Source organism: Nuphar pumila, chromosome 3, assembly GCF_984573655.1.
Source record: "Nuphar pumila chromosome 3, dmNupPumi1.hap1.1, whole genome shotgun sequence".
Taxonomy (NCBI): domain Eukaryota; kingdom Viridiplantae; phylum Streptophyta; class Magnoliopsida; order Nymphaeales; family Nymphaeaceae; genus Nuphar; species Nuphar pumila.
Genome location: NC_143251.1, coordinates 132,325,592 through 132,469,322, shown reverse-complemented (window position 1 = coordinate 132,469,322; position 143,731 = coordinate 132,325,592). Strand labels below are relative to the sequence as shown.

At 38.2% G+C, this 143,731-nt stretch overlaps 5 protein-coding genes and 1 pseudogene across 14 annotated transcripts; 2 read left to right on the top strand and 4 right to left on the bottom strand.

Annotated features, from left to right (window-relative positions):
• The first annotated feature begins 11,307 nt into the window (after positions 1-11,307).
• Positions 11,308-17,173, top strand: LOC149843883 (nascent polypeptide-associated complex subunit alpha-like protein 1). The gene is made up of 4 exons (XM_090000133.1): positions 11,308-11,422; positions 15,373-15,469; positions 16,209-16,342; positions 16,588-17,173. The coding sequence occupies exons 1-4, from the start codon at positions 11,363-11,365 to the stop codon at positions 16,918-16,920; spliced, it is 624 nt and encodes a 207-aa protein (XP_089856259.1). The 5' UTR covers positions 11,308-11,362; the 3' UTR covers positions 16,921-17,173.
• A 3,051-nt stretch (positions 17,174-20,224) lies between these two features.
• LOC149843882 (putative E3 ubiquitin-protein ligase RHC1A pseudogene) lies at positions 20,225-23,238 on the bottom strand (annotated as a pseudogene). Of its 4 annotated transcripts, none has more exons than XR_016430926.1 (3): positions 23,118-23,197; positions 22,349-22,506; positions 20,225-21,468 (listed from the first exon to the last, which is right to left on the bottom strand). The product of XR_016430926.1 is annotated as a putative E3 ubiquitin-protein ligase RHC1A pseudogene, transcript variant X2 (transcript). The 4 variants fall into 4 exon arrangements; XR_016430928.1 differs by having other exon boundaries at positions 20,225-21,371; XR_016430927.1 differs by lacking the exon at positions 22,349-22,506 and having other exon boundaries at positions 20,225-21,371; positions 23,118-23,238.
• Positions 23,239-34,632: 11,394 nt separating this feature from the next.
• Positions 34,633-40,097, top strand: SAC3C (SAC3/GANP/Nin1/mts3/eIF-3 p25 family). The gene is made up of 8 exons (XM_090001972.1): positions 34,633-34,925; positions 35,130-35,230; positions 36,588-36,809; positions 37,824-38,045; positions 38,134-38,219; positions 38,678-38,774; positions 39,707-39,799; positions 39,891-40,097. Exons 1-8 carry the CDS (start codon positions 34,673-34,675, stop codon positions 40,032-40,034), a joined length of 1,218 nt encoding a protein of 405 aa, XP_089858098.1. The 5' UTR covers positions 34,633-34,672; the 3' UTR covers positions 40,035-40,097.
• A 2,463-nt stretch (positions 40,098-42,560) lies between these two features.
• LOC149843880 (elongation factor 1-beta 2-like) lies at positions 42,561-49,805 on the bottom strand. Its single transcript, XM_090000131.1, has 6 exons — positions 49,638-49,805; positions 49,350-49,466; positions 43,757-43,832; positions 43,497-43,614; positions 43,088-43,201; positions 42,561-42,977 (listed from the first exon to the last, which is right to left on the bottom strand). Exons 1-6 carry the CDS (start codon positions 49,721-49,723, stop codon positions 42,814-42,816), a joined length of 675 nt encoding a protein of 224 aa, XP_089856257.1. The 5' UTR covers positions 49,724-49,805; the 3' UTR covers positions 42,561-42,813.
• LOC149843879 (pheophytinase, chloroplastic-like) lies at positions 49,346-59,343 on the bottom strand. 3 transcript variants are annotated; one of them, XM_090000129.1, is made up of 6 exons: positions 58,561-59,343; positions 55,873-56,099; positions 55,552-55,743; positions 55,263-55,419; positions 52,656-52,908; positions 49,346-49,466 (listed from the first exon to the last, which is right to left on the bottom strand). In XM_090000129.1, exons 1-5 carry the CDS (start codon positions 59,200-59,202, stop codon positions 52,666-52,668), a joined length of 1,461 nt encoding a protein of 486 aa, XP_089856255.1. In that variant the 5' UTR covers positions 59,203-59,343; the 3' UTR covers positions 49,346-49,466; positions 52,656-52,665. The 3 variants fall into 3 exon arrangements, with proteins under 3 accessions (XP_089856255.1, XP_089856256.1, XP_089856254.1); XM_090000130.1 differs by lacking the exon at positions 49,346-49,466 and adding an exon at positions 52,305-52,436; XM_090000128.1 differs by lacking the exon at positions 49,346-49,466 and having other exon boundaries at positions 52,523-52,908; positions 58,561-59,340.
• A 4,834-nt stretch (positions 59,344-64,177) lies between these two features.
• Positions 64,178-132,000, bottom strand: LOC149843878 (zinc ion binding protein). 4 transcript variants are annotated; one of them, XM_090000124.1, is made up of 8 exons: positions 131,826-132,000; positions 122,281-122,384; positions 114,377-114,476; positions 104,278-104,443; positions 89,232-89,553; positions 64,846-64,921; positions 64,707-64,753; positions 64,178-64,623 (listed from the first exon to the last, which is right to left on the bottom strand). In XM_090000124.1, the coding sequence occupies exons 2-8, from the start codon at positions 122,361-122,363 to the stop codon at positions 64,449-64,451; spliced, it is 969 nt and encodes a 322-aa protein (XP_089856250.1). In that variant the 5' UTR covers positions 122,364-122,384; positions 131,826-132,000; the 3' UTR covers positions 64,178-64,448. The 4 variants fall into 4 exon arrangements, with proteins under 4 accessions (XP_089856250.1, XP_089856253.1, XP_089856252.1 ...); XM_090000127.1 differs by having other exon boundaries at positions 122,281-122,372; XM_090000126.1 differs by lacking the exon at positions 131,826-132,000 and adding an exon at positions 128,227-128,459.
• Positions 132,001-143,731: the final 11,731 nt, after the last annotated feature.

The window sequence follows — 143,731 nt, the reverse complement described above, 5'->3', positions numbered from 1 at the left end:
CATGTTCAAAAGTGATCATGCACCTACACACACACACTATATATAATAATAATAATAATAATAATAATAATAATAATAATAAAGTGAATATAATCTAAATACATATGCAATATAAAGTAATAAATTATAAATATAATTATAAATTGAATACAAGTTGTATGTATAAAAGATAAAATGGCGTATCCTGGTCACATTATATACAACTGATTCTTATCTTATATTTAATAGATGGGATCAGGTTAGAGGCACCTCTCCAACATTATCATCAGAGCATCAAGGCTTCTTTTTTGAGCTTGAGCTGGAAGACGAGTCAAAGAAGTCAGAGTACATATTAAACTTATAAGCAAACAAGCAAGGCATTCTTCCTTTACAAATATAGTTCTTCATGTTCTAGATGGACGGCATGTAAAGCACAAAAAAAATGAATGACTGAAAAACAAGCAAAATTATTACAACAAATAAACGATTTACTGGTGAAAGATTCGCACCAGCAAAGGGTTTTAAAGCTTGCACCAGTGTAGCGCGTGCCGCTAATGGCGTAACTTGCGTTATCATCGAGCGCCAATGATGCCCGGGTGTTACTGGCGCAGATTTTGCACCAGAGGTAATCTTCTGTAGTGCAAATTATACGTCGATGACGATTCACATTTAGTTTTTCCCTGTTCTTTACTGACACAAAGACTGCCAGTAATAGCCCTTCACAGGCATATTTCGGGCCAGAGGTAAGTTTCTGTGGCACAAACTATACGTCGATGAAGCTTCAGGTTGAGTTTTTTCCTGTGCTTTACTGACATATAGGGTGAGCCAGTGTACACTTTTATTGGCAAAAATTCTACGCCAATAATAATCCTTCACCAGTATGTTGTATAAATCACAATGAAACACATGTCAATCTGCTAGTGAACATATATAAATGACAATGTTGCTAGGGAGCATATATAAATCACAATGAACACATATTTAAGCAACCTGATACAATTTTATTCAAATGAAATATTGAAATGACTGATTGCCACTTATCGTGTGGAGTTGAGACATCTTCAGTTGTTTTTCCATTCAAACACCGAACAACAGGAGAAGATATCCTGAAACCTGGAGTTCTGTTTTTCCCTCTCTAAAAAATTGTCTCGTCTAATTTCGGTTGAGATGCCCCAGTAGGAATTTTGCTTGATCCTGCTGCTTGTTATTCCTTTGAGGAAAAGATTTTGGATGTATTCCTTTGAGGAAAGTTTGGCTCTGTCTATGGTTGACTGAATTTTTGGTTTGTTTGTATTTTTCATGATAGTGGAGTGAATAAATGTTTTATACTTGTTTTTATGGGTTTCATGACAGCACATTGTTGGCATTTGGTCCCAGTGTAGAGAGAGAGAGAGAGAGAGAGGTCGCTCAAGGTGGAGACGTTCCCATCGCTGCAGTAGTGGACGTGGGAATCGTCGTCATAGAGGTGATGGTTACACGAGGGGGCGCTTTAACAGCGGGACGCCCACCAGCTGGTCGTATTGTGCATTTATTGGAGGTCAGTTTATGGGGGATCCAGTGGCATCAAGCCCGTGATTTCAACGAAGCTTATCTTCTCAATCTACTTCATTGACTCCTGAAATGCATCTCAGAACGCGACTTCCATATTTTTTATTAGGATTTCTTCCTGAAACTGTCCCGAACACTTAAGGATTGCCTTGATGTTGGCTCCCTAAAATGGTCGTGTGTTCATTCATTTTTTAACAGGGTTCCTATGCAGGTCCTACAGAACTGAGATATCAAGATCTCGCTTATGTTCCTTCTTCTATATGCAATGTCCCAAGCTAAAAAACCTTGATCGATGTCCTCTCCGGTCCAGGTTAGTGGGTATTACTTTCTTGAGGAAAAAGTGCAAAGTGAGCATAGAGATAACATGACATGATTTTTTTTTTTCAAATTAAATTATTCTCCTAACATAACCATGTTCATATCAGCTACATCATCCAACTGAAAAACACATATTTACAAAAGGTTTAATAAATAAAGACAGTAAAGTAAAAGTCTCTGCATAGTTTTTTGGCCATCTGCAAAGACCTGTGGATGAAAGTAGCTACGGCGACCTACCTCAAATAAATCTTCTCGAACCTATAATTGTAATTATTAAAAGGGTGAGCCTAAAACCCAACAATAAATAATTATAAATAATTTAAAACTTTAACTTACAACTATAGTGGACTCTAAGCCTCTAGTCTTAGTGTCATTTTTAACATAGAACATACAAATTTGTCTCTTTTAAATTTTCTCATTATCTTTCTCAAACTCCCAAGTTAGTATTCACTCAATGCTAATTACTATACTAGATTGACTATAACGGTAATAGCTTAAATTCTATGGTGTTGACAAAATTATGAACCATTCTGAGCTATCCCGACTGGAATCACTAGGCAATGCAGTGAAAGATGACCCAATGTAGCTAGCTAGAGAGTCGGACTGAGGATTTATATACCTACCCCTAAGGTTCGTGGTTCATGCTACTTCGTGATCACCCTAGAGACTCACTCATTGTGTGAAAATAACTCCTATGATATTTTATGCAACTCTCATTTTCCCATGTGAACTACATCAAGTTTATTTAATCTCTATCATAAGCAAATTTATCAGAATATTCCTAGGATTCCTATATTCATAAATATCTAAGCATGTGAAAGATGCAGTGTCTCTACATCAATAAATCACAGGTGGTCCACACTTATGGCAACTCTCACTCTTATGGCTATCATGTAGCACTTTTCATTCATCGCCTCTTTCAAGATTTATGGGGTAAGTCTAGTATGCTATGATAACTCAAATCTCGCAATAAGCATAACTGAAAGAAGTGACTCAAGTACTCAGTTTTATTTTTATGCATGTAATTCTATGTTCTCATGTTCAATATATGTATTTTTGTCTAAAATATAATATTTCTCTAATCATGCATATCATATTGAAACTCAGGAGTACATGAAATCATTTTATGCATGGTAGCTAACTCATATACTTTCATTCTATCTCTCAACGATGCATATTTCTAGAAATACAGCTACATAACATGCAAGGTAAAGACTACATTCTCAAGTATATATAATTTCATGTAATTATCTCATATATGCAAACAAACACGTTGTTTATTGTTAAATAGACATGCTTATAATATCCCTTACCTCGAATGCGAATATTGCACTCTAGTCCGTAGTCGAGTATCTCGCGACTCTAGTAATAGAATTTGATCATCACACAAGCATATTTATATGCACAAATAGACATTATTTATACTTTATCAAAATTACTAAAATACTCATCTTGAGGTAGTATGTCAGACCTTGATTTTCGTGCCTCTAGATTAGTAAAAAATACAGAATGCGTAGATTTCTTTTTGCGACACAAATTCATTGCACTAAATCTCACTAAATTCTAAGTTTGGGGTGCGGAGTTATGCTCAATTTGACTTGACCCAACCTAGGTCAAATAGGTTTGGTCTGAGTTCAGAACACTAGGTTTACTAAACCTAGTCTGAACCCAACTAGGTTCGGGTTCAGACCCATCTGAACTCTCTAAAACTCATCTCGAATCTGCTGATTAAATAGTGTAGATCCATATCCAGTTTGGTGTAATTGGATTAGACCCAAACTAGACTAGTTCAATTCTATCCCAATCAAGAGCTAGAGTTGATCCTTTCCATAATAGACTAGACTGAATCTAGTCATAAATCATAATTGATCCATCTCGCTATAGACTGGATCTAAATCTAATTTTGATCTGGATCCAAGACTAATCCATCCAGATTGGATCTAGACATAGTTCTATCTGGATCTGATTCAACTTAGATTGGTCCATGTTAACTGGATCAAATTGGACTCAGATCCAGACCCAAACAAGGAACAAAGACCATGTTAGACCCAACCCAGTCGACTTGGTCCGTTTCAGTCAACCGAGTCAAGTTCAAGAACTCGTTGACTAGACTCGTTCTAGACTGACCCAGACTGGGTCAGTCTTAGTCAAATCTGACCCGGTCTGGATTCACACTTAGATTGGTTCGGTCAGACAGACTCGGTCCAATTCAACCCGGACCAGCTTGGTCGGCCGAGACACATATTTTTTTCTCTAAGTTGGTTTGATCTAGGTCTCACCCAGACTGACCTAGCTGAGTCTTGACAGACTCGACTCACCCAGCTGAGGGGTCGAGGTTGCTGGCAGCCTCCAATAGTCACCTCTCTCTCTCTATTACGATGTTGGCAACCATGGTTGTTGACCATCTCTCCATAAACTAGCTGGCAGCCATGGTTGTCGGCTTCTTAAGGAATAACAAAAAATAAAGAAAACAAGTGGGGAGGGGTGTGTTGTTACCTACGGTGGCCATCGATGGTGCTCCGACGGTTGCCTCCCTCTCATTTTCCCAACTCTCTCCACTCTTTTTCTCTCATTTCAGTGGGGCAAAGAGACTCACCATGAGGGCACTTTATAGAGCCCTCACGGTGGGTGAGGATAAGCCCCACCCTCCCGATAATGGGGGGGGGGGGGGGGAGAATCGAGAGAAGAAAGCGATTCCTCAATTTGAGAAACTATTTTTTTCACTCTCACCTCATTCTATTTTTGTAATTAATCTTTTCCACTCGATGCAGTCGGGTAGGTATTATAATTCTACCTCTTTAAAAGAATATTCATCCTGAATCTTACCTGGAACAATTACAGAAGTTGTGCACGAATATCTGACTCACCCTCCCAAGTAGCCTCACTCCTGTTGTGATGCCTTTATCTAACCAGAGCTAGTTGTATGACTTTGTTTCTTAACTTCTGTTTCTTTCAAATTACATCCTCCTACTCTTGAACTACCTCTACATCTGCTTCTATGAGGTTGTCTCTTTCCTTAGTCTTCATGTAGGCTAGAATTTCAACACATCATTCTCGAATGTATGATGTAATTGTTGGTTTTGCTAACTTTCTAATACCCTAAAATGTGAAAGTTGAAATCTGGGGGTTTGAAAACTAATACACTTCCTTCTACAGTCAATAGTGGCATGATGGTTGGATAACCAGTCAATGCCTAGAACCACATTTATATCCTTGAATTCTAATTGCAGAAGGTTTACAGAGAACTCATGGGTTTGTCTATACATACAACATGGTTCTTATTCTCAATGTTTACCATGTCAGAATCTCATATAAGTGTTTTTATCGGATAAGGAATGTTTAATTGTGATGGTGCAACCGATAACAGTTTTACAAAAGATAAGGTGGTGAAACTATGTGTGGTTCTAGAATCGTACAACACATGTGCAAAAACTCCAGAGATAAGGAGAGTACCTTTCACCATATCAGGACTATCAAGGGCTTCTTGGAGGGTGACAACATACACTCAGCTAGGAACTGTTAGCTTCTACTTTTGAGTTGTGTTGTCCCTTTGGTCAGGTTAAGAACATTTGTTGGCATAGTGACCCCTTTAATTGCAATTATAGCATCCGACATTCTTTATTTCACATGGCCCTTCATGTTTTCATAGGTCACAAGTTCTGCACTTGTCACTAGGATGAGTCTGGTCTTACGTCCTCTGCCTCTTTGCCTGATGTTCGCCCGAAGTATTATTCTTTTGTTTGTTGTCATGCCCACTATTCTGACTTTCATAAAGTTTTTTGTGCCTCTTATGGTAGTGTCCACCATATTGAAACTTTCTCTGAGAAGTCTCGAGCATGTCATAATTGTTGGTTTTGAAATATTCCTTCGCCTTAGGCTTCTCCTTTATTCTATGGTCTCAAAACTCATATCTTGATGCAAAATCAACAAGCCGACTGTACTTTCTATCTTACAGCAACCCTACCAACCTTAGAATTTTGGGCATCAAGCCTTTTTTAAAGTGTCTGCACTTCTCTTTCTCCACCTTCACCAAAGACTGCGAAGTGGGAGAAGGAGTTAAATTGGGTTGTGTATTGCACCAACGTCATGCTTCATTGGAGCAACTTTTTGAATTCCTCTTCTTTATCTATTTTCTTGCTCCTCAAGAAGAATTGTCTGTTGAACCTCTTCACGAAAGTGAACCAGGATAAGTAAGTGTCTGGTTCTAGGATGTTTCAGATGACTCTCCACCAGTGTTCAGTGTCACTCGTAAGGTTGGACACAACCCCCCAGACTCGTTGCTCCTCTGGGCAATGAATGACATCCAATGCTTTCTCCACTTGCATCAACCATTTTTTCACTATAACACCATCTAGGGTGCCATCGAACAATGGAGGCTGCATATTCTTGAACCTTTTAGCACAAGAAGTAACACCTGCAATAACAATATGAGGCTAAACATGTTGTTCACGTGTGGTCTGCTGTAGCTCATACAGGATCCACTCAGTAGTGTACTCAGGAGGTACTCTTGTGTTCACTTTAGCATGACTTCTCTTTAAATGGGTTGGTGGAGAATCCATACTCTACACTCCATTACTGCGAGGAACACAACTACCGGATATGTGGGATGAAGAAGGGCTCTTTTGGAAGATGCACCTTTGTGTTCATTATTCTTTGGCACTGCATTTGATTGTACTCGCTCATGTATGGTTGTATGTGTCTCCCTCAATAAATACGAAGTCCCTCTATGAGTGACCATTATGTACTACATTGCAATTCGTTATAAGTTTACCTTATTAAACTTATTTAATTATGTTAACACGAGACATGATCATGCACACACATCACAAGGATTTTCTTAACAAACATTTTATTAAAATTCAAATGCAGTACATTAGTAAAAACATCAAAAGCACTAAACTAATGATTACTGACATCACTTACATCTATTTACATCTAAAATAAAAATTAAAACTAAAATTAAAATTTTCTTTGTATCTGTCGAGTTCGTAGCATTAGAAATCTAGTTCAACCTATAGGTAGGTGATGTCGGAGTATAGGTGGGCGCTTCTTCTTCTTGTTCATCCGATGAGTTTCCTTGATTCACTATCACTCGATGTTATGATACCACCTTCTCTAGCATGCACCTTAGCCCAGGTTGTAGTTAGTGGTGCCTGATAAGGAAATGGTAGCCTAATTCCACAAGGTTGCATAATAATAGGTGCACAAGGCACAATTGCTCGTGCTGCACCCATTCTCACACATCACAAGGATTTTCTTAACAAACGTTTTATTAAAATTCAAATGCAGTACACTAGTAAAAGCATAAAAAACACTAAACTAATGATTAGTGACATTCACTTACGTTTATTTACATCTAAAATAAAAACTAAAACTAAAATTTTCTCTGTATCTATCGAGCCCGTAACATTGGAGATCTAGTTCGGCCTATAGGTAGGTGATGCCGAAGTATAGGTGGGCTCTTCTTCTTCTTGTTCATCTGATGAGTTCCCTTGATTCACTATTACTCGAGGTTATGATACCACCTTCTCTAGTATGCGCCTTAGCCTACGTTGCAGTTAGTGGTGCTTGATAAGGGAATGATAGCCTAATTCCATAAGGTTACATAAAAATAGGTGGAGAAGGCATAGTTGCTCGTGCTGCAACCATTCTCCTCTCCTCAGCCTGCACCTCCATGGTCGTGGTTGTTACCTTTCTGTTGGTAGCTTCCAACCCAGCTCGGCTAGGTCTGCCCATAGCGACTTTATAACTTGCACGAGACATGTGATATCCTCGTGCACTCATTATTGACCCTCTACCACCCAGAGGAATGACAGAAAGGGCTCGTGTTCTGGTACCATCTTTTCTCACAACTGACATTCAATCTCTAATTGCTCCCCCTCGAACCGCTTGAACACCCTGACAGTAGAACCAGTGAGTTTCATAATCATTGGGTTGTGGTTGCTATCTTCTAGTAAGATGTGGTGCTGGGAGACCTCTCAATCGGTCATCAGTCATCCCTTGAGTGAGGTGCCCTATGTCAAAAATAGCAAGAGCTATCAAGGACACCACCGCAGCGATGTGGTCACACAGAGTAGAGACACTATTTTTGTTGATATTTGGGTTCTCTATTCCTAATCAAGAATTAACCCTAGTCAATAGGTTTATAATTAATAAAGACTTGATCTTTAGTTTATTGAATCACTCACGAATGATGTAGCTTTTATGCCAAACCTGACTCTAATACCACTTTATAACACCCCGATCTGGGACCTCTCGAGTCTGGGTTTATGGGTATTACTTCTAGAATGAACAAGGGCAAAGTGAGCACAGAGAAAACATGACATAATTTTTTTTTTCAAATTAAAGTATTCTCTTAACATAATCATGTTTATATCAGCTACATCATCCAACTCAAAAACATCTATTTACAAAAGGTTTAATAAATAAAAATAGTAAAGTAAAAGCCTCTGCATGGTTCTCTAGCCAACTGCAAACACTTGTGGACGGAAGTAGCTATGTCGACCTACGCCAGATAGATCTTCTAAAGCCTACAATTGTAATTCTTAAGTGGGTGAGTCTAAAACTCAGTAAGAAATAATTATAAACAATTTAAAACTTTGACTTACAACTATAGTGGGTTCTAAGGCCCCAATCTTAGTTTAGTTTTTATCACAAAAAATATAAGTTTGTCTCTTTTAAATTCTTCCATTGTCTTTTTCAAACTCACAAGTTAACATTCACTCAATGCTAACTGATATACTAGATTTGCTATATCGGTAATAGGCTACTATGGGCGTAGCAACCCGTGTAGAATACCCAAATTATATAGTGTTAGCCAAACTATGAACCATTCTGAGCGATCTTGGCCGGAATCACTAAGCATTGCAGTGAAAGAGGACCCACTGATAGATAGTCGGAGAGTCAGATTGATAAGCTATACCTGCTCCTAAGGTTTGTGGTTCATGTTACATCCTTATCACCCTAGAGTCTCATTCATTGTGTGAAAATAACTCCTAGGATATTTTAATTATACAACTCTCATTTCCCCATGTAAACTACATCAAGTTCATTTAATCTCTATCACAAGAAAATTTTCAGAATATTCCTAGGGTTCTTATATTCATAAATATCTAAGCATGCAAAAGATGTAGTATCTCTACATCAATAAATCATCGATGACCCACACTTATGGCAGCTTTCACTCTGATGGTTATCAGATAGCACTTTTCATCCATCGCCTCTTTTGATATTTATGGGGTAAGTCTAGCATGCTATGATAACTCAAATCGAATGAACTCAAGAAAATACTCAAATACTCAGTTCTATTCTTATGCATGTAATTCTATATTCTCATGCTCAGTATATGTATTTTTGTCTAAAATATAATATTTCTCTAATCATGCATATCATATTGAAACTTAGGAGTACATGAAATCATTTTCTGTATGATAGCTAACTCATATGCTTTCATTCTATCTCTCAACGATTCACACTTCTAGAAATACAACTACATAACATGCAAGGTAAATACTACATTATCAAGTGTATATAATTTTATGCAACAATCACATACATGCAAACAAACACATTGTTTATTGCTAAATTGACATGCTTATAATATCCTTTACCTTGAATGTGAGCGCTACACTCTAGTTTGCAGTCGAGTCTTTCTCGACTCTAGTAATAGAATCTGATCATCACAGAAGCATATTTATATCAACAAACAAATATTCTTTATACTTTGTCAAAATTACTAAAATACCCCTTTTAAGGTGATCTATCAAGCCTTAATTTTTGTGCCCCTAATTTGTTTAGAACCATAGAACCATTAATTTTTTTTGTGACACAAATCCAATGCATCAAACCTCACTAAATTCTTAATTCGGAGTGCAAAGTTATGCTCATTTTACTTAATTAGATATCCGGTTACATACAAGGATAATTTGGTCATTTCAACTCTGTGCGATTTGACCTGACCTAGCATAGGTCAAACCGGTTCAGTCTGAGTTTAGAACACTAGGTTTACTAAACATAGTATGAACCCAATTAGGTTCAAGTTCAGACCCATATGGACTCTCTAAAACTTGTCTCAGATCTGCCTATTAAATGATGTATATCCATATCCAATTTGGTGTAACTGGACTGAACCCATATCGGACTGGTTCAGTTCTATCTCAATTAGAAGCTAGAGCTGATCCAATCTAAGACAGACTAGACTAGATCCATCTAGCTATAGACTGAATCGAGATCCAGTTCTAATCTAGATTCAGGATTGAACCATCTAGATTTAGACTAGATCCAGACCCAGTTCTGATATGGATTCAGGACTAATCCATCTAGATTTAGACTAGATCCAAACCTAATTTTGTCTGAATCTGATCCAACTTAGATTGGTCCGGATCAACTGGACTGAACTGGATTGAGACTCAGTATGATCTAATTCAATTCTGACTCAAACAAGAAACCGAGACCTTGTCAGACCCGACTCGTTCGACAGTCTAGTTCGATCAAAATCGGTTGGGTCAACCGTGTCAAGTTCAAGAACTCGTTGACTAGACTCGGTCTGGACTGACTCAAACCTGGTCGATCTTTGTCAGACCTGACCTGGTATGGGTTCACACCCAGACTAGTTCGGTCAGACGAACTCAGTTTGGTTTAGCCTCGACCAGCATGGTCGATCGAGACACATATTTTTCTCTAAGCTGATTTGCCCAACTGAGTCTTGACATACCCGACTCACTCAACTGAGGGGTTGAGGCTTACTCCCCTACCCTCTCTCTATTACGATGGCGACAACCATGGTTGCCGGCCATTTATCCTTAAATTCATCAACAACCATGGTTGCTGGCCTCTTAAGAAAGAATAGAAAAATAAAGAAAAGAGGGAGGGAGGGTGGAGGGGCAGGTTGTTACTTGCAGTGGCCGTTGACGATGCTTCGAAAGCTGCCTTCCTCTCGTTTTCCCATCTCTCTTCACTCTCACTCTCCTTTTTTGATGCGAGAAAGGCTCATAGTGAGAATAGCCCTCATGGTGGGTGAGGATAAGCCTTAAGCTCCCAATAATAAGGGTGCAAGTTTTATCCTAGTACCCCACAATTGAGAGAAAAAGTGAATTCTTCAATTTGGAGAACCGTTTTTCTCACTAGCCTCATTCCTTTTTTTTTAATTAATCTGCCCAAGGAGCAGGGGTCTTAGCATCGGACTTTTATGCTGCCAGCACGACGACTGTAGGTATGGCAAGCTGAGCCAGCGCCACCAGGTCTGCCGGCTGCAGTTTCTGGTCATAAAAAAAATAAAAAAGACATCCATTGTTTTCAAATTAAGAGGAAGACAACTAACAGGGAAAAGCAACGCACTTCTATCCAAACACGGGCTAAATCTTCGAGGCACAATCGTCATTTGCGTATCAAACAAGGGTACCCTAAGGAATAGAAAGAAAATCTAGGGTATGTATTGTCAGCAAACACCAAATTGGGTCTCTCTCTCTCTCTCTCTCTCAGGGTTTTTGGTTCTCTCTTCCAGAAGCGGAACACCACCATGACTCAGAAGACTCAAGAAGAGCTTCTCGCCACTCATCTCGAACAGCAAAGGCTTGATGTGAGATTTTCTTTTCCTCTCCCTCTTTCTTCTTGCTTTTTTCAATTTGGTGTCTATAAATTTGTCAAAAAATTTTGGGGTTTTTGGGTGTTCTAGGGTTTCTACTGGATTCTTCCTTTTTTTTACTGAAAGATTTTTTTGTGGGAACAATCTTGTGTCTCTCGATACGTTTTCTTTTGCGGGATCGTTGGGGTTTTTGGGTGGTTCTGGGGGTTTTGGTTGTTTCTTGTGGATGGTGCGTTTCTTTGCTATCTTGTGTAAACTTGTTGTAAAAATTCGACATTATTTGCACGATTGGTTTTGATTGGAATGGTGTTGAAGTTTCTGCGGTTCATAGTCTTGAATTATCTTCTCATATCTCCTTTGTTTTTTTTTTTTGCATTTCAATTGGTTCAATTGCTCTCTCTCTCTCTCTATATGTGTGTGTGTGTGTGTGTGTGTGTGTGTGTGTGTGTGTGTGTGTGTGTGTGTGTGTGTTGCAAAGTGCAAAGTGCAAAGTTTTATCTTTTTTCTGATTTTGTATGTTGTATGGGATTATTATTATTATATTTTTTCTGACTCTGTATGTTATATGAGATTATCAAAGCTTTCGTTTTTAATTTGAAGAATGCATTTTATGGGATCTGTGTGCTTGTTTGATTTATCATTTGTTTTAGTTAGTTTTATGGTTTGGAGCGGTTCTAGATCTCGACTGAGTTCATCCTTTTTCTTTTGCACTTTTGGTTGCATTCATCGATTGCTTTTTCTTTTTTCTATTTCATATTGCATTTTAGACTCTGTTTGGGAGATATGCATTGAGATGGAAACACCATCGCCATATGTTACCAAAATATGGTTTTGCCAAAATCTTGTGTTGACGATGGAGTTGCCAAAAACATCCTCTTGTGAATGGTGTTGAAATGTGGTGTTGGGGCTTTCAACTCCATTCTTAATGTAGTGTTTTGGCAACAACACTACTCCCAAACAGCCAAGAGCATGATAGAACTGGTGGATCCCACGTCAGTCCTCCGATTTAAGGCTCCCAAACAGGGCCTTATTTTATGTGGAATGGGAACAGGTTCATGATATCGTTTGGAATGATTGATTGGAATGGTCATATCTTGTTGTCTTATTTTTCGGGAGCAGTCTAGGTTTTAGAACTTAGATGGTTCTCCAGGTCCAGGCATTTCTGGGTTTTGGTGGTAGTTCTTGCTCTTGGATGGTTCAGTCCTGTCTCTAAGCAAGGGTTTTTGTTAGCAACTGACATCTTCTGTTATTTATTTTATTCTTTTATAGTGTCCATGTATTTGAGGATTTTGATAATTCTGGGTTTCAAGGCATTTCCCGGTCTCTGGTTGTAGTTATTAGTCTTTGACAGAAATTTCTGGTTTTAAGGGAGTGTTTTGTTGGTGCTTTACATCTTTTATTATTTATATTTTCTTTTCTTATATGTTGTAGACTTCTAGTTGCCATTTTGTGCAAAATGATGGCATGTACTGTCTTTTTAGATGTAGATAAACCACTTTCTAATAGCTGATTGGCTTTTCATGGAATCCCTGAGAGGTTTGAGTATTACACATGTAGCTCTTGGTATTGAGAGATCCGATGGTGATTCAGGATTATTGGCTAGTAGCTATAGAATTCTCTTTAATGTATAAGATTTTGGACTAGTAATCATTTGATATTCCTTGTGTTTGCAGTTAGTGAATTTAGGGTTTCAATGTCTTTGGGATTTTTCGTTGTTTTATGTTTCTTATTATGTTAGGTGCTCTGCTATTGCTTAGTTGTTACATTGCATTTGGTTTCTTTTTAAAGTGTCATTTTATAATTTATGTGTGATATTTTGGCTTTGCTGTATTTTAGGGCACTTACTATATTATGATTGTTTCCTGCATTCAATATTTCCTCACAATTTCTGATTTTTTTCCCTTTGCTTCTCCAAATGTTTCAATTGTTCTTGACAACATTGTGCATGTGGATAGAAGTCACAAGGTTAGTCAAGTTTGTTTTGGGCTTTTAGACTTGTAGTATCGCCCTAAGCATTAGTTCTTATTCTTGGTTCTTCTAGAATCTCACTAGCCAAATATGACTGTGGGTTCTTTTGCTACATCCTTTAGATTAGACCATCTATGACCAACTTCTGGCATGTTAACTGCACTCAGATTATTTAGTTTGTATTGTTCACAACTATGTAAAAAGGCATCGTGCTATCCTGCATACTAGGTCGGACCTTGTTGATTTTGTGCCACCTGCCACTACTGTAAGTCTGTCATTTTCTTTTTCTAGCATTTTTCTGAACAGGGTGAAAAACAAAAAATGATAAAAGCTACAAAAATTGATGCAATGCTTGTATCACTCATTGAGTTGTTGATATCCATTTGGATTGTCTGAAAAGGACAATTTTTACCTGGTGTTGGTAGTTTAAATCATTGTCATCATTATCGCTGATATTTTGAAAATATCATGATATTATCGGCAAATCCAGGTCAGCCGATAATATTGGCAAAATATAATATTTTCAAAATATCGCCAGGAACAAAACTATCATGATAATATGGTGATATTAAAAGTGATATTTTTGAAAAAAAAATCTTATTTTATATGTTTTAATCCCATCTTTTGCTTTCTTTTTGTATTTTAAAAGCTTTTCAAAGTTATTTCCATGGTTGCCAGTTGAGGAAGCGGGAGCGGGAAGCGATACGGGAAGCGGGAGCGGGAAGCGAGGCACTTTCAAAATTTTAGGAAGCGGGGAAGCGTGGGACCACTTAGGAGCGATTCGGGAAGTGTCTCGGAAGCGACCTAGGAAGCGTCTCGGAAGCGAGGGGGAAGCGAAAAAAATAAAAATAAAAAAAAAAATACAAAAAAATTGAAAAAAAAACAGGGGAAGCGAGGGGAAGCATGGGGGAAGCGTGATGGGAAGCGCGCTTCCCATTAAAGGGAAGCGCGTCCCCCATTAAAGGGAAACGCGTCCCCTATTAAAGGGAAACGCGCTTCCCAAAAAAGCGGGACGCTTCCCCCCACGCTTCGGAAGCGCGACGTTTCGCGCTTCCGAAGCGCGCTTCGGGGAAGCGCGCTTCCCCTTTTAGCTAGGCGCTTCCGGTAACTCTGGTTATTTCCTTATACTTTTCCAAGAATACGTATTATTTTCTTATATTTTTATTATTTTCATAAATTTTTTATTTTTAAAACTCGCGAGATTTTGTCGTGATTTTCCAACTTTTGAAAATCTCTCTGAGAAATACCCTCCTCGAGAAAATACCTTGAACAATATAGGTGACTATGGTTTAAATCAGTTGGACTCTCTTCATGATATCATAGATGGTCAACCATCAATAGATGCTCTTGATGGATTGTGATCTAAGTGAGATTGAAAACAAATGTCATGTGCTGAATTTTGACAATTGAGGGAGCAATTAAGGATGGATGGTTTCTCTGCGCCAAGTTGTCCTCTGTCATTGTGATTTTTGTGAATATTCTACTTCTACTCTTCTAGTTGACTATATGCATTCTATCATCCCATCCGAATGAAAGGTCCTTATTACAAGTGATGAGCAGGTTCACAGTTAGTCTGTTCCATGGTAAACTGTTTTCATGAGAAACAATTTTCCACCTTGTTTATTGGTGTTTTAGTCTGTTCAGTGACTCTGTGCTGATTGCATGATTTTCTGATTTGGTGCCATCCGTATTGTGTTTGAACTTTGAAATCTTTACCCAAGAGTGATACATATGGTTTTCTAGCTGGGTGATGCTCTACATTGACTTGTACCAAGCTACAAGTTGATGAAAACTGATATGATGTGCCTTAACCTCAGCTGCCTGATGCTCTGGCTCAGCTGGTCGATTGTCTCTTCCTGTTATGGTGCATGTGTCTGTGAGTATGTGTGCACCTGGTCATGCTGAGGTTTGACTGTCAGGAAGCAATTTATAGTTAGCATTAAGTGTAACTAGTTTTGGGAAACTATTGTATACAGCCAGATGAGCCAGTTCTTGAAGATGAGGATGATGACGACAACGACGATGAAGATGAAGATGAAGATGAAGATGATGAAAACGATGAACATGTTGAAGGTATTACTTTCATTTCATTCATTTGAATGATCCTTGTATGCTTTTTTGAATTCGTTGACACATCTCTTGATGCATGTCTGACAATTCCGAACCCATGGACATAAGGAAGACATAATTAAGAAGACATGTTGATCTATGCTAGGGGTGTGCTTGCATGCACGCATTGTGCTCAGCAACCATATTGGTTCTACCATGTACATAAACAAAGATGGTCGTTATATTTAGTTGGAATATATCCTTCGGTGCTATATCCGTTGGCTGCTATGTTACCGCGACACGGCACTTAGGGTGCCGTACCCGTGTCGACATGGGTACTGGTACCTGGATACGACATTTGCCGTGTCCTATATTATATTATATATTATATTTTCAATATATAATATATATTTTTCAGTATATATTTAGCTGTGTCCCTGTACCCACATTTTTTGGAATTGCCGTGTCGTACCCTCCGTACCCATACCCATACCCGTGCCTGTACCCCCACCCATACCCAGGTGACATAGGTTGGCTGGTATCTTAAATGTATGTCAGTCCAAATGTCAGTATTGGCTCATAAATTGGCAGAAATAATTTGCCAACTTCCTTTCTGTTTCATACTCTCCTGTTTATCTCCATGTGCATATGGAACATTTTATCCGAGCCATCAAATTTCTACTTTTCTTGCTTGGGTTTGTTTCTGCACCTCTGCAACTCTAATGTGCATGCTTGAGGGTTAACTTCTTTTTTGTGTAAACAGGGCAACATGAAGGGGATGCAAACAGCAGATCTAAACAAAGCAGAAGTGAAAAAAAGAGCCGCAAAGCTATGCTGAAGCTTGGCATGAGACCCATTCCTGGAGTTAGTCGTGTCACAATCAAGAAGAGCAAGAATGTTGGTTAACTCAATCCTCTAATCCTTTATTTCCAGTTTTCTTCAATACTTGGATAAAATTTAGGCCTTTCCAAGTTCACTTTATTTAGTATGTTGAGTCTAGAATTAGGTCTGCTTGCACATACTTTGACAATCTGAGTTTTCTTTCTATGAAGTTGGTCAGACCTATTAAACTTTTCACTTATTTCTGTTTTTCTTTTTTTCCCAATATCCTAATTGCTTTCTTCCTTGTGTGAGCATTACAGATATTATTTGTTATTTCAAAACCAGATGTCTTCAAGAGTCCGGCTTCAGATACCTACGTTATATTTGGAGAGGCCAAAATAGAGGATTTGAGCTCCCAACTGCAAACACAAGCTGCAGAGCAATTCAAGGCTCCTGATCTCAGCCATGTCATCTCCAAGCCGGAAACTTCCGCGACAGCACAGGATGATGAAGATGTTGATGAAACTGGTGTCGAGCCCAAGGACATTGAGCTTGTAATGACGCAGGCAGGGGTCTCAAGGGCCAAGGCTGTCAAAGCTCTCAAGGCAGCTGATGGCGACATTGTTACTGCCATTATGGAGTTGACAAACTAAGGAATGTTGGGGCAGTTTCTCAGTTTTTTCATACTAAGAACTGGTTTTGTTTCTTCTCGTAAGGTTTTCTTTTTCAGTTATAGATGGGCATTGGTCCATTGTTTTTAGTATATTTTTGCAAGCTAAAGTTGATACCTTGTATGAGTTTTTTTCTTTTTCTTTTTTTGTGTCATCTTGTTGGTGACACTTTCTGGTTCTGTTGGTCACGGTCATGAAGCTTTTAATGGAAGGCATAATGTTGCTCTTCTTTTCACTTTTTCTTTTTCCCCAAGGGTTAGATTATGTATGGTAGTCTTTTATCTATCCTATTTTCTGGTTTACGACTCTTATTGTCATGGTCCCTTGGAAGACCTGATTCTTTTTGGGCTAAAGTGGTTATGTCCTGCTTCACTAGGCTCCCCAATGAACTGGGGTAAATTCCCTTGGAAGACCTGATTCTTTTGGGGCTAAAGTGGTTATGTCCTGATTCACTAGGCTCCCCAATGAACTTGGGTAAAATTTTCATTTTTTTTTGTTGTCCATGATTTGCTGCTCCTGTTTTGTTAGAGCTAGGTTTAGTTGGTTCATGTGTTCTGATATATGGTTCCACTCTCCCATTTGCAAGTTTGGCTCCCTTTTGTTACTAGGATTAAGCCTTTATAGGAATTCGAATGATTGAAATGAGAAGTTACCCAGTATCTTAGCTAGAGTTATTAGCTTTTAAGACTGTTCTTAGTCTGCCTTTACTATTCTTTTTCTTGAGAAGTGTTCCAGTCCAACAGGTATTGCATTTCTGCCTTCTCTGACTGGCTCTCATTATGAATCGTTCTATCTTTGATTTGTATAGTAATAAGACCGTTTCCCAAACACCGTTTTCTGCAATGCAAAGCAATGCGTTTATTTTTTAGTTGTCGTTGTGAGAGGCTGTGTAAGGAGTTCATTTTTTGGGATTCGTGGAGAATTCTGAAGACCAAATAAGTGGGTGCTTAAAAGGGGGAGCTTCTCATTCTTGGTTCTCCTGTAGCTCTATACCCTGGAACCACAAGAATCTTTAGAATGAGTTTCCAACTCAGCACCTTTTGTTTTGACAAGAGTTTTTTTTTGTGTTTATGAGTGCACCAAGATAAAAGTTGTAAGCTGGGTTTGTTGGTTGGTGTAATGGGGTGGGGATTTTCATTAAATCAAGAATTTTGGTTTTGTTCTACTGAAAATGAGAAAAGTGCATTCTCAACTAGGACACATTTGATCACCTTCGTTCTTAGATCCTCTGATTTCAGAGTCTCAGACATGATTAAAATTCTGTGTTTGATGTGTGTGTGTGTGTGTGTGTGTGTGTGAGAGAGAGAGAGAGAGAGAGAGAGAGAGAGAGAGAGAGAGAGAGAGAGAGAGAGAGAGAGAGAGAGGTGAATCTGACATTCTTGTATCTCTGTCCTGATCTTTCTCCGTTTGATCAGGGGTTCATGAATCTGAAGTTCATTTTCAACTTCAAATCTGAGAACTCTATGTTTACAAAAAAACCAAATGCGAGATTCGAAACAACGGATCTGAGATCTGTAACATTCAATGGTGTACTAATTTCTCTACGGTAGCAAGACAATAGACTCTTGGATTTTGTCTTGCATAATGGAATAACCTCATAAATCCTTCGTGTATGAGACTCGGACCTCACAGGACCAGTTTGATTATCCGAGAAAGGATCCCTATGTTGGCCCCTGGCGGAGATCTGAGCAATTTGAAATGAGAATATCAAATCCTCATTTTTTTCAGAGATTTGAGATAGATCCATTTTCTATGAGAAAACAATGGAAAGGTGGGTGAACCTTTAAATCCTCGTCATCTATTATCCAAGGCAATTAAACATGTCCCAAGTATCACAACTTTTCAATGGTGGAAAGACCACTGTTCAAAACCCACGGGGAGCGTCTCTTGCTCCAAGGTCGAAGCTAGATGTACTCCCTAGTGGGCAGGTTTTACCAACTGAAGGTCTGCCAATGTGCGATCCATGACCTAGCCCAAAAAAAGTCTGGTTCGGAAAATTTTCATGTGGGGAATTCTTTAGCAGACTAAGCTTTAAGCAAACTATTTGCGTAGGCTGAAAAGAAAGTGCTCACGGAGAAATTTGTTATTAAATGGAAGGTGATTTACCAATAACTACATATTAAGGCAATTTGTTTTTTGGCATTTCATTGCCTGTTGAATTTTACTATGCTCAGTCAAATTTAAGAATGGTTAATACTAAAACTGGCAGCGCAAACGGATTACATGGAGGCTCTATCATACCAGATCCAAGCCTGAATTAAAAATGTATGCAGTGAATCCGAAGCCAAGTGCAGATCTGAATGATATTTGATGTGGTAGGATGGAATCCAGATCCAAAATATAAGTGGGAGCACTTGGTCCAGCAAAAAAAAAGACTGAAAACAAGTTTTTTTCATGAACAAAAATATCAGAATTGGAATTCAAGAATAGATTCAATATAAACCTGATCGGAAATCCATAAATAATCTATTTAATCAGATCAGAATCTGATCTGATTATATACCAGCCAGGAATGGTGAACAATTTGATTGGGATTTTTCCCATTCTTTGATGGATGTTGAAATGATTGCTTGTGAGGTAGCTTGTTTTGTTGGACTAGTGTTTATGGAATCAAACGGCGACGGTATTTGTGAATCAAATTGTTTTTGCACTGTAAGTGTGCGTGCACACGCACATCCCGCGTTTGTGTGGGAGCGCAGAAGTGCATGGGACCCACACTTGGTGCATACGGCGGACAGGCACAGACATAGATTCAAAAAGAACTTGCAGGATTCAGGAAGCATTTCAGTCTGAAAAATATCAGGAAAATCTTAATATATATAAATTAGAAAATAAAATTTACATTATGATGAATTTGAAATAATAGTATTTTTAATTTATCATGATTTTATCAGCCCTTTTGTTATTTCAATCTGGTGTCCCTCCAATATCCACCATACATATAGGTCTGTATAGTAAATAAATAATTAAAAAAAAAACACAATTATTGTGACATGAAAAATGCATCTCCAATATCAAAGACACTCGATTTCATATTTTGCAAAGACAAGGCTTCTCATAAAGTTTCGGAATCTTGAAAGAATTGTGGTTACACACTTCCAAAGCACTTGTAACTATGTGCTAACTGCTAAATCATACAAAAAATTGCTTCTACCGAAGCACCAAACTTCCATCTCTAACACAGATTACACGCAACCAAACCAAATCATACACCAGTCAGCAGAAGGATGAATTCAACACACTCTAGCTATGCAATTATCTATGGACCATAGTAAGTTAATTTTCAGAGAGAAAGAGAAGGAGATTCATCCATAAAAGAGTGTTGAACACCATCGCATTATCTACAGACAGGTAACAGGGAAAGATCTTACACGAAAGGTCACAGAATGTTGCTCTAAGATGACCATTTGATATTTTAATCAGAAAAAGGCCACCCACTGTAACTCCTTCCGAGTGTTATCTTCATAGGCAGCCGAGCTAGGTGGAGTTCGAGTTTCCCCAGCGAAAGGGCCATAGAAAAGAAAATGGATTGCGCCTCCCTTGGTTATCAGAGTTCACATCGCTTCCCGTCCGGCTTGTGTCTCTGGCAGATGAGTTCCCGAGGTTGCCACTCCTCTGACCTGTTGATGGAGGATTTAGATCACCTGATGGCCCTGTTCTCGAACTGGAAGTGGAACTACTGGTGCCCTGTGCGGGCAACTGAAAGCGACAGACTGGGCAAGAATTGTGCTCAGCCAACCAGGGCACGATGCATTCAGAGTGGTATATGTGATTGCAAGGCATTTCCCGAGCTTCTGTACCAATCTCAAATTTTTCTTTGCAGACAGGGCAGTGAGAATCCACACGCAGGTGTCTCTGGCCGATCTTGATGGTGGGCATAGCTTCAATGGAAGACCGGGATGCTGGAGGAGGCCCCCTCCTATCATTCATGGTTAACTGTTCGATCAATTCTTCAAGACCCTGGTTCATTAAAAGATCACCACCACTGCCAGGGAGGCGCCTCAGCCCGATCCCTGAACCCCCGTTAAAAATTATTTCCATTCCACCGCTATTCATCATCCCATCAGGCATCTGGCCTCTGAAGATTACGAAAGGACCCAAACCAATCCCCAGAGGCAGTTCACCTTGATACCTGCCTCTCGCATCTATGTCACGGTTTCTCCTCCCGGGCCGTGAACCAAGGAAAGCAGACAAAGCTTCCATCAAGCGAATGCTAGGCTGGTTCTCATAATCGAAGCCAAGGAAATCAACAAGGCCATTGCCATCCATGCCTTCGAGCTCTTGAATGAAACCGCCACCGCATCTGGAACAAACTGCATCCCTTACAGATAAATTAACCAGACAGTTGCACTGGTGACACCAATGTGTACTTCCGTTTCTAGACATTGTTTAAAGTCCACAAATTATGGCCTCCAACAATTTCCCGAAATCTCCTGAATGAAGATTGCAAAAGTAAACAACAAATTTGCAACCAAATCAAAACTTTACACCAAGCCCTCCCCCTTATTGATCCTGTCCCTTGCTGAAAAGCTATTTAAAGAGACACAAATAAAAGCATGAATTAGCTGCAAAGTTGTTTACTTCTCCATCATAATGTGCCGTTTCAACATTTCAACTAGCAGATTTAGAAAAAAATGCCCCAATAAGACCAAAGGTACCAAAAAAACATAATTCACATCCATTTAACGGTCATGCAGACAAATTCTGGCAAATGATGAAACACCCATTATCAAGTTGGAAAAAAAAAGCTCCGTTGAATGAACAAAACATTTCTCGCTGCAAGAAAATGTGAAATTAGAAATTTCTTAAAGGCAATTTAACCAAGAAACATCCTAACGTTTCTTATTCCTGTTCCAGAGGTGCCAAAAGAAACACTGATTGGAACAAACCCATAACTTGAAACACAGTTTAAGAATTAAGGACTGGAAGGTATCTGAAAGAAAATCACAATACCACTGAAGAAGTTAAGGTAAAACTAAAAGGAAGGACCCTAGCTTCTCTGATCGCACAAGGATACAAAAGAACACCTTGACAAAGAAATCAAGAGAAAATCGGACAAAAATAAATCCAATAGCTTGATCAGATGACTAAAATATCGAAAGAAACACCAATCTACACACAAGCGACCATCAAACAATTGAATTCAAGTAAAATGGCAAACATATGCAACACTAAAGGGCCATAAGAAAATGGCCAAAAGCAAGAAATAAGTTTCTAGGATTATAGAAACCAATAAGCGATCTGTGCCAACTTTGTGATCAAGTTGAACAGAATAAGCCTGCGGATTCTTCGTACAATCAAAGGTACCCAATGAACCCTAATTTAGGTTAAGTAGGCAAAAAACATGGATAGATTGACAGAGGCGCTCAGTAAGAATCATACTACGAGGAGTAAACAAACTCTATCTTACAGATTTCAGCATACTGTCATCATCATCATCATCGCCAAGCCTTATACTTCAACACAAGATCGGGGCCTAGATTTCAGACTTCTAAGATAAAATTGGCACGAAATTGGGCATGAATCACCAAATCATACGATTAAAGTCCCATAATCTTCACCTAAACACTACAGCAAGACCATGTCAATCATCATGCAATAAAAGATTGACCAAATTCAAGAGAAAATGCTCAATCAAAGTCAGAAGAAAAGCACAAGAAGTCATAAAACACCAAGAAAATGAAAAAATGCACCGAGAAACCTAGAATTTCACCGTCCTATGACAAAACGCATAATTATAACGACATCCCTGGGAAAATCAAACAAGAGAAAATGGTCAACCACTTAAAATAAGAAAACATGCACAAGCAGCCTACTTCTCCGACGATCGCCACTCGGGAACAAGAGTTCTAAAGAAAAACATCATGAAAATGCACAAAAACCCCATTTTTCAGACGATCGCCGGTCGGGAACAAGAATTCTAAAGAAAACCATCAAGAAAAGCACAAAAAACCCATTTTTTCAGACGATCGCTAATCAAGAACACAAATTCTGAAGAAAACCATCAAGAAAATGCACAAAACCCCCCGTTTTCCAGACGATCGCGAATCGAGAACAAGAGTTCCGAAGAAAACCATCGCGAAAACGGGAAAATCAACCACAAAACAAAAATTTGTTGGAACAAGCACGAAATAGACGATCATGAACAAAAATTAATCGGTAGAAAATGGAGCCCGTACCTTAAGAAGGATCGCTATATGGGTCTAAAGGAGAGAGCTCTCATGGCGGAGACCGAAGAGTGCAAGAGGAAGGAAAGAAAAAAAAAGAAAATATCTGAGAAGAAAAATTAAAAAAGAAAACGACCCCCTCATCCGAAACCCTAAATGCTAAGTGCTTATGCCGAGAAATTACAAAAATAAGAAAGCAAAAAAAAAAAATGAAGTTAAAAGATAAATGAAAAAAGATTCTTCCTTGGGTGCGAACTATTCCTTTTCCAAAATTGTGCTAATTTTATCAAAATTTTACAAAAAGCCTTAGAACTTTTTTATTATTGCACCTAACAGAATTTTACCTTTCATCGAAATTCGGGAGGCCTGATTGGTCTAAAAAATGTTATAAATCTTGTTGTTGAGGCTTTTTTCTTTGAGAAAATTTTAAAATAAATTTAAAATTGTCTTCAAGAAAAATGTTGGAAAATCATGCATACACAATTTTTTAATAAAATATAAAATGTACAAAAAGATTGACAGCATGACCACTAACTTGGTTATATACATTATGACTGTAACTGCTCTCTTGCACTTTGAGTAAGGAACAAAAGGCAATTTTGTATCAATGGGGCCTTTGCTTGTTTGGTAGGAGCTGTTAGTGCATGTCACCTTGTCTTGGGACGTTGCAAATTCAAAACTTAATGAGACATTGTATAACTGGTGGAGGTCTGGCTAATCCCTGCTTGCCTATCAAAAAAGTATTTTGTTTAGCAAACCCGCAAAAGCTCTGCATTTTTTGGCATAGTTCAACCATGGTTTGTCACTTGTCATGGATGACCATGGATCAAAACCTATGAGAGTTGTCCCTTGTCATAAGGCTGAAGCTGGGTATACTTCTCCGTGAACAGAGAGGGTCTTAAAGATTTTATCATTTGAAGGCCTACAAGTATAAAGTTTGTGATGTTTTGTAATTAATTGGGTCTGCCTAACTCCCCCAGCTTGCAAATCCAATGACACACGCACACTTATCTAGGGATGGCAGAGGGAAGGGGAAAGCGGGCCCCGCCTCGCCCCGTTTGGACCGGGGATGATGGGTATGAAACGGGGATGGAGGCGGGGATGAAGATTAAAATCCATCTCCGTTCGGGGATGGAGGCGGGGATGGACGTACACTTTTCCCCACCCGTCATTTTTCCCCACAATAGCCCCACCCCGCCCTGCCTCATCCCCGTTTGAACTGAAGGACATGAAACGGGGATGGAGGTTAAAATCCATCCGAGTGCGGGGATGGAGGTTCTAATCTTGAGGCGGGGCGGGGGTGGAGACCTTGTCCCCCCGCCCTGCCCCCGCCCCACTACCATCCCTACACTTATAGAGTGAAAAAGTTGAGTCACACTGATGATTCCTAACTGGATAGTATGTTGCAATCAACGACTTGTGAATGTCACCAAGTTGACGGGACGTCACCAGTTCGAAACTCTCGGGTGGCATCCCTTGCCACAAGGTCAAAGCTGGGTGTACTTCCCGATGGCTAGGGTAACCTTAAGGGTTTAAAGAACTGGAGGTCAGCCAAGGTGCGGTTGGTGATTGGGGTTCCTTGGATTATCAAAAAATAAAAATGTAGAAAATATGAGTGTGTACCCTGGTATGGTACAGGATATATGAAATGCAATAAAGAAACTAAAATGTCGAGAGGCTTTTCGAAAATAGTCTCTCTTTGGGTCCTTTTTTGTAATTTAGTAAATAAAGTGTAACTTACCGAAAAGCAAAATCAAAATATGAAATAACTTTTTTGCTGTTAATTCTTTTTGTGATTAACGTTTCTAATCCCTACCGCTCCCACCGACATTTGGGTGCCAGGCTGGTCGGGTCGGGTCTGACATTGGATCCAGTATCCTTTCAGTTCCGACCAACATCTGGGATGGAAATTTATGCCTGGATCATATGCGTATCCTCATGTGTGAGTTTTCAAATTTGGATTGGATCGATCCGATCACATAAGCACCAGATAATACATCCAGGATCTTGCCAGGAAGAAATATGGTCGTGTCTAGCTGGATCCAAGTCAGAATTGGGTATAAAAAAAGACTCGGATCATGAAATCTAAGTAGGATGCCAACCAATAATTGTACCCAATCTATAAGAGCCTTATATAGTGCGTGGTCAATCATGGCCTCATCCATATCCGATCTCATTTAATTCCTAAATTGGATATCTATCTATTTGGGATAGGGCTGCAGACAAATCGAATATGGGACGGATCCTACCTGATTCAAATCCAAATCTGAAACTTAATCTTGGAGAGTTGATCAGAATTCAAGCCCGAATTCGAAACATATGGTGATACTGGATCAGGTGAAATGAGAAGAAAATCAAGGTTTTTACATGTAAAAATGTACAAAAGGATTGGATCATACAGAACCCAAATCTGATCAGAAACGGAAAATTATCTGAATGTCCGAAATCCATCCAATCTTAATACCCTTTTGGATCCTACTTTAATGATCCGTATTAAAAAACAAGGCATCAGATTTGGATCAAAAGTCTTACCCAAGCTGATCCATTTGCACCCAAGTTGGAAGCCGTAAGTTCTAATTGTATCAACTCAATCTGACCACATGGATGTGCTGCACACGTACTGTTTGCTAAAAATCAAAATCACGGTAAATTTTTTCTTTTTTAAGCCTTAAAGTTCTTTAGATGCCACAGTCACGGTAAACTCAATATGACCATACTAATGAAGGTGTGTTTTCAATGTAAGAGAATGAATTTTTGAATCATTAAATTTTGGTAGATTGTATGCCATTAATTTTTGAAGCCTTAAAGTTCTTTACATGTCAGAATCACATGATCATTCAAAGCTTGTTTTTTCTACAACAAACTTATTGATCACATCTACATCTACATGTTCCAATCTACAAAAAGAAACAAAAAAAATGAAAAAAAAGTTATTTATCCCGAATAGTTCCATACCTTCGTTAGCACTAAATATTGACCCGGTTAATAAGGAATGTCATTATTGGCAGATAGGAAAGTCCAATCTGCTTTGACTTTTGCAGGGTATCCAACTACTAACCTGAGAAATGTGCATGCATTGTTTAAGGAAATCAAGTACCCTCTAAATTATTTTGGTTAGGCTTGAAATTTCATTCCCCCCCCCCTAAACGGTTTGCATCCAAACTAAAACCTGACGTGACAAAAGTAAAAAAAAAAAAAAAAACTGCAAAATCTCGTCTGCCAACAACTCATGAAAATTCATTTATTGTAAAAATCTCGTCAATAAAAAATAAATAAATATATCAAATAAAAAACACACATTTTTTATGATAAATAGACGATAAAGCATACATATCGCATTTAAAACATGGTATTTATGTTTCTGATGAAAAAAATTGCAAGAAATTACCCTTTTAAACTTTCAGGTAATTTCTCATGATATTTTGCGAGATTTTCATAAATCTCACTAGATTTTTCACTATGACTGCAAGTTATTTGGGCAATTCAAGGTGCACCATGATGGGTCAGATACCCAACCTATTGATAGATTGAGACATCATGATATAAATCCAACACTGGATTTACAGAGAAAATCTACTAAATTATGATTTTATCTACGAATATCTAATAACATCTAAAAAATGAAATTTAAAAAGAAATGCAAGAAATATAACTGGATTTAAAAAAAAGAGTGAATTTCTTTCAGAGAGGTGATGAGTCACCAGTTTGAATAGTAGAACAAGATAAATGTATATAGAGAAATATAACTGGAAATCAAGCAATAACAAGAAATAACTGACAATTAACAATTTCGGATTTCAACTCAACTGTCAATAAACTCTAGATCTCCCTGTTATTTGTAGGAGAAGAATCCCAATCTTAATATATTCAACCTACCTATTTTAAATAAATATTAATTAACAAACATACTAATCCTGATGAGTTACTAAATTGATATATAGATAAACTATTTGAATCCGATATCCATTACAAAGATCTAAATAAAAACCGAGAAAAATCCAAAACCATAAAAACCGAGTCCAATCCAGCTAGGGTCCACAAAAAAGGGGCTAATCCAGAAATGGACAGACGAACGGCAACTTGTCAGATTCAGCATTAACTGATGCCAGATTCAAAATGAACTGGATTTGGGACCAATAACACAGTGGGCATTTGAGAGCCTCAGATCTGATGTGGCGTGGGGCAGGTTGATGTGGTTCTGGCCCCACATCAAGACCCAAGGCTTTTCAAATGTGGGATATGATGTGACACGGGGCAGGCTTTTCAAACGTGGGATTTGAGATCCGTTTCCAGATTCATAAAAGAAAATGAGAGTGGAATTCTTAATCTTGGTCCGGGCAGGGGCAGGCCACTGAATTTGCTGCCAGGACAATGACCGTAGGTACAGCAGGCAGAGTCAGAACGTCTAGGTCTCTGATCTTGGGAGCTGTTTTTTAGTGTAGATATTAAAAAAAAAAAGTCTTTGGATCTCAAAATCCGAAAAAAGTTAAAAACTGAGGATCACACTAGATTTTGAGAACAGAGGGATTCAAATGCACCCATAGGATTTGATCAGAGGTGGGCTATTTTGTACTGCACAGGAACACTGTTCATTTAGAGACTTCAAATAAGGAAAGATGGAACAATTTCCCATGGCTGAGCCAAGAATCTAAACTAGGGTGGGTACAAAGTGCATAATAAATTTTTTAAAAAATAACTACTAATAAATTATACCAACAGTATGTTTTAAAAAAAATAATTATTATAAAACAGTCATTAATATAATCATGCTTAATGCTCATTGAAAAGAAAAATAACACAAAAAGCCTTAAAAGCTTAATTAAATGTTCATGAAATCTGAAAAAAGTCTAAATCAATACCCTCAATCATAAAAGAAAAATCATAGATCTATGCTAATTGAAAATTTTCTCACTTCGGTTGAAAATTTGCAAAACTTTAGGTGTGGTGCTTAATGCTAATTGAAAAAAAAAAGCACAAAAAACCTTAAACCCCTAATTAAATGTTCATGAAATCTGAAAAAAAAAATCTAAATCAATACCCTCAATCATAAATTTTTTTAATAGATTTTATGCTATATTGAAAATTTTCAAATCTTTAGACCAAACAAGTCGATCCTAAGAATGTGAGAGGTGCAGATTCATAAGCTGACATCTAGCTGGAACTCATTGAATAGGAAAAATTAGGCCACCTTGCACTAGGATGAGTCATTTTTCAAAAGAGATAAGTCATTTTTCAAAGGATAGAGACCACAAATATTTGCCCTTCATGAGATTAGCCCATAATGGCTGCTTCAACAGAATAGAAGAGCCAAGGACAGAGATTAGCCTTGTTGATATCTTGAAGATGTAGACCTACCTCCCCATTCATCTTGGGAAGACAAAGATGCTGCAAACGTATCTGATGGAAATGATGTCATGTATCATTTTCTTCCCAAAGAAAATTGCAAAAATCCTCTGAACATCATGAAGAACTGAAGCAGGCAAACTAGCAAAAACATGTCTGATAAAGCATACACGACCTGTGTAAGACAATACTAGAGACTTTCCATGCAGTTTTAAATAATGGGGACAGCCTTATATCGAAACTTCTTTAAGTTTGCTGCTGTATAAATGGAAAGGATATTTTAATAAAGTTTTTTTATCTATATTTTCACCACCACCACCACCACCACCATTTCAAGTTCTCTTTCTTTCTCTCTCTCACCACCATTTTCACGTCTCTAAACCACCTCTCTCTCTCTCTCTCTCTCTCTCTCTCTCTCTTGGGTGTAGCCGACCCACCCCTCTCTTTCTCATATTTCTCTCATATTTTTTTACCCCGATTTTCTCATGCTATGGAAACAAGTGAAAAGTTAAGTTATATCAAAACTTTTTCTTTTCTTATGAGAAATTTTCTTACTTGGAAACATGCCCTTGGTACCCTTACTTTCCTAGTTCTCTCTCTCTCTCTCTCTATATATATATATATATATAAACTCTTAATTCTTAATATTAGATTTGTAGTTGTTTAAATAATATGCAATTGTATATTGAACATTTGAAATGGTTGTTGGACATAACGGATCTGGGTCTAACTCGTTTACGTGACCCAGTTTGACACCATTAGTGGACCACATAATGGAGAGATAGTGGGTGGGAGTTACGTACGTAACTGCCTCTTTCCCAATTATATAAGGGGTATAAGGGGGTTGACTGCTACTAAGATGATGAGAGTTTCGCTGTAAGTCTACCCAAATTCCACATACAGATCATGTGGTATAGGGTCCTGCTCACCGTCGACCTAAGGCATGTGCTCATTATGGGCGTTGATTGAATGAGGAGAACACTGAATACTTGCACACACACTCTGTAGCATCTCCAGGTATATTTTTTGTGTATGTTGACACAAAAAACACCAACATTGGGTTATGGGCCCACATCCATGCATTTCGCTGCGCGTGGATGTGTGCGGACTTGCTGGCGTTTACTACGACTGTCGTCGTTGGACGAGGTAAGTCGCAGGTCAACAACGCTTGTCGCTGTGGGGCGACTGTAACAGATTGAGCCTATCTCCGTGGCTCATCTGTATTCAGTAATACGATCGCCTGAACTCCGGCTACTGTCACCATGGGGTGACAGAGTTTTCTCGCAGACTGTTGCCATGGGGCAATAGGCTTCACCGGTGACAGTGCCATCCTGAGGTGACCGCTCATTGTCGTGGGGCGACATTGGTCACCAGACGATGGTGACAGTCGTCATAAGGCGACTGTCATTCCCGACAACCGTACGGCGACGACAGTTGTAGCCTCGACGACCCTCATTAAAAAAAACCCAAATCGAGGCTTTTACCTATGGACGTCGGGCTGCAGGGGGTTTTGCCGGCGTCTGGGTTGCCTCAAGATGTCGTCGGGGGATGTCACCTGGAGCATCACCGGGTGGGGTGGGGGGGGGGGGGGGATTGCCGGCGTCCGTCTGGCGACGCATGGAATTCGGGGATTAAAACCCCCCTGTTCTTTGTCGCTATGGCCGTCGGACTGCATTCGGTTTTTGTTGGCTCTAGGGTCTGCCTATGAATCGTCGGCAGAGTCACCGTGGGGCGATATTCACCGATAGGCAGCAATGGTCGTCGTGGGGCGACAACCATCCCAGAGGCAGATCAGATCGTGGGGTTGTGTCGGGGTGGCTGGTCTCGCCAAAGATCCGAGAGGACGGATGCTGGTCCCTTGGGGGGGGGGGAGGGAGAGTTTTTGCTAGGTTGTCGGTGTTTGTCTGGCGTTGTGTGGATCCGGGGTTGAAAAGCCCTTTCTTTGCTTCGCTTCTTCAGTCGTTGGGTTGGGTTTTTTTGGTCGATGGAGGTTTCGTCATGAGCAGGCCGCCATCGTGGGTCGCCGACAGACGCTATGGGTCACTGCTACTGGTGTTGTGCCCTTTTCCTCTGCTCCGTTAGTCATTGGGCTACCAGTGGAGTCACCGTCGCTAGAGCTTCTGCGGAGGATATGAGGTCACCATCACCGACGGCCAATCGGTCGGAGCGTCGGTGCCTGCATCGGCACTTCGCCATGGGGCAACATGCACTTCCCTCGAGCGACGTGGGTAGCCTTTTGGATGGGCTGATCGGTTTCTGAGAAACCGAAAGCATTCAGTTTTTCAGAAGCGTGTTAGTTTCATTACAGGGGGCGACCCGGGTCGGACCGTGTATTCCGACCTGGTGGAGACCCGATTTGACCCATTTTGGGTGGATCGGGTCTACCAAGATCCACCTGGATCTGGTCCGTGGTTTTGTCTTAGGACCAGACCCATAAGGCACCGGGTCTGGGTCGGATCCTGTAGACTCTGACCCATTCAGTACCAGGTCCAGGTATGGGTCAAAACCAACATTTTAGATCGGGCTAAGGATCTGATCTCTTTGATGGACCTGAGTCCACTTGGTTTCGAGTCACTGATCGAATCTGACTCGGTTGGATCGGAGCCAAACCCATTTGGTTTCGGGTCTGGTTTGGTTCAGTTGAACCAGGTGAAGATCCAAAACATTTGGGACCGGGTTGTGATCCAGACCCATCAGGTATTCGGGTCTGGGTCAAATTTGGAAGACCCGAATTCAGTTTTGGATTAGAATCGGACCCTTTTGGTTTTGGGTCTGGTCTGATCCGATTGAACCAGGTTAAGATTCAGATCTATTCAGATCTGGATCTAATCAAGAGGACCAGGTTCTTTTTGTACCGAGCCAGGCTCGGATCCAGCTTATACCGGGTCAGACCCAGATCTAATATGAACTAGATCAAGATCCTAGCATTGTTTAAAACCGTACCGGATCTGTGAGTGATTTGACCCTTTCTGGCACCGGTTTAGAGCCATTTTTGACCGGTTCCTTCCAGTTTTTCATCGGTTCTGAGAAGTTAAGACCTTATTTTCATAAATATATGAAAATACAAGGATTTTGGCATACATTTATAGGGTTTTATGAACTTTTGTTCATACTTAGCACTGGTTCATAAGGTTGAGAACCGGTTTTGTGATAGTATAAGACTGGTTCCTGCTTGAGGACTTCGAGTTTTACCCATATGAGCTTGTTTTAGTTATTTTTCATGCTTTATAAAGTGTTTATTGTATAGAAAGCATGTCTTATGCATATTAATTTATGTGTTCCATGTTGGTTAAGTCATGCATGATGGTTTTAAGCATTAAGCCTGAATTATGACTAAATTCATGATATTTTATCATCAAAATTAGTTTATGCATATAAGTGGATGCATGAACTTGTATTTTTTTGACGATATAAAATATAACTTGTCATGAATATACAAGCATTTATATGTGTGCATGGCATGCTCCATAATATGAATATGTTTTCGGTAAAAGATCTTGATTGACCGATTCATGTTATCACCAAAGCGATCTGAGTCGTGTTGATTGAGGATTCTTTGTACCGTATTAAGATTTGTTATTATGATTGCGTGTGAGTTTATGAAATATCGATTCTACCCAAAGATAGGTCATTGTGTTCCAAATTCACACAGGGTGTTATAGTAGATGTGTTTTGCAGCCCATGAAGTATGTTCATACCCAAAGATACAGTGCTGAATTGCCTCTGTTTACATGATCTGCTAGTTTCACCAACTGAAGTCAATTCCTTGAGAATTGAAGAGACAGAGCAACTATCAGTATTATCGTTTTCACCAAAGTGGAACGATAATGACTCAACTATGCTTGTCTCAGAAAAAGTGAATAATAAGGGGTCTCACATTTACCTTTTCAATATGAATATCATATAGAGCGATTTATCTCCCACTTATATGGAGAATAGAAAAACTATTTTGAAGGTTGTCTATGAGAAGTGGGAGCACTCAAAATAATGTCCATGAGAAGTGAGAGTATTCGAATATTCTTAGCATGTTGTCTTTTGCAATCGTGAGTAACTCAGAATATTTGAGGTGTCATCTCTCACTGTAGGGCAGTAAAAGAATTTTTAAAATTCATTGAGACAAAAAATTATTGATTTTATACGATATTTTATCTCAGGCTATTTGGATAAGAAACTTCATTATAGGTCTTGGTATTATGAACTCTATTGAGAGACCACTAAAGATCTTTCGTGATAACGAAGCAGTCGTGCCCTTTTCAAATAACAATAAGAGCTCAATCTCGTGTCGACACATAGAGTTAAAATACTTTATTTTTAATAAAAGGACTGAGAATCATTTGTTATGTATTGATACAATTGGGATGAAGAAAATGACTTCGGATCCCCTTACCAACATGTAAAGGGGATGGGTCTTTTTGATTTCTTCTTATGTATGACAATACATTATGTGATCACATTTGATTCTTTATAGCATTATAAATTATTGATTTTGCATAAAGGATCTCTCATATGGGTTAGAGAGAATAGCAGAATAACAATATTAAAGGACCAATAAAATAGGTAAGAGACCAACCTATTTATAAAGGTAATTTCAACCTACTTAAGCACTGAAGGTGGATTATAATGTAGTACATGAGAATATGACATTTCATAAATGAGTGTTCATCTGCATGACTCATATGATTCATCCTTGTGATAAAAGGTAGCATCTGAACCCACATAAAGAATTAAATCGAGATAACGGTATAAACATCGATTTAGTGCACTTTTGGTGTAAATGGGTCAAGTAGAAGAATGTTGGACATAACAGATCTGGGTTCAACCCGTTTGGGTGACCCAATTTGACACTATTAGTGGACCACATAATGGAGAGATAGTGGGTGGGAGTTACGTACGTAACTGCCTCTTTCCCCATTATATAAGGGGGTTGGCTGCTACGAAGACGATGAGAGTTTCGCTGCAAGTCTACCTAAATTTCACATACAGATTATGTGGTATAGGGTCCTGCTTACTCTTGACCTAAGGCCTAGGCTCATCGTGGACATCGATCGGACGAGGAGAACACTGAATACCTGCACGCGAACTTTGTGGTGTCTTCAGGTATGCTTTTTGTGTATATTGACACGGGAAATGCCAACAATGGTAACCCTTAGTTTAAAAATATTATCAGAACCATTCAAATGGTATTTCTCAAGATATTTTCCTTTCATTATAAATCTGGGAGAAGTATTGATGAAATGAAGTCAGAAAAAGGATCCTTCAGAAAAAAAAAATTTATTACTAAACCTTAGGGCAACAATACACGGACAGAGGAACATAATTATGTTATAATTCATAAATACAAAATGAAAAGGAACAATTAAAATAGCTTGGTATGCTTCAAATGGGACCCACCCGGATTACGATCATTGGATCCAGTATCTTGACTGATACAAGTTGCAGATTTTGATCTGGACCCAATATGAAGTATACCCAAAATACTCAATTGGAATTTCATTTTGTAATACTGGATCCAGACAAAAAGGCCAGAAGAATTTTTTTATGTGCATAAAGGTACAAATTGGATCAAACTATATTATGGGATCCCTATATATGATCTGAAAGCACCTCAGACATGAGGCCATCAAATTCGAACCTTAAGGTTGCGTACGAATGCCGTTGATCTTTGAGGAGATCTACAGATGAAGGCACGGCCCCCATGTCTTGATCCGATCCTCACTCAAACAGAAGATTTAGATCCTCACCACTGGTCAAATCCAGGTATTTAAAAGAAACCAGCCGGCCCTGAAAGCAGATCCAGTGATCGGGTCCGAACACTCTACATGGGAAAACATAAAACACATAAAATTGTTGCCTGTATAACAATTTTCTGTTTTTTCTGTGTTTGTATTTTACACAGAAAATCGCTGCATGCATTAGTCCTTTTTTGTGTTTTGTGTGGCCGGAGTACTTTGTAAAATACTCTGACCGATGACCTAACCACGTATCGCTCACTTCTTACTCTTCCAACTATGAGACGTCCAACCAAGGGGCTCCGCGTGGTTGCTAGGAGCTGTCAGTGCACGTTTACTTGTGGTGGGACGTTGCAGGTTCAAATCCCAATGGTAACGTTGAATGTTAACTGGTGGGGGTCGGCCTAACCCCAGCTTCCCTTTCAAAAAAAACTGTGGGAAGTCCAACCAAACACGATCCATTTTCCCTATAGTCCGGACCCGACCAGCTGAACCATGAAAAGCAACGCACAAAAGGCACAACCGCTTCGGAGAAAAAGGATTTCCCAATTCCCGATGGACGGAAATCGGGAAATCGGGTTCCGGCGGGGGAATCGGAATCTGTCGTCGTCTTCCTCCGTGGGTTGGAGGACTCGGGTCGTTGGCGACTCCTCGTCGAAGAAGAACGACAAGAAGGGATCCGCGAACGAAGAAGAGGAATTGGAACGCCTTCCTTTCGTTGTTGGGAATTGCCCCGATATGTGCCCTGGTATACTCTCTCTCTCTCTCTCTCTCTCTCTCTGACCAAGTATTGAAGTAGATTACAGGAAAATTCTCTAGAAAAAGAGCTTACAATACTTCAATTTTGATAGGTGGAATATGATGAAGTATTAAAAGTTGAGTATCCTGTATGTTTTGGAATTTGTAAATGCTAAATTAAAGCACCAATTGATACAAATTTGATTAATAATAGCCAGGGAGAGGGCAGAGCGTGAACGTCTTAGAGACTTGGCTATTTTTGAGAGATTAAATGGTAATCCACACAGAACCTCATCAAGTCTAGCCGTGAAAAAGGTAACATTTTGCTTCCCTCTTTGTGAGGATGCTGCATTTATCAGATCGATTTACTGTACTTGATCAATTTGATTCTTTCAAGCATAGTGATCACTTGATTCATTGCAACATGGTGTGATAATGTCGAAATTTTGAATTCCCTTGTTCATTTGATTATAGTGGATTTGTGACGCATGTGAAAGTAGGAATGAAAGCATTAGCAAGATCAGGTCAATGAGGATTTAGGAAAAAACTGAAAGTTTTAAAAGAATGAATTGCTAGTACATTATTTCTGTATTATTGGAAGAGAAAATAACCCGTTGATTCGTTGCAATCATCACAAATAGCAAATGAATTTTAAATGCCACACCAAGAAGGTTATTGTAAGCAATCACGAGCACGATTGAAATAAACCACAACAATAAGAATGATAGCAATCAAAGAAGAAGAACACAAATATACGTGGTCCGGTCTATGTCCCAAGTCCAGGGGCAAAGGAAGCAAAGTTTCACCAGGATGAACAAAGGGGAGATATAGAGGCGTTACACCGTTCTCTCTTAAAACCCTTGAGGAAACCCGATACACCCACAACTTTCATAACCCTCTCCAAGTAGACAAAATGGAACTTTCTTAATTTTGCAAATTTTTTCGTAATTAGCAAATAGGAGTTTCCTTGTGGAATTGGAGAGGGTCCGGACCTTTCCTAACTGTCCGATCCCTCCGCTACCACCACAAACCTCCATTTTTTCTCTCAAATTATATCGAAATGGGTCATGGAGTGAAGGGATCCAGAATTCACGGCACACAACAGTTGTTTTGATATTTATCAAGGGGATACCCTGGTTCAGATGGCGGTTTGCAGACGATATTGTTGCTTAAGCCATAAAACCCCTCGGTTTCCTTGCCCACCAGGGAGCCTGCTGCTTTGGCCTTAAGGCAAGGGACGCATACCCCAGGTATCAAACTCAAGACATCCTTGAATGCCAGACCAAGAAGGTTTACTGCAACCTATCTCTCATTCCCATGTATGTTGGTTCCTATACCAAATATTCACATTCCCGTTGTCTGGTAGCCTTTTCCTTATTAAACAATATACAACCCCATACTAACCACTGGTTGATTTCACCGCTGATGTGAAGCATTTCTGCCGCAGCTGTTGTCTCTGAAATGTCTGAGTTCTTCCTGCTAATCCTGGAGATCTTGCTCAATCTAAGTGTATATTTTCTTTGTGTACTCTTATCGCATGCTGACACATATCCATGTTGGGTTGTTTTAAATTCCCATTATGTTCTTTAGTTTAAGAAGGCGTTACGTCATTCTTATTGTCATCAAATATTAATTATTGATGCAAAGCAGTTGATTCTCCATATGTCACTAGTTTTGCAGAACTATCTCTGCTCCACATGTGCATGCATCAGATATACGGCCTCTTTCAGTGTTGCAAGATACTTTGGCACACCTTTTCAGATTGCTGGAATCATCAACCCACCCATTTGAAGTTGTTCATGATTTTGTGTTTGATAGGACACGATCAATTCGACAGGATCTTAGCATGCAGAATATCTGTGGTCATGAAGCAATTGACATGTATGAGAAAATGGTAAATCTTACAAAATTCTATCTAATCTTATATGGTAAAGTGTTTAGGCCTTGTTAGTGGGCCCTTTAAAGGCTGATAAATAAGATCATCAAGCTTGTGGTTTGTGTTCCTCATCTGCTGGGTTGCTTTCTATTGTGTCCGAGCCGGTGCATCTAATTTGTGTTGTTGAGTAATTATGTCTTGCATGAATTCCAATCACTAAGGATGGACACAAGTAACATAATTTAATTCTGATAAAGTATGCTTTTCTTTTATAAGAGACAATTTCACCTTGTAAAACTGCAATAGTTGGACTTGTTTTCCTTTCCTTTATTCTGTTGTTTATACACTGTCATTCCTGTCTGGTTTATGTTTCTTTCATATGTCTTGCAATTCAGCAATGTCAAAAGCTTTCAGTACTTGAATGTATGATATAAAAGGATGATGGATTTGAGAAAGAGCACTCGTAGAATTTTTACTGGTTGGACAAAGCATCGACAAGCTAATGGAGTGTTAAATCTTTAACTTTTTCAAACAAAAGGTTTAACATGAAAATACATGAGCAAAAAGAACAGTTTGATGTAATTTCATATATGGCATGAAATTGTAGCTAACTTGCATCAATGTCTATTAAAATAGTAAAAAAAGGATCATATATACGAGATAATATTTGGCCATGGCGACATTACATCATAATGAGTAGGAAACACAAGGTGTTTATGGGCTCTTTTGGCAAATCGGAACATGGATGGAGCGATGAAATTTTCATTATGCATACATTGGTTATGAATCATTTCTGCTTCCACTCTGATGTTCACAAACTTTCTGTAATCCTCTATTTGATTTGCCATGTCTTGGTTATCCTCATTATGGTTTTCATTTTTATTTTATTCCATTTCTTATATGCAAATCTATACATGCATTGCGGTATTTATTTACTGGATTTGAGATGGTTCTAGAAGCCAGTTTTGGGCACAGTTCAGTGATTCCTCTTGGTGGGTTTATCTTATTCACAGCCGGATGCTTCTTATGCAGGTTGTATTCCATATCAAATCTCACCACAAAGTTCTGCAGTGTGAAAGCAATGCCAACATTTCTTCCATGCATTACCTTAACTTGGAACAACTCAAAAAAACCCTGAAGACTCTGTATGACTTGTATGATGTCAATAGAAGCTCAGATTTTGTTAGCAAGCATGAAGCTGAGTTCTACTCATTTTATGTGCTTCTACACCTTGGTTCTAATAATCAATCAACGGTTAATTTTCCACTCTACAGTAATGCTCTATGAGCTTGTTACTTGGTGCATATTGTATTCTGTAACTGAATGTGTGACCAATTTGCAGGGAGAGTCACTTGCGACATGGTTTTGGCGGTTGGGTCCACATCTTCTCAAGTCCAAGGACCTATCCTTTGCTAGGAATATTTTACGGTATGTGATGCATGAGCATATCTGCATCTGTGGTTTCTTTTACTTAATCCTTTTCATTTTTATTAATTTATATTATAGGGTCTTCTCTTCTCCTCTTTGAAAAGAGTTAGATATTGCTGCTATGTCACATTGATGTGGGTTAGGCATGTAGGATAACATAGGTACAGATGGTACCACATGTTTTTCAGAAGGGTGCATGTGTGTGTGAGAGAGAGAGAGATTATATGTATGTAATATAATATACATACATGTAGAACCTCCCAGCACCAGCACCCTTAATTATCAGTGTCGGCACAGGTACACTAGGCATTTCAAAGATTCCATGTCATGTGGTGTTTGTTATAACACATTACACATCTAGATTTGGTGTGTCCATGACGAAATTTAGTTTTTTCATGAAATAAAATAGCATGATATCCTGCCGTATATCAGCATTTTTTTGTCATGATGTATAACAGGTACTTCCGAGTGAATAATTTTAAGCAGTTCTTCTGCATAGTTGCAAAACAAGCATCACATCTCCAATTCTGTCTTTTGGAACCCCTGTTCAATGAGGTTAGTAGTCTTGAAGTTCGATGGAAAGTGTTTAGACATGAAATGAGAGTAAATAATATATGCAAGGCCACCGTAGAGACACATTTATATGCATGCGCAGACATTCTTGGTACGTATGTTACACTTTCAATTCAGTATATTTTGGACAGGAAACATATCTAGATTCTTGATTGAAAAACCATTAGTTGCACTCTTGTATTTCTCTATATAGTCTCACCATAATCACAAATATTGGTATGGGCTCGGCGAAGCTATTTCTCGGATATTATAGGTTTGGTGATAAATCTCTAGAAAATCACGAGGCTTAAAAAAATAAAAAAATGGAATTTTTTAAAATAAGAAAATATCATGTGTAGATAATAAAATACATATATAATAAAAATATAAGTAAAAAATAGCAAAAAAAAAGCATAAAAATACATTTAAGATGTAAAAAAATAAAAAACAGTATGATAATATCGTGATATTATCACGATATTCTTGTGATAATATCACGATATAATCAAATTGGTGATATTTTCAAAATATCGTGATATTTTACTTATAATATCGTTCACTTAAAATACAATGATACTATCACGATATTTTGAAAATATCGCTAATATCTGTGACAGAGTCTCACTATAGCCAAAATTGACAGCTCCCCGGGCCATATTGAGAAGACATTGCAAAGTGGTTTAAGATTATTCCATATGTATCCATTGGTAAAATCTATAAAATTTTCGGATGTGATATGAGGAAGCCCTTGCATATTTCCCTTTTTTTTTATCTTGGCCAAAGTGTATTGTAGACCTTTTACATCAGCACCAACACACATGCACATGCACAGAGTCTTAAATGGATGCAAGCATGCACTGATTCACCAGCACACTCATTCTCAATTAGATACATGCACGTGAAAACAAGAACTTATTTGTTGCGTTTACCAAAAGGTACGAGCGCAGGCTTTGTCCTGCATCAACCATAGTGGCTATAAGCTTCATCCTTACCCACTCTCTCATCTGGCGAAGCTTTTGAAGATGAAGGTATGCATATCACTTTAAGAAAAGCATAAACCTACAGAAAAGGGAAAGAACATATTGTGTTTTCTAAGCTGTTTGTGATGCCTGATTGCAGGAGTCTGATATGGAGTCTTTCTGTAATCTATGTGGGCTTGAGACCACCACTGATGAAGCAGGGAACAATTTTTTGCCCACTAAGCAAAATAGCTTCAATTTGCCCAAAGGAGGGCTCCCAATGTACAGTTTCCAAAGATTGTAAAGGTATTTTGTATGAAGCATTAATTGTGTGGTAATTTTGAATGTGTCAGCTTCTCTTCTCATATATAGTTTAGTCCTCAAGTCTTGTAACGCATTAGCTTGTTGTAAATTGGCTAAATGGGCAGTGATTGGTTCTAGTCATACAACGATGGATAAACCCCTAGATTGGACGCCTAACATCCATGGTTTGTATTGATTTAGGTCATCCGATCAATGAACTGGTCAGGGTCTGCCTAACTGCAACTTGATTATATTATTTAACGGTCTGCTTTTATAATTTAATTCTTATTATTACATTTAGCCTTCTGTTTTTATAATTTAAGTTTCAAAGACGCTTAATCCTAAATTCCTTCAATTCACTTTTGTTTGGTAAAAAAAGTAACTAAAGTACCTTCTTTGTTGATTTATTTAACAAAAAGCCAATCCATGAAAATGGGGAAAAAAACGTCATTTCACATTTATCCAGACAAAGCAAGCGATTGTATGTAACTCGCATGTTGGATCGCCTTTTGTAAATAGATGTTAAATTAGGCATCTTTTTGTAGATTGTTCCTGAATATATTAAACAAAGAGAACATAGGAAGTGAAGAAAGAAGAGGCAGCTACCAATGGTAGAATGGCCAGCTCCAACATGGTCACAACTAGGGGTGTGTCCGAACCAAACCCTATAGGTTCCGGGTATGGTGATAAATAAGAAGACCCAGGTCTAGACCCTAAGGTCTGATTAATACATGAACCCGGGTATAGTTTGTGAAATTTTATACCAGACCTGGAACCGACCTGAGTTTCGATTAAGACCCGCAATTTTTCAATGTAAAAATGAAAAAAAAAATATGATTTTCCCAATTATGGTCCAAGTTTGGTTCATGTAGTTCTTATCGGGTCCGGGCATGGTTTTTCTTAAAGTGGACCCGATTAAACCCAGGTATGAACCTGATACCATACCCGAAAATCTGGTTCAAGTCTGGTTTCACCAGGGTTTGAACCAAACCCAATTCGTTGACACCCCTAGTTACAACCAGTAGCAGATCCAGGCTTTTGCTTAAAGGGGGGCAATTTTTTTTTAATAAAATAAGATATAAAACTAAAATATATCCAGGATTTTGCTTAAAGGGGGGCAAAAATTTTTTATAATAAAATAAAATATGAAACTAAAATATAAAGGGGGCAATATAAATTTTTATAATAAAATAATAAAAAATTTCAAAACTTTCTTAAAGGGGGCAAAAAAATTCATAATAAAATAAAATATAAAACTAAAATATAAAGGGAGCAATATAAATTTTTATAATAAAATAATAAAAAATTTCAAAACTTCCGCCTCCCTGGATCCGCCCTTGGTCACAACAGGGTAATATTGAAAAAACTGGGTAAATTTTTTCAAAACTGCTGTTTTACCCTTTCGGTCTTACCCTTGCCATCTTTCCTTCAATTGCCATGCCCAACCAAAATGTTACCGTTAAACCCCACGAGTAGAAAGAGGTTTTATATATAGGCAAATGAAAACCTACAAAACTAGCATATTGGTAAACATTGCTCAATGAAACATGCTATTGGATTTTCAACGTTTTTTTTTTAATTTCAACTGCAGATGTGATCTATATGCTTTTTTATAGGAATCAGTTCTCGGGTCATTTGATTATGATGCTGATGCATGGATAAGGTTTTATGAGGCTTTAAAAATCAAAGTCCTACAATTTTCAAAACTCTAAATACCATTGTTTCATCCAAAATGCATGAAAGTGTCAATTTCTAGTAAATCAATAATGCTGAACACATCTATGGGGTTGGAATTTCGAAAAAAAATACTGAAGATCCAATATCATGTTTCATTGAGCACGAACATTTTGTAGGTTTCTTTTTTCCTATATATGTGAAAACTAGTGTGAACTAAGATTTTCATGGGTTTATTTTTTGTTTTCATCATTTAGAATCCACGTTTGACATTTCTTAACCAAAATGTAAGAATATTTGTCTATGAATTTATTCAAAGAAATTCACGAAGTCCAATTGCTCCGAACTTGGCTTCCAGTTTCATGAAAACCAAACAAGCCCAAACTTCAAAACTAAGACGCCCATCATGACCTACCAGATTCCAAATCTTGGGAACAGTAACTTGTTCGCTATCAGAAAGATAGCACACTTATACTTCCCTTTTGGAAAGCAAGATGAATAAATGTTACAAACCATCTACCAATAGTGACATTTGGGATTCTTTTCTTTTTGGATAACTGGAGAAAACCACCTCACTCGCTCACAAGCTCGGTGGTGTAAAAATCCCAGGGTCCCCTTTGCCCACCACAGAGCACACCCAGTTTCGGCCTTGAAGCAAGGGACACACACCCATGGGTTTTGAACTCGTGACACCCTTCAGCTTAGCTACATTCACTAGTCGCCCCTACCAGACAAGGAGACCCTCGAATATGATATCCCGTAACAGAACATTTTTCAACTGCAAATTATTTGTTTAGGATCACCATAGTAACTCACAAAAAACAATAACTGAATCAAGGACATCCCCAAAAGCTAGAAATAGAGAATAAATGCATAACAAGGTTATAACAGTATTAACCGATCCCCAAAATTTGTTAAGAGAATAGCCATACAGCACTCAAAATATTGGAAACTAAGAAAACAAGATTCTCAGCTGAAAAAGGATGTCTTAATGTCATAGCCTGCAACTATTGCAACAATACTTGAAATAGGAGATTAAGAATTATAACATGACCTAAAATGGAACTGACACGACACAATCTACCAAATAGTTTATTTCACCATGTCTAGATTTTGTTGAAAGCAACAATGTCGCAGCTCTGAATGTATTCATTTGCTGGCTCGGCAGTGAGGTAATCCTCTATAAGGCAGTCAACAGACACAAGGTCGTCCTCAATAGTCATCATGATCTGAAGCTTCTTTATGCCGTAACCAACTGGTGCCAGTTTGGCTGTAAAAGAAAACAGATTCAACATCCACATCTTTGTTGATATACAAAGAGAAACAGTGCAATTGAAAAAAGGAGGCAATAGGGAAAAAAGTAAAGAGAGGAAGTAGTACAAGCGCCCCATAGAAGGCCCGGCAATTGGATGCTGCGAACAGCCTCTTCTAGCTTTTTCATGTCTGTTTCATCATCCCACGGCTTCACATCCAAAAGGACGGAGGATTTTCCACCTAAAAAAAGAAACAATCCAAGTCTGTGAAACAACAAGGATATTCATGACACATTTGATAGATATTCAGAATGACTAAAGGGCTTAACTGTTATGCAGGGATAGTATTCCCTAGGAGGTGTAGAGAACTACATTTTAAAAGGTTGTTCTGATATAGGAACCAAATCACAATCAATTCCTTCCATTCATCTTAGAAAATATGGGAGGCAAAATTATTGAAGAAAGCAAAAACTGATGTCTATGTTCACAGTTTAAATAAATGATCGAACACCAACAGAACTAAAAAAAAATCGTACTCTCTTTTTTCTTGGAAGATGCTTTTACAGCTGCCTCACGCTCTTCTGTTGCTTTCTTCTCCTCCTCAGTCTCATCTCCAAAGAGATCCAAGTCATCATCATCTGCCTCTGGTGCGGCCTGAAAAGGCAAGGGCTTAATGCATGCCTAGCACTGTGTGTATGTTTGTGTAAGTGCGTGTCTCAATATGTGCATATACAGTTGTGTGCATGCCAATATGAACCACAATTCACAAAACAAAACCAATGGATCATGTGCAGACCTTGGTAACTTCCTCAACCGGGGCACCTGCAGATGCTTGACCAGATATTCTAACTCCAACACTTTTGCCAGGAAACCTGCATAGATTATGTATCAGCCACCATGATGTGAAATAGAAACAGGCCAAAAAAAGCACACAATATATTAGCCCAACGTTAGTAGCATAGGAAAGGTGATCAAATTGCATGATGAAATCAGACTGTAACTTCAGAGGAAAAATCAAATTTTGATATTCAACAGGGATACAGCAAGTTCAAGATAAAGTTGGACAAGGAGGCAACAACCAAAAGGAGGAAAAGATTAAATTAGAGGAAAAGAAAGAGAAAAATAAAAAGATAAAGCTAACAGTGACAACCATAGTCTCATGAATTTACAAAAGAATCAGCTGATACTTAAACATAAACAGACATGCTAACTGTTCCAATTCAGTGCCCCAAGAAACGCCCTAAAATGGAATATCAACGACCCAGAGAGAGTATAGTACAAGCACCAATAATTCTAGCCTTAAAAAAGTTTAGAACCTTCTAATAAGAAAATAACGTGGATCTTGGACATGAAGACAACTATTTACTCCACATATGCAATGAGGACATCTAGTTTATTTATTTTTTCTTTCATGGTCCTTTGCAGTGTTTTCTTCATGCTTTTTCCAACTCTCCACAATACCATTTACATTTCTTCACTTTTCCCCTTCTGACGATAAATACTTCTTCACTTTTCCCCTTCCGACAATAAATCACAATTCTCGAATGGGTACCATGAACCAGCATGTTGCTTGTTAAAGCATTTTGAGATGTAGGTTTGATTTTCATAGTAGTAAAGACCATACTCTGAAAGATAAAAAAGATCCCCCCCCCCATTATTGGTAGTAGCTATATCTCTTTAAATCCTGGAAACTAGATATTGCTTAAAAATATACACAAGAAATCCAAAACCTTTAGAAGCCAGATGCAGCAAATAAATTCATTAACTAGATATTGCTTAGAAATAAATACAAGAAATCCACAACATTTAGAAGCAAGATGCAGCAAATAAATGCATTCTGATCATCCAAACATATAGAAAAGAACTACTTATTCAGAGCAAAATGACATCTTTAAAAAAATCAGGTACAAAACTCTCTTCCTTGACATGATGCTAGACACAAGAATACAATAATAAAAGATTATCACTCATAAGAAGAACACGTTCAGCTTCATTACCATCTTCGTTCTAAAATTTTGGCACACCACTCCAAGGATTGTTGCAGTAACAATCAAAATAATGCAAATAATCAGCTTATCATATGAATATACATTGTGTGTGCTAGAACCCGGACCTAGGATGGAACGGATTCTACAAAACGACCCCCTTTCCTATTTGGATTCTTATTTTTGGTCTTTCACTTCTTTTAGGACTCTTAGGTAGACTCTGTAAATAAGTGTTATTATTATTGATTAATTATGAATGAAATTAGTGTATTATTAATCTTTTTTGCTCTCCCTTTTCTTTATGTATTTGTGTTTGAGACGCGCCCTCTCAAGGCTGGGTCTCTTGGGTGGATCTAGATCCAGAACGGCTTCTCGGAGTCAGATCTGAGACGGTTTGTAATAATTCACCCCTCTCAAATTCGCCTTGTCCTCAAGGCGAGAGCTCTCTGAAAATTGTTGTTGCATCTAATCTTTGTCACCTCCAAGGTCAAACACTAGGCACGTGGTTTTCCTCCGTGCCTTGATGAATTCGCATCTGGGAACAGGTAAAATCTAGGTCCAATCTTGGTTTGGATCTGGACTGGGTGGGGTTAAGGTTTGGGTTAGGTTTAAGTTTGGATCATGGGTTGAGTTTAGGGTTATAGGTTTTTGGATTGGGTCCAAGTGTAATGGGGTTGGATTTGGATTGAAGTTTAGCAAATTCAGTCCAAGTTTTGGGATTTGAGACAATTCTGGTTGATTGGGGTAGGAGTTAGGGTCAAAATGGGTCAAAATAAGGGGTATTAGGGTCAGAATAAGGTTCAGATTTGAGGGGTTTGGATATTTAGAGTTAGGACTAAGAACATGGATCTAGATTTGATCCAAGAAAGAACTCGAACCAATCTCCACTAATTTTAAGTAAGGGGGAGGTGGATCTAGGTTTAAAACCAGTGGAATCTGGTTCAGTACCTGAGATCCAGTGGGAATCGAGTTAGAACCTAAGTCACATGGACTTGGCTAGGGAGGCGCCGCACCCGAGTCGACACGCCCCGACACGGGTGCTGCGTAGGACACGGCCCGAACTCGGTCAACGACGAGTCAGACTCGGTCAACGAATCGAGGCTGAGTCCATCCTCGTTTTGGACTCGGTCAACATTGACCGAGTCCAAAAATGTCCATTTTAGGGAAAAAAATGATCTTTTTATATATTTTTAAAAAATATATATATTTAGCATGAGTCTCAAATATAAGCCCCGGGACCCGCGTCGGGGGGAGCCCCCAGACCCCCCTTTCTGCAAGGGCAAAAGTACAATTTGCAAAGTTTGTAAAAACACTTGTGTTGGTGCCAAACTTTAAAGGACAATATCCACATATACGCACACACTGGATATATTATTATTACTATTATTATATATATATATATATAGCTGTGTCCCTGTGTCCAAAATTTTTTAAATTGCGCCGCACCCGTGTCGCACCCACACCTGCACCCGCACCCGCACCCATGTGACAGGTTAGAACCGGTTTGGGCCAGCCCCAAACCGGTGTCATGCTCGTAGAAACCAGTTTGTAAAGGGTGAAATTGGGCTAGAACGAAGTCCAAACGAGAATTGAAAGTGAGGCCCAAGTAGGTAGAACCGGTTTTGGGTGTGAAACCAGTCTGGTGAAGTGAGGCAGGGGAAGAACCAATTCACTTTAGAAAAGCCACTGGCTTCCCAATTTATGAGAGGGAAGTCTCCCTCCCATGTTAGGAAAGCCACTGGCTTCCCCAAATGGTGGAGGGTAGCCGGCGGGTTTCTTGGAGAGAATCCCAACACCAGTAGCAGCAGAGCCATCATCCTCTGAAGTGTGGGGGGGGGGGGGGGTCGTGGCGGTTCCAATCGTCGATGGTGTCAGAGTCGAGGACGAGACAGCGGTAGTGTCAAAGAAGTTGTGGAGACGACACCGTTGAGGTCGTCGACGAACCAAGTTTCGACCTTGGAGTCCTCAAGGAGGGAGATGATGCTGAAAGCAGTGTCAAGCATGGAGGGGAAGAGGAAGAAGAAGAACGACATGCAGTTGGGAGGGCTTTGGTGAGGTAGCGCAACAGTCATACTCCTCGATTATGTTGTTGAGATCATCGTCGGGCAAGAGCCTCCCACTCGATGTGGATAATCGAGGTTCCCTACCCGACGAGCCTAGTAACCGAGGTCCCCCCCCACCCGACGAACCTGGTAGGGCTCGGGGAGGGGCTTCGACCGGTGGGCAGTCCTCCCACCAGCCAGCGATGGCCGACTAGTGCTCACTCACCGACTGACGACATGCGCCATCGGTCTATGATTATTCCAAAGAGGATCACCTACCACCACTGGTGACCTAGCGGTCGGTGGCAACTCTCCTGCCAACAAATGGGGTCCCTTTGGTTGGGACTGGACGACAATAGGTTGCCGATCAGATCTCGACTGGCGGCAGCCCCAGTTCCTACTGAATTTAGGTGGCAAAAGTGAGAGGAGAAAGAAGACAACAAATGCAAGGGGGGGGGGGGGAAGAAGAGGTGGAAAGAGATGGAGAAAGAGGGAAGTCGAGTGGTGGGCATGGAGGCAGGTTGTTGGTAAATAAGAAGGTGAAATGAAGAGGGAAAAAGGGAGGCAGACAGATCAAAAGTAGTCGGCCAAGGTTGCCACCTATCGGTGGTTGTCGACGGTGACCCACTAGATGGGTAATAGTCGGATGGCAGCTTGGTCGGATGAGAGGGAGGCCTGGCCGATGGGAGAGGTTGTCACCTACCTCGGTAGGCTGGTGGGACTCCGTCGGTCCCATCCCAACCGGTGACCAATTTTTGGTTGGGTCAATTGGTTGCAGAAACAGTCGGAAAAGTGAGGCCACCCCGTCTAGTAGTCAACCTGTGTTTGGCGCCTAAGGAGGAGCCTGGTGCCTCACCTTTAGTCTTACAATCTCTCAACCTAACCCGACATTTAGTTCTGCGATTGCTCGCTCTAGCTTGTCAAACCCCTCATCTATCGTGCTCTCGAAATGATCCACATGTCTCTTAAGATTGCAGAAGAACTCGTTAAGCTTCTCTATCGCTCGAACGAATTTCAGATACTTAGGAACCTAAACGGATTCAAGAAGGGCATGGACCCTTGTTGTGTAGAGCAGGCAGTTTGGTTGGTCGACACGATTTTCCAAAAGCAATGCTCTGATACCACTGTTAGAGCTCGACCCTTGGGATAAATAGATTCTACAAAGGGGCCTCGAGAGGAAAACAAGAGGGCACGTATGTAAAGAAAAGAGAAATAATCCACTAATTTCATTCATAATTAATCAAGAATAATAACACTTATTTATAGAATCTACCTAAGAATCCTAAAAGAAGTAAAAGACCAAAAATAAGAATCCAAATAAGAAAATAGGTCCTCAGGTCCCTATCAGACAGGGTCTCTTGGGGCAGATCTGGATCCAGAATGACTTTTCGAGGTCAAATCTGGGACGGTTCATGATAGTGTATTCATATGTTGTATGTATATATAAAAAATTTCTTAGCCTTAACTCCTTGATTTCATTCAATCAAAAGCTGAATGTATTTAACTTCCTCCAAATTAATTAAAATAATTAAAAACAGATGCTTACACAAGAACCAGAAACTGCAATAGCCAAAAGCTAAGATCCCAGACACTCTAGTCTACGTTTTCCAGACCAGAAGCATACGCCCGTTATGCTCAAGTGTCGAGAACAAAGCCTGAGCATGTAAAATACATAGAGAGGAGAGTAACGCATCCAAAAAGCTGGCTAATCACATTAGCCAAACTACAGAGGACTTTAGACTCTGTGTTAACGGAATCGAGAACATCATAAACTTCCTCTCTGACCACCACAACCATGAAAAAAGGATAATCTTCCATCTATGACGGATGCAATTATGGTGATCCCAAACCGTTAGGAGGTCTTCACCAGCCTAAACAACTCGAGTTATAGTTATTGGTACTCCTTGTCCCTCCACATTCTCTCGAATACTAAGATACGTTGAGCAACCTACACTCTGGAGTAACAAACTTATGCTTGATTCTACCTTCATCCCTCCTGTCTCACCTCCTCAATTTCAAAGCTCACCATGCTCGTTTTTCATGAAAAAACATAAGTTATTCCTATAACATCACACGATCGACCAAAGCACACAACATTCCAATCCTTACAGACTCCTTTTCCAGAGGAAAAATCGTCCAAACTATCAATGTAGCATCACCAAACCCAAAATCTTGCATCATGAAATCAATAAATACAAATAACCAATTACCCAAAAAAATCCTTAGTCACCTCATCAATTTCAACACATCAGGCATCAGAAACGAGAGAAAAAAACAAACCAAAAATGAAAACTAGAGAAGCCACAAGACTGAAGAATTCTACAGAAACCAAAGAACCGCAGATTCACGAAAAGGCCCAAACCTTGCCGAGAGGCTGGAAGATACGTGCTCGTACCACCGACACACGTTCGGGAACTTCCCACCGGGCGCCTTCGCGATGGCTGCAAACACCCTGATGTCGTCCTTGCTCAGCTGTTCTCTGCAAAAAACCAAAATTGTTACATCAACCCAAGTACCCAAAACAAAAGAAGATAAAGAAATACAAAAGAAAAAGAAGAAACTTCAGAGATAAGCATAAAGGATACAGAGAAGCAAAAACCCAAAACCCCACAAACCAAAGAGAGGGCAAGAAACAAGGATTTGGGCATACCCAGAAATATAGGACTTGTTGGAGAGGAATTCATTGAGGTGTTTAAGGCCGGCTTCTGTGTGGAGATCAGAGAAGGTGACAGACATTGTGGAGAGAGAGAGAGAGAGAGAGGAAACCCTAAAGAGGAAGCGAGTTTGATCCAAGAAGAGTGTATATATATACCAACGGATATGAGAGAGAGGATATTCGTTTCCCCATTCATTCTTACAATTACCAAGTATGTCCATTCTTTAATAGGTTTTGCCTTTTCCTTTTTTCCGTTGCTTTTCTGTTTTTTTTATCTGTTGATAAATGAATTCGATTCTTAGACCTTTGTCAGTTCGCCGAAGTAACTTGTTTGGCAGCGGTGGCTTATGCTGAACATACTTTCAATGAAGTTTTCACTGCCCCGAGTCTTTAAAAAGTACCTTCTTAAGGCAAGTTCGGAAGTGACAAAGATGTAGGAAAAGAGATTAGAAAAATAGTGTGGTTTTTCAATCTTTCTAAACTAGAGATTTTTTTTTTAAAAGTACATTTTATAAAAAACAATTTTTTTTATAAAAAACATTGGTTAAAAAGACCCCTACCAGTTATCACTTAAGCCCCATGTAGCAGAGGGGTTAAACCTGGGCCTTCAGCTTGGCACGTACCCCGCTTCCCGCTTTGATAGGAAACATTCCTCAATAAAGAGAGGGTGAAATATTTCCTACCAAAAAACAACGGTGATTTACAGTTTTCACCATCCATCCCACCTCCCACGGTCCCACCTCCCCAAAAGCCTTTTTCTACAATGATTTTTCATCATTCACCCACTTCCCGAAAAGCCTTCTCTATGATGATTTTTCACCATTCACCCACCTCCCAAAAAACCTCTCTACGATGATTTTTATCATCTATGTCACCACCATCCACCTCCAAACAAAAAAAAACTTAAATAATTTTTCACCATCCATCACCACCATCATCACTCACACTCCACCGCTACCACCACCCACCTCACAAAAAACCGCCTTACCATTATAATTTTTTACCATCTATCTCACCACCATCACCCATCACTCACCTTTAGAAAAAAGTGCCAAAGAAGCTCTATCATCACCCCCTCCTCATCTCTCATTTTTAAAAAATTTTTATTTTATTTTTCAAATGCTACTTAAATAAGTGAAAAAAATTCATTTTAAATTATCATATCAAAAATTATCATAGGCAATTTTTTTTCTTATGAGAGTATTTCTTGCAAGGGATGGCTATGCCCCTTCAGCTCACGATCATTGTACCACCGTCGTCATCCCCACTAACCCCGACCACATTGGCATCCTCATCATGAACAACGTCGACATCTCCGTCTTCGAGGGCAAGGCCAGTAACGGCCTCCTCAACTTCTTTGTGACCTCTTCTTCCTCCTCCCGAGAGCTCAAGGCGGTCTCAACAGGCTCGGTGACCCGACGAAACCTCACTCAGCAAGGTTCATCACCCTCTCCTCTTCTCTTCTCAGCCACACCCCCCTCTCTCTCCCTTTCTCCTCATGCACACAAATATCTAAAACAAAATTATTTTTAGAAAAATTAACATATCAAAACTTCTGGTATAGGTTGCACTTTCTCTTCCTATTTGAATTTTTTCCACTTTCAAACATGGTCTTAGTAAACATCTTTCACCTGGTTAGAATCCGATAAGAATATAAGGATGTGAACCTTTGTTTCAAGCTGATTTCTTTTCTTTTCAAGCTTTATTGGTTGAGTCAACCTAACATTGTATTTACCTATTTATCATTAATACAATTTTTTTATATAAAAAAATAAAAAGAACGGTGTGAAGGTAGAGATGGTGGTGGCTGTAGGGTCTCTCTCTCTCTCTCTCTCTCTCTCTCTCTCTCTCTCTCTCTCTATATATATATATATATATATATATATATATATATATATATATATATATATATATATATATATATATATATATATATATATATATATATATATATATATATATATATATATATATATATATATATATGGTGGTTTTAAAAACCAGCGCAGTTCGGTCCTTTTTTTTCATTAAGACAAGGTCAACAGGACCAAACGTGTCTTTGAAATAGGCAGTTAACTGTAATAGTTGAAACATTAGTCACTTCTTTGTAAATAGTCGATTAGTTGATTACTTTTCTATAAAGTATCCTACTATCTATTATAACTATATCTACAATTGAAACTAGGTCAATTATCTCCTTTTTTAATTCTTTTCTTTATTGCATGCTGCGTTTAATTTTGCTTTGTTTTTTGCGTTTACTAATTTTTCTTATTACAGAATGCTATGAATTTGGTATTTCAAATTTGTCACAAAGGTCTCATAGGTTGTGTGGACCTATCTGACACGTTTTCCATGACTAACTGTTTAGTTTAAACATCAAAATCTCTTAATACGTTTTTCCTCGGATAAACTAACCGTGAGCTTTTTTTTTTGAATAATCATGAGGATCATATTAATAAGAGTCGGATACACAAAACATTTGATGTAATATTAAACAATCAACGAAACTAGTAAATAGTTGTTGCTCATAACGGCGATGAACCAGGATGTTGTTTTGGATTTGTTAAAGCTATAGATTAATGGTGAATTAACATCCTTTCTAAGGACTGCTCATCTGGCTAAGGAGCAGTTCCTAATGTCACGAAGTTGAAGGGATGTCATGAATTCGAAACCTGCAGTTTGCATCCCTCACTGCAAGGCTGAAGCTGGGTGTACTGTGGTGGACAAAGGAGATTTAGGGTTTTATGCCGACAGGCACAGCAACCAATGTGCAGCAGGTCAACCAAGTACTTCCTGCGGATGGAAAATCAATGATTTTTTCCCGGCTATCAAAAAAAAAAAACTTCGTAAAGCATACGCACAAAAAAAAAAGACACACATTTAGAAGAATTGAACATATTATTACCTGACCATCATTAGGGAGCAAAATCATATGGAACTCTATTTGCATTTTACAAAAACACAAGAAAAGAATGCTTTCTATCATATAGGAAGAGATACCACCGACACGACCTGCTCTATGCTAAGGAGATTTGTTTCGCAAGCTGGATATCCGAGACCTGAAGAAAGAGTTCAAGCTGTTCCAAACGGAAACATTAGATCCAAAAAACTGCACTCGCACCAACTTCCGTGATCCTTCCTTGATGAACTCCACATCCCTAGAAATGCCATCTTCAACAGACTCAGCATCATCAACAAGAGGCAATGAAACAGCACCTTCAGATTCCAGGTTTCCAATCCATCCACGCAGTAAATAGTTTATCACCTGTTGGGCACACAGGCCGAGATTTCAGTAAATAGCTAAAGCAGAGGGACAGTTACCAGTCACGATAAATGAAAGCAGAACACACGAAAACGCCTATGATAACTCCCCTCTTCAGTCTTTCCCCTCCAACTAAATGGCCAAAATTTCAACAGATCACTGGCTTGTTTTCATATGTTCATTATCATACTTGGAAATGAACCGTTTTGAAGAGTTTTCCATTGTACGTTGATCACTGGAAGCTACTATATGAAATTATTTGAGAAGTTGGTAGCCTTGATTTGGTTTCCTTTGTATTTTGATAAGCATGCTTAACACAATTATGATGCACAAGGTTTACATTCTTAAATAATAAATACCATGTATCTTTAAGGCTGATTAAGTCTTCTGACCCTTTAGCATAATACTGAACTTGACCAACATTCATAGAGGCTACTGTTTTTAATCTTGGCAAGGAAGCTTGAGGATACACCCAATTGAACTCACACCAACTTAAGGGTGGCAATCGGGTCAGGTTGGCGGGTCAGAATACCTCAACACGAACACGACCCGTTTATTAAACGGGTCGGATGTGGCAAACATGAACACGACCCATTTATTAAACGGGTAACCCGACACGACCCACCAACCCGTTTAATAAACGGGTCGGGTTGACATGATTACACGACACGGCGACCCGTTAATTAAACGGGTTGGCAGGTCGGAGTTAGGGTTAGATAAGTTAATATATATATATAAACGGGTCGGCGGGTTGACGGGTTCGTGTAAATGGGTTGACCCGCCCGCCTAGCCCATTTAATAAACGGGTCAAACGGGTTGGCGGGTTGGCATACCCCTAACATGAACACGACCCGTTTAATAAACGGGTTAGGCGGGTCGACTCGTTTACGACACGAACCCGTTTAAGCCAAACCCTAACCCGGCTAAGAAGCGGGTTGGGTCAGATTTTGCCACCCCTACACCAACTAGGGGTGAGCATCAGCCCGCTAGGCCCGGCCCAGCCCGAGCCCATATGGCTGGGCCTTATAAAATCAAATGGTAAAAAAGGTCAGTATCAAATACATTTATCAAGATTGACAGTAAAAGTAATTATAATCATAAATATATTGAACCCGGACCTGAATTAAGATGGGTTGGGTTTGGGTCTAATTCTTAAACCCAATTTAAAAACATGTATATTGAAGACCCGACTTGATACATACCCTAACCTGTTAACCTATATGACTTCACAATTTCCAGCTGCACTCGTACCCGAACTTGAATTAAATTGAGACGGGTTTTGGTCAAACTTTTAGACCCGGTTTGGAATTGGGTCTGATAAGACTTAACCCAAACCCAACCCGCTAACACTTAAATTGCTAATAACCAAAGCCCTCGACAGTTATGCATGAAAATGACCAACCCCATGCATAAACATTTTTATTTTCATGGCCAATGTTTTTGTGTGTGTGTGTGTGTGTGTGTGTGTGAGAGAGAGAGAGAGAGAGAGAGAGAGAGAGAGAGAGAGAGTCCTCATTTTATGCCTATTAAGGAGGGAGAGAGACACTTTAGAGAGAGAAAGAAAGGAAGTTTCTTCATGTTATGGTAATTAAAGGAATGGAGAGAAAGACGTGAGGAGAGGGAAAGATCGGTTAATAAATAGTAAGTAATTTTTTTTTAAATTACAATGTCATATAAGTAAGACTTCCTTTTTTATGAACCCTACAAATTTTTAATTAAATTCTTAATTCACATGACAAGAATGTCATTTAAAACAAAGTTATAAATCATCCATTTTTTTGCACCTGATACCTTTGCTTCTGTTTTTATAATATTTAAGATATAATTATATTTATAATATATAATAATATATTTTTGTATATATTCATGAGATAGACCAGCCTGGCCTGGCTCAAAATAAGCCCATGGGCCTAATGGGTGAGCTGCAGGCCAGGCAGTTGGCAATGGGCCTGGCACGAACCAGGCCTAGGCCCGGCCCATCAATTGACGAGCTGGGCTTGACCAGGTGCAGCACAGTCGGCCCGGTTCATTAGTGGGTCGGGCTGGCCCGTTGTCCATCCCTAACACTAACACCAACAAAACCTTTTCCAAAGATACTACCACATTCAGCCAATTAAGAATCTTTATTACATGTGGAAAGATTGAAGTTCATGAACTAGGCCAAGTTTCATCTGATGCCAAAGGTCCCAAATGTACCCCACAAATGTAGTTTTGTTCAAGTAAGCCATCCACACATTGACAAGAAAATGAAGAATTCTAAAATGAGCCCACAAAGAGGCCATAGAATAGTCAACAACAAAAGGAACAATGGTGCAAGTAGAACTCTTCCATATTGTAAACATTGAACTGAAGCATACCTCAGGCACCTCATCATGAGGACAATGACCAGCTGGACTAATTTCATAATATGGAGCTTCAGGTAATTGTCGTTTCACTTTACGGCCCCAGATAGGTTTCACCCAAGGGTCTTCTCTACCATACATGAGGCATATAGGTATGTTGTTCATTTCACACCTGAAAGAGGCTATAAATTTTAGACACGGATAGGAGAACAAATGATCAAGAACAAATTCTCCAACTAGCTAAGAAACAAACATTGCAAGACAATATACAATTAGAAATGTATCTGAATCAGTACTATAATACCTAGATAAAGATTCCCGGAACGTAAGCTGTCCCTTAGGTGCAAACATTATTGAAGCAAATGATGCAGCTGCAGCAGGGTGTTGGGTTATCTTGAGAATACGGGAAAGTACTTTGTCAGTCTTTATTGAGCCATCAGCATAAACTTGCTTAAGTACCTTGTCTATGCTACTAGGGTCACTTATCCTTTGCCACCTAAAAATTCCCAAAAATGACCCATCTCAGTCCATAACGTCACCTCAAGGAGGAGAAATCTATGTGTTTCTTTTGAGAAGGAATAACTATAATGAGAAATGCAATTTCATAGTGAAGTAGAGCACTTACACAAATTCTAAAAGCTTCCTCACATTGTGAGGCAGAGGGAATGTTCCAGCCCATGGGAATAACCTGGCTAATGCTGGAGAGGTTACTGGATTAGGGAGAAAGCCCCAGAATGGTGTGGCATTGAGAAGTGTAACACCTTTTACCAACTCAGGGCTGGATGCTGCAAAATAGACCGCAACGAATCCTCCCAGTGAATTTCCAACAACATATACTGGTTCGCCAATAACCTGTCACAGAAGAATATCAATTCAGTTTCCTTTCTTTTAATAAGTTCAGTAATTCTTTACAACTCTTTTCCCCCGAATCCCTAAATTCAGATTCTAAGCTGCCTAAAAAAAGAAAAGAAAGGAAAACACAAGCATAGGCTGCTAAGGCATATATCATCTACTGCTACAAGAAGTAATTAGTCCCAAATTCATAAACCATAGAAACTGAAAGAGCAACAAAGGAAAACTGAAGTATTGTAGAATAACACATTCTTGATTATATTTCACTAAGGTTCAGCCCTGAAAGCAAGAGCATGCAGTATTTACACATGTGACACACACTCAGAACCATATTTAAGTGATGGAACTTGAGAGAAGCATGATTGTAGGCATATTCATCTGATGCAGGTATATAAGAACCATACATGAGCATCTGCATCACATACACATGCATACACAGAAAGACTCCCAATTGGCTTTATCAGGCAATCATATAATCATAACATTCAATAAATATGTGGAGATTCTTGGCGTCTTAGAGGCACAATCATCACTCTGCAATAGTCACAAAATAAGTTTTCAGCCTGGGATAAACTTCCCCTCCTAGAAACTGTTATAAACACCAGAACTTCTAGAGAAGAATGTTCAAATGCTTAATATAACCTTTGCAGGTCATAAGTAAAGCTCCCTAAAGAGGTTACAACTAGAACTTGAATACACTAGAAGCACATTAGGATTAAACAATTAAGATATAGCCAACGAAGTGCTTTAAACCTGGCTCACGCTCATTCAGAATATTCTTAAACATATAAAAAAACTGAAAACGAAGGCCAAAGTAAGTGCAGAGTTTGCAATAACTAAACTCAATGATATTTATTAGGATACAGTTCCACTTGCATGCATATTGAAGTAAGCAGTAATCAAACGACATACATCCTATGGATTTATCCCCTATTATTAAATTATGTTGGGAAGAGGAATAAAATACATAAAGCTAACAATTAGTAGAATGAGATAATGCCCTTAAAAGAAAGCATGTCCAACAACTCCTTATACTTGAAAGGTCATGATATATCGATGTTTAATTTGGAATCATTTGCACCAAACTTTCCCCTAAAAGCTCAAGCTTCTCTCTTTGGTTCTCCCTATGTGTCGGATACTGGCTTGTTCATGGGTAAAGCCAAATGGCGTGTAACTAAAACAGAAAAATTGCCCACAAAGGCTCCACACACCTGGCTAGGAAGGTAAGCTTAAGGCATTCAAGTTGAAGGACGTCGTGAGTTCAATATTTAGGTGTGCATCCCTTGCTGCAAGGTTGAAGCCTACGGACAACTATTCACTATTCCTGGTGGGCAGGAAGATGGAGTTTTACACCACAGACAGCATATAAGACCACAGTCAACACGCCCACAATGAGACATCTGAAACACAGTGGTGGTTTCTCCTCGTTATCCCAAAAAAACAGAAGCATTAAGCTGGAAAACACTTATAATATGTACATGTTGTATAGCATAACCATCCTAGGATTTTTTTAATAATATAATTGATGTCAAAACTTAATAACAAAATAAAATAAAAAACAATGACATGTTTGCATTCATCAAAAAATAGATAGTGAAATCTCACAACTCACAAGATGTTGGGATCATGGACTTTTCTTTTTCAGATTTTGCTGACTGGATCATTTTATGCTAACATAAATAAGATGTTCAATTTCTCATGATATTCATCACCATATTGAATACTCAATCTTCTAAAGCCTCTGGATCCCTGATGCCAAAACACTGGGAGGGGGGAGGATCGAGGGCTGGGTCTGATCTGGGGTGGGGCCTACGCCAGATCAGAGGGCCTCCAGATCTCAAACTGCATCCCAAAATACACTGATCTCCGAACCAAGAGGGGATCGGGCCAGAGATCCTTGTGTCTTGAGATACACAGATCTCTGATCCGCGTATCTGAGATTGAGGCAATCAAACGCACACCAGGGCCTTTGAATATCCCATACTCAACCAGATCCAGCGGACCAATCTGAGATCCCCTCAGGGCCAGAGATCCTAGATCTGAGATCCCCTGTTCTCAGATCGTGTGTTTTAAAGAATGCGCCGGTTCTGTGAACCGAGGTAATTCTAACAACCATTTTGCTTCCATGTTCCAACGAGAAGAAAACAGAAAAAGTTCCAAACTAGCATGGCAACTACAAACGCATTGGTGGATGTCCTTTCATGCATATTAATTTGGAAATCAGACATAATCAAATCTCTAAAAGATAATTCCAAAGATCAAATCAACAGAGAAGATACAGTAACTATAAAAATACACATCAAGATGGGAAAAACTATGGTATGAGAAACTGACTGGTCGGTAGTTCTAAGTGCCAAAAGGAGCCATGACTTAGACGGTCATGGCTCATTTTGTCAATGAAAATGGATTCAACAATTTCATAGAATCTCTAAAACCAATGAAAAAGGATCTAAAAGTTTACCTGCTCAACGAAATCACGAATCTGATCCCTCCACAGATCCATCGAATACACCAACTCCTCTGCCCATGGCTCGGTTTCTTTCCCGAAACCCCAAAAATCATCCTGGCCCTCCGAACCATGTCCACGGCCAGAAGGTGCAGGGTCTTCAGCCGGCAAAGACATCCCTTGCCCAAGGAAATCGACCGCCCAAACCCTGAATTCCCTGCCCAAGTCCCTCAATTGCTGCTCAAAATGGAACGCCCCCACCCCAAACCCCGGCAGGAAGAGCACGGCCGGGGAATTCAGGTTTTCGGAACCCGATTTCTCGTAGTAAACCCTCAACTGAGGCTTCCACTCCCAGAAACACCGAGAGATCGAAGATCTAGCCTCTCCGTCCCCGCAATCCTCCGGCAGGCTGGGGATCTGAACCCGCTGTTCATCATCTTCCAAATCCTCGACCAAATTCCCTGGCCTGGAGTCTCTAAGGAAGTCGATGAGCCTCGATCGATCGATCCTATCGACGTTTAAGCTCCCGCGATCGGAAGGCTTAGATCTAACCCTAAACCTCGCGGAAACGTACGGTTTTTCGATCTTCTTCAGCTTCGGAGAAGAGAAACGCAGGTGAAGATCAGACGAAGACCTCGAGATCGCCAGTAATTCCATGGACTATCGCATTAAGGGGGATCCTCAACGGAGCGGAAGAAGAACGTGAGAAAACTGTTTCCGAGCGAAATCCCAGCAAGAGCGACAAGAAAACCCTAGGGTTTTGGAGATGGGTTTCCGCACGGAAGCGAGAATATTAGGGTTTTCTGCGAGGGGTTTCTTCTCCGAGAAGGCTGGAAAAGAATCGGGGGACGAGGAGATCGGCGATCTTCTTTCCCGCCACTTCGCTCCACGAAGAAGGGAGAAGAAGAGAGACGTTACGAAAAGACAATGACGTTAATACCCTTCAGCCCGGTGCAGCGAACGAGAGGAAGAAGAGATTGACCTTAGCACCCCTCAACATGACGATAATTCCAGTTCCGCTCAATGGATGTAATGGTGTTCGAATATATCCAACCCGATTTAATTGGATCGAAACAAGAACATCACTAGATCCAAATCTTTTTTTTTGCCTCCTTACTATTATGGGAACTGATTTACATCTCGAACTAATTGGATTCGTATTATAAGATCCAGATGCTCATTGGATTTTTTAGGAACTCAGTGTTGTGGTCCCAATACCAACAACATTTGTTATCTAATAGGATTCTGAAGTAGTTGGGCCTACAACATTGGACCAAGTCTGGTTTGGATATCCGATGGACCCACCACCGATCACCTTGGTTCGGCAAGCTCTTCTCCGATCTGATTCACTAAACAATCTAATCCAGCTTAGGGTCTCATCATTGAATCCTTTTACATGTAGAACAAGCAGCCTGTGTAAAATAGTTAACTGGATCTGGATCTCACGAAGGCCACACCTTGCCAATTCTAAAAACGCCGTTATTTTTCAATAATTCTTTGAAAAAACGAAAAATAAAGGCTCTAAAAAAAGATCATCCTTTTAGGAGAAATGTTTAGAATACAAAGAGTTATTCGAATGTACTTTTTGAAAAACTTTGGTATGGATCCAGTTTTATTGGTTTATCAAAGTCTTGGATTTAAGCTCATAGTTTTTATACCTTTAGCTTATCTCATTTTTAATTAAAGCCAGATTAATCCATACACATTATTTTCTGAATTATTACGGCTTATTTTTATGTGTATTGTATCCATATTTTTAAGGGAACTTTCTTTATAATTATCTATTTTTTGACCAATTTTTGCTCTTTCACGTATTTTGCTGTCTATGAAGTAGATAATGTCTCATATAGATTTTTAGGGTTCAGTGACTGCCACACTCAAACTGGATCCAAACCAGACCCGTTTAGTAAATCCAACTGAATGGATTTGGTTAGTTGGATATCCAAGTCAAGTTTTGGCAAGGACCGAGTAAATCATTGGATATGGAGCTTAAAAAAAGATACAAATGTATATTTACATTGAACTTTAGGCTTGTACGGTTGATTGTCCATCCATATGCAGATCCAGATTCAGAAAAATGGTTTCTATAAGATCTAAACTTGGATCCTGATCCAAATAAAACTCCCTGTTTCCAACCTTCTGGTTACTGCATCCAGTATTACCAAATGAAAATTGGATTCATATTCAGCTCCATTACGCCTGTGGGTCTAATTGGGTTCCATTATCAGATCCACACTTGTTTCTCAAAATTCGGATTCGGATACGGGTCCACACAACCTCCGAATATTTGGTCGTTTTGGTAGAATGTCGGGAGTACTTTGGACTATAAAATGTGCAGAATTATTGCCACGTCACTGAGTGTAGCGTGTAGGGCTCAGTCGGCTACCAAATGGTGGCTCTTAGACAATGGCGAGGCTTCTACGGCAAAACCAACTAACCCTGCCCCTTCCACCGACGCCAGCTGTACACGTGTACCACGTGAATGAAAAACTTCCACCGACGCCAGCTGGACTAGGATGTCAATGGGTCGGGTTTGACCCTGCATCCCACCCATACCAAACCCTGACCCTACGTGTCAACGGGCCTGGTTACCCGGAACCGATCCGACCCAAATCCTATAAGGTCCGGGTATGGTGATAAATAAGAAGACCTGATTAAGACCCGGGTCCTGAGCCGAATGTCCGATTAATACATGGACCCGAGTATAGTTTATGAAATTTTATACCAAACCCAGACCCAACCCAAGTTCTGATTAAGACCTGCAAATTTTCAGTACAACAACAACAACAACTACGCCTTCATCCCAAAGCAATTGGGGTCGGCGATATGAACCAAAAAAGAAAATCATTCTGGGTCTTCCACATGAATCCTTCTCCTCCAATCATTTCTATCCAATGCCATGTCCTTGGTGTAAAATGATGAAAAATATGGTTTTACCAGGTATGGTATGGGTTTCTTATCGGGTCCGGGTATGGTTTTTCTTATAGTGGACTCGATTATATCTGGGTCCGGACTTAATGCCATACCCAAAAATCTGGTACAAGTCTGGTTTCACTTGGATCTGAACCAAACCCAACCCGTTGACACCCCTACCTATAGGTTTGGTGATAAATAAGAAGGTACTAATAGAATCAGGGTCGGACATGAAGGATCTGATTAATATATGGAGCAGGGTATGGTTTGTAAAATTTCATGCCAGACCATTTTTTGACCCGAGTAAGATCCACAAATTTTCAATGTAGAAATGAAAAAAAAATTATTTTACAGGTATGGTCTGGGTCTGGTTCATATAATCCTCATATGATTGGATAAGGTTTCTCATGGTGGGTTTGATTGGACCTGGGTCCAGACCCAGTACCAGCATCTCAAATTAAGTATGAGTCTGGTTCTACCTGGGTCCAAATCAAACCTGACCCATTGACGCCCCTAATCTGGACTTACAAAATGGATCAGATACCATCTGGTTCTCATTAGATCCATAGATCAGAATTTGATTCCTATCTGAATAATAACTTATACGGTAGGGTTGAATCGAGATCTGAAACAAATTTTGTAATACTGGAGATGGTAAGAAACAGTAAAAGCTAAACTTTTTACATGTAAACCAAAAAAAATTCAGATCGCTCACAAGGGCTTTGCTCATTTGTAGGAGCTAAGGATGCAAACGGATAGGATTCAGCATGTCACTTTAATGATTTTTTTTTTTTTTGGCTATTCCGACTTGATCTGGATGTCCCATACTGGATCCAATTTAGATGATTTGATTCCAATCCTTTTGCATAGCAATTTTTGAACATCACCAAGTTGATGGGACATCATGAGTTCCAAACCCACGAGAGGCGTCCTTTGCCACACCAAAGCAGATGGACCTCACGGTTTTACCAACCAAAGGGCAGACAATATGCAGCCAGTAATAGAGTGTTTCACTAGGCCAAGCAAAAAGAAATAAATAAATAAAAGAAATTGGATTTTAATTCAGATCCAAATTAAATGTGACCTAAAATACTGATCGAAATCCTATTTGAATCCACGTTCGGGTCTTTATTGTAAAGATCCAAACCATGAATTAACTTGGTTAGGAATTGGGATGTTATACAATATCCAATCCGTTTGCAGCCCTACTCGAGGGCTTCTTATCCGCTTATAATTTTCATCGTGCCACTAAAACAACCTGGATCTGAATCCAATACCTGCAAGTAGGGATGCACACGACAAGCTCAGCTCGCTCACTTAACATGGTGCTCAGGCTTGGCTTGAGCTCGGCCCAAGCTTGAACCACTTGTGCTCAGGCTCAGCTCGGCTGGGTTCGGTTCGGTTCATTAAGCTCGGTTCGGGCGCCTTACCAAAAGAAATCCCTGGTATACCAAAAGGTAGGCATAAAGATCTCTAATTTCACTTAGCCAAACATTCGGATGCAGCTGACGCTTCAGATTCATTACAACCTCACAAATTCTAGGGTTCTTTCTTTAAGGATTTATCCTCAAATCAAGTCCATGAAACCCATTTAAAAACACACACGTTCATCAAAAATACAAAAGCAACTCACTTACATCCAACCCTAAACAACAGAAAATGAATGAAAGATACCTAATAAACAACAGAAAATTTGTAAGATATATCCCAAATTTTCTCAAATCAGATAACTCATTGGAGCCAGCTGCAGCCGCGGAGATCCCATAGCTCCCTTTTGTTCTACCCTTGCAGAGGGAATCCCTAATGCATTGGGGTTTTTTATGCCCAAGCTTTTTCAAAGAGGGAGAGAGGAGGGGAGGGGCACGAGGGAAAATGGGAAGGGGCTCTCAAGGGAAAGAGGGACGGAGGTCAAGGGAAACCTGGCAGGTACGGAGCTCAAGGTAGAGGGATGGGGGACCCAAGAGAAGAGTGGACGTAGCTTATTTTAATTTTTAAATATTTAATATATTATATAAAATAAAATATGAACCCAGCCTTATCGCGCTCAATAGACCGATCAAGCTCCGATAATTTGCTCGGTTGAGCATGAGAGCTTAGTTAAAACTCGGCTCATTTACAGGATGAGCCAAGCTCAAGCTGGCTTGGTTCATTATGCATCCTACCTGCAAGTAGGACCATAACCAATCCGGATCCGCCCTACATGCAGAATTGGTTCCCTTGAGTCATGGCTAACCAACTTGTTCAAGGGGAGGGTGACTATGTCTATGTGCCCTAACCGGGTTTCTCCGAAACTCAAAAAACTTCTACACGTTCATAAATAGAAAAGGACCCCCTTGGATTTGATCAACACTGGTTCAGAACTTTGGGTAATCCAACGAAGATAAACTCCTCATAGCAACGACAGCTTACCCATTAAAAAAATATTTCATTTTAAAACGAACGCAGATTGATTATGATCAATAACTCTCAACAAAGATTAACTCTATTTTCATTTTGTAGTTATGTTAAAGAGTAAATCTGATCGATCTGAATCTGCATCTAAATTGTTAAGCAGTAAGTCTTGAGTCCGAATATGAAACAGATCCATTGAATTCTACATGGTACTTACGAATGGGAACTGAAAAAATAGTTTTGAAAGCACGTATTTTACCAAAAAAAAAATTACAAATGATTGGATTCAATTTGGACCCAAACACAGATCAAACAAAAATGTCAACTCGGATCTGAAAAGTCTTTACCATATAAACCTGAATCTGATCCAAAACAGTCAAATCCTATTGACAAGATCCACATTTGAACATAGTATATCAGGGTGTAGGACTAACTGAATTCAATCCAGTTGCACCAATATTGAGGAATATTTGTTGCTTCCTGTACATGCAAAATTTTTATACCTTACCCTACAAGATCCCCCAAGAAAACAAAGGAACTTTGTGATTCATGAACAGAACAAGATGCTATGGACAAGATGAATAAAGGATCAAGAGTGATTAGAGATGCTTTGCTCTCCAATCAACAGCAAAGTTTTCATCTTCTCTATCACTTGAAGACTCTTCGCTTGATTCTTCAGCCATGAATGCAGGGCGCTTACGCTCTTTCTTGAACTTGGCAGCTCGATGCTCCTCCAAATTCTTTTTCAACATCTCCACTCTTTCCATGTAAGTCCTACGAGCCAAACTTGTGATTAGCAATAGATATAGGAATCAAACTAAAACACAACAAAGATTACTAATTGCATTCCAGATCACCTTTGCTCCACAGAATCTTCCAACTCTCTCCATTCCGCAGCATCAAACTGCCAAACACACAATCTTGTCAACATACCCTACATGTGTTTGTGATAATGTTTGTGCATTTCTGTGTGTAACTAAATTGGGTTGATAATACCTCTTCTTCTTCCAAGCGATCATCAAATTCCTGTAGGTCCTCTTGAATCACCTTCTGGAATTCTTTGTACTCGTCTCTGCATTGAAGAATGATTTGCTCATTTTGCAACGAATCAGAAAAACATGCATCGACTTTTGTACAGGGTACATTGCTGTATCACCACATTCTGGAATGCATCTTGATGATCTTTTATTAAGAATAGTTACATAACTTGAATGATATTACAATTTCTCAAAAAGCCCAAACACACACACACAGCACATCTGATTGACATCCGACTGTTATCTCTCCCCCCTTTTTTTGCTAAACCAGATTTTTCTGTCCCATAGTCGAATATAAGGATCCATTATATATATATATATATATCACTGTCACCGATATCGACAATATTTTAAAAATATCGTGAGAAATACTGATATTTTAAGGTACCCAATATTAAAGGTAATATCTTGCAATATTTTCAAAATATCGCCAAAAGACAAAATATCACGCTATTTTTGGGGAAGAAACTTGCTTTTTTAATTTCAGGTTTGCATTTCCTTTTTTTTGTTTCTTTTATATTTTAAAACATTTAAAACATGTTTTTTTATATTTTTGAAAGAAAAATAATGCAAAACATATTATTTTCTTGGCATTTTTGTTATTTATATTTTTTTCAATTTTTTAACCTCCCAAGATATTCCTGAAATTTATTAACTTTCAAAAATCTCTCCGAGAAATACTTGGATCAAGAAATTACCTTTAATGATATAGGTGACTATGACTATGGAGTCTTGTCTTTGACTGTGTCTATTAAGGGCATTTTGGTCTTTTTTCTTTGTAATAGGTACTATCCACTAGGGACAATATTTATATATTTTGTCTTTTTATTTTTTTCCTTGCATTTATGTGAAAGGGGTAAGGGCTTTATAGTTTTTTCAGACCATAGAGCAATTAGAGCTCCCAACGGTCATATTTATGACCATTAGGAAGTCTCACTCTTTGCCTCTAAGAGTGGGATCTCTTCCCTATCCCTCTATTGTTATGTATATACAGGGACACTTGTCCCCAATTTTTGTAACATGCTTTCTCAAGCGTTTGCCCACTCAATAATATTTATTTATTTTTATGTCGTGGCCCTCTAACGGCTAGTGTTTGAGAAATTTCTTGTGGACTTGCATTTTGCCCATAAGTGACACTTTGTGTTTATGCATTTTTGTGCTCTTGTAGCTCTTAGAGGCAACTCTTTTTTTACTCCATCTTGTTTCATTACACGGTATGAGAGCTAGGGACTCTCGGAACATATTGTTTGTGATTGATCAAGGGACCAAGTGCTTGTGGTGTTGAATGACGTGTTTTTAATATCACACATATTTTTTTCTTCCCTTCTATCTTTTTATTCTCTTTCTCTATGGATCATAATTCAAAGATTGAGCTTGCTTTCAAGCTTAATGGGAGCAACTACATGATGTGGTCCGCCGCAATGGAGAACCACCTCAAGGAGAAGAAATTATAAAGATATGCAATGGACACCACTCTTGAACTCTAACTCATGCTCACTAAGCTTGAGGGAGATATACAAAAGCCTCTTGAAGGAGATAAAAAATTGAATGTTGTTTATGACAATCAAATGAAAGTTGAAGATTGAGAGAGCAACCATGTCAAGATTTTTGCATGGTTTATGAACAATATAGGCATTAAGATTTGTGTTAATATTGCCAAATTTAGAAAGGGAAATGAGACATGGCTATTTATGAAAGACATGTATACCAAAGGGATCTTGCAAGGCAATATTACTAGCAAGACAAAATTAGAACTACAAAACAAAGATATATAAGTGTTAAGGATTTTTTAGTGCCTTGACCCCTCTATGGGATGAGTTGACAGTTTTGGAACCTAAGTGAATGGCTCTCAAAGATGTAAAACTTAGGCGGAAGCAAATGGAGAAAGAACATTGCTTTCAAATTTTTGCATGTGTTGCATCTCAAATACGAACAAGATCATCTATTCTACATGGGATTACTCCCTTGCCTATAGAAGAAGTCCTTGCTCAAGTTTGCCAAGAAGAAACTCATTTTGGCATGACAAAAGAAAGTGATGATGTGTTGGTGGTCTTTAGGCCGGATAATAATGTCAAGAAATATAGGCCTCTTCACTTTGGGAGGCAATATTACAATGAAGGCTTTAGAAAAATTATGTCACTTTTGTAATGAACTAGGACATATCACACAGGTTGAAACCAAACTAAAAAACAAAGTGAATTATGTTGAAGAGTCCGTACCAAAGAAAAAGGAGGAGGCTAGCAAGGATGAAGGTGAAAGCTCAATAAGCCTAAATCAACTAACTATGACACTCCAACAACTTTTAAAGAATTCATCAATTTCGGGTCCAACTATAGCTTCATCCTCACTTCCAGGTGTGTTCTTGGATTTTTGACTCGGGAGCCCTTTTTCATATGGCCCCTCATGAGAATGTTTTATCCAACATATGCACTAACTCAAAACTGTAATGAAGTATGCAGAAGAATTTAAGAATGCAAATGCATTCACAATGTCCAACACAGGACTAATAGACAAGCATAAGAGAATAGGATTCCACAAGGAAACAATGCAAAAGGCCTTCAAAGAAGGCTACAACTATATAATGTACTCTTTATTATAAAAGAGGAGCTTGCAAAAGCATCAGGAATTACAAGGGGATGCACCCCTATTTATACACCAAGGAGGCACTTGGGGGCTCCCAATAGAGTCGTTGGGGGCTCCCAACGACTCTATGGTGGGGCCCCTAAGTGTCTCAAAAAGAAAGTTTTAAAAAATGAAAAAAAGGAAAAAGAATAAAGAAAATAAAAGGAGAAGAAAAACAAGTACCCCTATCGGGTACTTGTGAAAAGACCATAATACCCCTATCAGGTATTATGATATATATATATATATATAATAGTACATTTATTTTAACACCCCACCTCAAACTTTACGGGGAGATAACCGAAAGTTTGCCAAGAAGAAACAAGAAGCGAGGAGCAGGAAGTGCTTTAGTAAAAAAAATTGCGAGTTGGTATTCGGATGTGACATATGGCAGTGTAACTGTCCCACGGAGATACTCATCACGAACATAGTGACAGTCCATTTCTATATGTTTAGTCCGCTCATGGAAGGTGTGGTTGCTGACAATATAGATGGAACTTTTGTTGTCGCAGTAGAGCTTCGAAGCACCCGAAATTTCAACTCCCATATCTTGAAGAAGGCTTCGAAGCCACACAAGTTCCATTATAGTAGTTGTCATAGCTCGGTACCTATATCACATGGATGCAAGTGCGGGGATGCGGCACTTCCAAAAAACCCGGGTGCGGGGGTGCGACAGGGGCAACAATGTAAAAAAAAAAATTATATATATATATATATATAATTTTGAAGTTTTAACAGTTTAACATTTAACAGTAAACATTGTCATAAACTCATAATATGATTCATCATGCATGCAGTATATCAACCTAAATATCAAATTATCAATCAAATAAGTAAAGCAATTACATAAATCGACCTAAATATCAATCAAATAAGTATTGTATAAAAGAACTAAATTACATACCAAAGTATATCATGATAAAGTAATGGATGTCAATAATTTTCTTCTTCATCATCAAATGCATCATTAGAAGGAATACTGGGCTCAGCTAAATCCATGTTTGTTACGTTGAATTCATGTTCTCCCTCGAAGTCATACTCTTTTGGGTTTACATCTCAAAATTTGGATGTTCCTTGTCTGCGTTATAAACCCAATTTGAAAATGATAAATACAATACAAGTATATTTAAATGAAAACTAAGAAATAATCAAATAACTAAGAGAGCAAATTAGTACCTGTATTCATCATTGCTTCACGAAAGTAATCGAAGATTTGAATGAACATATACTAAATCCTCTGCACGCTTGCTGGTGAGTTTGTTTCTCTTCGTGTTGTGGATTTGAGAATATGTGCTCCAATTTCTTTCACAACAAGATGAACTAGCAGGCTGCGATAGCAATCTTAATGCAAGACGTTGCAGAAGAGGTGTTTCTGATCCAAATGTTGACCACCATGTGATAGGATCTATATTATCTTCTTCTCTCGCGAATAATGCTGGTGCATATAATCTCGAAGATGAAAATTTTCCAAACTCTTGTGTGACTTGATATATAAGATATGCTTCTGGAAAAAGTCTTGTCATACACATATTTCTATGTCTTGATAGCTCTGGGTCTAAATTTGGAGGGATACGACCAATACCACAAGCCCGCCACTTATTTGCATAATATTTTGGATTAAGAGAATGTGCCATGCAATGCAAAGGAGTGTTACTCTTATCTCATCTTCTGACTAAAATTGAATGAATATAATTAAAAAAAATCTGAATCATGCAATGCAGAATTTTTTTCTTCATGCATGAAAACTATAGCTTGTATTTTTTCAATCATATTATCCCACATTTCATAAACACTGTGAAGCATGGGTTCATCCTTATCAACTTCTCTTAACATTTCCCAAATAGGTTGCGTAAATTGAAGGAAGTATACCACTTTGTCCCAAAATTCATCATCAAGAATGAATTTCTTAATTTCTTGAGCCTTCATATCATCATCAACACGATAGAATGTCCAATTTTCACCAGTCACCATGTTAATCAAAGCATTCTTCACTCTTTTAATCCTCTTCATCATCACAATGATAGACGCAAAACGTGTTTCAGCGACCTTCAACAATTTCAAATCAGAATGCCTATTAAATATAGCATTAGCACGATGGTGGTTAACAACAAAATTCCTAATGCTTTTGACATTTCTTTCTAAATCTTCAATCCATGAACATAGAGCATATGCTTGTGAATTTTCTTCTTCTTTGGGGTTGCAGATGCTCATTAGGGCTAGATTTAAGTTGTGTGCTACACAAGGAGTCCAAAAAATATGAGGGTACTCACTCTCCAAACTCAACGCTGCACTTTTACAAATTGGAGTGTTGTCTGTAATGATTTGTACCACTTTCTGATCACCCACTTCTTTTATCACTTCTATAAACAATCCCTTCAAATACTCTGCATTTTTATATTCCCCAGATGCATCAACTGCTTTCAAGAATATTGGGCAACTAAGCGAACAAACAATGAAATTGATTAATGAACGCCTTTGAATATCTGTCCATCCATCAGACACAATAGAAACTCCATTTTGCTCCCATGAATATTTTTTAATCTCTAGCAACCTCTCCACATTTGCCCTCTCTTCTGCAAGAAGTCTGGTTTGTATTTTTTCTGAACTTGGAGACACAACCACTCAAATTACAATTTGCCAAGGATGTTACTAAATCCTTCCAATAAGGATTTCTAGCCGCATTAAATGGGAGTGAACCAGAATAAAAATACCTCCCAACTTTTCTATCCAATTCTTCTCTTCCATATGTATTGAATGTTGCTTGTATCGTTCCTCTACCTCCTACATTGACTTTTCTTTTTTTTTCAGCATCTTCTTGGTAGCTTGCAAATGGCACACTGACTGCAGAAGAATCGGTCATTGCCTTTCTCTTCTCATATTCTTCTTGTATTTTCTTGTATTGCCTTCGCATTGCCTCATCAACTTTTCTGCAAGCTGAAATGCCATGTCCTGGTATCTTCAACAAATGAGCCTTCACTCTTGTGTAAGACCCAACAAAATCTCTTTCGCAGAGCTTGCATCGAAATCTCTTGTTTCCACCACCTCCTTCTCCAGTTTTTGCAAGTTTATCTACATGTACCCATAGTGGCCCCACATCATCAATCCCACTGCAACTATCAGCAGAACTCACATGTTGGAATGAGGATGACGCAAGTCCTTTCCCTTTATCCGTCATTTTTATCCTGAAAACACAAAAAAAAAATACATTGAAATTTTCAAATCAATTCGAAAACACAGGGAGAAGGGGGGGCTCAGCCCCTCCCCTGCCAACCCAACAAGAGAGCGAGAGCGAGGGGGGCTCGGGCCCTCCCCTGCTGAAAACAGAGAGAGCTAGATGGGGGAGGGGCTCGGCCCCTCCCCTGTCGACCCAAAAAAAAATCCAGATGGGGGAGGGGCTCGGCCCCTCCCCTGTCGACCCAAAAAAAAAACAGATGGGGGAGGGGCTTGGCCTCTCCCCTGTCGACCCAAAAAAAAAAACAGATGAGGGAGGGGCTTGGCCCCTCCCCTGTCGACCCAAAAAAAAAAACAGATGGGGGAGTGGCTCGCCCCCTCCCCTGTCGACCCAAAGAAAAAAACAGATGGGGGAGGGGCTCGGCCCCTCCCCTGTCGACCCCAAAAAAAAAACAGATGGGGGAGGGGCTCGGCCCCTCCCCTGTCGACCCAAAAAAAAAAAAAACAGATGGGGGAGGGGCTCGGCCCCTCCCCTGTCGACCCAAAAAAAAAACAGATGGGGGAGGGGCTCGGCCCCTCCCCTGTCGACCCAAAAAAAAAAACAGATGGGGGAGGGGCTCGGTCCCTCCCCTGTCGACCCAAAAAAAAAAAACAGATGGGGGAGGGGCTCAGCCCCTCCCCTGTCGACCCAAAAAATAAAACAGATGAGGGAGGGGCTCGGCCCCTCCTGTGCCGAAAAACGAGGGAGCAGGGGGGGCTCAGCCCCTCCCCTGCTGACCCAACAAGAGACCGAGAGAGGGAGGGGGGAGGGGTGCTCGGCCCCTCCCCAGCCGACACAAGAAGAGAGTGAGAGACATACCTGCGAAAGGAGAGGAGGAGCCCGGGAGGCGGAGCTGGGGCAGCGATGGGAGAGAGCTCGAGCTCAGAGGGAGAGAGAGGAGAGATTAGGGCAAAAAAAATTTTTTTGCCCTAATCCTCCTTTCATCGGGGAAATTTTTTTTTTACGCCCAAATTATGGACAAAAATGACCCTGGGTGCGTTGACCGCACCCAGGGTCGTGTTGACCGCACCCGGTGCCGCACGCGCACCCGCGTCGCGTCGACGCGAGTGCGGCATCTGTTTTTCCGAGTCCCTATGACATAGCTCGATACTCAGCCTCAGTGGAAGATAATGAGACTTTCTATTGTTTCTTGCATCTTCAGGCGATCAGCGAATCTCCTAAAAAGACACAAAAGCCAGTAGTTGAGATTCAATTATTTGGGTTACCTCGCCAATCAGTATCAGTATAAGCAAGTAAATTTAATGAAGAGAGTGAGGATAGGAATAGCCCTTTAGTTAAAGTATTTTTTATGTAGTGAATGATCCGAAGCACAACACTCATATGCACAGTTGTAGGGGCATGCTGAAATTGGCTTGCGGAGTGCACAACATGAGCGATATCAGGCCCGGTGATAGTCAGATAAGTGAGAGATCCAATGAGTTGTCGGTAAGGAGTAGGATCATCCAGCAGAATTCCATCCTCCAACCGTAGTTTAGCAGTGATAAGCTCAGGAGTCTCTACTTTTTTGTCATCTAAAATTCCAGATTTGGAACATATATCTGCAGCGAGCTTCATCTGTGACAAAATAAAACCTCGAGGAGAGTACGTTACTTCAATACCAAGAAAATACCTAAGAAAACCCAAATCAGACATATCAAAGTTATGTTTTGCCATATTTTTAACAGTAAGAATACTACTTTCATCATTGCCTGTGATGATCATATTATCAACACAAAGCAGAAGGATGATAATACTATTACCTGCACTTTTAAAAAAGAGAGCAGTGTCAGTATAACGTGAACGAAATCCCAAATTTATCATGATAGCACTAAATCTTGTTAGAAATCTACCTGCGTCGAGAAAGAGAGAGGGAGAGAGACGAAACGATGGAGTCCACCAGTACCTGCGTTGAGAAAGGGAGAGAGAGAGACGAAGAGATGAAAGCAAGAGGTGAGCGGTTGTCACGTTTTTCAATTAGAAATCGTGACCTAAACTATTCATTTATAACTTAATTACAAAGGTATGGATCCGGGTCTGGTGTATCCAAACCCGATTAAACATAACGTATATGGTACACAATTTTTTACATGGATCGGGTCGGATCCCGGATTGGATCCTTTTGCACCTTTTTTACCCCCCCCTCAAGTTGATCATGGTTTTGGACCATGAACAACTTGCCTTTAAGCATCCAAAAACGATCCTTGGTTAACCCTTTGGTAAATATGTCTGCAACTTGTCTTTCAGTACTGATGAATTCAGGCTCAATCTCTTTTTCTTCAACCTTCTGTCTCACAAAGTGTTGGTCAATTTCAATGTGCTTAGCACGACTGTGATGTACTAGGTTGAATGACATGTTGATAGCACTTTGGTTGTCACATAGCAAGGTAGTGTGAGAGATCTTTTCTCCTACTTCAGTTAGTAGATGCCTGATCCATGTGACTTCGGCAGTAGCAGCAGCCATGGATCTATACTCAGCCTCAGTGCTTGATCTAGCGATAGCCTTTTGTTTTCTACTGCTCCAAGAGACTAAATTTCTTCCAATGTAGACACAATATCCTGATGTAGATCTTCGTTCGTCAGGATCTCCTGCCCAGTCTGCATCACAGTATACAGTAAGTTCGTGCTCATCTTTGTCATATGACTGTGGTGAATATATTAATCCACCCCAATAGTCCCTTTCAGATATCTAAGGATTCTCTTGACCGCTTCCATATGAGACACTTGATTGACTGAATAAACGATGTCAGGTCTAGTGAATGTGAGGTACTGTAACATTCCTATTATGCTTCGATATCTGGTGGGGTTATCACACAGATCTCCATCATCGGCGCTAAGTTTTTGATGAAGCACACTCGGAGTTCATAGAGGTTTGTAGTCTTTCATACTTGCCTTGCTGAGAACGTCTACGGTGTACTTATGCTGAGTGAGTGTCAAACCATGAGTCTGATTATCAACTTCTACACCAAGAAAATAACGTAGAACTCCAAGATCTTTCATTTTGAACCTTTGGCCTAGCAAGCCTTTTACTTCTTGACTGTGAGCGATAGAGTTTCCTGTGATGATAATATCATCGACATAAATTAATAATAGAGTAGTCACAGTCTGACTTCTAAAAATAAATAATGAGTGGTCCAACATGGAACGTGAAAATCCATGTTTCTGAATCTCTAGCCAGAAGCTATCAAACCAAGAGCGAGATGCTTGTTTCAGACCATAGATAGCTTTGTTTAGCTTGCACACATGGGTTTTACAATTTTGTTCTTGATATCCAGGGGGTTGCTCCATGTATACTTCCTCCTTCAAATCTCCATGCAAGAATGCATTTTTCACATCGAGCTGACTCAGCTTTCATCCATGTTTAACAGCCAGAGAAATAATAATTCGAATTGTTCCCATTCTTACAACCGGACTAAAGGTCTCATCATAGTCTTGCCCTGCTTCTTGAGTGAATCCTTTTGCCACAAGCCTTGCCTTATATCGTTCAATGGTTCTATCTGGCTTGTACTTTATTTTGTAGACCCATTTACATCCGACAACATTTTTGTCAGGTGGTCTGGGAACAACTTCTCAGGTTCCACATTCATGTAAGGCTTGCATTTCATCATTCATGGCTTCTACCCATTTGGTAGAGGTGGCTGCCTGATAGTACATAATGGGCTCATCTTCCTTATTGAGTGCAATTAAAAAGAGTTGAAGATCCAAGGAGAAGTTGTTATAGCTAACCCACCTGTCAATGGGATGTCGTATGCGGTTTGATTTTCTGACCTCAAGAGTATGAGAAGGAGTTGGATTGGCGATTGGGACATGATCTGAATGGCTTGATGTTGTTGGTCTCTGTCTAGAGTAGACAATGCCTTTGTATTTGCCCGGTACTTCCTCTGCATTTTGTGATCCCAACGTCCCAATGTTCTCAAACATATCTTCTTCTTGTTGCACGCAATCTGAGGAAGATGCCTCATTGGAGCCAGCAAAAAGTTCTGAACTCAGCCAAGGATAGTAAACTTCAGTTGGCATGTTCGTTGCGTCAACTCTGTCATCAAAGTTTTGTTCATCAAAGACAACATTTCTTGAGATTCTGATACGTTTGTTGGTGGGATCATAACACCTATATCCTTTGTAGTCATCTGCATATCCCACAAACCTACACTTCTGGGCCTTGTCCAGAAACTTGTTTCTCAGAGACTGATCAATATGCACATAGCAGACACATCCAAAAACACGCAGATCATGATAACTAGGATGAGCTCCAAAAAGACAGTGATAAGAAGACTTATTTTCCAGAACCACCATGGACAGTTTATTTATCACGTGCACGGCAGAATGGAAAGCTTTTGTCCTGAGGTTGATGGGAAGATTACTGTCATGAAGCATACTCATGGCACTTTCAACGATATGTCTATGTTTTCGTTCAGCAATTCCATTTTGTTGAGGAGTGTGAGGGCAGGACACCCTTCTTCATATTCCGTTATTTCGAAGAAAAGAAATAAAATCACAAGATGAAAATTCCCCACCTCCATCACATTGGAAAAATTGAATGGACTCAGAGAATTGACTTTTGACCAAGGAAAGAAAATTTTGAAACAAAGAGAAGATTTCCGACTTATTTTTTATGAAATATATCCAAGTGTATCGAGAATAACTATCAACAAAGATTAGGTAGTATCTGCTTCCAGATCCAGAAACAATTGGGGCGGGTCCCCATACATCAAAACAAATAATCTCAAAAGGTTTTGAAGCTCTCTTATTAATTGAATGAAAAGGCAATACATGACTCTTGCATGAAAGACAACTGGAACACTTATGACAACTCTCATCCAAATTGAGACTGTTTTTGGAATGAGATTATTAGAGACAAGTTTTTCAATAAAATGACCCCCACAATGTCCTAATCGACTATGCCATAAGAATGGCTTATTACATTCAGAAATACTAAAAACATTAGCATAAAAGCGTGAACATGACTCTAATGAAGGCTTCGAATTCAGATGAACAGGGCAGACAACATGACATGGAGCTTCTTCAAAGACATACATATTGCCTCGTCTCTTTCCTTCAGCGAATGTTTCCCTCGTGCGTAGGTCCTTGACCTCCACAGAAGAGAGGGTAAATTCAACTGAAGCATTATTATCATCAATAAGTTTGGAAACAGAGACAATATTTTTCTTGATGTCAGGGGCATGAAGAACGTCAGAAAGAGTAAGAGTAGAATATGACATGGGAATGACAGTTTTTCCGACATGAGAAACAGGATGGTGGGATCCATCTCCAGTGACAATCTTACTTTTTCCAAAATAAGGAATAGGGTTAGAAATTTTACTTGCATCGCCTGTCGCATGAGTCGCTGCCCCTGAGTCGACAAACCAAGTGCCTTCGTCATTCTGCTTCAATTTCATCTCTGACAAGGCAGATATCAGCAGATCTTTAATCTCTCCACTGTCTCTGGTATTTGTGAATCTCCTTTTGGTTTCTGTTTGTGGAGCCTTTCCTTTATTTTCTGGATTATGCCAGCAGTTCGCCTTGATATGCCCCTTTTTGTTACAAAGGAAGCAAGTAGGGATGGATCTTGGTCCTTGCGCATGAGCTAACATGTTTGGAGTGGGAAGCAGACCACGCCCTCTGTATCCACTTCGCCCTTGTCCTCCTCGTCCCCGTCCTCTACCATAAATCACGCCTATGGCAAAAACTTCTTGAGAATTTGGGTGAATGTGGGTTTCTTCAGAGAATCCCTTCAGAGTCATTTCATACTGGATCAATTTGGCTCGTAGCTCGTCAAAGTTAGGAAGAACAGGAAGACACAATAGTGATGTGACTATCATATTGTAGTCAGATCCCAATCCACTCAGAGTTTGTTGCACCATGTCATTGTCACTTACGGCACATCCTATAACTGCAAGTTGATCTGTAATGGTCTTTATCTTGTTCAAATATTCCATGATGGTCATGGAGTCTTTTCTTAACAGCTGAAATTTCCTTTTCAGAAAAACCATTCTTGCTTGAGAAACCTCCGAATACGTCTGAACCAGTCGTTCCCAGAGTTGTAGTGTTGTACAATTGTCAGGAATGGCAACAAGGACCTCTTGAGACAGAGTTGAGGTGATGTATGCAACAACTGATTGATCTTTCTTTTCCCAATTGAGAAATTCTATATTTTTGACATACACGATCGAACTCACCCCTTGATCATCTTTCTCTTCTCTCGGAACAAATTCTGGTGGGACTGAGGTGGTTCCATCCAGGTGACCTAAGAGACCTTGGCTCCTTATAAAAGGAATGATTTGTCTCTTCCAAATCAAGAAGTTTAAGGTATTCAACTTTTCAGAAACGAGTTGATTGAGAAAACTTGAAGAAATATGTGATTGGGAGGAATAAGGATCCATAGAGAATGAAATTCAGCAAGAGTGCTCACGAAATGCTCAGCCTTTTTTTTTACGGCTGTCAGATTCAGAGAATAGAGAGGATAATAGGTTCAGAGAATAGAAAGACTGAACCCCTCTGTTTGCACTCTAGAAAATTGATGCTGAAACTTTCCCACGTTAAATATATTTTCAAACAGATAACAAAGAGAAACAGGAAAGGGACTTCACGGCAAATATATTTGAATATGTAGAAATATATGCGTGAAGGAGATTGGGCAAACGATAGCAATATAAAAAAAAAATCACGCAGGCAATATATAAAAAAAACGGAAATGGTGCAATCGATAGGTCTGTAGGGTTTTTGCGATCTGGGTTCACGTGAACAGGATTCACGTGAATCTCAGATTCAAGAGAGAAGCAAGCTCACGCGATGTGGGAACACAGAAAAAAAACAGGAAGGGAAGATGGTTTTTTTTTTTGCGATCTGGGTTCACGTAAACAGGAGTCACGTGAATCTCAGATTCAAGAGAGAAGCAAGCCCACGCGATGTGGGTACACAGAAAAAAAAATAGGAAAAGGAGATGAGGAGAGAACGAGAGAAGGAAGAAGAAAAAAGTAGAAAAGGAGGGAAAAACCTCAAAACTCCGATGGTCGCACCTGCCGAAAACCTCCTTTTTTTTTTGCCCTTAGACAGATCTCCGCTCTGATACCATGTTAGAAATCTACCTGCGTCGAGAAAGAGAGAGGGAGAGAGACGAAACAATGGAGTCCACCAGTACCTGCGTTGAGAAAGGGAGAGAGAGAGAGACGAAGAGATGAAAGCAAGAGGTGCGCGGTTGTCACATTTTTCAATCAGAAATCGTGACCTAAACTATTCATTTATAACTTAATTACAAAGGTATGGATCCGGGTCTGGTGTATCCAGACCCGATTAAACATAACGTATATGGTACACAATTTTTTACATGGATCAGGTCGGATCCCAGATTGGATCCTTTTGCACCTTTTTCAAATCTATCATACCAAGCCTTAGGGGCTTGTTTAAAGCCATATAAAGCTTTTAATAATCGAAGAGTTTGACCTTGGTTAAGATTAATTCTCGGCAGAGGATCCATATATACTTCTTCATTTAATTGACCATTAAGAAAGACATTTTTAACATCTAGTTGAAATATAGGTCATTTCTTTGATGATGCTACAACAATTAGAGTTCTAACACTTGTCATGCGAGCCACGGGGCAAAAGTCTCATCATAATCAATGTCATATTCTTGTGAGTATCTCTTAGCAACTAATCTTGCTTTATATCGTTCTAGAGAACCATCACTTTTGTCTTGACTTTATAAACCCACCGACATCCAATAGCTTTTTTATTGAGAGAAAGTTGAACTATTTCCCAAGTTTTAGCATTATTTAAAGCATCTAGCTCAACTCTCATTGCTTCAACCCAATGATGTGTATTTTTTTCTTGATTATAATGAGAAGGTTCATAGTATGAATGTAAGGCTATTAGACAAGCTCTATAGTTAGGTGAGAGAGACTCATATGAGACAAACCTATTAGGTGGAATTGATTCCCTAGAGGATCGCCTAAGGGAGATTTCTTCTAGAGGTTCATTAAGCCGCAGGAATTTTTCTAAAGCACTAATAGGTTGCTCTTGCTCACGTCGGGTGTAAACTTGGAGATTGTCACCATTAGTTGGTGATACCTCAATATTATGAGAATCATTATTATGAGTATTTTCTAGGATTTTCGGACAACTTAAAGAGTTATCATTTTGATCTTCTAAAAGATCATTGAGAAACATATATTCGATTTCATTTGGTTTATCTAATGTTTCAAAACCATTTTCATCTTCTAAAAAAGTCACATCATTGGAGACAAATAACTTATTGTTTTTATAGTCAAAGCATCTATAGCCTTTTTTATTTTCACCATATCCTAAAAATACACATTCAATTGCTTTTGGTGACAACTTATCTTTTTTATATAAAAGCACAAAACATTTACATCCAAAAAATACGAAGACGATTGTAATCGGGTGTTAGGTTAAAAAGCTTTTCATAAGGAAAGAGATTATTTAATTTTGAAGATGGCATTCTATTGTTTAAATAGGTGAAGGTTAACACGGCTTCGACCCAAAAAATTTTAGGAATATTTTTAGAAATAAGTAATGATCTAGTGGTTTCTAAAATATGTCTACGCTTTCTTTCGGCTAGACCATTTTGTTGAGGAGTTCTTGGGCATGATCTTTGATGAAAAATGTCATGTTGTTTTAAATATGATTGAAACTCATTTGATAAGTATTCTCCACCCGAATCGGATCTCATAATGGATATACGGCTTTGAAATTGGTTTCAAATTTTTGCATAAAATTCTTTGAAAAAGTTAAAAACTTCCGGTTTAAGGTTAAGAAAATAGATCCATACATATCTAGTATAATCATCAATAAAAGTAACATAATATGAATAATCACCTTTAGATAAAACCGGAGATGGTCCCCATACATCGGAATGCACCAATTCAAAAGGTCTTGTTGACACAAAGGTTCTTATAGGAAAAAGGAATAGACTTCATTTTTCCAAAAATGCAATCTTTGCAAATTTGCAATTGATATCTTTTTCTTTATAAAACTTGTTTCCAAAAGGAAAAAGATACATTTTAGAGTAACTTGGATGTCCAAATCTTTTATGCCAAGTTTCAATATTTTTATCTTGGACATAAGTACAAAAAGAGGTATTAGGGAGCGTTAAGTGATCCATAAAATAAAGATCTCCCCTTCTATGGCCTTACCCAATCCGCTTACCAGACCGGAGATCCTGCACAAAGCACCCTTAAGATGAGAAGGATATTTCACATCCATGGTCGGCAATTTGAGAAACGGAAAAAAGGTTAAGATTTAGTTTAAGAACTATTCTTACTTTTGGAACAAAGAAATTTTGAATATTTTTAGGATTAAGAGTTCCAATACCATTTATTTTGAGAAAAGTTTCATCGGCCGTAGAGACATAAGATATTTTTGAATTGGTGCTCACGTTGGTTAATGCATTTTCATGGAGAGTCATGTAAAAAGAAGCTCCGGAATCTAAAATCCACGAATACGTACCGGGAGGAGATGATGAGGCAATGGCGGCACCGGAGGTGGAAGAAGTAGCCTTTAGAATTTTAGAATTTGTTGGAGAGCCATGGAAATTTGACCAAGAGTGTCCTTGAGATCCCCGCTTTTGCCTTCATCTTCTTTGGTGGAGGGTTCTTCAACGGAAGCCACCTTTGACTTGAAAGTCCCATTTAACTTTGGGCAAACAGGTTTGATATGTCCCGGCTCATAACAATGATTGACATATAATCTTCCTTCCACCACTCCCTTGTTTACCAAAATGAGATGGCTTGTATGTTTTAACATGATTGTGGGGTTTAGACACGGCAAAGAACTTTGTCTATGCTTTTACTCATGCCATACCTAGTCTCTTCTTGAGTGATTTCGGCAATAGCATCCTCTAATGGAGGAATAGTAGATCTATGGAGGAGTGGGGATCTTGTTCAAATTCGGGACGAAGCCCAAATAAAAATTGAAACAATCTATCTTGTTCCATTTGCTTTTGTCTTAGTTCCATATCCTCCATAGCTACCCATTTAGGCTCTAAAAGAGTCAATTCATCCCACAAAGGGTTTAGAGCACTATAGTAATATTGTATGCTCATATCTCCTTGTTTTGTGGTTCTCACTTTTTCTTGCAAGACATAAGCTCTTGCAAGATCCTTTTGGGTATACATACCCTTCATAAAAAACCAAACTTCATTGGATCGGCGAAATTTAGCAATATTTGCACATACCTTAAGTTGAATTATTCATAAACCATGCTAGGATTTTTGCATGGTTGCTCTCCCAATCTTCCATTAGGCGATGATGATCTTCAATTGCTTTGAGACGAGCATCACCTTCAAGAGCATTCTCTTGATCTCCTTCCATCTTTGTGAGCTTAAGTTGGGGTTCCGGAACGGTCCCCGTTACATAACCCCAAAGCTTCTTTCCTTTGAAATTATTTTTCATTGCGGATGCCCACATCATGTAATTTTTTTCACTGAGCTTGAATGATAGGTCGATCTTGGGAGAGAGACAAGATTTCACCTTAGAGATTCGAATGGCTTTGATACCATGTAATAAAGTATGCAGAAGAATTTAAGAATGCAAATGCATTCACGACGTCCAACACCGGACTAATACACAAGCATAAGAGAATAGGATTCCACAAGGAAACAATGCAAAAGGCCTTCAAAGAAGGCTACAACTATAAAATGTACTCTTTATTATAAAAGAGGAGCTTGCTAAAGCATGAGGAATTACAAGGGGATGCACCCTTATTTATACACCAAGGAGGCACTTGGGGGCTCCCAATAGAGTCGTCGGGGGGGCCCAACGACTCTATGGTGGGGCCTCTAAGTGGCTCAAAAAGAAAGTTTTAAAAAATGAAAAAAAGGAAAAAGAATAAAGAAAATAAAAGGAGTGGAAAAACAAGTACCCCTATCTGGTACTTGTGAGAAGACCATAATACCCCTATCAGGTATTATGATATATATATATATATATATATATATATACATATATATATATATAATAGTACATTTATTTTAATAAAAACTACTATCTTGTGTGTCTACCGCCGATGGTACTTCTTTCAAAATTCAAAGTATTGAAACTTTATCTCCTAACAATTCTAAAAAAAATTGTCTTAAAAGTTAGAATTGTTCCAAAATTAAATTTAATTTTTTTTTTTCGGTTTCCCAAATCTCTATCTATGGACATGAAATCTGCTTCTCATCTAAGAGTTGCTTCGTGCAGGATATCTAGTCTAGGAACCAGATTAAGCATGACCATATGAGGAGAGATCTCTACTTCATGGACCCTTTACTTCTTTTACCTAAAACTTTTTGTAATTGTGTTCTTTCCCCTAAATCTTTTTGTAACTATGTTCAAGAACAAGATATTATTACTTGGTGTAGAAAACTTAAACATCCAAGCTATTCTAAGATGAATATTTTTTCCTTTTGGTGAACTTTTGGTAATGAAAAAGATATTGTTTGCAAAGATTATATTCTTGAAAAAATAAAATATATTCCTTTTCCCAATAGGAATTTTATCTCCAAGAGACCTTTTGAGTTAGTGCATTAGGATGTATGGGATCCATCACCGGTCATATCCAAAGGAGGATATTTTTATTATGTGACATTTATTGATGATTATACGAGATATGTTTGGATCTACTTCCTCGATCTTAAATCAGATGTGTTTTCTAAATTTAAATAGTTTTACAAAATTGTTCAAAATCAATTTCAAAGCAATATTTTTATACTTAGGTCTGATTCAGAGGGAGAATATTTATCCAATGATTTTCAAAGCTATTCAAAACAAAATAAAATTTGTCATAAAAAATCTTAACCTCTGACACCCCAACAAAATAGGCTAGCGAAAAGAAAACATAGACATATCATGAAAACCACTAGAACTTTGTTTATTTCTAAGGATATTCTAAAAAACTTTTGGACCAAGGTCGTTCTTACCTCCACAACAACAACAACGACTTCATCACAAAATAAATGGGGTCGACGATATGAACCAAATAAGAAAATCATTCTGGGTCTTCCACATGAATCCTTCTCCTCCAATCATTTCTATCCAAAATCATGTCGTCGGTGAGGTTCAAAGCATTCATATCCTTTCCTATCATTTCCATCCAAGTCTTTTTAGGCCTACCCCAGCCTCTTTTAACTAATATATTTTCCCATTTCTCCATCCTTCTAACTGGAGCATCATTAGGCCTTCGTCGAATATGTCCAAACCACCGTAAACGATTCTCTCTCATCTTATTTTCAATGGATGAAATGTCTACCTTCTTATGTATCTCCTCGTTTCGAATCTTATCTTTTATTGTATTTCCACACATCCATCAAAGCATACGCATCTCAGCTACACTCATTTTTTGAATATGATGTCTCTTGGCAGCCCAACATTCCGTACCATATAGTAAAGCGGGCCTAATTGTCGTCCTATAAAACTTTTCCTTCAACGGCAATGACATTCTACGATCGCACAACACTCCAGTTGCACTTTTTCATTTCATCCACCAAACATTTATCCTATGATTTACATCTCCATCAATTTCTCCATACTTTTGAATGATAGATCCCAAATATTTGAAACAGTCATCCACCGGTATTTCTTGCTCACCAAACTTCACTACACTCCCATCACTACTTCGTTGCTTACTAAACCGACATTCCATATATTCTGTCGTACTCTTACCCAACTTAAAACCTCTTGCTTCCAATGTTTGTCTCCATAATTCTAACTTAGCATTAACCCAAACTCTAGACTCATCAATCAAAACAATATCATCAGCCAACAACATACACCATGGCATATTTTCTTGAATTGATCTCGTAAGCTCATCCATCACTATAGCAAATAGGAAAGGGTTTAATGCAGATCCTTGATGTAACCCAATCGTTATAGAAAAATTGGTTGTCACCCCTCCACAAGTGCGGACATTGGTTACTACTCCTTCGTACATATCTTTAATTATACTAATGTATTTGAGAGAAACACCTTTCTACATCATTGTTTACCACAGAACATCCCTAGGTACTCTATCGTATGCCTTTTCCAAATCAATAAAAACCATATGCAAATCTTTGTTCCTCTCTCTAAATCTCTCAATAAGTTGTCTAAAAAGATGTATAGCTTCCATAGTTGATCTTCCAGGCATAAAACCAAATTGATTCTTCGATATCATGACAACCTTCCTCAACCTATACTCAATCACCCTCTCACAATGTTTCATAGTATGACTCATGAGTTTTATACCACGATAGTTTGTGCAATCTTGTATATCACCCTTATTCGTATATAGAGACACCACAGTACTCTTCATCTACTCATTAGGCATCTTATTTGTCTGCCAAATCTTATTAAAAGATTTTTTAACTATTTTAAACCTTTCTCACCCAAGCATTTCCAAGCCTCGATAGGTATACCATCTGGGCCAACTGCCCTTCTTGATTTCATTTTCTTCAAAGCCTCTGCAATTTCTTTCTTTTGAATCTTGTGCATGAAGTCACGATTCATCTCATGAAAAAGAATGAAGAAGTCTCCAAGATCTTGAGCATGACTTCCATTAAATAGCTTATCAAAATAATTTTTCCCTCTCTCCTTAATCTCCTCATCTTTGACTAAAACCCTCTGCGTTTCATCTTTGATACATCTAACCATACCTAGATCCCTCAAATTTCTATCTCTCATCTTTACAAGCCTATAAATATTCTTCTCGCCCTCTTTGGTATCCAACTTGTCATAAACCTCCTTATATACCTTATCCCTCACGTTTCGAACTACTTTTTTAGCTTCCTTCTTTGCTATCATATACTTCTCCAAATTCTCATTATCACGACTCTTAGATTTCTATAACACTCTCTTTTAACCTTAATAGCTAATTTGACATCCTCGTTCCACCATGATGTATCATTACCTAGCGGTGCACCGCTTTTAGACTCACCCAATACCTCCTTAGCCACCTTTCTCATGCAACCCGCTATCTTATTCCACATTGATTATGAATCCTCCTCGAGACACCAGTCAGTTTAACTACCTGTTTTACAAACATTTCTTGTTTAGCTCCTTTCAATGCCCCCCACTTAATTCTAGGATCTATCCTATGTCTATCTCTTTTGTGGCATTTTCTAAATCTAAGATCTAAAATTAAGACTCTATGTTGTGTAGCTACACTTTCTCCCGGTATAACCTTACAATCGATGCAACAACCCCTATCTCACTTTCTAAGTAGGAAAAAATCTATCTGACTCGTATTAACCCCACTTTTAAATGTTACTAGGTGAGGCTCCCTCTTCCTAAACCAAGTGTTGGCTAAGATCATATCATAGGACAAACCAAAATCTAAAATCCTTTCTCCACTTTCGTTTTTTTCTCCTATACCATAGCCTCAATGGATACTCTCAAATCCATCCCTACTAATGCCTACATGTCCATTAAGGTCACCGCCGATGAAAAGCTTTTGTCCATAAGATATCCCTTGTACTACTCCATCTAAATCTTCTCAAAATTGACGCTTAATGAAATCATCTAAACCTACTTGAGGTGCATAAACACTAATAATATTAATAATATTCGTACCTAATACTAATTTAATAAGTAAAATCCTATCACCCTTCCTACGGACCTCAACTACATTATCTATAAACTCATGACTAATAACAATCCCTACTCCATTCCTATTCTTATTTATTCCTGTATACCAAATCTTATATCCCCAAGGTTCTATCACTTTTGCTTTCTTACCTACCCATTTGGTCTCTTGTAGACATAAAATATCAATCTTTCTCCTACACATAACATCTACTAACTCTACCAACTTACCAGTTAAAGACCCTATGTTCCAAGTGGCTAACCTAATTTTATGGTCTTGAACTATCTTCTTTACCCCCACCCGTCCAACAAAGTGAGGGAAACCTTGCCTATTTGACACCACACCCGAGCGCCGGTGTGACGCGTCGCTTCTGGGCGACGACCTAGCAACCCTTACCCATTTATCACTGCCTCCGAGCCTATAGAGTACAACGCGTCGCTCAGTAGGAAACGCCCCCAACGGAATTCTCATATTGGTTCATATTCATAGGGTGTGACTAAATTTTTTTATGTTGGCTATCACTGGCCTACCGCAACCCTCCTCCTTTCAGGCGGAGTTCTTACCTCCACTTATTTAATAAATAGGATGTCATCATCTTCGTTACAAAATACCTCATGAAAAATTATTTGAACTATCACCAGACTTCAAAAGATAGCGAATTTTGTGTTGTAAATGTTATGCTCTTTTACACAAAAGAGATAAATTATCTCCAAAGATCATTGGATGTGTTTTCATTGGATATGGAGAAAACCAAAAAGGATATAGATGTTTTGATTTTAAGAACAATAAGCTTTATCCTTTTAAGGATGAGACCTTCTTAGAAAATAAAAATGATTTTGATAAAAATAATAATAATAATAATAAAGAGGAAGTATATTATTCTTTTTTATTTGATTTATTGCCTAGAGAAAATGATTCTTCTAGTGTTGATAACAAAATATTTCTCAAACTAATGATGAGAATAATGAATCATCATTAAGTAATGAGAATGATAGTGATAGTGATATTGTTGAAGTACCCTCTAAAGATATTCAAGTTTACACTCGACGAGATCAAAGTCACCCACCTAATGCCCTAGAAAAATATTCGCATGAATCTCTCGTAGAAGAAACTTCTCTTAGGAGATCTAGTTGTGTCTCTATCCCACCTAATAGGTTTGTGTCCTATGAATTTTTATCACCTAAATATAGAGCACCTAATAGCAACATTCATATTATGAGCCAACACATTACAATGAAGCAAAAGCCTTTCCTCATTGGATTGAAGCTATAAACTTAGAACTACATGCCTTTAAAATGCCAAAACATGAAAACAAAAATTGCCCTTAGAAAATAAAATACCATGTTGTAGATTGTTATATAAAATGAAAATCAAGATTGACAAATCCTTTGAAAGATATAAATTTAGGTTAGTTGCCAAAGGATATTCTTAGGAATATGGGATTGATTATGAAGAAACATTTTCCCCAATAGCTAGGATGACTAGTCTTAGGATCCTCATAGTTGTAGTCGTTGTACAAAAATAGCTCAAATATCAACTTGATGTCAAGAATGTTTTTTTAAACAGAGAATTAAATGAAGTTTACATGGATCCTCAGCAGGGATTCAATATTGAAAAGGGTAAAATACTAAGACTAAGAAAGGCCTTATATGGTATTAAACAGGCCTTAAAGGCATGGTATGATAAGTTTAGTAATATAATGATTCATTTGAGGTTTCACCCATGTTATAATAACTGCTCTCTTTGATAAAAGTACAGGAAATAATGTTGTTATCCTTCTACTTTACGTAGATGACATGATCATACTTGAGAATGACAAACAGAGAATTAGTGATGTTAAATCTATTTTAAAAGAGAATTTTGATATGTCTGACCTAGGTTTTCTGAGATATTTTTTAAGTATTGAAGTAACATATTCTCCCAGAGGTTATATCATATTACAAATGAAGTTGACAAATTAACATTTGTGCTAAGTCAAAGATTTCTGACGATAAGAAGGTGGAGACTCCTGAGGTTGTTAATGCAAAATTAATACTTGAAGATGAGACACTTTTTGAAGATCCTACACTCTATCGACAACTAATTGGATCTCTCACCTAGTTGTCTATTACTAGACCCGACATAGCTCATGCGGTTGCAACCAGTCAATTCCAACATGCTCCAACAACTATCTGCATGAGTGTTGCGTTAAGAATTGTTAGATACATCAAAAATATAATTAGCAAAGAGTTTTTCTTATCTTCATCCTCCTCCTTAGATTCACTTGCCTATATTGATGCTAACCGGAGAAAATCCTAATGAGTATCATGCAATGACTACAACAACAATGAAACTTGTGTGGTTAAAGGGTCCTCTCGAAGACATGAGAGTTGTCATCTCAAAGCCCTCAAAAATGTGTTGCGCTAATAAAAGTGCCATCTACATAGCAAGTAATCACGCATTCCATGAGCGTACAAAGCATATAGAAATTGATTGCCATTATGTACATGAAGAATAGAGAACCTATCGAATTGTCGTATGTCACATCTGAGTATCAGCTGATAGAATTTTTTACCAAGGCTCTCCTTGCACCTTGATTTATCTTTCTTAGCAAACTTTCGGTGTTACCACCGAAAGTTTGAGGGAGGGTGTTAGAATATGTATATATATATATATATGTGTGTGTGTGTGTGTGTGTGTGTGTGTTGACCATGTCCATCAAGGGCATTTTGATCTTTTTGATTTGTAATAGGTACTGTCCACTAAGGATAGTTTTTATATATTTTTTTTTATTTTTTTCCTTGCATTTATGTAAAAGGGATAAGGGCGCCATTAGAGCTTCCAACAGTTATATTTATGAGCATTGGGAACTCTCTCTCTTTGCCTACAATAGTCACAAATGAGACTCTTGGGAGCTCTTCCCTCTCCCTCCATTGCTATGTATATAGGGACACTTATCCCCGTTTTTGTAACATGCTTTCTCAAGCATTTTGCCACTCAATATTTTTTATATTTTTTATGTTGTGGCCCTCTAGTGGCGTGTTTGTGAGATTCCTTGTAGACTTGTATTTTGCCTATGACTGGCACTTTGTAGTTGTGTATTTTTGTGCTCTTGTAGCCCTTAGAGGCACTCTTTTTGTATTCCATCTTGTTTCGTTACACCATGAAGAAAAATGTTAGTGCAATAACAGCCTATGAAAACAAAACCAGGTTTCTCATATATCAAGCAATGGGGAACTGGACTAACTTCAGTTCATTACAAGGAGTTTATAACCGCTAATTTGCCACAATGGTTCAAACCGTTCAATACAACAATATTTTTGCAGAATAAATGTTGCTCCTGTCAAATTGTCCTATTCATTAGTTAAAAGAGTGCTAACATGAGCCTGATGCTGACGTAACCTGAATGGCTGAATGAGGATACCATGTGACTCTTATACGTATACTGTCATCAAGATACATGGTACACAAAAAGGTTGATACATTAAAACCACAATATGCATCACAGGCTAATGCAACACACACAAACACCAAACTCTCAGCGATTAATTTATCAGTTCAGTTCATTTTCAGCAAAGAAGGATGAAGTTTGATGCCACCTCTCCAAACCCTGAGCGAGGAGACCAAGTGATTCTTATACGTGCAGTCCAATAGTCCAATACTGTCATCAAGATATATGGTACATGAAAAGGTTGACATATTAAAACCACAATATGCATCACAGGCTAATGCAACACACACAAGCACCAAACTCTCAGCGAAAGTTTAGTTTTAATTTATTAGTTCAGTTCATCTTCAGCAAAGAAGAATGAAGTTTGATGCCACCTTACCAAACCCTGGAAAATGACACCCAACATTCATCTAGCCCACAAATGAATCATATCCAGCAAAAAGCACAGTTCAATGAACTTTTGCACTGCAGAAGTTTCCTATTACTTGAAAAAAGATGCAGTATAAGAAAAACTACTACATAGTACTTACTTGATGTCAAGTTTAACAGGTTCAATACCACGAGCACGTAGATCAGAATCCTTGTTATCAAAAAACCCTTCAGGAAGAGCTCCCTTAGCTTGCTTGACTTCTGAACCATGAGCAGTTCTTGACACTGTACCAAGTTGCTGGCTAGGCACACCCCCTTTCCCTTCATTTGTATCTGATGTACCAAGAATGGCCTCCTTGCCAGACGAACTTGATAGTACGGGGAATTCATTTGAAAGCAGAGATGCTTTCTTTCCATCTACCGAAGGTGATTGGACATCCACTGGCTTGACTGACAATTGTGGAGTTACAGAGTCCTTACTGCCTGCCACCAGACATTAAAAAATTAGGATGCAACACTATAACAAACTGCTAAAGTGTGCACAATGAAAGTGTAATTTACAAGAATTTTAAAAGAAATGAACGATACATCCCTATCAAAAGGAAAGACAATAGGAAGATATCCAATATCATTTCAGGTCATTCAGATTTAGAATGCACAAAGACATTCAACCATATTAATTTGATAGAAATGATATCTCAAAAATAAGAAGGGAGAACAGAGAGGACTTCTAGTCGGTGGTCAAGAAAAGAAAACCAGACACCAAGCATGACTTTTTTTTTGCTTTTCTTTTTTTCTTTTACCTTCATTAAGCATGGATGCACATGAGATTCTTAGAGCTGCCTATACTCTATGAAAAAAGAACCATACATTTCTACCTAATGAGTAAATACTCAAATCAATTAATAGTTTAATATCCATCCTCAGATCCTACATTGTTTCTAAATACAGCAAAGCTTATCCTTCGAAAACTAAATGTCTAGTTTCAACCCCTCCATGGACCCACCTCATCAAAACACGGCATTGCAAACAAGGAAAAATAACAGCCAAACCTTCTTCTGCCAGATCTGGTCTAGGGTTTTCATCTGAATCCTAAACAATTTTGAATCCGATCAACAGGTGAAACCCAATCCTGTGAAAAATGATATCAAGTAAAGACTAAAATCTAAACAGATTTGGATTCCGTAGGGGCTCTCACTGTAAGTGCCCAAGGCCAAATTCAAATACAATTAGGCTACACCCAGTCATGTATGTTAGGTAATGTACAAATACAAACCAAGTCCGGCCCGTTTATATCCCCAATCCAGAGGAAATACTGTAACCATTTTGAAGTCTTTCACATAAATTTTCCATAACCCTGAAAGAAACATTTGAACAACATCATCTACATACATGAAGATAATGCCAACATTTTCAGCTATTGTATCAAATTTATCATCTGGACTACTGGAGTAGCCCTATCTTTGACGGTCTTGATTCCACAGCCTGAAGTGGATATTAACAAGCTCAACGGCGAAGACAACTTTTTAGGTCAAATAAATTCTGAAATGCCAAGATGGTTCCATGTATTAATTGAACTTTTTTGTTCTTCATAAATGTATTAAACTACCCTAGGCTTATTAAACTTCTCTCTCATGTGTATGGTTTTTTGTTTGCTGGACCCATATCTCAGACCCAGAAAAAGAAGGAAAAGGAAGTTATAATTGTTCTGAACACTCACAACTCACAAGACCATTTAATTGAGCCTTAAAAGGAATACAACAAAAACAGGTTCATGTCTACAAATATGCAGGATGAACCATGAGCTACGTTACACAGACACTTGGCATGTTTTCTCCTGCATTGACACGATATGACAGTCACACCAGCACCCCTCAAGGACAGTCAACATTGCATGATTAACTTTATATATTTTCTTTTATGGTAATGTTTACTTATTCTGTATTCACTTGTGTTCTTTTGCTTTTAAAACTTGACATCAATAACATCACATTTCAATTTCAACTACGTTTTATTATTTAGTGCTTTTAAGAGTTTGCACTTGAGATAATATTTATATTTTATTGCATTAGCTTAAGACTTTTATACACATACACACATCTGTGTTTGTTTGCACAGTGACCCCAAGTCTTAATTTTGAAGCAACATGTTGTACCAAGTATACCCACAATGTGTCCAGTCCCCGCATCCGTATCCATGTGACATAGACCATGAGAGCAAATACTTATGAAAAGATGTGTTGCTTGTTAAATTGTAATACCAAATTGTAATTCTATATATATTTTATATGTATAGGAAGATACATGCACATATACATTTCATATATATGTACATGTATCTACCTTTATATATATATAATATATATACATTTATTTCTTGTAATAGTGGTAGGGGTATTATAGTCATTTTGTGCATATTCATTTTCTTGAATATGTTGTAATTACTTTCTTTTTCTTTTTTTTCTTTTTTTTCTTTTTTTTATTTTTAATCTTTGGTTTTCATGTACCTTGGGGGGGCCATCTTCTAGTCGTTGGTCACATTTGTGACCGTTGGAGTGGAGCCCCTCCAAGGTCTCCACTTCCCTATTTAAAGGGGTTCTCCCCTTGTGTATTCTTTATGCTTTGGGTCAAAGCCCAAGTGATTAATAAAGTGTTTTTATTCTTTTTATGCCTTTGAGCATTTGTGAGATTTAGTGAGTTGTGCTTTTGTGCACAAGTGTTCTAAGAGTTCTTATTGTTCATGTGTGCACGTGTTTATCATCAAGAATATTAAGGTTTTAATCATAATATCTCGTTGAAGATACTTTTACATGGTATCAGAGAGAGGTTGAAGAAAGTAAGATCGTGTGGATTCTCACATTTTTTCCGGTGCCTCAAAAAACGTGCCCTCAAATATTTGGTGATTGGGGTGGATCCTTTCGTTCATCCAATATTTTAGAAGATTCTCCCACCAAGAAAGATCTAAAAATCTCTTGAGGTACGTATCTTTTTTCCTTATTTCCCCTCTCCAATGGGTAAAAAAGACTTTCATTTCTCTCTCGGCTTTAAACTTAATGGCTCTAACTATCACGTTTGGGCCGAAAATATGGAGGCACGTATTAAAGGAAAAGGGCTTTGGAGTTATATCCAAGACTCGATTCCCGAACCGGAGCCTAAGATCACCTTGATGAAGAGAGGAGAAATAAAAATTCTTGAAGGAGAAGAAAGAGTCAAGGCTCTTGAAGATTATAGCAAAAAACATGAAGAATGGGAGATAAGAAACTGTTAAAATGTAAACTGCAATATATATATATATATATATATATTATTTAATATTATTATATTTTCTTTTATTATTTTCTTTTTCTATTTTTTTATTTTCTTTTTTAGCATCTAGTTCAATAGAAACTAGATATTTTGATCCAGTCAAGTTCCTGTTGGAACTTGACTGTGCAAGTAGCTGTTGGACTGTAGTCCAACCGCTATAATAAATGCTGTTGGACTATAGTCCAACAGCTATAATAATAAATGTTGTTGGACCAACAGCTATATTAAGAGACGTTGGAATCCAACGTCTCTTTTTGGAGAGCTCAAAATGAGCTCTCCTCTCTCTCCCATTGTTTTGTATATATAGGGGTGAACCCCTTCAATGTAAATCACCATGCTTCTTAAGCATTTTGTTCATGAATAAAGTATTATTTATTTTTCAAGTGTTCTTCCCTTTGTACCCTTTCAAGGGTCATGCTTGTAGTGTCTCCAATAGACACTTGTTTGTGAGTTATTTGTGCATTTGTTGAAGACCACCATTTCATTACATGGTATCAAAGCTACGAAATCCTTAGATCTTGAAGTGCTTCTGCCTCGATTTCCGTGCCACATTTACAAAAGGTGTTTCATCACCTTGTTCTTGGCTCAAGAAGATTTGTTTGAAAAAAGGCGAACTTGTGCTACAAAAAAATTTGGTTTTGTATCCTCTCTTATTCCTTTGTCTACTCTTTTTCTTTTCTTTTTATTTTTCTCTCTCTCTCCTCCTATTTATTCCTCTCTTACCCTTGTAAAAGATGGATGACAATGATAAGATCACCATCATTCCTATGAAGCTAAATGATACTAACTATGTAATGTGGGCTTTGATTATGAAGCACCACATTTTGGGAAAAGGTTTATGGGGTATAGTGGATGGTTCCGATTTGGAACCTAAACTATCTCTTACCAAGAAAGAGGGTGATAAAGAGGTTCCTCTAACGGAAGAAGAGAAGAGTAAGGCGTTAGCCACTTATGAAAAGAAATGGAAAGAATGGAGGATAGGGCATGCAAAAATTATGTCATGGCTCATCAATAGCATAGACATTAAAAAATGCTCTAGTCTAGCTAAGTTTGAGCATGCCGATAAGGCTTCGGAATACCTCAAAAACATGTATTCCCTTAAAGATATTGCACATGTATGCAATTTACAAGATAAAGTTCGGACAATGACTCAAAAAGATAAAACTATTCGAGAATATTATAATGAGTTGTCCGAACTTTTGGAAGAGTTGGCTCTTCTTGAGCCCAAATGGCATTGTGCCGAAGACATCGAGCTTCGCCAAAAGCAACTCGATATGGAACATTTCTATCAATTTGTGAATGGTCTAAGGCCGGAGTTTGAATCCACCAAATCGGCCCTTTTACATCGTGGAAAAATTCCTTCTACTGTTGATACTATAGAAGAGCTCACTATGGAGGAAAATAGACTTAGAAAAAGTACTCCAAAAGTTGATGATGACTCTGTTTTAGCTGTATCTAGACCGTGCAATCATACTCGTACTTACAAACCGCCTCATTTTGGAAGGCAAAACGGCGACTTTGATAAAAGAAAAGTTATTTGTCATCATTGTCATGAACCGGGGCACTATAGGCCTCAATGTCCAAAGTTAAAAAGAAGAGAAGAAAAAAGAGTTGCATCTGTTGAATCTGAGTCAAAAGATCAAGATGCACCTGTGTCTATGGCTCAACTGATGGAAATCCTTCAACCTCTTCTCAAAAGGGTATCCTCCTCAACCGAAGCCTCAACTGGAGCGGCAGTTGCATCTTTCTCCGGTCCAGGTAACTTTCCTTGGCTTTTAGATTCTGGTGCTTCTTTTCATATGACCCCAAATGTTAATAGTCTATCCGAATGTCTTAAAAATGACTCAAGTGTGTCAAAGGTTTTTACAGCCGATGGCACATCTCTCGAAGTAAAAGGAATAGGATGTTTTGAAAATCTTAAAAAATCCAAAAGATTTTTTATCCCAGAAGTTAGATATATCCCTAAACTTAATTTGAATCTCTTATCTGTCTCGCAAATATCTGATTATGGATGTAATATCTCCTTCTCTTCTCATGGTTGTTGGGTACAGGATTGCCAGTCAGGGAAGCTGATTGGGGAAGGTCATAGAGAAGGAGGACTTTATTACATGGACTTTTTGGAATTACCCAAAAATGCATTTTGTTATAATATTCAGAAATTAGAATTGGATTTATGGTACAAAAGGCTTGGCCATCCTCATATGTCTAAAATTCAATATTTTCCAAGTTTGGAAAAATTGTGTAATTCTGAAAATTTTTCTTGTAAAGACTGCATTCTTGGCAAAATGAAAAGGTTACCATTTCTTAGTAGAACTTTTGTTTCCTCACGACCACTTGAGTTAATACATTCGGATGTTTGGGGCCCCGCACCAGTTATTTCCAAAGGTGGTTATACATATTATGTCATTTTTGTTGATGACTTTTCTAGACATACTTGGATTTATTTTCTTAAACATAAATCTGATGTCTTTGCTAACTTCCAAATATTTCATAAAATGGTTAAAAATAAGTTTCAAAATGATATTTCTGTTTTTCGCACTGATTCAGGGGGAGAATTTATGTCCAACGAATTCAAAGACTATCTCAATTTACATGGTATTACACATCAAAGATCATGTCCACACACTCCACAACAGAATGGCCTAGCCGAACGCAAACATCGGCACATTATGGAAACTACTAGGACATTGCTAATTGCAAATCAAGTTCCAAAAAGTTTTTGGGCTGAAGCGGTCCTAACTGCCACCTACCTCATTAATAGGATGCCATCTTCCTCATTAAAGAATACAACTCCAATAGAAAAGCTTGTTAATTTAACTCCAGATTATTCTAGATTAAGAGTCTTTGGATGCAAATGTTTTGTTTTCACCAACAGAAATGATAAACTCTCTCCTCGTGCAATCCCATGTGCCTTTTTAGGATATGCTGATAATCAAAAAGGCTACAGGTGTTTCGATTTTCAAAATGACAAATTATGTGTCAAGAAATGTATCTTTTTTGGAAAAAGAAAGCTTCTTTGAATTTGAAAAATCCAAGGATGTCACTGAATACTCGTTTTTAATTGATCCAACTTCAAAATCCAATGAATGTGATGTTGGATGTGACCTTGACAATGATCAAAGTCCTATTGTTGTTGAAAATGATGATAATGAAGAGCAAATCCATAGGGATGTTAGTCTACAATATTCAAGACGTAGAGAGCAAAATCTTCCATGTGCATTACAAAAATACTCTGAAGTCCCACCTAGAAGAACGTCTAGAATCTCTAAACCTCCAGAAAAATTTGTGTCTTATGAATCTTTTTCACCCACGTATAGGGCCGCCATTACATTAATACAATCATATGTTGAACCATCATCCTATTCTCAAGCAAAAAATCATATAGAATGGATAGAAGCCATGAAAATAGAATTGGATGCACTAGAAAAGGCCAATACTTGGACGATACAAGATATTCCTCCGGGTAAGAAACCTATAGGTTGTAGGTGGGTATACAAAGTCAAAACCAAAAGTGATGGGACCCTAGAAAGATATAAGGCCCGTTTAGTAGCAAAAGGATATGCCCAAGAGTATGGCATCAATTATGAAGAAACATTTGCTCCTGTGGCCCGTATGACCACTGTTAGAACTTTAATAGCCTTGGCCTCCATTAGAACATGGCCTATCTTTCAATTAGATGTCAAAAATGCTTTCCTGAATGGGAATCTCGTTGAAGAAGTATACATGGAAGCCCCACCTGGTATTAGTATCCCTAAGGGTAAAGCTCTTCGTCTAGAAAAAGCTCTTTATGGTCTTAAACAGGCTCCAAAAGCCTGGTATGACCGATTTAGTCATGTTATGCTTGATATTGGTTTTCAACCTTGTTTAACTGACACTGCTTTGTTTGTTAAGAAATCTGATGCAGGCATCATTATTCTTCTTCTCTATGTGGACGATATGATCATCACCGGAGGCGACAAACAGGGAGTTGCAAATATCAAATCTCTTCTTAAAACTCACTTTGAAATGACTGACTTAGGTTTATTAAGATATTTTTTAGGCATTGAAGTTGCCTATTCCCCTCAGGGGTATTTGATATCTCAATCTAAATTTGCTCTTGATATCGTTTACAGGTCTGGAATTACAGATGATAAGAAAGTAGACACTCCAAAAGTTGTCAATGTTAAAATGAAAATTGATGATGGAGAACTTCTTGATGATCATACTCCTTATAGACAACTTGTTGGAGCACTTTCTTATCTTTCCATTACTAGGCCAGATATCACTCATGCGGTTCATACAGTCAGTCAGTTTCAGCATGCTCCCACCTCCGTGCACATGGGAGCGATTTTGCGTATTATTAGATACTTAAAATCCTCTCTTTCACGAGGACTCTTCTTGTCTGCTTCATCTTCATTAAATTTAATTGCATATACTGATGCTGACTGGGGAGGTGATCCCAATAATAGACACTCAACTACTGGTTTTTGTGTGTTCCTAGGTGAAACCTTAATTTCGTGGAGGTGCAAGAAGCAGCAGAAAGTCTCTCTTTCCTCCACCGAAGCTGAATACAGAGCCATGGCAACCACCACTATGGAGGTTGTTTGGCTCAGACGATTGCTAGCAGATATGGGAGCTAAAGCAACGCAAGCTTCAAAGATGTGCTGTGACAACAAAAGTGCGATCTACATTGCAAGCAACCGGACATTCCATGAGCGCACTAAACACATTGAGATGGACTGTCACTATGTCAGAGAGGAATACTTACATGGAACCATTGATCTGCCATATGTTACATCAGAATATCAATTAGCAGACTTCTTCACCAAGCCTCTCGCTGCTCCCAGATTTCACTTCCTCTTAGACAAACTTTCGCTTATTGTACCGTAAGTTTGAAGGGGAGTGTTAAAATGTAAACTGCAATATATATATATATATATATATATATATATATATATATATATTATTTAATATTATTGTATTTTCTTTTATTGTTTTCTTTTTCTATTTTTTTATTTTCTTTTTTAGCATCTAGTTCAATAGAAACTAGATATTTTGATCCAGTCAAGTTCCTGTTGGAACTTGACTGTGCAAGTAGCTGTTGGACTGTAGTCCAACAGCTATAATAAATGTTGTTGGACTATAGTCCAACAGCTATAATAATAAATGTTGTTGGACCAACAGCTATATTAAGAGACGTTGGAATCCAACGTCTCTTTTTGGAGAGCTCAAAATGAGCTCTCCTCTCTCTCCCATTGTTTTGTATATATAGGGGTGAACCCCTTCAATGTAAATCACCATGCTTCTTAAGCATTTTGTTCATGAATAAAGTATTATTTATTTTTCAAGTGTTCTTCCCTTTATACCCTTTCAAGGGTCATGCTTGTAGTGTCTCCAATAGACACTTGTTTGTGAGTTATTTGTGCATTTGTTGAAGACCACCATTTCATTACAGAAACTTCAAAATCCTCTCATGAATTTTCTCGTCCATGGAGACAAGAATCAATGCCAACATTATAAAGTTCAAAAAAGCTTCTCAAGCGTGGAAATACTTCGAAAAAATGTACACTTCAAGGGATTTGTCCCACAAATACTATCTTCGAAAAAAGGCCTTGATCCTTCAACAAAACGAAATGACTATTAGAGAGTATTTTGCGGAATTGTCTTCCATTTGAGATTTGTCCCACAAATACTATCTTCAAAAAAAGGCTTTGATCCTTCAACAAAACGAAATGACTATTAGAGAGTATTTTGCGAAATTGTCTTCCATTTGAGATGAGTTTGCCATGTTTGAACCCAAATGGAGTGGAGAGGCTATTGAGCTTAGGCACAAGCAATTAAAAGAAGATCGTTTTTTCGATTTTTTGAATGGTCTTAGGCCCGAATTTGAACAAATCCGATCGTCTCTCCTATCCACCTTCACTTCCTCTTTAAGATGTGATTATTGTTAAAATATGCAATCTCATATGTAATCTTTTTTTTTCTTTCCTTTAGTCTAGTTATGTATTTTAGTTAGGATAGAATTAATCTAATTAGGATTAGGACTTTTTTAGACTTTTAGCCACTTTGCTTTTTGACCAAAAGTCAAAAAGCAACTTTACGAGAGTCGTTGGAAGCCCAATGACTCCCTCAATGGCCTTTCTTTATCATCTATAAATATGGGGGCTTTCCCCCTTTAATATCATCTTTGGAGTTGGGATTTCTCCCACTTAATGAAATACATTTTTTCTCCTCTTCATTGTGCATACCCTTTTTTTGGGTATTTTGTATGAACCCTAGTGGTTCTTGTGATTGAGTACTATTTGTGAATCTTTATGGTGGTTCTTGTGAGAGACATTTTTGTGAGTATTTTGAGAGTTTTTGCTTGTGGACTTCATCTTCTTACATGGTATCAGAGCCATTGGTGGAAGCGATCAAGCTAAGTTCTTTTAGTGTATTGGGAAGCATGCCACTCAAGTTTTTATAAAGGAAGTAACGTTCCTTTGAAGTTGTGATCGTGTGAAGGCTTGAAAGCTTGGAAGGATACTTGTATTCATCGTTTGTGGTAGAATATCCTCTTCTTTATCTTTTTTTTTCTTCATTCTTCTTCTTCTTATTTTGTTTCTCCCAAAATTGTAAAATGGATGACAATGATAATGTCACCATTAAGCCCATCAAACTCAATGATTCCAATTACGTCACATGGACTTCAATCATGAAGCATCTTATATGAGGAAAGGGATTAGTTGATGAAACCGATATGGAACCTACACTAATCCTCACCAAGGATGAAGGAGAGAAAGAAATACCTCTCACAGAGATAGAAAGGGTCAAATTCATCTCCACTTACGAAAAAAAAATGAAAAGAAGGGAGAATGGGACATGCCAAGATCATGTCTTGGCTCATAACAAGTGTTGACATAAAGAAATGTTCAAGTTATGTCACACGGACTCGGCTAGGGGGTCGACGCACCCGCGTCGACACGCCCCGACACGGGTGCGGCTTCAGACATGGGGCGAACACGCTCAACGAAGAGTCAGACTCGGTCAATGCATCGGGGCCAAGTCCGTCCATGTTTTGGACTCGATCAACATTGACCGAGTCTATATTTGTCCATTTTAGGGCAAAAAACTAAAAAAAATGAATTATAAATATATATATATTTTAAATATATATATATATATAAAACCAGACTGTGCACAGTCACAGTGACTGTGCTGCACAGTCACAGTGATGTGTGCAGTGACTGTGTTGCAACACAGTGTTGTGTGCACAATCTATGTTGTGCAGCGCAGACTGTGCACTTATATATATATATATATAGCCGAGTCCCCGTGTCCAAAAATTTTGAAATTGCGCCGCACCCGCACCCATGTGACATAGTGTTCAAGCCTTGCAATGTTTGAACATGCTAACGATGCTTAAGATTACCTTAAGAGAATGTACTCGCTTAAGGATATTGTACACATATGCAATCTTCAAGAGAAAGTTCATAATATGGCACAAGGGAACAAGAGTATTAGAGAATATTACAATAGTTTGTCCGAGTTATGGGAAGAATTGGCCCTCCTTGAACCAAAATAGCATTGTCCACAAGACATAGAGCTCCATCAAAATCAAGTGAATGTGAAGCACTTCTTTCAATTTATTAATGGATTGAAATCGGAGTTTGAATCAACCAAATCTGTTTTTCTTCATCGAGGAGAAGTTCCTTCCATAGAAGATACAATAGAAGAGTTAAGTATGGAATAAAATAGGTTCAAGAAAAGAATTTCCAAAAGTGACGATGATTCGGTTTTAGCGGTATCTAGACCGAAAAATCATGTTCGTTCATACAAACCTCCACACTTTGGGAGGACAAATGATGAAAAACAAGGGCATGATTTTGAAAGAAGAAAAGTCATTTGCTACTATTGTCGTGAACCGAGACATGTCAAGACTTACTGTCCAAAATTAAAGAGATCTTATGAAAAGAAGGTCGCTACAGTTGAATGACCGCAAGAATCAAGTGAGACTTCTATTGGGAGCATGTCTCTAACACAATTGGTAGAGGCACTTCAACCACTTCTCAAAAGAGCTTCTTCATCTACCGGGGCCATCGTCTCTTCCATTGGCATCTCCGATCCCGATAAATCTCTTTAGCTTCTTGACTCAGGTGTTTCTTTTCATATGACACCCAACATAAAAATGCTATCCCAATGCCATAACTCAAGTGAATCAAGTGTTTTTACTGCAGATGGAACATCTCTTGAGATTAAAAGAATAGGAAGTTTTGAAAATATTTCTCAAAACTCAAAAGGTTTTTTTATTCCAAAAATTAGATACATTCATAAACTTAATCTAAACCTTTTATCCGTTTCTCAATTAACTGACCATGGGTGTAATGTTTCCTTCTCTCGTGATTGTCGAGTGCAGGATCACCAGTCAGGGAAGCTCATTGGGAAAGGCCATAGAAAAGGAAGCTTATACTACATGATTTTTTTGGAAATGCCCAAGAATACACTATGTTATAATGTTCTCTATAGCACAAAAGATTTGGCCATCCTTGTATATCCAAGATTCAGTTTTTTCCAAACATAAAAAAAATATAATTTTGAAACCTTTACATGTGAAAAATGTATTCTTGGAAAAATGAGAAGACTACATTTTCAAGAAAGAACCTTTGTTTTTTTCACGACCACTTGAGCTAATACATTCAGATGTTAGGGGACCCGCACCTGTCACATCAAAAGGTGACTTTATGTATTTGTAGATGACTTTACACGTCATACTTGGATTTATTTTCTTAAACATAAATTCGAAGTTTTCTCATATTTTCAAATATTTCATAATCTACTCAAAAATCAATTTAAGGATGATATCTCAATATTTTGCATCGATTCAGGGAGAGAGTTTTTAATAAAAAAATTCAAAAATTATTTAAACTTATATGGGATTTCACATAAAAAATCATATCTTTATACCCCTCAACAAAATGGTCTAGCCGAAAGAAAACATAAGCCCATTATAGAAACAACAAGAACGTTATTCATTACACATCAGGTACCAAAGATTTTTTGGGTCGAAGCAACATTAATTGTTGTTTATCTTATAACAGGATGCCTTCTTCCTCAATAAACAATATTTCTCCTGCTGAAAAACTTTACAAGCAAACTCCAGATTATTCTAAGTTGAGGGTATTTGGGGGCAAATGTTTTGTGTTTACGGATAAAAATGATAAACTCTCCCCATGAGCTATTCCATGTGCCTTTCTAGGATATGCAAGTCATCAAAAAGGTTACAGGTGTTTCGATCCTAAAAATAACAAATTATGTCTCCAGAAATATATCGTTAGTAGAAAATGAAAGTTTTTTTGAAAAGAAAAATCCTACGAAAATAGATGAGTATTCTTTTTTATTGGATTTGGTTCCAAGGATTAATGAAAGCGATATTGATGAAAATCAAGATGATCAAAATGACATGATAGGTGCAGAACCAGTTAATAACAATCAAAATTGTATTCAATATTCTAGACGAGGAAATTTAGAAAAAACATGTGCTTTTGAAAAATATACTAAGGAACACGACCAAATATCAACTAGAAATTCGTCCAGAGTCTCTAAAGTTCCTGAAAATTTTGTGTCTTATGAATCATTTTCACCAAAATATCAAGCCTACATTGCCTTGATACACTCTAATGAAGAACCTTCTAGTTATGCTACGGCCAAAGAATAACCCGAATGGGTTAAAGCTATGACAATAGAATTAGAAGCCTTAGAAAAGGCAAATACCTAAACCATTCAAGACATTCCACCTAACAAAAAACCTATTGGTTGTCGATGGGTGTACAAAGTTAAAATCAAGAGTGATGGCACTCTTGAGAGATTTAAAGCTCGGTTAGTTGCCAAAGGCTATTCCCAAGAATATGGAATAGAATGAAGAAACCTTTGCTCCAGTAGCAAGAATGACTACAGTTAGGATCTTAATAGCTCTTGCTTTTATAAAAAAATGGCATATTTTTCAAATGGATGTTAAAAATGCATTTCTCAATGAAAGCCTAGCTGAAGAAATGTACATGGACCCACCACCGGGTATCAATATTCCTAAAGGGAAAACTCTTCGCTTAAATAAGGCTTTGTACGAACTTAAACAAGCCCCGAAAGCTTGGTATGAGAAGTTTAGTCAGGTTATGCTTGATTTTGGTCTTCAATCTTGTCTCACTGACACAGCTTTGTTTGTTAAGAACTCTGATGCAGGTATCATTATTCTCCTTTATGTTGACGACATGATCATCACTGGAAGTGATAAAGAGAGAGTTTACAATATTAAAAAAAATCTCAAAACGCACTTTGAAATGAGTGATTTAGGCTTTTTAAATTCTTTCTTGGCATAAAAGTTGCCTATTTCTCTAAAGGATATTTACTGACTCAATCTAAATTTGCTTTAGATATTGTTGTCAGGTCAGGTATCTCAGATGAAAGACGCGTTGACACTCCCGAAGTTGTAAATGTCAAAATGAAGATTGATGATGGAGAACCGCTTGAAAATCCAACACCTTATAGACAACTTGTCGGGGCACTATCATATCTTTCTATTACAAGACCTGACATTTCACATGTCGTTCACACAGCAAGTCAATTTCAGCATGCTTTAACTTCTGTTCATATGAGAGATGTTTTACGCATTATGAAATATATTAAAAAAGGGAGCCCCTATGTGGTCCCTTCCCCTACTTTTTCTCCTCTATAAAAGAAGGGCTCTCCCTCTTGCATTGTATGGGCTTTTCACCCACCTTCTCTCTTCAATAATATTAATCTTATGCCTTATAGGCACTTTACCCCTTAGTGGGTTACGTATGCACTTTTTGTGCTTGTGTTTTTTGTTTCTTTAAAGTGTGTTTTGCTTTATTGGTGTTTCCGCTATTTTCATTACATGGTATCAAAGCAAGGTTGGTGATCGGGCTTCTCTTCTTATTGGTGTCTTGGGACGTGTGCCTCTCAAGCTTTTGAAGAAACGAAGGTTATTCGGTACCTATGGAGCACGAATCTAAAGTGGAGCTCTCTTTTAAGCTCAATGGATCCAATTACCTTATGTGGGCCTCCGCTATGGAAAATATGGAAAATCATCTAAGAGGTAAGAAACTTTGGGGTTTTGTTATGGGAACTACTCCCGAACTCTCTCTTGTTCTCACTAAAATTGAAAGTGGGATTGAAAAAGCTTTAGAGGGCGATGAGCGCATCAAAGTCATCAATGACCATCAATCCAAAGTTAAGGATTGGGAAAGTAACCATGCCAAAATCTTGGCATGGTTTATGAACAATGTTGACCTCAAAAATTGTGCCAACATTACTAAGTTTAGAAGAGCCAATGAGGCATGGTTCTTTCTTAAGGGTATGTATACCCAAAAGGATCTAGCTAGAAACTAAGGGTATGCATATTCATTTTCTTGAATACGTTGTAATTACTTTTTTTCTTATTTTTTATTTTCTTATTTTTATTTCTTTTTCTTTTTTTTAAATCTTTGATTTTCGTGTACCTTGGGGAGGCCATCTTCTAGTCGTTGGGCCCCTCCACGGTCTCCACTTCCCTATTTAAAGGGCTTCTCCCCTTGTGTATTTTTTATGCTTTGGGTGAAAGCCCAAGTGATTAATAAAGTGTTTTTATTCTTTTTATGCCTTTGAGCATTTGTGAGATTTAGTGAGTTGTGCTTTTGTGCACAAGTGTTTTAAGAGTTCTTATTGTTCATGTGTGCACGTGTTTATCAACAAGAATATTAAGGTCTTGATCACAGCATCTTGTTGAAGATACTTTTACATTGCTAACTAAATAAAAACAAGATATCAAAGATCATGAAAATCAGTGTATCAAAGGAACTTGGAAACAATCCTCAAATTCACACCCAAAAAGTTCTGATCAGTTCTAAGAAGAGTCACATGTGTGATACAATTCCAATGAAGAGCATACCAGTGTTTGGACGCTTGGTGTCCCGCACATCAAAGAAGTCGGCAGGGAGTGAGGAAGATGGTCGGGTTTTAGAAGCCTCCTCAGCTACAGCAGAGGTAGTCTTCACATTACTAACAGAAGCAGAACCAGGAGCATGAGCAGCACGAGCTTTAAGATTGTCAACAGCCTAAAATTAATAAATTCTTCTTTCAGCATTTGGCCACAACTTCAAGTGCATTCAGTGCATAGAGTGGCAATGACAATCAAATGAAAACAAGCAGGCAATATTAGTCATATGGTGTAGGAACAAACATGACCAATATTCACAAAATCATCATGTAGTTGACAGCTCTCTCTCTCTCTCTCTCTCTCTCTCTCTCTCTCTCTCTCTCTCTCTCTCTCTCACACACACACACACATGAAGACATATATGAGAAAAACTATTGTGGTTCTGAACAACGTATCATATGAGTGTGTACTCTCTTGTTTGATTTTTATCTAGCCACCAGACATTAGTTCTAACCTTACAAATGTGCATGACTATTTACTATCTTAGTAGGTTCATTGATCACAAAATGTCTGAAGAAAAATCAACAGCTTATCATTCATGATGACAAGCATGGTTTAGAAATGGCCCAAAACACAAGTCAACTTTAACACACGATTATAGTAAAGAGGACATGACAAGCATGATCAAAGCCCTGGTTATTTTTTAAGAGTTTATCTATGTAAATCAAGAGTATATATATCACAGGAACTCAACCAACTAGGGTAAACCTGACCCTGGGTGCGTTGACCTGACCCTGGGTGCGGTCAACACACCCAGGGTCATTTATATCCAAGTTTTGGACTTTATATATATATATATATATATAATTTTTTATATTTTTGCCGCACCCCCACACCTGCACCCGCACCCATGTGACATATATATATATAGAGAGAGAGAGAGAGAAAGGAAGAAAGAATTTGCTAACCTCAAGGGTATCATACTCTCTAGTGAAGTGAGTTGATTTTTCAAAGGTTTCCACTGATGGTTTTGCGAATTTGACTGTACAAATGTGATATTTATGGTCCTTTAATGCAGAACATGCATTAGTGTTAAAATGTAACATAATTTAATATGTAATCGCATAGTTTTAGTTTACTTTTAAAGTTTAGTTAGGATTAGGTTAGTTTATTTAACTAGGTTAGGTTTCTTTTTCTTTTTTAGTTTATTTTTGGACTTATTTAGCTTTATGCTTTTTTGACCAAAGTCAAAAAGCATAAAGTAGAGAGAGTCGTTGGACCCCCTATTTAGAGTTGTTCCCTCTCTCCCTTGTATTATAAATATGGGGTGTTACCCCCTTGTAACCTATGCTTTTGTAAAGCCTCTTTTGGGATTTCATATATCAAAGTTTATATTTTGTATGCCTTTGTGCACTTGTGAGTGTTCTCCTTTGTGCCTTTGTACACTCTTTGTGTTTCTAGCATTGTGTTTATACACAAAGTCTCTTTGTATAGAGATTTTTACATGATATCAGAGCAAGGTCGCTTGGAGAAAGAAATTGGTGTGGTTCTTCACAATATTGAGTGTCTCGAAAAGTGTGCCTTCAACATTTTGGTAATTGGCGTGAAGACACTTCTCCATCCAATATTTTAGAAGATTACTACAACAAGTAAGACTTAAAATCTTATTGTGCAACGTATTATTTTCTCTCATCTTATCACTCTAATGGGTGAAAAGGACTCATTTTTCTCTTGGTTTCAAGCTAAATGACTCCAATTATCACGTGTGGGCCAGAAATATGGAAGCCCACATTAAAGAAAAAGGGCTTTGGGGTTATGTTCAAGGCTCGATTCCGGAACCGGAGCCTAAAATTATGTTGATTAAAGAAGAAAAAATCAAAATTCTTGAGGGAGATGAAAGAACTAAGGCTCTTGAGTATAGTAGAAAACATGAGTGGGAAATGAAGAACTTCAAGATCTTGTGGATCTTTTCCTCCGTTGAGACTAGAATCAACGCCAACATTATAAAATTTAAAAAGGCTTCTCAAGTGTGGGAGTACCTTGAGAAGATGTACACTTTTAGAGACCTGTCCCATAAGTATTACCTCCAAAAGAGAGTGTTAACCATTCTTCAAGGTGAAATGACTATAAGGGAGTACTATGTCGAACTCACCTCCATTTGGGATGAACTTGCTATGCTTGAACCCAAGTAGAGTTTTGAAGCCATAGAGCTTCGTCATAAACAATTAGAAGATAGATTTTTTAACTTTTTGAATAGGCTAAGGCTCGAGTTTGAACAAATAAGATCTTAACTTCTATCCTCCTTCACCTCTCCCTCTCTTGAAGATGTCATTACCAAATTAAGTGGAGAGGAAACTCGTATGGGCATTAACAAGCAAAATCCAAGTGTTTTTGCAATGCCCACAAATCAAGAAAAATGTGATGGAGCCAATATCGTTTCTAGGCTCGGCAACAACTTGAGGACATATAAACCTCCTCATTTTAAAAATCAAAATCAAGGATCCAATGGTGGTCAAGGCGGAAGAAGGGACTATAGAAAAATTGTGTGCCACTTTTGCAAGGAACTGGGTCATATCAAACCGGTTTATCCTAAATGGAAGAAATTACCAGTTATCGAAAGCGACTAGGCGCATGAGGAAGCGCGCTTCCATGAAGCGTGTTTCGGAAGCACGAAACGTCGCACTTCCGAAACGTGAAGGGAAGCACGCTTCCCCATTTTTTTTATTTTTTTTTATTTTTTTTTTTCGCTTCCAGTTCGCTTCCTAGATCGCTTCCGGTTCGTAATTTTCTTCTAAGTCATCCCACGCTTCCCGCTTCCTAAATTTTGAAAGTGCCCCGCTTCCCGTATCGCTTCCCGCTCCCGCTTCCCCGACTGGTAACTCTGAAAATTACTAGCAATGGCAACCACATCTCAACCACAAAAAGAGGAATCTACAAGTGGAGCTCTCTCTCTAAATCAAATTATGGAAGCCCTTCAACCTCTTCTTAAGGGAGCTATTTTTGGTGCTGTTGTATACACTCCTCCTCCAGGTAAAACTTCTTGGCTTTTAGATTCGAGTGCATCATTTCATGTCTTCAAACATTTCTTCTCTTTCCGAATACTCTAAAAATTCGTCACCATCTTTTGTTTCAACCGCGGATGGCACTTCTCTTAAATTAAGAAAATTGAAAATTTTGAAACCCAAAACTTTTTTATTCCTAAAATTAGATTTATACCAAAATTGAATTTAAACTTATTTTTCGTCTCTCAACTATCGAACCTTGGGTGTGACATTCAATTCTCATCTAATAAATGTTTAATACAGGATCACCGGTCCGGAAGGTTGATTGGGGAAGACTCTAGGAAGGGAGACTTATAATATATGAACTCTCTTCAAATCCCTAAAACCACATTTTGTAATGTGTCCCAACATAAAGACATAAATGTTTGGCACAAAAGACTTGGTCATCCCAACATTACGAAGTTGTCCTATTTGCATTTTGTCAAGAATCTTTGTAAAAATACTTTCTCTTGTAAAGATTGCATTCTTGGAAAAATGAGAAGTATGCCTTTCGAACAAAAATCTATGTTTACCACTAAACCTTTTGAAATTATTCATTCGGATGTTTGGAGACCGGCAACCGTCATATCCAAGGGAGGTTTCGCCTATTATGTGATTTTTGTGGATGATTTTTCACGATATTGTTGAACATATTTTCTCAAACATAAGCATGAAGTTTTTTCATATTTTAAATCATATCATATGATGATCAAAAATCAGTTTAATAGTAATTCAAAGATATTTAGGACCGATTCCGGAGTTGAATATCTCTTTAATGAGTTTAAGAAATGTCTTGAAGAATATGGTATTGTCCATCAAAAATCGTATCCCAAGGCCCCACAACAAAATGGTTTGGCCGAAAGGAATCATAGGCATATCATTGAAACCACTAGAACCCTTCTTATTTCCCAAAGTATTCCAAAAAAAATTGGGCCAAGGCGGCTCTTGCTTCCATCTTCCATACAAAAATCTAGATAAAGTCTCTCCTTTTGAGATTCCATATGAAAAAGAACCTGATTATAATAGGTTGACAGATTTTTGTTGTAAGTGTTTTGTCCTTAAATGATAAACTCCCATTAAAAGCCATTCCTTGTGCTTTTCTTGGCTATTCTGAAAGCCAAAAAGGATTTCAATGTTATGATACTAAGAATGATAAGTTATATGTCTCAAGGAAAGTAACGTTTTTCGAAAAATGATAGTGGTTTTGAAAAAATGAATCTCATTTAAAAAATGTCGACTATTCCTTTCTTTTTGATCTATTATCTAAGGATGATGATATCTCTAGTGATGATTAATCAATATATAACAGTGACAATGAAGTAGTTGTTATCAACAATAATTCTAACCCTAGTACCTCACAAGAAGAAAATATAACTAGAGACCCTATCACCTATTCTCATAGAGATAGAAGCACCTTTAGAAGTACTATCAAGCAATATAGTGAACCTAGCGAATCTATCTCCACTCATGATTCAAATCCTAGATGAACCGAAAGAACTAGAAGAACTCCCTCAAGATTTGTTTCCTTTGATTCTTTCTCTCCTAAATATCGGGCTTGCTTAAGTGCCATTCAGTCATATTTTGAACCAAAAATTTTGGAAGATGCCAAACGATGTATTGAATTAAGAGAAGCCATGGAGAGTGAACTTAAAGCTCTTAAGAAAGCCAACACTTGGGAATTTCAAATGTTTCCCAGTGAAAAGAATACTATAGGATGCAGATGGGTGTTCAAAGTCAAAACCAAGAGTGATGGATCTCTTGAGAGGTATAAAGCTCGTCTAGTAGTTAAAGGGTATAGTAAAAAATGCAGGATTGACTATGAAGAGACATTTGCTCCAGTAGCTCATATGGTTACTGTCAGATGTCTCACTACCATTGCGTCAATTAGAAAATGAAATATTTATCAAATAGATGTCAAAATGCTTTTTTAAATGGAGACCTTAACGAAGAAGTCTACATGGATGCTCCACCTGGTATGAAAATTCCTAAAAATAAAGTTTTTTGCCTTCGTAAAGCTCTTTATGGTTTGAAACAAGCTCCCAAAGCTTGGCACGATAGGTTTAACAATATAATGACTGAAATGGTTTTTCTTCCTGTTATACTGACACTGCATTGTTTGTTAAGAAATCTGATGCAGGAATTGTTATATTATTATTATATGTTGATGACATGTTGATAACAGGAGATGATACCATGGTTGCCAGTTGAGGAAGCGGGAGCGGGAAGCGATACGGGAAGCGGGAGCGGGAAGCGAGGCACTTTCAAAATTTTAGGAAGCGGGGAAGCGTGGGACTACTTAGGAGCGATTCGGGAAGTGTCTCGGAAGCGACCTAGGAAGCGTCTCGGAAGCGACCTAGGAAGCGTCTCGGAAGCGAGTGGGAAGCGAAAAAAATAAAAATAAAAAATAAAAAATACAAAAAATTGAAAAAAACAGGGGAAGCGTGGGGGGAAGCGAGGGGGAAGCGTGGGGGAAGCGAGGGGAAGCGAGGGGGAAGCGTGGGGGAAGCGCGCTTCCCATTATAGGGAAGTGCGTCCCCCATTAAAGGGAAACGCGTCCCCCATTAAAGGGAAGCGCGCTTCCCAAAAAAGGGGGACGCTTCCCCCCACGCTTCGGAAGCGCGACGTTTCGCGCTTCCGAAGCGCGCTTCCGAAGCGCGCTTCGGGGAAGCGCGCTTCGGGGAAGCGCGCTTCCGAAGCGCGCTTCGGGGAAGCGCGCTTCCCCTTTTAGCTAGGCGCTTCCGGTAACTCTGGATGATACTAAAGGAATCAAAAGTATTAAATCTATCTTGACCTCAAAATTGAAATGTCAGACTTAGGATTTCTGACATATTTTTCGGGAATTGAGGTTGCATATTCTCACAGAGGCTATTTTTTGTCTCAAACTAAACTTGCTTGTGAGATTCTTGACAGATCAGGAATCACAGATGACAAGGTCTGTGAAACTCCTAAAATAGTAGGTTCGAAGATGAAGATTGATGATGGGATTCTCCTAAAAGATCTCACACCTTACCGGCACTGGTTGGATCTTTAACGTATCTCAGCATTACGAGGCCTGATATTTCTCATGCAGTACATGTTGCTAGTCAATTTCAACATGCACCTACTACAGTTCATATGAGCGTCATTCTCCGCATCATCAGATGCATAAAGGGTACAGTAAACAAGGGGGTATTTTTATCTTTTTTTTCTGATATTTCTTATGCAGTACATGTAACTAGTCAATTTCAACATGCATCTACTACAGTTCATATGAGCGTCATTCTCCGCATCATCAGATACATAAAGGGTACAGTAAACAAGGGGGTATTTCTATCTTCTTCTTCTGAATTTAATTTAATTGCTTATACTGACTCTGATTGGAGAGGTGACCCAAATAACCGTCACTCCACCACTGGTTTTTGTATTTTTTTAGAGGAATCTTTAATTTCTTGGAGATGCAAGAAACAAGAGAAGGTCTCACATTTATCTACAGAAGCCGAATATAGAGTCATGGCATCTACTACCATGGAGATTGTTTGGATTCATAGCATGCTGGAAGATATGGATATTCAAGTTCAAGGGCCCACAAAACTATGTTGTGATAATACAAGTGCAATCTACATTATCAAAAATCACACATTTCATGAGCGCACGAAACACATTGAGATGGATTGTCACTATGTTCGTGAAGAATACTTAAGAAGAACCATAGACCTTCCATATGTTATATCAGAATACCAACTGGCAGACTTCTTCACCAAATCGATGTGCTCTCCAAGATTCAACTTCCTTCTTGGCAAACTTTTGGTTATGTCACCCTAAGTTTGAGAGGGGGGTGTTAAAATGTAATATAATTTAATATGTAATCACATCGTTTTAGTTTACTTTTAAAGTTTAGTTAGGATTAGGTTAGTTTATTTAACTAAGTTAGGTTTCTTTTTCTTTTTTAGTTTATTTTTGGACTTATTTGGCTTTATGCTTTTTTGACCACGTCGTTGGACCCCCAACGGCTCTATTTAGAGCCGTTGGGAGCCCAACGAACTCCCTCATTCCCTGTCCCCCTTGTATTATAAATATGGGGTGTTACCCCCTTGTAACCTATGCTTTTGTAAAGCCCCTTTTGGGATTTCATATATCAAAGTTTATATTTTTTATGTCTTTGTGCATGTGTATCTGTGCCTTTGTGCACTTGCGAGTGTTCTCCTCTGTGCCTTTGTGTTTCTAGCATTGTGTTTATACACAAAGTCTCTTTGTATAGATATTTTTACAATTAGATATGGTAAGATATATGTAATGTTTTGCTTTTTAGTATCTTGTCTATGTCACATAGGTGTGGGTGCGGCGAATGCGGCAATTTGAAAAACCTTGGGTGTGGGGGGTGCGGGAGGGTATATATATAATTATACATATATATAATTTTTAACAATTCACTAATGAAATAAAAAAACAGTTAATTTTTTGCCCTAATCCCCCGCCAGCACCTTTCATCATTTTTTTTAGTCCAGGGTTGGACATTTATGACCCTGGGTGCGTTGACCACACCCAGGGTCGGCTTCAGTGTAGCCGCACCCCAGTCGCATCGCGTCAACACGGGGTCGATGCGGGTGTGGCACCCTGCTGGCTGAATCCCTATGACATAGTATCTTGTATATTTGTTGTATATACCTAAGTATAAAAGCCTATGTCACATGGGTGCGGGTGCGGGTGCGGGTGCGGAGATTCGGCACTTCCAAAAAACCCGGGTGCGGCAGGGGAAAAAATGTAATATATATATATATAGTCTATATGTATGAATGTATGGTAGCTGTAAAGGTCCATCACATTTATGCCCAACTTACTTTTTACCATTTTTTATCTTATATGGTTGTCCCCAAAGATGAAAGTGATGAGTTGTGGAGCCTGATTCATTGTTTTTGCCCTTGCAGGAAGGGGGGTCCGGGGGCTCCCCCCGGCGCGGGTCCCGCTGGCCGGGGGTTGTAGGGGGGCAGCCCCCCCCCCCCCAAAGATTTTTTTAAATTCCGCAGCCCATTTCATAGGTAAAAAAAAAATTAAAAAATAAAAAAATGGACAAAAATGACCCTGACTGTTGTCAACGCACCCAGGGTCGGGTTGACCGGTGCCGCACCCGTGTCGAGTCACGTTGACGCGGATGCGGCACCCTGTTAGCCGAATCCCTGTGACATAGATAAAAGCATACAGGATAATGACACACCGGCAGATACACGCCACCCAAAGAAGAAGCCCTTATTAGTGGAATGAGTGGAAAGATCTTTATAGATGTCTATGTCCTATCCAACCAATTTGTATCATATGAACGAGACTCTTTTGGGTATTCAACATCCATCTTTGTCAATAAAAGAAATGTATAGAGAAGGAGGGTGCCAAGGCCTAGCAGTACAAAGCCTTGTCTTGTCAGGCAGTTGGATCCCATTCTTTCCATCAAACAAATGACCGGCATCACTTTCAGTGCCCAATATCTGGCAATATAGGAATGAAGGAATGGAGTGCACATAATAACAATCTCTTGGGATCGACAAAATATACTTATAGGTATTTCTTTTGTATTTTTTTACTTTTTTTGTATTCAAAGTATACCTATTGTGTATTTAGTCTTTAGTTCAGGCACATTTCATGTGCACTTGTTGAATTTTTAGATTTACTTAACATAGCATGTCCATTAGAGGGCCAGGACGGCCCGTTGCCCACCCCTACATTCATATATATAAAGGGTACTGTTCTATCTAGAAAACCCATTGGTTTTCAAATGTTTCCATAGATTGTTTTGTGGATCTAACCATGTCAATTTGATCTCCATAGTATTTTTAGCAAAGAACATGCATCATGTTAAGAGGTCATAATGTGTATACAAGTCGCTCTTTATTTTTTTAATGGAGTATACATTGCAAGTAGGACGGTCAATGGGTCGGGTACCCAACCCATCAGGATATACCTGAACCTGCCCAAATAACAAATTGCCGAGTTCGGGTTTTGCTGAGTCACGAAAATGGAATGCCAACTCCGGACCCACATAATTTCATAAATTTATTTTGATTAAAAATACATATAAAATACTCAGGTTGGGCCGGGTACCAGGCAAAAATCATGACCCAAACCCAGCCCGCATTATTCGGGTTGGCGCTTTTTCATGCCCATACCCAGGAATTCAGGTTCAGGTCGGGTACCCAATACAAACCCGACCAGTTGACAACCTTATATACAAGTTACTAAATTCTAAAAATCAACATACCACAATGTGCGAAAACTTAAAAAATAAAAAACAATTTTTGCATAAAAACAATTAGATCTAAAGTATGTTTCTTACTAAAATCATGACAAACACAACTACAAAGTATAATTGACTAAATAATACCACAAGTTGCAACTTTCTAGTAGAGTATGGTACACTCAAAGCAAATCTTTGTATATATATAATATTGTTTCTTCGGCTTCCTTACTAGATTATTGGTGCATTTCAGAATTTGATGTGCAAAAACAATGTCACTGGTACTATATGAAAAAATTGGTTATTTTGTATTTCTTGCGGTCTATTGATTTCATAAAAAGCAAAAAAGTAAAGAAGATTGCTTAATCTAGTGACAAGAACTAAATATCTTGGGTTTCACTTTTTCTCTTCTATAAGGATAAAATGTTGATCCTTTTATGGAATAATTCAAGCAAAGCTAGACACATTATTTATAAAGGATAAGGATTTCATGCATAATATATTCCTTTGTTCTACATCACCTCAAGTTCTAGATGACCAATTTCTTGACAAAGCCTCAAACGGTGAGATTTCATATGGTAATAGATAAATTTATAACTTGGCTCTTGATGCATCTAAAGTTTGAGGGGACTACATAAATAGTACGTATTAGTCAAGAGGGCATTCCTTATCTTCCCCATGTACTGTAGATCAAAATCTCTTTTGGATGTAGGTCCATTGATCTTATTGAATAGAAATTCAGATGTTTATATTTTTGAGAGATTGATGCATTAGATTTAAGATTAAGGCATTTACATCTCAGTAGTGTTCAACTATTTCTAGTGAAAAAAAGATACTTGAGTTCAATAACTTGCAGCTAGAAACTCACTTCTTGATGTTTACGTGATATTTGGTGTGCAGGCCAAGCAGATTCAGATTTCAAAGGAACATTACAGACTCTACATACTGGTTGATCAAGTTCATTGTACCTGCAAGAAGTCTCAAAAAATAAATAAGGAGTCCTTTCGATCATGGACAATTTCATTGTAGTATCAGATTAAAATATTATAATTTAAACAGTTAAAAGATCATTTTTAACATAATACCTGAAACAACACATGCTATTGAGAACCCCCGGCTTAAAGAAAAAAGGAGCAGAACCCAAAAAAGAAAACATTTTAAAAATTAGTCATTTCTAAGAGAGAAAATCTCAACAAGTAGGAACCACATTTTTTAAAGCCACCATCCCTAAGTATGGAATTCTCTGTGAAGCAACCCATTTCTTGTCGAGCTCTTATCTCATCTGAGTAAAATATTGAACGCATTCAAGATAATCTATCTTGACGAAGAAATCGGAGATTTTTTCTTTTTTCAAAAATGTGAAATGCAGACATGAATTAATAGATGTATGGAAAGAAGACTAAAGAACACAAAAAATGTTTTAATCAGTTTAAACTTCAAAATCAAGCAGCTGCTCTGATGAATGAACGATGGCACTCCAGTGACTGTAGTAGATAGCGGAATATTGCAAAAGGGGGTTCATATAGTACAACTAACAAAGACAGTTCTATAATGATGATAAATGCTGGAACTGCATGTCCTATTACAATTGTATATTAAAGTTACAACTTACAACTAGGTTGCATTAATTTCAATCTGTTAGAATTATATTCAAGTTATATTATGTCCTTGCAACTCCTCAGTCATAAGAAAACCACATCCTTTCGATCAATCAGTTCTCAGATGATGCACATGTTAAGTTTGAAGTTTTAACTTCTTTTTTTCTGTTAAGAAATTCAAAAGGGGAAACACCAAAAGGTCAACAGAAATAGGGGGGATTGTAATATTAAGTTCTATCACCTCATTCTGACATGATCTATATAGATACTGAGATAAGTATTTTTTGTTCTGCAGACATCGGGAAGTGTTTTTCTGTAACAGAAGGGACAATTGCAACCATCAAATGTTACCGCTTATAAATGAGGGTACTGATTCTGGTGGTTCTTTATAATGCTGCACTTTATTCATGAACACAGGAACGTTCTCTAGTGCAATCTTTGCATGGACACTGCTCTCAATATTGTGTATTCTTCACTGATTATGCAGCAAGAGTTACCTAAGAGCCATCAAACTTTACAGAAGGCCAAATATGTATATGTAAGTGGGACTGTAGATTAAAGACAAAATCAAATGCATTCCCAAGTGGTAGATCTAGCAATGTTGAATCCTGCTGAATGAAACATCTCCATCTTCACCACTATGATCATTCTTAACAATCTTATTGCGGTTAATTTTACACAAGGATCAACTTTTGCACTGTACGCACCTAATGTTCTTTTATATAACAATTTGGATTACAAAATCTGTCTGTACCCTTCTACTTATTCCTTCTCCCAGAATTCAACACATCAAGCATGGCAGCCAGGTTTACAGCCAAGCACTACAAGCTGAGATGGGAAACTCAAGGTCAAATTGATTTCTTTCATAGTCACTATAATTTGGCTAAATTTCAAAATATAAGCATCATTCTCCTTTTGTTATCTCACTAAGAACAATCCTTCACAGAATTCATCTAGTTAAGACCAAGAATAATCCTTTTTTTAAGATGTCTTAGGGCACTGATAATTGTTACCTATTAAGATGTACATTCATCAAGAGGTAACCTTTTCTCCTAGAAGAAATATTGGTTGATATTATTTCTAAAATATGGATTATTGACGATTGATCACACTTATTGTAACCTCAAGAAGCTTAATGTGAAGCTGAAATATAGGTGTAATTCTCTAAATGATCCTACACCATATCAATAACTTGCTGGAAACTTTATTTATTTTAAATCAACCCAGCCTAATGCACCACCTCAATCAGATTAGCACTAGAAACAATCAGTATATAAAGCTTTCCTGATCATGATATATTTTTCTATTATTTCCCCAGTGATTTGCAATTAGGGATGTAAACGGGTTGGAGCTAGGCATTACCAAGTCTGACTTAATCCGGTTTGGCCTAATCAGATTCAGATTCGGATTCGGTCTCAGATGGAAAAAAAATAAAACCAAACCCAGATTCTGCTAGCTTAAAATCCGGTATTTACACTTAATCAGGTCAGGTTTTTAGTCAGACTTAGGTTCGGGTTTGAATGCAAAAATTAATACCAAACCTGGATCCGTTTATTAATCGAATCCAGATTTGGCTACCAAACCCGCCTAACAGACTCAGATTCGGGTCGGGTGTCAGGTCGCAAACAACCCTATTTGCAACGCAGCGGCATGGTTAAACATTGTGCAAGCATAAGGTTTCATGTTTTCCATGGTGATCCTGAAAAGAAGGCATTGTTATCTTCATTGTATATGTCTGACCCGATCCATTTATGTAATGGATCGGGTCCAGATCCAGTTCATGTATTGTAAATTAACATTTTGTAAAAGGGTATTTTCGTACCCTAATGTTTTACACTTTATTTTAAATAGAATGAGAGGGCAGTCACGATCGACTGAACCCTCCTTCATCTGGAATCTCTCTCTCCCTCTCTTCTCTTCTCTCACTGTCAATTAGGATTTCCTTCTTTCATGGTATCAGAGCCAGGCGTGGATCTGCGTGAAGAAAGCCCAACGTGGATCTGTGTGAGTCTGCGTGAAGAAAGCCCAGCGTGGATCTGCGTGAGCCATGAATCTGTGTGAAGAAAGCCCAGATTCATCAGCCGTGAATCTGTGTGAGCAAATCCCAGCGTGAGTCCATCAGCGTCAGCAGAGTGGATTTATCAGCCGTGAATCTTGAAGAAAGCCCAGATTCATCAACCGTGAATCTGTGTGAATCAAATACCCAGCCGTGAATACCCAGCGTGAATCTGCGTGATTCTGGACCTTTCATCAGTGTGCTTCTACCAACTTCTGGACCTACCAGCCGTGAATCTCAAAGAATCACAGCATCAGCCGTGAATCTGTGTGAATCAAATACCCAGCCGTGAATACCCAGCGTGAATCTGCCTGATTCTGGACCTTTCATCAGTGTGCTTCTACCAACTTCTGGACCTATCAGCCGTGAATCTCAAAGAATCACAACATCAATCTGTGATTCTTTCATCAGGGTGTTTCTAACAACAAAATCTGTGTCTAATAAAATCAGGTTCCCCCTTTCCTTTGTGAAAATTCGATCCTCTTTCGATCTGTGGTTTAATTCCTGCTGTTTTCTTGTTGTTTTTCCTACAGTTAATCTGGGATTTTCCCTACTACCTGCTAATCATTGTTAATCTGCCTCTCTTGATCTGTGATTTCCTTCCTGTTGTTTTTCCTGCTGTTTTTTTCCGTGCATTGAATATGTGTTTCCCTGCTACCTGCTAATCACTGTCAATCTGTGATTTCTTTTTCTACTACTTTGTATTTTTGTTGATTCTAAACAGAACTGTCTGCTAGTAGCCATCTGTCTTTCCTCATCTGAAGAAGTTAGCCGAGTTCTTTGTTTTTTTTTTCATACCTAAGTGTCAGTTCAAGCATATTCATCAAATGGAATTTACTCACGGGCAATCATGTCTGTCCTCAAGTTTTCTTGGTCAACTAGTTTCTGAAAAATTGAATAACTGCAATTTCTTAACCTGGAAAAGACAGATTATTCCGTTTATAAAAAGTCAGGACCTCTCTGGTCACTTGGATGGATCGGTTCCACCGCCTCCAGAATTCCTTTCGCAAGAAAAGGCGGACGATAAAAGAGAACAATCTGTTGTTCTTCACAAGAATCCAGAATATGTTGCTTGGATGAAGAGAGATCAATCGCTAGTGGCATACATCACTTCAACTCTTTCACAGGAGGTCCTTATTGCTCTTCCTGCTGATTGTTCGGCAAAGGAACTGTGGGATACGTTAGTTCAAACATATTCACAAATTTTTGAGGCAAGAATTATGTTTCTTAAGCGAGAATTTCAAATGCTGAAGAAAGATTCCATGTCTATTATGGAATACCTGAATAAAATGAAAGGCATCACAGATCAGTTGGCGGTTGTTGGGTGTTTTGTCAGTGAAAAAGATAAAGTACAACAAACCTTGAGTGGATTGGGGTCAGACTATCATGTTATGACGACAACCTTACTATGTCTACCAGAACTTCCAAAGTTTGAAGATCTTCGTGCAAAATTATTGCAATATGAGATGAATCTGAAAGGTTCCTCTGAAACCTCTCATGGGAATTCCGGAACACAAGATGTGCTAGCTATGGGAATGAGTTATGGTCGAGGTAGAGGAAGTTCTTTTCGTGGAAAAGGAGGCCAAGGGAGAAATAACTATGGAGGTCGTGGCATTCTTCCAACACCCAATGTCCAGGGACAACGACCCATTCCCACCTGCTTCCTATGCAACAAGAAAGGGCACATTAAAGCGAATTGTTGGTTTAATCCCCAAAACAAAGGGAAAGCTCCACAAGCAGAGACTAAAAAGGATGGAGAAGTAAAAGAGTTACTGTTGGCAGCCTTGGCAGGATTAAATATGAAGCAAAATGACAAAGGAATTTGGTATGTCGACTCCGGAGCAGCTACTCATGTTACAGGTGGAAATGCCATTATACACATGTCAAAATCCTCTCTTAAACTTCCAAGTGTCATCCATGCTCCTAATATTCAAAAGAACATTGTTTCTGTCTCAAAACTTGTTGATGATGCTAATGCTTCAGTCGAATTTACTCCCTCTTTTGTTTATGTCAAGGATTTTCGCACGAGGAGGATATTCGCTGAAGGAAAACGATGGGGCAACATGTAACAGGTGTTATGATCCCCTGAGTAAGCGTGTCAAAATATCAAGGAATGTTATTTTTGATGAAATGAACTTTGCTGATCAGGATACTAATTCAACTATGGTGGATACTGATAACTCAAGCTCCAGCATTGAGGTATACTACCCATGGTTAAATTCAGAACTCTTCTCCAACGGTACAGTAGACTGTCCAGAAAATTGCAGTCAGAATGAGCCACATGAGGATTCAGCCAATGAGACTCAAACGAAGGAAACTGTCACATATGACTTGGAGCCAACAAGGTATAAGGGAATTGTGTACACTCGGCGAGAGAAAGAGCCCTCATTCATTCCTTGTACGAACACGGATCCATCTGGATCATCCGTTTCGCAGCAAATGGATATCAGAAGATCTTCACGGATTCGACATTCGCTTGACAGGTGGGTAAGTTATAAAAAAATTTCAATGGATTTTCTGTTATTCTTGACATCCATAAGTAAAGAGGATGAGCCTCTTATGTTCTAAAAAGCTGCGAGCTCTAGAAGATGGGTAGAAGCAATGAATGAAGAAATGGAGGCCTTACATGAATGTGGCACATGGGAGATTGTGCCTAGACCACTGAACAGAAATGTCGTTGGGTCAAAATGGGTGTACAAGATAAAATATAAACCAGATGGGAGCATCGAAAGGTACAAGGCTCGCCTTGTAGCCAAGGGATTCACACAAGAGGAAGGCCAAGACTTTGATGAAACTTTTAGTCCTGTTGTTAAGATGGGGACTATTCGTATTGTGTTGAGTCTAGCCATTAAACATGGATGGACATTGAGCCAGCTGGATGTAAAAAATGCTTTTCTGCACGGGGATTTAAAAGAAGAGGTCTACATGGAACAACCCACTGGGTATGCAGAACGAGACGCCAAAAAATATGTATGCAAATTAAAGAGAGCACTCTATGGTTTGAAACAAGTTTCTCGTTCCTGGTTCGACAGTTTTTCTCTAGAAATACAACGGCATGGCTTTTCTAGGTCTCTTCTGGATCACTCATTATTCATTCACAATGAACAAGGAGTTACTACTCTTCTGTTGATATATGTAGATGATATCATCATCACAGGGAATTGTAAAAGCCACATTGAGCAGGTGAAGAAGTTATTAAATCAGAGATTTAAGATGAAAGATTTGGGAGAGTTGCGATATTTTCTTGGAGTAGAAGTTGATAACAAGAATGATACACTTACCCTTACTCAACACAAATATACGCTGGACATTCTCGGCAGAGCAGGCATGACAGATTGTAAGCCGTTAACAACTCCAAGTGTCATTCATCAGAAATTGAGTTCGCAAGAAGGGGACATATATGGAGATCCCACTAAGTATCGCAGTTTAGTTGGCATGTTGCAATACCTGACTTTTACTAGACCCGACATAGTATATTCGGTTAATCAGGTATCCCAGTTTATGCATGAACCTCGTGTGTCACATATGGAGGCAGTCAAACGTATACTTCGCTACCTAAAGGGTACAGTGGGTGATGGGCTGGTATACAAAGGTAAGGAAGAATTAGATCCAGGCGGGGGCCATGAGATTGTTACTTATGCTGATGTTGATTGGGCGGGGGATCCAGACGAACGACGATCAGTATCCGGTTACTGCAGCTTCATTGGGCCAAACTTGGTATCCTAGAGCAGTAGAAAACAAAAGGCGGTTGCTAGATCGAGCACTGAGGCTGAATACAGATCGATGGCCACTGCCACGGCCGAGGGTACATGGATAAGACATCTTCTGATTGAAATGGGAGAGCCGATTGCTCGGTCACTGTTGTTGTGTGACAATCAAAGTGCCATCAACATGTCATTCAATCCCATTCACCATAGTCGAGCAAAGCACATTGAAATAGATCAACATTTTATTAGGAAAAAGGTTGAAGACAAAGAGATTGAGCCCATGTATGTGTCAACTAAAGAACAAGTTGCTGATATCCTCACTAAAGGGTTAACAAAGGATAGATTTTGGTTTTTGAAGAACAAGTTGTTCATGGTCCAACACCATGCACAACTTGAGGGAGGCTGAAAAGAAGGCATTGTTATCTTCATTGTATATGTCTGACCCGATCCATTTATGTAATGGATCGGGTCCAGATCCAGTTCATGTATTATAAATTAACATTTTGTAAAAGGGTATTTTCGTACCCTAATGTTTTACACTTTATTTTAAATAGAATGAGAGGGCAGTCACGATCGACTGAACCCTCCTTCATCTGGAATCTCTCTCTCCCTCTCTTCTCTTCTCTCACTGTCGATTAGGGTTTCCTTCTTTCAGATCACAATAGCCTAGAGAAGCATAATGCAAGGAAAGTCTTCAAGCATTTTGGGTTTTTACAAATCTAACAACCCACACTTTGATTATATGCCTTCTCAATTGCAACAACAAGTGTCACTATTTTGTCATATAACCAAAAGTTAAGGTGCACATAAAAAATAATGAGATTAATCGCCACATTCCCTGTCATTAGTATCTTCTCAGAACACTCGCTTCCAAAGACTTTCTGTCTTAAAGCCTCTTAATTCCCAGCATCTCAGAACACTCCTCTCATGTTGATGACGATTGGTCTTTCCTATCAAAGCCTCAACCATTTTTGCATGTGCACATGAAAGGAGGGACCGGCATTAGAAGAGGTACTTTAGGTCTCGTGTGGTGCTATTATGGGGTTAGATTCTATAAATTTTCCATGTGATATACAAATGACACTCATTAATATGCAACTCATGCCAGCTTGACAGGTATCTGCACAATTTTAAACGATAAGGATCTTAAGATAAACCCCTTATAACTAATACGCCTGGACTTCAAACTGTTTCTCTTTGTATTACGTTATCTTTAAAAATCATCAGCAATTAGTTGGTAATAGCGTAAAATTCACTCAGTTATGTGGGCTTTCAATAAAGACAGAGAAACAAAAAAAAAAGCGAAGTTGCCAAGAGCATGTCGTAACCAAGAGAACAGCAGGAAATCAAGGCTACGAACAAAAACAACAATTAACATATGTTACCAAATAAGTATAATTATGTCAAGTACCTTACAAGAGGAGAATCTATACGCTTCTCTTGCCTCAGTGCACTCAGTTTACTAGAATATGCCTTCTTCACTCGAGCCTCCATTCTTAACACCTAGGACAATAGCTGGATACAACAAATAAGAAGGTTTCCTCCCTTCAGAGTATAAAATAAACATAAATTCTCAGTGGCTACGCCCATGACATCATATCAAGCCCTTACAAGAAAAACAAAATCTAGCTATCAATTTTCAATGAGTGGCCAACATAAACATATCAAAGACAAACTCAAAATGCACACAATCTAATCTGTTTCTCATTACACGATTCAGCATGAACCAAACAGTCGGATGGTAAAGGAACCCATGAAATTTCTATCACATGTTCAACAAAACCTTAGAAAACTCACTTACATTGATACATACACATCTATCGCACCAACCCTCGAAGATAAAAGATTCCTGACCCATACTTTATCTAGATAAAGTTTAAGCACACACTATCAAAACAGGCACGTACCCAAAAAAAAAGGAAAAAAGCTAAAAACAACAAAACTGCAATAATCCCACAACTTGTACAAGACGTACACATAGAATAATTACTTCAAAGGACAAAACCAAAACAACAAACAATTTTTTAGAGAAGATTTTGAGGCACCAAATATCGGAAGTAGTGTTTAAATGAATCAAATGAAGCCTATGAACACTAAGCACCATTGCATCTTTGTTTCTTAGGGTTGGTTTAAAGGAGTAGTGAAGGTGGAGACATTGAGGAAGCAATTCTTTAGGCGTACGATCTTGGAGATTGAGCAGTGAAGAAACATACCTCAAAATTTACGGAGATTCATGGAATCTCATCTCGAGCTCAAGAGGAATTCCAGTCACAGGAACGCCCTGAGAGAGAGAGAGACTCCGACGCATTTAGGGAAACTTAAAAACGGTTTATAGCAATTTATGAATCCACGGCTCATTTTATTTTGCGTATTTGCAGATACATGCTTAACGTTTAAAAGTTTGTGTTTCACCACCACCTAGGCTAAAAAAATCACAGCTTCACTCAACGGCAGCAGGTGCCGGAAACTGTTTGACTGTCACCTATGGCACCACAAAACCACGTTTTAATTAAACGCATGTCACAACAGTAGTCCTCATCACAGAGCTGCAAATCCTGTGAAAAATATAAGAAGTACTGGGTAAGAATTAAAGATTCGTTATACGAATTCCTCTAAAAATCCAAATAGGCAAAAAAACATAAATCAAATTCATGTAAGTTTTTAGAGAAACATAACTACATAAATCTCATGATTCAATTATCATTTAAGCATTTAAAAGCAATTATCATGCAATAATAACATCTCACATGAAACATACCAAGTAAGAATCCATGAACTAATGCAGAAGAGTAATTATGTATTATTTCAATGCACATATATGAATAAATTATTAAGTTATTATCAGAGTTGGCTTTTACATCATGTCCCTATTAAATGCACATAAGTTTAGTTTCACTTTTCGTTAAAACCCGTGGATATTCAAAATGGGTACAACAAATTCTCAAAGTTCAAGATAGGTTCTCAGTTGTAGCTTAACATACAAATTGATATTTTATTACTGAGTTTCACACTTGTTCCTCGACCGATATAAAAAATCAATACCATCTATCAGAATATTAAAAATCAATATTTAATGTTGAGACACTAGAGAAATCAACATCTACTGATGTCACTTTCTTGGTATACCAATAACAACAGTTATATCCACAACACCATCCTCAGGCAAAATAGTTGAAAACTCTTTAAAATCGTAGCAATGAGGCGAACCACCATATCGAGTTCAGAGGCATTATCGCAACAGTTTCTCTAAAATCGTCATCCAGGATTCTCATACTATGAAAGGGACATTCAGAAAGAAAAAGTATTAATTACATTGTTTATCTCTTTTATCTTTTTAACAAAAGTCAAATTTTTTATAAAAAATTATTTTGCAAATCAACATGCAAAACACAACATGGGACCTAGCACGCCACAATTTTAACAATACAATTAATTTAGAAAACCAATAATTTCAAATGTAAATTTTGCAATGCATAACACTAATCTTAGAGCTATATATGCTCCTGACCCACATGACATATAGTGGTTTATATCTGACCACCGATGCATCTTACGTAAAATTCTTAGTGAACATGCACACACATAACTATTAAAACATGTCCACAATGCACATTCATTCACACACAATGAAGAATATACATATAAAACAATTTGTATATGCATATAAACATTTACTTGTAACATGCATTTCTGCTTTTATGATTCATTTCATGCACATGATCTACAACATCAAAATAACTTCATAATTTATGTGTTCATGATATGCACATCTATGCCAATATGATATTCAATTGCATAAGCATACATAACCAATAAACACTTTTGTGAATTCGGGCATGCTCGAGATACAAAACATAACTACCAAGCCATAATTATGCTACCCCATGCGCAGGACATCATTAGCAGATTGTTGGCAACATGTTTCTCATGCATAAACATGCAACCAATGATAATAGACAGCGGACAATGTTGCACATAAATGTGCAACATTGTTTTGCCCTATAACAACTCATATAAGCTAAAAAACAACACACTCATAAGCATTAAAGTAACTCGGCTGGCAGCATTAAGGACATAAAAATTCAGTCTATTCAAGACAGCATAACCATATTTTTTCTAACATAATGCTAACATAGATCAAAATCATAATGTCAAGGTTGTTTTGATGCCAACTTATATGGCAGCATCAAACAACCTAATGACAAAAGGAAAACACATGAATAGCTTGTTCTCAACACACACGGGGTCGGTTTATAAATTCAGGCATTAAGACATGGATTTTATCAAATCAGCACTAATGACGAGTTCTTGTTTTGATTCTTTTTGTTAACAACCAACTAAAATTTCCTGTGCAAAGATTTCTAAATAGTCACACACAGGTAAGTGAAATATCACATCAAATTTTGATTTTGTGAACTCGGTTTCGGAGAATCAATACATCAAGATAGTAGGCCAGTACAAGAAGAACTGCCAGGACAGATATGGGCAAGATCTGTCAAAGAAAAATGAAGTGACAGATCCGTTCAAATCTACCTACATAAACGCAGTAGATCTGATCAAGATTGTCCACTAACGAAGGCCTGCAAGTCTGTCCAGATTTACCTCTGTAAATACAATAAATCTAAACCAGATTTGCCATATATAGTTAACAATTTCTAAACTAAAACAAAACTGTAGTATAACAGATTTTTAAGCAAAAATAAAAACTGGTTTTAAATCAACCTAACCACTTCCAAATATAGTTTCTATAAAAAAAACAACTATGGTCAATCTTCATATGGCGTTAATATAACATTAATGATGTTGCAAAATACTTCTGTTATATATCCTTACAGAAATTGGCTCTAAATATTTTCTATTTGTCCAGCCAACAGATTTTTCATTACATGCAGAAATGTCTGATAGTTGATATATATATATATATATATATATATATATATATATATATATATATATATATTAAAATGATGACTTTCGGCTGGAAACAGATTGGATACAATCTGATCAGACCCATTTCTAGGCGAGAATTTGACCAAAAATACATCAATCCGATCACAAATCGCAACCAACATATCAGTTTAGAGAACATTAATTTTAATTACAATTCATAATATAGCTTAACAAATTCTGATTCTCATTACCACAACCCATATATTGAGCCTGTAAACAACCTTGATAATCATCCTAATAGTACACCAATTAATTGACAAATATAAGAAATATTTTGCAAAGCCTAATGACAGTCTTAAAACACATTAAATATGTCACCACTAATAGTAGCATGCTGAAAATCAGCGACACGTCTGGTTTGGATCAGATCTGATCCAAATCAGACCACTATACGTGAGCCACTGCATAGTTATATATATATATATATATATATATATATATATATATATATATATATATATATATATATATATATATATATATGTTTTTGTTGTAGACCTTGTATGGGTCAAATCTGAACTCAAATCGGAAATGCGTTGAAATATCCAAATGCATGGTTGATCCCTATATATATAGTCATTATGTTAAGAAGAAAACAATAGTTAAAACATGAATAAATAAAAGAAACCAACCATGTTTTCATAAAAAAATCATGTTTCACACCATCGTGCATTAAGGCATGTAATTGAACATGCCTAAGAAAAATTGGATTCATTATTTTTCATCTATGATCCCCACATAAATCTGATTTAAATTATTTCTTTCCATTTGAATCGATAGAAGAATTCATACCTTCGATTGGAAACAGAAAAATACCGAAAATATTCATCGGATGCCCGAAACGGAAGGAGACCCCTCTCCTTCTTCCTTCCTTTCATCTTATCTCTTTCTCCTCTCCCATGATTCTCTTTCTCTCCCTCTTTTTCTTTTCCTCTCTTTCTTTCTTTCTTCTAGCTTTTTTTTTTTGAATTAATATAGGGATTGGGATCCTCTAGAGGGTGTCGCCCCTCTAGAGTCTCATTCCTGCTGAGGATAAAGTTCTGCAAGTGTTACTCTATCTATCTTTCTAACTACTTTTTCTTTATCTATTATTTATTTTTTATTTATTTATCTTAATTACATTTAGGTCTTTCTAGAGGATGACGCCCCCTCTAAAATCCCTTTAAATAGGTAGAGTTCCACAATTATAGAATTCTACCATATCTAAAAAAAATAAATTTGTAGAATTAATTAAATATATATATATATATATTTAATCAATTATTTATTGACTAATAAATTTAAAAAAAATATCTCCACTCTCTAGGAGTCTTTTTAACTTGCAAATTCACTCAATTAAACCTTTATATTGAATTTAAAACTTTAAATTAGTTGGGCTTGAATTTTAGATCTAGATCCGGATCTAAAATCTAAATCCATATCCATGCCCAATATCCATATGGATCTCAACCTATACCAGATCCTAATTAATATGGGTCTGAGACTGGGTTCAAATCCATATCAACTTTGATCATACAGATTAGATCGAAACTGATCCAATCTAGAATCAATCATATCGAGGTGGTCATTTTTGAAAAAATATGATTTTTGAACCAACTGTAGCTCGAATTTAGAAAAACAAAATATCAATGTTTTTAGAATTTTGAGACGCATCTAATGATATATTACCTGAATTTCACCTTCGAATTTTGCCTAACTTTAACTCAAATTTTGCTCGATTTTAAAGGTCAAAAATAAAAAGTTTTACCAAATCTTAATTGGCTCGTTTAGATCTTATCAATGGGTCCTGGGCCACGCCCAGACTCAGCTAACTCCACCTAAAATCGAGGATTTCTACCAACTTTTAAAATACTTAGCCAATTTTTTCAGAAACCTCAGAATTTAAATGATAGAAAAATGCATGATATTACATTAACAGTGCTTTTAAGCAGTGAAAGTTGCGGTCAAAGGGCATTTTTTATACTTTATTGAGTTTTTTTAGTATGTTTGTATGTTGAGCATCTATCATATGTGTAATGAATGCTCAGCAAATATAACGCCGGTAAAAAATCCAACCTTTTTAAAACTCTTCCAAACCCAAAATTTTGAGAAAAAATTAAAACTTTTTATTTATTATAAAAATACACATGAGTCTCTAAAGTAATATCCCACAAGTTCATCTATGAACACATTTCAATCATCCATAAACATATCTCGATTGCGTTTATTACACTAAGGATGCACACATGTGAAAAAGATACAAAAATATGAAAGCCGACACTTATTTAAGGTTTAAGACAATTGAGTAGTTACGTAAGAATTCAAAAATTTTAAATCATAAGCATAATCATTACAAAAATAAAAAGACATGATTCATAAATCTTCTCATTCCAAAATATTACGCTTCTTAAAATTTACAGATCCATACATGAAAATCAAATCTTGATAAGTTTATAACCCTCCCAAAATGCATGGGTCCTCCAGAGACCGTACTAGGTAAGAGTGGAGCCTTCAGCCACACAACAACCTGCGTTTCACTTCAATCCTCCACGAGGTTATCTGTAAATATTGTAGGCCATCAACCAGATGCCCGTAAAAAACCAAAACTAAACGTGAAGAATGTAATTCAAGTTAAAAAGATGCAATCAAGTGAAATTCTTATCATTTTAGAATTGAGAGTCAAGAGAATCCACATCACAACAAGAACATGATATTCAATCACATATATCATCATTCATTGCATAGCATTCATAATTACATTATTTGTATGCATGAAACTCTAAATCAAATTCATTTTCATTAATGGCATTAAATTTTACAACCATTCACATCCATGACAAACATTTGCATAAATGTATAAAAGTGAGCAATTCATAGCATGCTTCGAAGTGAAGTAAAATGCAATCTCTCATGCAACACAACCATTCACTTTCTTTATGCTCAAAAGAAACATGTTCATGTCCAACTTATGACTAAGGAATGCATTGTTTTAATTATAAATTCACATATTTTTTCTCATAACATTTATGCACTTTGCATTCAAATATAATAATAGAACATGTCCTATCTTGACACTTCATGTATGCCTCACACACACACACAAGCACCTCATGTGCATCAACCAAGCCCTTGACTTGTAACAACAGGTCAAATCACATGACCAATCATAAACATGTTTTTTTCATTCACATATAATAAACTCGTATGCAATAATCATGCAAAACCTTAGAAGTCTCTATATGTTCACAATATATGATTACGCATATCAAAGCAGTTATCTTAAAAATCTAATTAATTATTTTTCTTGTTTATTCAAACCCATCTAGTACAACAGAGGGTATAGACATTCAGAAACAACCATATGGGTATTTATTATTCTATGTATTTTATTAGTCATCCTATAACTTAACTGGGTTTTTTCTGAGCGATTCAACCCTGTAGTGTAGCGGTTGGGAAAATAGACCCATGGTCCTAGGTCTTGGCCTACGCCAAACCAAAATTTCTGACGAAAAATCAAGCATGCATCTCTAACTCTGTAGAGTTGTGGTACTGTCACTTAGGACTCACTGGTTGATATATCCCTTAACCTCCATGGGACGGGGACAAAAGGCATTTTCAGCCTTCAAAAATACACATCCCATAAGGCTTGTACCACCCTTCCCTCTCTCAAGAGGACAAGAGATCGGGACAAACTCAGCCATCTCGGAGAGCCCAGCTTCATCGGCGCCTCAATTGGACCCATGGTCTGGGGTTATCTTTATTATTAAGTCATAGGTCAAAGCCAAACATTATAATCTCACCATAGAACCCTCTCATGCCCTCATGCATGAATATCAAAGTCTATGTCACTTGCATAATTCAAACTTACATGCTCTCATGCATGATATCGAAGTCTATACCACTTGCATAATTCAAACTTAGATGCTCTCATGCATGATATCAATGTCTATGCCACTTATATAATTCAAACTTACATACTCTTATGCATGATTCAATTCTAATGTGCTTTCATGCATGATTTGATTTCAACATGCTTAACACAAGATGCTTTCACATGAACTATTATGCATGCATAGATAATTCCATATTTTCATGTGCAAAACACATCACATCATAATTGCATAATGAGTAGGATATGCAGTAAAATGCATACATATTCACAAGCATGATATATTTATTTTAGACATACTTTCATGATACAATCTTAACATGCGTAACATACTTAATTCAAATATAATTTCATGCAAGCATTTAATACAACACATCAATTCATTCAACCATTCATTTTACAAGGCAATATCAAACATGTACCTGCAACAAACATACTCAAATATCTCGCTAACTAAAATCATGACAAGCATGATCTCTAAACTACAAAAATAAAATCACTTTTATTCTCATACATTCAAATCATGCTCAGCATGATCTCCGAACTACAATTATCACCAGTCCTAAATATCTACAACTAATCGAGTGAGTATGTAAGCTGGAGAGTGTTACAATTAAGAAAGTAATTAACCTATGATGCGCTTGCACCACTACTTACTATGGGTATTTACTCGATTTGCATGCTTTTATATTTGCATTTTTTCTTCTCTTAGCATCAAGCATCACGCAATATGCTTAGCTACGCACCTGTAACGTAGAATCATATTGACAATATAATACAATTCTAAATATTTTCTAGCAATGTGACTGTGCTACGAATTCAATGTACGTGCAAAATAACTTATAGATTTCTATCATACAACATGAATTACATTCTAAAATTTAATTTAGGAATCCTACCTTTGCGATGCGATGCAAGAAGTAATGGAACCCAAAATCTAACAAGTTTCGTAAAAAACAACACAAAATAGCTAGTCGTCCCCTCACAATGAGAGAGCTATAGTGTTGGACAAACAATGATAACTTTCATCTAAATATGCTTTCGCACATGAGTGATAAAAATCAAAACGTAAATCAGTAATTCGGTTGGCAAAACCGCAAAGCAATACCCTGACAAGTCCAAACAAGATTGGACAGTTGTGTGGAGTATCTCCACAAGTCTTCGCACTGCCCAAAACATCGCCCCCACGGTGGCATGAAAACCAAGGCACTCGATTTCAATAAAATTTATTATATACCTATGGGAACCAAATCTAAAACAATAAAATATATCAGGGAAGAGCTATCAGAGTGAGGGACACCCCTGCGGTTAATTCAAAAGTGGCATCTCTGTCTCGGATCGGCGACACACATCAAGTTCTTGGCATCCCACATCTGCTGTGTTAGTTCGAGCAATGTGAGAGCCTAGTATAGTTGGTATCATTTGGATGCAAGAGGGGCAAAACCCACCATGAAGAAAGGCTGACACGAGGATGGAATCAGGTTCACGGAGAGTTTCCTCAAATATGAGTTCAGTTGGCCTGAAAATCTCAGGCAGCATGCAACACCAGACATGGTCGTAGAGTGGTTCGGGTGGGGAACCGTAGACAGCAACCCGAAGGCAGACACCACCTGTGAGCAGCATAGACAGGCATCAATTCTGTCATCGGAACCTGAGAGCCTCCGAGGGGGCACACTACTCCTAGTTGCTAGGTTCGAGCGACGATGGGAGAGTCGAGCTCAAGCTCATCTCGATCTTTGGCAGAACACCGAAGGAAACAGGGGAAAACATCATAGGTCAAGTGAATCAGGGAGAACAGAGAAATAGAGAGGCCACCACGAACAAGGGGAAGCTCGATGGAAAGGGCCTCAGGTGGTTATGTGGCAAATTTCCAAATTGAGCACGAAGGGGGAAATCACCCGACTGGAACAACAGAGGTAAGGGGAAATGCCCAGAGAGAGAGAGAGTCACCCCTGGGCGGTGGCTCTGTTCCCGACAGAACCTGGACACCCGTGTGACTTCCGGTAGAAACCAGAAGTAGGCGGGTGCACCTCCGATGGCTGGCGCTGGAAGGAGGGGGGTAATGGTGGCTCTTACCACCACTGGTGACCCAAAAACAAGGGTTGCAGAGAGGAGGAGGGAGAGAGAAAGAAGGTTACCTGGCAATAGTCAAGGGTCTTGACATTGTGGCAGTAGCGTCCGACGAGAAGGACAGACAGTGAAGGTAGTCAGCGGCGTCGGATTGCTGCAGGGAGAGGCTGGTCTTCGATCGACGCCCGAGCAGAGAGGAGAGAAGGAGAAGGGAAGAAAAGAAAAGGAGTTGAGGATTTTGGCTGAATGAGAAAGAAAGTAGAACCAGAAAGGGGTCTGGGGTTTGTTTATTGAGTGAATGGTTTGGGGTTCGGATCGGACCCGGTTTGGGTCTGGTTCGGTCCCAAACGAAAAGTCAATAAAATAAAGAAAATAAATAAATAATAATAATAATAACAGAAATAAAATAGCTTGAATCTAACCTAATTAGCTAATACAATTTATTTTTAACCAATATATAAAAATTCACCATTAGGTTAGCATGAAATCTTTGTTTTATCGTGTAAAACACGTAAAACTTTATATTTCGTTTGATTCTGATTGGATCCAACCAGTATAGAGTTCAGATCCATTCTAAATCCCCATATTTTATTTTTGCAAGAGTTTCTTACATTTTATTCGCATTAATTAGTCATCTAATTTTAAATAGTTCAAGGGTTCTGATATTTTTGAAAATAGCAATTTATTGATTAGTGTTTTTTTCATAAATTATTTTATGACTAAAATGCTCTTTTTATAGAATTTCTTCTTAAACTATCAAAATACATTTAACTATGTCCAAAACACTTCAATAACACCCCGATAGGTCATAATTTACTAAAATAATTAGTTTAATTGTTAGATTAAATATTTTAAATATTACTTTTGATTATAATGACCAAAATACCCTTTATTCAGATTTGTTTCAAAAATCACCAAACAGTCTAGTTAAGTTCAAAAGATATTTAAAATACCTAGATGAGTTTGTGACTCTTTAAAATGATTAATTTTCATGATAATTGAATATTTTAATAATATTTTATTTACAATAATTATTAAAATGACCAATTTATCTTTTTTTTGTCAGACAGATATAATTAAACATATAAACATACAAAATTTACAATAAAAGATAAAAAGTATATTTTTAGCTCAAAATAAAACAATTCCTTTATTTGTTTTCTCTTAAAAATTTATAGGTTTTTACAACAAATGTGTGTTTTCATCAAGCACCTATGGATTAAGCAGCTACCACGCACACACACACTCTCAAATACTTTTGGTCAGGGTGAGCAGTCCCAAACCTCAGGTCAGGGTCCTTGGCTAGTATTATCCTCATGCCATTTTTTTCTCAAAGAAATGTCATGCAGCATCTCGAGACATACCCATATTTTTTTGACATACGGACTGCTACTTTCAAATACTTCGCAGTAAGTGTAAGTTCACATCTTTTGGTTTTCTCTATCCAACCATATACGTTAAGAGTGGTGGTTATTCAAAGCTTGGTGGGAGGGAGCCTAACTACAGGACCTTTAAGGATGGTCCAGGCCAGCTACTGTGCTTTTCTTCTGTTCTGGCCAGGCTGGGGTCGATCTCTCGTCGCTCTTGCCTTTCTACATTAATAAAATTAAGTTTACCTTTTCTCTCAAAAAATATACGTTAGAGAGGTTGAGATCCAAAAGATTAAAATCATCAAATCTTTAAAACAGAAAAAAAAAGTATAGCTGATCTATGTGATGCGTCGCTAAACAACGTGAAAGCCCAAATACTTCCAAAAAAAAAAAAAACGTGGTTTCCTTCCACGTGCAACGGTGGTAGACACAAGGAAAAAGAAAATCACCTTCACCTATTCTACTCGTTCAATCTATAACCAGGAGAGTTTTCATCGATCTCTTCTTCTCTGTCTAAGCATTAGGGCAACCAGTGGTGATTGTGAACAGGTTAAGTCTCTCCATCCTTTCCAATCCATTAGGTCTTTTAGTGAAAAAGTTTTGGCAGCAGATGAATTTTCCTTTTCCTCTTTATGAAGGTTTAAGGAAGAAGAATGGTGGAAGTTGGGTTGGATGTTGAAGGTTTTCATGGACGAGAAAACTACTATCGGGATTAGACAAGGGAAAAACAGGTTAAAGAATAGAGGAAAGGAACGGGGACATTGTTAAAGGGGAGAGGGTGGTGTATGTTCCCCCCCCCCCGATGATTCACCGAATCCCACGTCTGTGTTCGGGGATTTGAATGAGCACCACGTATACAAGCACATGGGGCTCGTATTCCCGTGTATGTTGACATAACTTTGCATCGGACTCTGGTGTTGTTGCAAAGACTTAAATACCCTTTATTGCTATTCTCATAAAGTGGTGGTTTGAGAAAATGACAAAAATGCCTTTCATTCAAAAAAGAAAAAACAAACAGTTCAAAAAAAAGGACAAACATGTCCTCCATCAAGAAAGTCGAGGATGATGTTGACTCTTCAAAGTCTTCTTCTTCTTTCTCCGTAAAACACTGTAAAACCCTCTCTCTCTCTAGAGAAGAATTCAAGGAAGAATTCTTGAAAAGACTTAAGTGCCCCAAAGATGATTATTTAAGACCCAGTCTTTGCACTGCAGGATTATTCGAGAAAGAAATCTCCCCTGGAGGAGGCCATGAACATCAACCCTCTCACTCTCTCTCTCCCTTCTCTTTCTGCTTCTGTGCACATCCAGCAGAAGATCCTACATTGCTTCATCAAGCACCGACTGACTTGCACATTGACTCTTGTGGAGCCTCATTCAGAGTTTTTACCCTTACAGGAGGAGGGTTTGGGGGCTCCTCCCAGCGTGGGTATCATCATTCAACTAAATGAGTTGTAGATCCTGATTCAGAGTTTTTACCCTTACAAGAGAGGGGTAAAACCTCATCTCACTCTCTCTCCCTTCTCTCTCTACGTCTATGCACATCCAACAAATGATCCAACATTTCTCCATCAAACACCGACTGACCTGCACACTAACTGTAGCATCGTTCAACTTGATGAGTTGTGGAGTCTGATTTAGAGTTTTTGCCCTTACAGAAGGGGGGTTTGGGGGCTCCTCCCACCGTGGGTAGCATCATTCAACTTGAAGAGTTGTGGAGTCTGATTCAAAGTTTTTACCCATTCATATTTTAAGGCATTAGATCTCATGTTTGAACATCCACGCATATGCAGTTTGCTTTCATCATGTTCAGTTGCTTTCTAGATTATACTTTGAATTCTGGTGTATTTTATATCTATCGATTTGCATGTAACTAAAGCTCATTTTAATCTGAATTTTTTACTGCAACTTCATGCATATGTCTTCATGCTCTCCACCAAAAATCAAATCATTCTGAGTTTGTTTGACTCACTTTAAAAATCGAGATTCAGAACCTATTATTTTGCATCGTCAGGATTTTAGCAGAATCAGGACCAACTTGCGGGAGTGATTTCTCCCTAACCAAAGATGATCTTTCCGATCCGTAAAAAGGGTTGTTTTTTAAATTAAATCTAGTTTGTTCATACCAAATTTCAGCGATTTCTATGGTGTTTTCATACCAATTTTGGGTCAAAAACCATAACCTTGTCAACCTGTGTCATTTTAATGGCTCAGATTTTGATCCATTTTGTTTGAGTTTTATTTCCCTAATGAGAGATCATTTTTCAATTCTACAAAACGGGTTCTCTTCGTTTATGTGTCTAGTTCATCCCTGTAAATTTTCAGAATTTTTCATGGTCAATTACTATTTTATTTTGATTAAATACCAGAACCTTGTATCTAGATGTTATAAATGTTCTGATTTTGGCACCCATATCATGACTGTTGTAGCACTTCTTCAACAAATCCTTATTTGATTGACAATATTCTTCAGCAAATTGTTGTTATGATTTTTTTGAGTCTCTAATGAGTTCCTACTATGATTTGTAGTATTTTTGGGTCTCTAACGAGCCTCACAATGATTTATAGTGTTGTCTGGTCTTTTAACTATGATTTATAGTGCTTTGGGGTCTCCAACGAGACTCACAGCGATTTGTAGTGTTTTTTGATCTTTTAACTATGATTTATAGTGTTTTCGGGTCTCTAACAAGACCCATAGCGATTTATAGTGTTGTTGGACCTCGCTATAGCGATTTGTAGTGTTTCTCGCTAAACATTACAGCGATTTGTGATACAAATCGCTATCCGAATCAAGACCAACTTGTCAGAGCCATATATCCCTAACCAGATACCGGTTAACAAACTAGACTTAATACCGAAGACACCACTTTTTACGGATTTGAAATCCGATCTCTGGTTAGGGAGATATGGCCCTGACAAGTTGATCGTGATTCGGATAGCGATTTGTATCACAAATCGCTGTAGTGTTTAGCGAGAAACACTACAAATCGTTATAGCAAGGTCCAACAACACTATAAATCGCTGTGAGTCTCGTTAGAGACCCAAAAACACTATAAATCATAGTTAAAAGACTGAAAAATACTACAAATCGTTGTGGGGCTCGTTGGAGACCCCAAAGCACTATAAATCATAGTTAAAAGACCAGACAACACTATAAATCATTGTGAGGCTCGTTGGAGACCCAAAAATACTACAAATCATAGTAGAGACTCATTAGAGACCCCAAAAAATCATAACAACGATTTGCTGAAGAATATTGTCAATCAAATAGCGATTTGTTGAAGAAGTACTACAACAATCATGATATGGGGGCCAAAATGAGAACATTTATAAAATCTGGATACAAGGTTCTGGTATTTAATCAAAACAAAATAATAATTGAAAATGAAAAATTCTGAAAATTTACAGGGATAAACTAGACACATAAACGAAAAGAACTCGTTTTACAGAATTGAAAAATGATCTCCCATTAGGGAAATAAAATTCAAACAAAATGGATCAAAATCTGAGCCGTTAAAATGACACAGGGTGACAAGGTTATGGTTTTTTACCCAAAACTGGTATGAAAACACCATAAAAATCGCTAAAATTTGGTATTTAGAAAACAACCATTTTTACGGATCAGAAAGATCATCTCTGGTTAGGGAGAAATCACTCCCGCAAGTTGGTTCTGATTCTGCTAAAATCCTGACGGTGCAAAATAACAGGTTTTGAATCTCGATTTTTAAAGTGGGTCAAACAAACTCAGAATGATCTGATTTTTGGTGAAGAGCATGAAGACATATGCATGATGTTGCAGTAAAAAATTCAAATTAAAATGAGCTCTGGTTACATACAAATCGATAGATCTAAAATCCACCAGAATTCAAAGTATAATCTAGAAAGCAACTGAACATGATGAAAGCAAACTGCACATGCGTGGATGTTCAAACATGAGATCTAATGCCTTAAAATATGAATGGGTAAAAACTTTGAATCAGACTCCACAACTCTTCAAGTTGAATGATGCTACCCACGCTGGGAGGACCCCCCAAACCCCCCTCCTGTAAGGGCAAAAACTCTAAATCAGGCTCCACAACTCATCAAGTTGAACAATGCTACAATTAGTGTGCAGGTCAGTCGGTGTTTGATGGAGAAATGTTTGATCGTTTGTTGGATGTGCACAGAAGTAGAGAGAGAAGGGAGAGAGAGTGAGATGGTTGATGTTCATGGCCTTCTCCAGGGGGAACTTTTTGCCTCCCTTGATTTCTTCTCTAGAGAGAGAGAGGGTTTTACAGTGTTTTACGGAGAAGGAAGAAGAAGAAGATGACGCTAAAAAGTTCAAACAGACATTTTTGATGGCTCAGGTTTGTTTCGTCGGATGACCATCGGGAGGAGCCCCCAAACCCTTCTCCTGTAAGGTCAAAAACTCTGAATCAGGCTCCACAACAAATCAAGTTGAACGATGTTATCCACATTGGGAGGAGCCCCCAAACCCTCCTCCTGTAAGGGTAAAAACTGTGAATCAGACTCCACAACTCATCAGGTTGAATGATGCTACCCACGCTGGGAGGAGCCCTCAGACCCCCCTTTTCTGTAAGGGTAAAAACTTTGAATCAGACTCCACAACTCTTCAAGTTGAATGATGTTACTCACGTTGGGAGGAGCCCCCAGACCCCTCTCCTATAAGGGTAAAAACTCTAAATCAGGATCTACAACTCATTTAGTTGAATGATGCTACCCACGCTGGGATGAACCCCCAAACTCTCATCCTGTAAGGACAAAAACTCTGAATCAGGCTCCACAACAGTCAATGTGCAGGTCAGCCGGTGCTTGATGGAGCAATGTAAGATCTTCTGTTGGATGTGCATAGAAGCAGAAATAGAAGGGAGAGAGAGTGTGAGAGGGTTGATGTTCATGGCCTCATCCAGGGGAGATTTCTTTCTCAGATAATCCTGCAGTGCAGAGACTGGGTCTTAAATAATCATCTTCGGGGCACTTAAGTCTTTACAACCACTCCTTTTCAAGAATCGTCATTTTTTTTGGCACCAATGGAGGAGAGGGTACTTAAGTCTTTGCAATCGCATTAAACTCCAATGCTAATTAATGCTGACAAACATGGGGATACGAGACACACAATATTACATACGTGGTGCTCTTTGGGACCCCCGAGCATGAGATGTAGCTAACTGCCCTGTTCGGGGGGGGGGACATATAACCTGCTTTGGTTAAAGGGGGGTGAAAATATCTTTTCTTAGATTCAGTGTCATTTAAATATAGTTAATTGAAGAGACTTATCCTAGAGGGTTAGAGGGTAAATTTTATTTAGGGCCCAAAAACTTTAACTTGATTTAAAAAATGGCATCACATTTCTGAATTGTCTGTTATGACCATCATTTTCTCAAAATTGCCAAAAAAGCCATATTTTTATTATTATCTACCAACTCAAATTCAATTATAAGTCCTAAATTACAATAATTTTTATACCCCAATGTTCAAATCATTTACCTTTTTTTTTTTCTAAAGGCAAGCTGGGGTTAGGCAGACCTTTACCAGGTATCATTTCACGAAATCACAAGAGTATTACAGTAATGGTTTATACATCTCCCCTTACGGGGAACCAATGGGGGTGGTGATACTTCCAGGATTTTTGAATCCCCCTCGTGAGTTTCGCAAGATGTTTAGCTATAAAGTTTGAATTGTATTTAGACTTCTGTACATTAAATCTAGCAAAAATAACCAAAAGGTTCTTAGCGTGTTGAGGAAGGTTACAATTAGCATTCCTCCCCCTCCAGCTTTCGAGCCTTGCTCACAGTGTTGGCCCGCCCTAATTCGACAACTTTTGAAACCGGCTTAATGAGTTTGAATACTTTTGGCCACTTTTTTTTAATGGTTTGCTTATGTACACGTCAAGTAGATTATATGGCAATTGATGTATTTTATGTTGCCTGTGGAGACCTAATAAGAGTATGCGAAATTGTGCTGAGACATGATGTCATGCTTCTTTTCACTTTTCTGCTGCATAAAAATGGGTGAAAGGATGTTGAGGTGCACAATCACTGTTGTGTTGGACTGTACTCTTGTATTTCTTTTTGTGTTTTTGTGTGAAAACTCTGAAATTTCATTTATAAAATAGTTTTGTGATATTCAGATTGTTATGGTTCGATTCTGATTGTGTAATGAGTCCGAATTTGAAGATAATTTTGAATTAGTTTAAAAAAGTCTTGCGCTAAGTTAAAAAAAAAAAGTCCCCTCAAGTCAAGCGGGCGTTACACTCTCAATATCCTGACATTAATCTGTAGATTGATTCTTCTTGAAACGATGTATTCAGGGACCAACAGGAACTGAAATATTCTCTAGTGAGGTGATTATAAATGTGATTGTTTGCTCTTGAAGAAGAACTAAAAAATTATTCTTGTGGTAGTACTTGCAATTAGATTGTTTTCAAGAAAGAAATATGCTGTATTTTCCTTTTTGAGATTCGGTTCATGGACATCCCTTTTCATTTACTTTTTTGCACTACTTGATATTGGATTCGTCCAGGCGCTTTGTGGGTTTCAATGCTCTACCATCCTTTTGTGCCTTATTGAGAAACTTGATATGGGTGGTTATTTAATTGCAAAGAAAAAGTAAGATTTTTCTTTAGAAATTATTTCTAGACGTAGTTTCGTGTCTTCTTTTGTTTCAGTTTTCTAATCATTTGAAGGTTGCCCAATTTTAGCTTTTGGCATATTGGAATTGTGTCTTATTTGTTGTTCTATAAACGTTGTCAAAGGGGGCTTGTTCTTGTCTGCATATATCTATTCCTAATGTGTATTGATTATTGATCTTTCATCTGAAATAAAGAGTGCTTTATTTGTAGGTGACCCAGATATAGGTTTTGGCTTCTTTCATGGTGTTCGTTTAGAATTGAATTCCAGAACTGATTCTGAGGTGAAGTTTGTGTGATGCTCTTTTTTTGCTACTATACATCTTCTGTTTGTATGGAAGTTCTCCTATGATTCTGCTTCTAGAGTTGCATATCTTATTTTTCATCCACATTAATTTCTGTTAAACTGAAATTTGGTGGATTTGGAGTGCAGGTATTTTGAATTTTATGTGTGGATCTGTTAGTATGAACATGTCCACTAAAATCTGTTGAATTGGAGCTTACTCCAATCTCTGCTAGAAATCTGTGGCACGTTTGTTACCTTGATTACATAATAAATGCGGCAGCAAACTGTGGTGACTGCCTGAAGTGGGAATCTTTCTGAATAAGATGGTTGATAGGGAAGCCAAATCTTTTGATGATGGACTGTTGCCTGATCATGAAACTGCTAACAGTTTTTGTGGGTCATCATCAGAAGACCTTCTGCTGGATCAATTCTTGAAGAACACGAGAACTCGTACCCACACACATGCATGTAACCCTCCTGGACCTGATTCCACACATACAAGTTATCATACACACACCCAGGTTTTTACCACAGGAGGGGAGAGTGTGACAGAAAAGAAGCAAATCCCTGTGACCAAAGGAAGACCTCAGGGAACAAAGAAGCAGTGAGAAAGTATAGGGAGAAGAAGAAAGCACATACTGCTTACTTGGAAGAGGTCGAGAAACTGAGAGCTCTGAACCAGCAGTTAATTAGAAAATTGCGGAGTCAGACAGTGCTGGAGGCAGTGGTGTTGAGGCTGAAAACTTTACTGCTAGAATTAAAGGGTAGGATTGATACTCAACTTGGCATTCTTTCTTTTGAAAGGACTTGCACAATCTGCTTCAAGGAGGGAGGTTGCAGCCTGCAACTTGCTGATGCAGACCCAACAGCGAATGCGGGCCGGCAAGACAGAATCTGCGGACCTCTAATTGCCAATTGTGCAGTTAACACAAATGGAGATATTGCACATTGTTTGGGGAACATTGGAGCTCACCATGACCAGATGATTCAATAACAGGGCTATACTTGCTCACGGTTGTCATGGAGAATTGTAAATCTGAGCACCTTCAAGTTGTATTATAGTTTGCAGAAATGAATGTTCTACAGGGTAACAATTACTCCTTTCTGTGGTCAAAAGCTGATTTAGTAAGAACGATCTTGCAAAACTGATTTTTGCGCATACCTTTTCTTCTTTTTCATAATTAATCTTGGGGATACCCCCTTGGGATTCGAGCCCGAGACCCCTTGGTTGTCACCTAACCATCCTGTTTGCAAGTACTTGAGTTCATTGTTCGAAGTGGGACTTGCATACTAGTCCCATATCAACCCAGCTATAAATCAAGGTTCTATGTGGTTATAGATGGGACCCGGTTTTACAGTTGACCGTAAATTGTAACATTACCTATCACTCTGCTTCTCTTTGTTTTTTTGTCAATTATAATTTTATATTCGAGCCAAGGAGGGTTGACTTGGGAGTCTGGGACTCCCATCACATCAACCAGACAAGGTTCGGTATGGCCAAGATAGATTCACTGGGTCAGGGATGATTTGGTGCCATATATAGTCAATCTGAAAAAACAATCCAAATTCTGTCACGGCAGGTGTCAAGCTTTTTTTATTTTTAGCCGTGATTAGCATTTCAAGCTTGAAATCGAGTTTTTTTTAATAGAAGTGTCCATCTTTCTTATCAGTTCTCTAAATTAGTGCCACAAATCTCGGTACAGAGAAAATCTCAGCCAGGAAAAACCAATGCAATCAATTAAAAATTTATTTTTTGGAAAATGCTGATAAAAATATGCACAAGTCTGTAAACAAAGTGTTTTTATTTCAATAATATTGCATTCAGAACATCCTTAGCTTTCATGACTGAAATGATCTCCTTTTTTTTGTCTTGGTCAAAGAGAAATTGAGATAAGAATTAAGAACATGATATGTTCAAAATAGGTGATATTTTAATAACAATGCATATTTGAGAATGCACCATTCGAAAATATCCTGATAAAATAGTGATACGTTTGCTTGGCCATTTATGATATTATTCCAGTCAGGCTGCTCTGCTGATCATCCTTTTAATCCTCTTTGTGCATATCACGTTTAAGGTCATCCAACGGTGATTACACACTGGTTGGCTGCACGCATACATCATGGTATTCGTTTTAATAAAGTGACTGACTTCAAAGTATTCTTATTTTGTCTTTGCAAGTTAAGAATGATCAAAGCCTTCTGAGAGTAGAGAACCTCAAAGGGCAATAAATATTTTGTTAATGCTGCATTGAATGCCACTTTAATATTTAAGAAATTAAAAATAATGCACCCCCCAACAAACAGTGGATGACTCTTCTAGCCGGCTACGTACTCATCCCTGACCTTTCAAGTTATTATCCTTGTAGGCATGCTTAGTTCATCAACCTTAGAGACAAATTACTGTTCCAAAGTTCTTTTTGAGGGTTTACTTAGATAAGAAAGAAAAGTAAATGTGAAAAATTTGCTTGCCATCAACCTTTAGTTAGTTTGTCATTATGAATATATCACCATAATATTCCAACAAATACCATTAGGCTGTGTTTGGAAATAGACACCAAAATCAAACACGTGTGTGTCGATAAATGTGGGAGAAGCTTTTAGCTTTTGCCTGAGCAGATACGGCTAGGTGGTCGTGTTCTCAACCTTGAGTCTTACCGTCCCATTAAGTGACCCATTTCTCGGTGAGGGTTCATCATAAAAAAAAATTGGCATCCATCTCTGAGCAGTCGTACGGACGATGACCTACCAACCAAGCCACTCTTTTGAGTTACGTTTTGCTTCATCCAATACATCTCTCAACAAATATCTAAAAAGCTTGCACGTTATCCCTCTGAACTGAACTGGCTCTTGCCTGCTCAAATCAAGTATTTTTCTTCCTATAAAGAAAACAAAACCTTGATATCGAATCAACGCCACAATCCTTGTTCTCAAGAAAATCTCACAATATTTTGAAAAATTTGGCTCCTCTTAAGGAAAACATTGGCGTATAAAATAATATATAGCAAATAAATACAAGTGTAAACAAAAATAAAAACACAATTCAAAACGCCATAAAACCCGTCTTATTTTCACATTAGTATAATGATAAAATTATGAACAGTTTAAAATATAACTAAAAAACATTGCTTTTTTAAGGTATGATCTCAGAGTGTATTATAACACCAATAAAATCATGATATTTTCAATATATTGGCCGTATCTGTGACATGTATAAATGCAGAGCATGATAACAGGATCAAAGGAATAGCAACTAATGGGTCCTGCTAGTAGTCACAAATCAAAAAACAAGGAATGTCATTTCAATAAATCCTTGCTTTGCTTCAAAGCCAACACCAAGGATAAACGCAAGCACATCCAATGGTCTATGAAAGGCTTTTGGGCGTCTTCCACGCCCACATACCTTGACCACTAACCAGAGGTCAAATCTCCATTTTGTTAAATGCCAAACCAAATGATGCATTTCAGTGTCAGTAAAACATCAGGAAAAAATATCTAAGACCACTTGTGCTGCTGAAACAAATGACAATCGGCATGCGATATACATCACATCCGAAGTATGCATGTACACGTTTTAAACAACCCCACAAGGCGAAACCGATTTCACCAGATTGGAGCCCCTAAAAGTTGAACCTCAACAGCAATTTCTTAGAGCAGTAACGTGATGACCAACAAGTAGGACCCAGAAATCAA

Coding starts and splice junctions, on each gene's coding strand:
- LOC149843883 (XM_090000133.1), top strand. CDS start 11,363: ATGACTCAGAAGACTCAAGAAGAGCTTCTCGCCACTCATCTCGAACAG. Junction 15,470..16,208: donor AAACGATGAACATGTTGAAG/GTATTACTTTCA, acceptor TTGTGTAAACAG/GGCAACATGAAGGGGATGCA. Junction 16,343..16,587: donor CAATCAAGAAGAGCAAGAAT/GTTGGTTAACTC, acceptor TGAGCATTACAG/ATATTATTTGTTATTTCAAA.
- SAC3C (XM_090001972.1), top strand. CDS start 34,673: ATGAAAAGCAACGCACAAAAGGCACAACCGCTTCGGAGAAAAAGGATT. Junction 36,810..37,823: donor TTGACATGTATGAGAAAATG/GTAAATCTTACA, acceptor CTTCTTATGCAG/GTTGTATTCCATATCAAATC. Junction 39,800..39,890: donor CGAAGCTTTTGAAGATGAAG/GTATGCATATCA, acceptor GCCTGATTGCAG/GAGTCTGATATGGAGTCTTT.
- LOC149843880 (XM_090000131.1), bottom strand. CDS start 49,723: ATGTCTGTCACCTTCTCTGATCTCCACACAGAAGCCGGCCTTAAACAC. Junction 49,467..49,637: donor AACAAGTCCTATATTTCTGG/GTATGCCCAAAT, acceptor GGTTTTTTGCAG/AGAACAGCTGAGCAAGGACG. Junction 42,978..43,087: donor GGGCCTTCTATGGGGCGCTT/GTACTACTTCCT, acceptor TTTCTTTTACAG/CCAAACTGGCACCAGTTGGT.
- LOC149843879 (XM_090000129.1), bottom strand. CDS start 59,202: ATGGAATTACTGGCGATCTCGAGGTCTTCGTCTGATCTTCACCTGCGT. Junction 55,744..55,872: donor AGGAAGCTTTTAGAATTTGT/GTAAGTGCTCTA, acceptor GGGAATTTTTAG/GTGGCAAAGGATAAGTGACC. Junction 52,909..55,262: donor CTCATGATGAGGTGCCTGAG/GTATGCTTCAGT, acceptor TGTGCCCAACAG/GTGATAAACTATTTACTGCG.
- LOC149843878 (XM_090000124.1), bottom strand. CDS start 122,363: ATGGAGGCTCGAGTGAAGAAGGCATATTCTAGTAAACTGAGTGCACTG. Junction 114,477..122,280: donor ATAGATTCTCCTCTTGTAAG/GTACTTGACATA, acceptor GACTTCTTGCAG/GTACAATGAACTTGATCAAC. Junction 64,624..64,706: donor GAAGATTCTGTGGAGCAAAG/GTGATCTGGAAT, acceptor TTTGGCTCGTAG/GACTTACATGGAAAGAGTGG.